The sequence below is a fragment of the Erigeron canadensis genome, chromosome 4 (assembly GCF_010389155.1).
Source record: "Erigeron canadensis isolate Cc75 chromosome 4, C_canadensis_v1, whole genome shotgun sequence".
Lineage (NCBI taxonomy): Eukaryota > Viridiplantae > Streptophyta > Magnoliopsida > Asterales > Asteraceae > Erigeron > Erigeron canadensis.
This window is the reverse complement of record NC_057764.1, coordinates 26187571-26294262: the sequence shown is the minus strand read 5'-3', so window position 1 is coordinate 26294262 and position 106692 is coordinate 26187571. Positions and strand designations below refer to the sequence as shown.

The following is a 106692-nucleotide window of genomic DNA, read 5'->3' as shown; positions in this document are numbered from 1 at the left end:
TGTGTAAATTCCGAACATGGTCAAATATGTGCCACATGCATGTGTGCATGTGCCACATAATTGACAAAAATCCGAAATAGCTAAATATGTGCCACATGCAGTAATGCATGTGCCACAGTTTTTGTGTAAAGTCTCAACAGAGTCAAACATGCGCCACATACATGTATGCATGTGCCACATATTTGCCCAAAAATCTGAAAAAGCCAAATATGTGCCACATGCATTTCCTGCGTGCCACATATTTGCTAATTATGGATATTTTGTGTTCTAAATCCATCTTATAAACCATTCTTGGGGTGGTGGCATAGTGTAGGATATAATGTGACGATAAGATGTTGATGTAATAGGTTTGTGATTGTTGTGCTCCCCGCTCACCCGCTTAAGCTCATTCTAACAACTTCTAAAGCTAAGGTGAGTTCGTAGCCCCTTTTTTCTATATGACTTTGGGGTGGAAAGTGTACAACGTGTTTACTCATTTTGTTGATCGTTATGTGTTCGTTTAATTGTGAATCAAGGTTGCATGAATGATTGGCTATTTTATCAAGGTTATGTGTTTGTTTGTTTTGTGAATCGAGGTTGTATGAATGTTTAGCTAGTTATCAAGGTTATGTGTTTGTTTGCTTTGTGAATCAAGGTCGTATGATTGTTTGGCTAGTTTATCAAGGTTAGGTACTCGTTTGGATTGTGAATAAAGGTTGTGTGATTGTATATGTTCGTATCAAGGTTATGAGGTTCATTAAATGATCCAATCAAGGTTTCAAGGCTTGGTGATCGTTTAACGATCCCAATTATGAGATCATTTAATGACCCAATCAAGGTTTCAAGGTGTGTGATCGTTTATCGATCCAAATCAAGGTTTCAAGGTTTTATGATCATTTAATGATCTAATTTTGTTCGTATCAAGGTTAAACGGTTGTTATCCTGACACTTGGCTCTTATAGTCAAAACCTACGAACTCACCAACTTTATGTTGACGCATTTTAGTACACTTTTCAGGTAATCAAGTGAATCAAAGACGTGATGGATGATTGCATTGCATGTGATAGGATTGAGCTTGGACTTTTATGGATCCGTGATTCATTGCACCCATTCATGGGTTATGCCTAGGATCGTTAGCCATCATTGAACTATCTTTTGTAAACTATTGATGGTGTTGTGCTCCTCGTGCATTATTTGATCCGAAACTTGTAATCGTATTTGAATTATGTATGGATTGCTCTAATCCTTGAATGCATTTAGTCGTCTCTACTTAATTTTCATGTCGTGCTGAGCTTTTCTATTAATGCCCCATGTTTCCGCCTAGTTGGGGTGTTACAGTAGATGTGCTAAGTAATAAATGTTTCAAGAACAAGAAGTTTGACCCCTTCGAATTTTGCATTTTTTTCCTTAAATTTATTTGGATTTTGTGCCTGAAGAGCGTATTTAACTAAACAAATAGCATTACCTCGATAAGACATTCTCAGGGTCAGGGGTTTTCTCGCTGGGTGAGCGCATCCTATTCTAAAGTCCTTTCCTAAACCACTCGGAGGACTCTTTTGACCAAACAAAACCAAAAATATACATAAAAGACATTTTTTTTTTGAATTCTAATCAAAAACTGATTATAAATTATGTTGCCTTTAAAAAATAGTTATAAATTATGTTTTATTATTCCTTATACTATTATAATTTTTAACCTTATTTATGTTTGTTTTAAATATACTTTTTTACTTTTGACTTATTATATAACTTAAAGTTACTAAACCACTGGGTAATAGCCCAGTGGCTACCAGTCACCATTTTTTAAGAAAGGTTATGAGTTCGAGTCTTGTCAAAAACAAACTTGAGATAATCAGGGGATTAGTGGGTAACAAATGGTACACGGGATCAAAGGGTTCCCATCAAATATTTTTTTTTTTAACTTAAAATTACTATTTGGTTAAAAGGTTTTCATGTTAATAGTTGTTTCTAAAGAGATCATATATAGATGTAACAAGGTTAAAACATAGTTAAATTTTAAACCTGAGTTCGATTCACAGTTTGGGATTTTTTAAGTGTTTTCAAAATGATTTTTAATGTAAATGGGCTTGGTTGGTGACTCCTGTATATTATATATTTTAATTTTATTTTATTTTTAAATTTGAATCTGAAACTTAAAACTTTAATTATTATGTATAACAATTTTTGTAATATTACTACTTAGAGGTTTTTTTTTCTCATTCATATTTTCATGTTTTTTTCTTATAATGATCTTAGCTAATCTTTTACATTATGTTTATCTTTTTATTTAAATTCAAATTCCAAACAAGTTTAATTATTATACTCACTAGCATGGTACCCGGCTACCCACGCATTGCAGCGGATACCATTGACTGAAAGTTTGATATCGTGATTATCGAAATCAATATAAGTGGTCAATATAAAATAAATTTGATTGGAATATAAAATTAAGATTTTTAGATTAGTATTAAAATTATGAACAATTAAATTGGTTCTTAAAAAACAACTTATGATACTCCTGGCAAAATTTGTAATTCCGGTGTTGAAAGTAGTTGTGGTGGTGGCTGGATGTTTAGAGAGCTCGTGTGTGTGTGTGAGAGTGAGTGTTAGAAAGAGAGGGTGGGGCGTAAGAGAGAATGGTTTAAACATGTTGGTCAAGGAAAGATATTTCTGTATTTTCACATCTTTTTTTTTCAACATGGGCCTATGATCATTATAAGGGAGTAAGATAAATTTAATATTTTATCACTGTTTGAGCTTTTTTTTTCTTCATACTCATGATTTTAGCTACCTTTACATTTTATTGGGTTTTTGATTCGTACAATCCGTTGCACTTATAATACATAATAATTTATTAATTTATTCGTATATTAATTTATAAAAGTCTTTTAAGAGATTTATCTAAATAATAAAACATTTGATATTTGTAATCCCCGGTCAATTGTGTAGTTTTTACAATTATTAGTATATTAATTTGTAAATTTTTTTGAATAAGAAAACAGTTAATGGTATAATACTAACTATTATTATAATATTCTAAATCAATCAAATACAGTATAAATATAAATAGTTAAATAAAAAATAAATAAGATTCTTTAAATCATGTGAACACTTTTTTCACTTTTGTTGAGGAAAAAGTATTATGTAAAAATTTATCAATTTAGACCTTTTTTCCCCTTTGTTTGTTTCTAGTAACACTAACCTTGGCCAACACGTTTTGGCCATCAAAGTTGTACTAATTCACTGACTTATTGACCATACCCCAAGAGGACACTCAAATTTACGCTCATCCTGACAAAATCTTATTCTGTTTGTTTTTATATTCAAAATCTGCATAAAAATCCTTAAATTCTTTTTATTTCCCTGCAAAACACACATACACATATTCATATACCTATACATATATATACACCTTACATATATATCGCGATATATTTTCGCTCTCAATTCTTCTCGAATTCGATCTCTATTATATAACCCAACATTGAATTCGTTTTATTTTGTTAATCTTTTTTCACACATTCGATTCTTTTAATTAGGGCTTCTTATAATCAAATATTTAATAAATTTGATTAAAGTTTTGATTTTTCGTAATTAATTTTGGATTCTGGATTCTGGGTATTTGTCGGAATGCCGAATAGATGGTGAAAACGGAAATGCGTAATGTAAAACGCTGCAAATTGCGAGAATTCGATATGGGTTTATCGAAAAAAATCGGTAATTTCAACAGTTTAGTTGAATATGATAATGCTGTTAATTCATGGTGTAATGGGGTTCCTTTTACCGATAATTTGAAGCCGAATTCGGGTTCTGTTAAGTTACTTAAGTCTTCTCGTGGTCGAATTTCGGTATGCCCTTCTCGACTTAATGATTCGTATATTAGTTTATTGAAAAAAGATAATGTGGATGATATAGAGACTAGTCTTATAAAGAAACGTAAAAGCCCGTTTCATGATCACGAATTCGTATCGAAAAAACAGGTTTTGGAAGTGGATATGGGTTTTGTAGATATCCCGATTTCGGGTAGGAATGATGTGAGAATTGTGAAGAATGTAAAAATAAATGGGAATGAAGAATTTGTGGCAGGGGATGTAGTTTGGGCAAAATGTTCGAATAGGTTTCCTGCTTGGCCAGCAGTCGTGATTGATGCGAAACGAGAAGCTCCGTTTTCTGTACAGAAAGCTTATGTTCCTAATACTGTTTGTGTTATGTTTTATGGCTATTCGAAACGAGGGACTCGGGTAAATTGTTTTAAAGTTTCTGTTTTTTTTTTTATGTTGTTGTACGAGTATATAACTTGTGTTTTGTGTTTTGAGGTTTTAGTTTTGGTTTTTAATGATGTTCAGGATTATGCATGGGTCAAGGGTGGAATGATTTTTCCTTTTTTGGAGTGTATAGATAGGTATGTTTCTATACATTTTGTACTTCAAATTTTTTAACAATTTTATTTCCCTGATATTAAGACATAGAATTAAATCGAATGTAATGACGTTGAGCCCAAATTTGTAGTTAAAAGAAGAAAAAATAAGTGGAAGTTAAAAATGCGGAGAGAGAAAAAATTTATAAGCTATGTTTCAAATATTGAATGGATTGACATACTTTAAGGCACATGTTTAGATATATGTATCATTAGTTAAGTTTTAATGTTGACTAGAAGTTTTATTTTATTTTTATAAATATATATATAGATTTCAGGGACAGACTCAATTATATGGCTGCAAGCCAAATGATCTTCGAGCAGCAATTGAAGAGGCATACACGATAGAGATTGCTAAGTTGAGTTCTGGCTATAATGACATACAAGAAGAATCTTCTACTGAATTCGGTCTGGTTGAGGTCCAAGTAGAACTTGCTACAGATCATCATTACGACTATTTTCAGCGTGAGAAGGTAAGTTTTGTAATTTTTAGACTTATTAATACGTCGAGTCATAGATGTATGAAGAATGAATTGAATTTGATGCTTTTGTTTTGTTGTCATTGTTTGTTTATAGATATGCTGTGATGGTTGTAATCTTTGGGTACTTTCAGAAGACAATGAAATTTTGGGGGAGCTCGTCATGGTATATCTTATTTTTTACTTAAATTTTTATTGATAGACAATCTTAACTTACACAACCATGTTGATTTTAGGATTCGGAAACCAATGAATATTACTGCTCAGAGTGCAGAAGGCAATATTCATATGAACAAATAAGTGTAGATGAATGGCAACCAGAGCTTAGGTATCCAAATTATTGAACAATCGCCTTTTTTTATTTCTTTTTTCCAGTTTGGTTTTATAGCTGATGGTTTAATATATATTTCAGCCCATCTACACAGAGCAATGACCAGAGTACATTACCGGACAAAATAAGTGTCATCTGCACAGGCGTGGAAGGAGTTTATTATCCAAAAGTTCATCTGTATGATCACCGTTTTCGTTTTTGGTTCATTTCTTCTGATTACAGAAATACAGTATGATATATAGTATCAATCATATTTAATCATATCGTTATTATTTTCTATCAGAGTTGAGTGTAAATGTGGTTCGTGTGGGACATGGACCCCCTCTGAATGGGAACGCCATACGGGTTCAAGGGCAAAAAAGTGGAAATCGAGCATTAAAGTCAAGGAATCGATGATACCACTCGGGAAAATGGTCTGTACCACCTACAATTCGTGTTTTATTATGATAAGCATATATACTTATTTCATGTTCTCATTCATCCTCTTTTTAATGTTGCAGCTTGCAGATAATAATGTTGACTATGTTAAGGCTACGTTGACTCAGCTAGATGAGAAACAGTTGTTTTCATTTCTTCATGGTAATCATATTCTTTATGCTCATCTTTCTGGATCCTGATTGTTTTATTGTTCTTTACACTCGACCAATGCTTCTTTGGAGGAGTAAAGTCATGTTTCGTAAAACTGTTTACTTTTCCATAAACACAGCAAAATATGAACCTGTTTATGCAAAGTGGACAACCGAACGATGTGCCATCTGTAGATGGGATGAAGATTATGATATCAACAAAATCATTATCTGCAACAGGTCTTCCTATTATATTCAAACTTAGGTTTCCATATGACCATACATATGTAAATTACATTTTCCAAGTAGAATAATTGTTTCTTTGGTCATATCAGGTGTCAAATAGCAGTACATCAGGAATGCTACGGAGTCAGAGATATCCATGATTTTACATCTTGGGTTTGTAGGGCATGTGAAACACCTGAGGTCGAAAGACAGTGCTGTCTTTGTCCCGTTAGAGGCATGCCATTAACTAGTTATTCATCCACATACAGTTTTAGAATTATTGTAAATATTTATTTTTCTCCAATGGTTCTACAGGAGGTGCATTGAAGCCAACTGATATCAACAATTTGTGGATACATGTCATCTGTGCATGGTTCCGACCCGAGGTTGCTTTCCCAAGTGATGAGAAGATGGAGCCTGCAATTGGAATTCTAAGGATTCCACCCGATTCGTTTGTGAAGGTAGAATCATTATCATTACAAATGTATGCATCGTGGATTCACGAGTGGCTTGACTTGATGTCATAATTTAATTCGTCTTTTTTTATGGTTAAATTGTAGGAATGTGTAATATGCAAGCAAGTTCATGGTTCTTGCATACAGTGTTGCAAGTGTGCCACACATTTCCATGCAATGTGTGCTTCCCGAGCCGGGTACTCTGTTGAGGTAATTTTCTTATTTCATTGCTTTAATACTTATGGACATGGGCTTTAGTGTGTGTCTGCATGTGGTTTTTTCTTGGTACAAGATACAGTCGGTGATACTAATACAATTTTTTCAGCTGCATTCGTCTCAGAAGGGTGGGAAATACAACACCAAATGGATGGCATACTGTTCTTTTCACAGGTAACTCTTCAATTTTATGATTTATTGTGAGGATGATTTAGAGTAGCTTACAGCGCTCCATTACGTCAAATGTTTGTCTTGATAATGATGCAGGACCCCAGTAGATAACGGTATAGTCATCAGGACCTCTTCAGAGGTGTTTTGTGCAAGCAGATTGCTCGATAGGCAGAATCAGAAACAGAGTTTTAGGGGTTCAAGACTCCATCGGTGTAAAACTATGGAACTTTCTGATTCATCGACATTAGAGAATGATGAGTTTGAGCCTCTATCTTCTGCCAGGTGTCGCGTTTATAGAATATCAACTACCAAGGTACACCTCTGCTCCAATAATATCTCAAATTAGCGGCAACTAATAGGCATTTGCTTTCTCGTATACTAACCTTTTTTATTCTTTCTTCAGAATGATGTAAAGGAGGCTTTGTTCCACCGGTTAATGGGCCCAATCCGGCATCCAGTAAATGCTATAGATTGCTTATCCTCTCACAGAGTAATGTGGTTACTTCACACATCATGTTTTTTTTAAGGCGTATTATTTATTGTCTTAATGTCGTCTATATATGCAGGGAGTTCAAGACCTGAATAATTGTGCTACATTCAAGGAACGGCTTGTCAGTTTACAGGTATGCCTCGTCTCCCCTTGGTTAATTATGTTGGCTTATGTCATTCTTATTTTCCATGTTTCTAAGTTCAGAGGATGGAAAAGCATCGTGTCTGTTTTGGTAAATCTGCAATACACGGATGGGGTCTCTTTGCACGCCGCAATATACAAGAAGGAGATATGGTATATCTTTTTATCCATAACTCCTGAGATCCATTTTGCTTCAATTTTGTCAAATCTTTACCATTTTTCTTGGTGGGATGCACATGCAGGTTCTTGAATATCGTGGTGAGCAGGTGAGGGGTAGTGTTGCAGATTTGAGGGAGGTTCAATATAGGTCTCAAGGGAAAGATTGCTATGTGAGTTATTAGCTCTACCCTATCTTAATGACTAGTGCACATTTTCAGTCATTGATTATAATTTAAGTAAATTTGTCTTGCAGCTCTTTAAGATCAGTGAGGATATTGTAATTGATGCCACAAATAAGGGTAATATGGCACGATTAATTAATCATTCGGTAAGGCTTTCTGTTTTCTGTGATATCAATTTCATTTGATCCATGAAACAAAGTTATATTTAAAAGAAAACATATATGAAAACTAAAAGGTTTAATGTGTTGCCACTTTTCGTGCAGTGTATGCCTAATTGCTATGCTAGGATTTTGAGTATGGGTGAAGACGTGAGTCGGATAGTCCTTATAGCTAAAACCAACGTTGCTGCTGGTGGTGAATTGACGTATGGCTTTCACATACTTAAACTTGAAATCTCTAATCCCCATTTGATTATTTCTGCTTAAATAAGTTATATCATTTCCAAAATCCCCAAAAGCATTATAGTTTGAGCAAATTTATTATAATCCAACATATTATGTTTGCAGAATGTCTGTTGTATCTTAATTTTGGAAAATTATGTGACAGGTATGATTATAAATTCGATCAAGACGCAGTGGATGAAGTTAAAATCCCATGTTTATGTAAAACACCCAATTGTCGAGTTTTCCTATGAATAAGTACATAACTGAAGAGCATACAACATCCTGGCAAAGGCAACATAAAGAATGAATACTCAAACACACAGGAATATCTTCTTTTTTCTTATAGCATGTAAAGCTTTAGTCTTTGTTCTATCTTTTCATTTCTTTTCTTCCTGGAAAATGAATTGCCGGCATCCATTTTTTGTGCAGAAAAGATTTTCATTCATTGTCATATATTTTAGGCTCCTTTAGCAATTGAGGTATGATAAAAAAAAAAAAAAAATTTAGGTTGCTTCCAGTTTTCCAGATTATTTTCTTGAGTTCATGGGAAGATTGCAAAATCATTTTTTGACATAGTTTTTAAATAAGTTTGTTAGTAATACATATATAGTTTTTTTTTTAGGTTATTGATAATATTGTATCTATTCATCTACAAGCATTCTTATTTTAATTATTGAACTTAATTTTAAATTGTTTCACTCTTTTTTTTTTAATCGTAATATAAAACTTTTTTTTATTGTAGTTTAAATCATCACTGATGGATCATAAATTCATAATGTATATCAGTAGTTTGACTTTTGTAAAAGTCAACTATCGCTTTTACCATCTAATTCTTATTCATTACATGAGATTTATGTAAATGCTTATGCTAAGTTATTAACCACGTCTTAATCTTCGACCTTATATATCTTGCATCATAAGTTGACCTTTCTAAACACAAACAATAACAAATTGTATTTCTCAACTTTTTTGCATTCTTTTAAACAGAATGATTGCTTGGAATTTTGTGATTCTAATATTGTATAACTTGCAATTGAGACAACTTTTTTTTTTCTTTCCATTTTTTAGGATCTATACATTGTGAAGATCTTTTTTATATATTTATCTATTATAATTATAACTAGAATAATACCCGTGCGTAGCTCGAGTTATACTTGATTATCAAATGCTTTTTCATTTGAGCAATCCTAGACATACAAACTATGACTAAGGTGAATAATAGTCATTAAAAGTGTGTAATTTTTACTTAATAAAAAAAAAACTATATTAACTTAATCCATACTGACAGTATTTATGCATTCAGTCACTTTATAATTCAACCACTTAATGACTAAATAGTCAAACATGCCCCAAATCTTAATCAAGTTACGCGTATCAATCACCCATCACTACTACAAAGACCTTAATTTGTCCCAGTTAAAAAGTGGAACGGAACCGGTTTCAAGGTTGTGTCCATGCGAGGGAGTCCTATTTGAGTTATTATAGAACTCACTTTATTAACAGTGTCCTTTTGAACAACCACCGGCTCCTTTCAAACATAATAGAGCCCACATTTTTCCTTGGCGTCAAATTTGTAATGGAATCCGCCTCTTCTAATACAATCCGCTTTTCTTCGAATAGAGTCCGCCATCCGTACTTTTATCACAATCAGTTTCTTTTTTATACTCATATATATCATCAACAACAACAATAATAATAATGCTCTGACTTTGTACTACCAAATCAATGAAAAAAAATCTGTGTCGCAAACTTAATTATTCAACTTTATTCATGCATATACTTCCAAATCAACATGATGAAATCTATAAATCATTTAGATAAATCATTCATCCAATTCCCATAAACATAAAATATTATTTGAAGCAAAGAAAAATAAACTTCCTTTTGGCAAGCTAACTACGATATAGAGCTGATGAAAAACTCATTGCTTGTCCTACTTGATGAAGTTGCACTACAATAATGTACTAATAGTATATAATAAAACACTTTGACCATTAAGTGATTACGGCAAACAAATTATTATTCACTTGTAAAAATGAATTGTAACGTACGCCTAATAGACAAATACAAACATCGTACGCCTAACAGACAAATACAAACATCTTATACCCAAAAATAAAACTAAAATAAAAACCTTAAACCCAACAAAAAGACAAAAATTTATATCTTTTTCTTCCTCAAACCCATATACATTTATACACACGGTCTTTATGTAGACACACACATATGTATATCAACACACAAAGTATACATATGTATTACATGTAAATTGAAGTGCCAATTAAAGAAAAAAAAAAGAAAAAAACATTAAAGTAAATCGAAGTGCCGCATATACAGTACACACAATATACATATATAAATGTTAAATAGGTGTTATTTATTGCTTTCAAATTCAAATAGTAATATTCGCTAGGTGGGGAGCAATTCAACAGACGGAGTGGCTCGACATGTGTCTGGACCGTGTAGGAGGCGGTGGTGTAGGCATGTAGCTGCTAAAGTTGTTCCACAACCGGATAGAAATTAACAACATATATATTTTTTTTTCTCTTTTTTGCGTCATGATTCTCTAAAAGTGAAAGAAAACCAAACCTTCAAAGTAATTTGTTCTTACTCATATATACCACAAAAATCTCAATGCTTAAAAATCTTATCAATACTAATCTTTCAGGTAGCGAACCTCTTGTTGTTCCGGGATTTCCAAAGACACCAACACGTTATAAACACGACCACTTGTAACGCCAAACCAGTTTTCTTTCCAAGTGTGAAATGTGTGCAATTGAAATAAAAATCAAATACAAAAAAAAATAAGGAAAATTGGTGGGGTCATGCACCACATACTAACGTTGACTCAAATTACCATGGAAATCTTACAAGAAGTCATGAACAAAATAGATGATTCACGCTCACTTCTTCCTTTTCGCATAATCCGCACCAATAAAGATTTAAACACACAATTTCGTTGCTTCAAAGCCAATAGAGTCGGGTGTGTTAGTATACTTCATTTGAAACATTAATACATAAGGAATTATAAAAATTCATTTAAAAACTAATACATCAATAAATGAATATTCACATCTCTATAAACGTTTTCAATCCATTTTTAACCAAATATATATTCCAGTAGCATCCAAATTTCTCAACCTACACACATACTCAGACACACACACACACACTTCGCTCGCCAATAGATACTCATGAAAGACGAAATTTATAAAATATACATTGCCGGGTTTTCATGTCGACACCACATATTTAAACCCATATCACTACTGGTTTTTCATAAATAAAATTTGATAAACTATCATGAATTGTGGTGAATTTTGAATGACCACTCAAACATCTTATTTAGTTGTTGGTATTCATGTGTTTATATAGTGAATGTTTATGGAAAAAAAAAATGGAAAGAAATTTAGTATATGAAATTCAAAAGTCCTAAATAATCGATTAGTTTGTTTGCAGGATATGAAACTTGTGTTGTTGAAGTAAATTAAATTGTGTTATTTTACATTAAATGAGCACATGTTTTATATATTAATAACAAAATGTTCATATAAAAAGGATGGTTTTTATGTTAGTTCAAACTTATTAATGTGTGTAGCAATTAAAAAAGTAAATTATACAAACTAAAAGATAAGCATTTGGATATGACGACATGTTTTAGATGGTAACTAACTTTCCACCTAAAAAGGAAGGGTTTATGTGGCTGAGATTAATTGATTTGTGAATTGGATGGTCCATATTAATTTTAAAGCCCACTAATCGGTTTCAATAATTATATACTAGCCTTGTACCCGCGCGATTTAGCGGGAAATAGGAAAAAAACGCTGATTAAGTAGTTGTACCGTGTTATTACATGAATGTATGATTTAACTCAAGTGTTTCTTACCACTGTTATTATTTTAGAGTGAACGTTTTTTATGTTGATTGATTATTAAATTCGGTAACGCATGTGTGTTTTTTTGGTATATTATGTGAACAACTTAAGGGAAGGGACACGCGTAAGGTTTTTGTAAGGGTATTTTTGGAATTCCAGGAACTTAGTGTTTTATGATAATATAGATTAAAAGGGTAAATTGGAGATTTTAAAGGTAGAGTGTTAAATTTTAGGGAGGGTAGTTTGTTTATATAGATAGTATAGATAATTCTCTTTTCCAAACAAGATCACGTACGTTAACAATATCCAATTTTTTTTGGAACAAAGACTGACAAGTAGTTAACTAGAATAACAGAATCCTACTTTTTTGGAAATAATAACATTTTTATATTGAAGTATCCTTAAAATTAAAGAAGTGTTTACTAGGACAACTTACATGTATGTGTGGTCATATGGATGCCTTCACAGTTCTGTTTTGTTTCTTCTTGATTCCTTTTATTTCTTCAGCATCATCATCATCATCATCAAAACATTGTCAACCATCTTCTTGTGGTATCAACCTTGTTCAATATCCATTCAGGCTAATCGGGCTACAACCCGAATCATGTGGTTCACCGGGCTTCGATCTACACTGCGTAAACGACACCACATTGCTTATCCACATTCCAAATTCCAACAAGTTTGTAGTCCAAAACATTGATTACCACTCTCAAACCATACAAATCTACGACCCTTTAAATTGCCTTCCTGCGCGTTTCTTAACTTTTAACTTCTCCAACTCACCTTTCTCCATTTCTAACGCGAGAAACTACACTCTTTTTAGTTGCCCGAATCATGAAGTTGGGAGTTTATACAGTTTCTCCAAAATTGATTGCCTTAGTAATTCTTCTTTTATTACTTTAGCTACCACTTCTTCAAGTGTTGTAGTGAAATCTATTACCCGTAATCATACATCTTGTTCGATCTTTGGGTTCGTACAGATGCCAGAGGAAGTGGCAGAGAGACGATTTGAGTTCTGTTTGAACCCACTACATTGTGGACGTAATGGTAGTTTGTCATGGTATCTAAATGAAGACCCAAATTGCAAAAAAGATAGCTTTCATGATCAAAAGTGTCTCAATGATATTCAAAAAGGTTCGTTGTTAATCATCATCTCTAATTAAGATTCATGTACTATATCTTAATATCTATGTATTATCTATATATATATGTATAATTACTTAAATATATTATTAGTTCACGGTAAATTAATGAAATTTATATGATGATTTAGGATGGTTTCAACCGCGTTTACCCGTCTTCCTAGGTTTGTTGGCCATGATGATTATTGTGATTATTAAGATTCTTTTTCGAGATGGGTGTTTACGTTGTCCTAATAAGAAGGTTTGCTCTTGATCAAGCAATGTTATTCGCAAGGCAACTTCGATCAATGCTCATTTGGTTTTAATGCAACTTTGCAAGTGTTTCATAGCTTAGCTTGTGTTGCTTATTTTACTTCAATCAATAAGGATTGTATCTATTGTTGATCGTACCATAGTTTAACAAACACTTTTTGCAATATTTGGTGTAATGGACAAGTTTCATATATATCTCACATGAGAAAAGAATCTGTGTTTGTATGTAACTTTTTTTTAACTACTATTGTAGAATGAAACTTTGTTTTGGTTCATTGTATGTAAGTTTGTCTCAAAACTGAATGAATTGTGTAAAAAATCGGGCAGATACTAACGTGGCACCATCAAACATCTGATACGTGGCCCAATGAGAGACCACCACATTCAGCATTTAAAAGAGTATTTACACGATTCGTTCAGTTTAGCAGGTTACTTACATACAATGAACCAAACCAAAATTTCTTTCCTACAATAGTAGCTGAAGACAAGTTACATACACACAGATTCTTTCCTTATCTCACATTGTAGAAAGACCCAAATGACGAAGGGTAAGTGTTTAATGATAATGAAAATGGTGTTAATATATATAGGGTTGTCAATGGGTTTGGGTTCGGGTTGGCAGGTTCGGGTTGACGGGTTGAAAAACTCCGACCCTAACCCAACCCACTAAAAGTTTCAGGTCAGAAATTTCAACCCTGACCCACAACCCGCCAACCCATGACCCAATCCATGTGACCCGAGAAGCAAATATATATATAAATATAAGATGAAATAAATCAACCAATATAAAGCTTTATCATTGATGGTGTAACCCGGAAACGAAGGGTACAAAAAAGAAAGAAATACGAGGGTATTGTTAATACTTGGCACAAAGTTAACAAACTTACCGCCTCATCCTACATCACTTATCATCTCACAGAATTTTGAATCCTCCTTTTATTTCATATTTGAAGTTACTTTAGGTTAGAAATATAAAAAATGAGAATAGGACGTATGAATTAGTGTAATGTGTAGTATGAACTATTATATATAATTCAATTATTTTAAAGATATTGGGTTGGCGGGTCGACCTGACAACCCAACAACCCAACCCGGACCCAACCCAGTAAAAAATCAAGTTGGTGGGTTGGCGGGTTGATGGGTCAAAAATACTCAACCCTAACCTGATTTTTTTCGGGTTGGGTTTTGGGTTGGGTCGAAATTGACAGCCCTAAATATATACTCACTATCATGGTCTTGCAGTCCAAAGACTTCTTTTCATGATTCTGGTACTTCATAGACTAGTAATCTTGACAATGAGAGATATCTCAATCTTATATACTATAAGACAGTTGAACTAATGACTTATTAACCAATCAAATCGATCAATTTCATCAAATTGACTTTCGCTTATGTCATCATTTAAATTAACTATAACTTAAAAATACTTATAATCATTATCCAAATATATTATTATATTAGTATTTATATTAATTTGTAGAAAAACTCTCATTAATTTAATTTTTCTTTTTGTTTTTTATCAATATTTTACACTTGTTAACCATGTATATATAATTTATATTTATTTTTAGCCATCAACTTGAAAAAAAATTTTATTTATAGTTGACCTAAATGACATATTAACCAATCAACTCACTCAATTTCATCAAATTGACTTTCGCTTATGTCATTATTTACATTAACTATAAATTAAAAATAATAATAATCATTATTCAAATATATTATTATATTAGTAGTTATATTAATTTGTAGAAAATTCTCATTAATTTACATTTTTTTATTTTCCATCAATAATTAAACTTTTTTAACCCTGAATATTTAATGTATATTTATTTTTAGCCATCGACTTGAAAGAATTTTTTAAATTGACAATCATTTAATTAATTAAAATTATTTCAACATATAAAATATTGTCTACTAAAAATTATATCAAAACCTAATGACTTATTAACCAAATCAATATTAACTCCATTCAAGATCCATTCTATCTCTCAATAAAAAAGGTACAAAATTTTCTCTTTTTTTTATATACTAGATTTGCGTATTAATGTTTAAAGTTACAATTATCACTCAAATCAAGAGTCTTAATTGTTATCTAATTATCATAGGACGAGTGATTGAAAATAAACTATTCGTGTTATGGGTCCGTATTATGATCAAAGACATATACTTGAATATCAAGTGCAGGATCACAAATATGTTTATATTTTAACTCTGAATAATTTTTCATAACAATATCACATTATGAGTACAATTGGATTCAAAAATTTTTATAATAGAGAAATTATTGTAGTATGTGCCTTGTGGAATGACCACGACAAACAATTACATCAATATGTCTTAGCTAATAATGACAGCGACGCGCGAACCTGTGATTATTGTATTATAACTTGCAAACTATAACATTTGGAACTGTATATATTTAAAATTATAACCTTTTATAACTTAAATGTATGAAGATCTAATGTCCAGTGTTTGACACGGGTCTAAAATCTAGTAAATGCCCTAAAATTGACTTATCGTCCGCTTATTATTGTCCTTATGACGGGCGAACACTATTAGGGTTGACTCTCGTTATAAGATAAATTATAATTATAGGGATAATATTATAGGGTAAAGGAGTGAAAATTGTATTTTTCTTTTTTTGTTTGCATGTTTTTGATTGGGTTAAATAGGGTTCTAGGCTAGTAATGAGTTTAGTATGTATTTGGATGCTATAAAGCTCTAAAGCATAAGTTATTGGTGAGTCACGGGTAAAGAATTTTCAGACAGATGAGGACAAAGAATTTTGTGGATAAAAACTACAAACATAAGCACTCGAAGCAGATTATAATTACCATCGTTTATGTAACTTGATGGGAATTATGGAGATTTCCAAATGATGCCATTTTTAATCCTTCTAAGAAACGGGATAAGGTACTTGCTGATTTGATCAATTATCAATTTTTCTTATTTGTGGTTTTCTAATAGATGCAAGAATCAAAGGCTTTATTGGGAGGAATGGTTAGAAAATCATCTCTTATTTATAAATAAGACGTGTTGGGGTGAACTTTATGAACAATTCTCTTAAATGGATAGGATCTAGATTGTGTAACATTTACTTTTATTTCTAGATTTGTAACTTTATACTTTGGTTTCTAGCATCTTGCTAGGGCCTACTTTTATTATATAATATATTCTGCCGTTAAAAAAAAAAAAAAAAAAAAACCTAGAAAGTACGGAGTACCCCGTGTGCAATATGGATGATCCAATTCACTCTTGAGAATATGGATGAAGATTCTCAAAATGTATTAAAACCAAATGAAACTGAAAATTTTAGAAGGCATCTGCCCATGTATCATTACAAAGTGGTATTAGTATCACAAAACTTAATTAATTTATCATAATTGTGTATAAACTGTTTATATAATGTGTTACAATATTTGTATTGTATGGTAAATTAATCTACATATATTACCTCCCTTACCAAAAAGATTAGAAAACTTTGTATTTGAATTGTGTAATTAGTAACATATGGTTTCAAAAAGGTTAATATATGCCGTTGTAAAAAAAAAAAAAGGTTAATATATAGGTGTTAAATCTAACTAGTAACTAGTTAACTTCAAATAAGAAAGGTATGGGTTGTAAATGACTTCTATATTCTACACATTTCTTCTACAAAATTTCCATTCTCTAATTGTTCTAGAAAGCACAAACTTCATGAAAAGAAACAGGATCACGTACGTTAACAATATCCCTTTTATTTTGGAACAAAGACTGACAAAGTGACAAGTTGTTAATCAGTTGAACAGAATCCTACTTTTTTTTCGGAATTATTATCTTTTAAACAAGTTTTTACTAGGAGAACACACATAAACATATATATGGATGCTTTGAAAATTCTGTATTGTTTCTTCTTGATTCCTTTTCTTTCTTCAGCAGCATCATCATCGAAACATTGTCAACCATCTTATTGTGGTGTCAACCTTGTTCAATATCCATTCAGGCTAATCGGGCTACAACCCGAATCATGTGGTTCACCGGGCTTCAATCTACAATGCGTAAACCAAACCACATTGCTTATCCACCTTCCAAAATCCAACAATTTTGTAGTACAAAACATCAACTATCACTCTCAAACCATACAAATCTACGACCCTTTAAATTGCCTTCCCGCGCGTTTCTTAACTTTCAACCTCTCCAATTCACCTTTCTCGTTTTCTAACGCACAAAACTACACTCTTTTAAGTTGCCCGAATCATGAAGTTGGGAGTTTGTATGGTTTTACCAACATTTATTGCCTTAGTAATTCTTCTTATACTACTTTAGCTACCACTTCTTCAAGTGCTGTCGTAAAATCTATCACCCGTAATTATACATCTTGTTCGATCTTTGGGTTCATACAAATGCCAGAGGAAGTGGCAGAGAGACGATATAGCGACTTGTGTGTGAAGCCACCATATTGTGAAATTCCTGGTAGTTTGGATTGGTATCAATATGAAGACCCAAATTGCAAAGAAGATAGCTCTCATGATCAAAAGTGTGTCAATGATATTACAAAAGGTTCGTGGTTAATCATCATCCCTAATTAAGATTCATGTACTGTATATGTATAATTACTAAAAAAAATTTTTTTTTTTTTTTTTGAACAATCATACTAAAATATTATTATGATGATTTAGGATGGTTTGTCCCGCATTTGCTCCTCTACCTAGGTATGTTGGCCCTGGTGATTATTCTGATACTTTTGCGACGTTGTCGTAACAAGGTTTGCTCTTGATCAAGCAAAGGCAACTTCAATGCTCATTTGGTTTCAATGCAGATTAATCTGCAGATGTTTCATAATTATATAGCTTTTGTTGCTTATTTTACTTCAATCAATAATAAATTAAGCTTGTATATATCTCTTGGTGATCATGCCATATGTTAACAAAAAATTATGAATATTTGGTGTTATATACAAGTTTCATATCACTAATTAACTTGATTGGATTCCATAGTGGCATCTGGCCGTAATTCTCTAGTTAAAAGGTTTTGTTGTACATATAAATTGATTGAATTAAGATATTTTTCTTAGTTTTTTCGGTACAAATCCAACACCACCTTAATCGGTCAAAGGAACACTTAATAATTAAAGCATAGCAACTAATGTCCCTTATGACTTATTTGTTCATATTCAGTTATTCATAAAAATAATGATCAGTATCATATTTAATTTAACATTTTGAATTTATGAACTTGACACATACGGTATATGTACTGATGACAATAGTTTGTTTTTTTTTTTTTTTTTTGTGATTGACTTTAATGCATTATTAATAACTAACAAGTGGTAGTAACTTGCATACAACAACAATCATGTCTTATACAACTGATAGATTATATCTTTTTGACTTTGAGTTAATATTGTTTAAATGATTCCCATTTACCAACCAAATGTTCTTTCTTCTTTTTCATTACAAACTCTAGTAGCTAGTATCAATCTCTACAATAACTATTCTAATTATATATTAAGAAGCCAGCATCCACATATGGAAGCATACACAATTCTCTTTTATGTCCTCTTTATAATTCCACTTCTTTCTTCAGCAGCATCAAATGATTGCACAACTTCCTACTGCAATAATCGAAGCTTCATCGGTGTCCGATTTCCTTTCAGAATAATCAACCAACAACAAGAAAACTGCGGTTTTCCGGGGTTCAACCTACGTTGTGTTTTTTCAAACATGCTACTAATCCATCTCCCAAACTCTGGTGACTTTGCAGTTCGGAGTATAGACTATCTTAATCAAGCCATACGAATTTACGACCCCTTTAATTGCCTTCCGGCTAGGCTATCTTCCACATTTGACCTCTCTGATTCACCTTTCTCAACTTCTTACTTTCAAAACTATACTCTTTTGAGTTGTCCAACTAGTGCTCCTTTGTTTGGTTTTAAACCTATTGATTGCCTTAGCAATTCATCTTTTTCGGTTCTAGCTACTACCTCTGAGGGTGTAGTGGCATCATTGACTAGAATACAAACAGGTTGCCTAGTATCCAGGACTATAATGATGCCAATGGCCAATCAAACCATTCAAGATGCGTCTACATCGCAGCTAGACCACGATATAACTCTAACATGGGATGCACCGAATTGTGAGAGTTGTGAATCATTTGGTCTTTCGTGTGGTTACGCAGATAGTAGCTCGCAGAAGACAACCTGTTTCTCCAATATAGGTGGTTATCTGTCCTAATATAAATGTCATAGTTTGACGTTTTGAGGTTTTTTTTTTTTCGACTAGGATCCTAAATAATTTTATTTGTGTTATATGTTACTTGATGAAAATTATATCAATGAAAATAATTTTAAAAATTATATCAATGAAAATAATTTTAAAAATCAATCCATTCGTATGTTTTAAAACACAACTAAAAATATTTGAAGTCAAAGTTAAAAATGAAAAACTCGACAAGTCAAACTAGAACATTTAAAGTGAAACATATTACTAAAAATAGCAATACCAATTCTTCGTTATATATATGCAATCTAAAAATACTAATTCTTCGTTATATATATATATATATATGTAGCTTCTCCGAAAGTTTCCAGTGTATTCAGGATCATAGCATTTGCCATGGCAATACCAGCAATTGCAGCATCCCTAATGATTGCATGTTTCATGTGTACAAAAGATAGGCATCATGAAATCATGAGAAGCCGGAGAACAACCAACACCAGTATAACCCCAGTAGACGCCGTTCCAAGACCAAACAGCATTATTAACGGTCTTGACCAAACGACCATCGAGTCCTACACGAAGGTTGTTCTAGGGGAAAGCAAGCGTCTCCCGGGACATGATGATGCATCATGTCCAATTTGCTTATCGGAGTACCATGTCAAGGAGACAGTGAGGTGCATACCCGAGTGTCTACATTGCTTCCATGCCGAATGTATCGATGAGTGGCTGAAAATGAATGGGACATGTCCGATTTGTAGGAATTCACCTTCTCCTAGCTAATCATGTTGAATCTTACCATATGGTTAATTAGTTGTTGTATTATTGCTTAATTTTTTCAATTAATTACTTGATGTACGTAAATATATCATATATACTTTTCGTTGTCATTTATATATAAAGATCATATACATTTTCTCATTGAAATAAAATAAGTATTAGCGTAAAACATATAAATCAATCTTTATCTCTTAACTTGAAATCATTTTATCTTAGTAAATCATTATATATATATATATATGTGTGTATGTTTTATAAATCTTCATACAACATTTTTATTTATTTGTTTTACTTTATCAGTTTTATATCATATGTAATTTTGTATTGTGTTTCAACGGGAGTAAAGAGCCCAATAACATAGACTATATTGCTGAATAAAAATTTAAGACTATATTGTGACATGTGGAAAATCAGTGGGTGAGATTAGGAAAGAGAATTAGTGGATTACATGTGTTAACAAGTGGATATATTAAGAGGATTTATCATTTTCCATAAAAATTACGAGCAGCATTTTGGTTGTCTCATACGTACAAGGCAAGAACTAGTGGTTGACTGATGCAATGTCAAACTGAGAGGGTAGGTAAACATAGTGATCAACTACGTATGTAGGGGTTTGATTAAATCAAAAGTCAGCTAGCTTTAATTTCTTTTATTAAATTTCAGGCAGAATACATATACGAATTCTAAAGCTGACTAGCTTAATTAGAACGAAGTAAAATAATGCTAAAAACCAGTGTCTTCAAATCAGGCCATAGTACGTCGAAACTGGTTTAATTAGGCGGTTTGGTTTCATCAATTATAAGATCAGTTTTGCTAGTGATAACTCTAATAAAAAAAAAATGAGTATTTTATTGTTAGGAAATTTAAGGGTCGTCGTTATTTTGAACTTGAAGTTTAGTTTGTAAATCGAATGAAGTTAAATTAACAGTTTAAAACACTATGTGGTAACGGCCCACATTTAGATTGAGCTGCTTACATTGCATTGGGCTGGACTAGAAATATTGATTTGGGCTGGAATTCCATTTTACTTGCTTTAACAGTATTATTTTCTAAGAATTACTTAATTTTCGAATACAACAATTAATTTAATACGTAGTATAACAAATTAACCAGTATGAAACGATATTTGTCAATTTTCTATCTAATATCATTAAACATCGGCGGTATAGCTTTCCCGTAATCCTTTTTGATGTATTTGAGGCAAGACACCTACATTGCATCCTGCAATATAATGATCATGAAAGATTAAAAATTAAGAGTGATAAAATAGAAGAAGAAAATAATTAACAACATTGCCAAGTAATTAATGAAAGGGGAAAAAGAAAATACTTTGCAGTCGAAGTTCTTATCAATGAGAGGGTATTTCAAATCGACCTCACATTGCACAATAAGAAGTTGTAAGAGGTGTGGATCATAATCGGGTATTGATGTCCAAAGTTCCTGTATACACTTGCAAAGTCCCACACGATCGTCTTTAGTTTTCCCCATCGTTTTCAACTTCCCTATGCCCGTACAACATTGTTTTGATGCCTTTCCAGTTGAAAAGAAAGGATAACACGGTTCTAACGAGTCACGAACTGCTGGAATACATGATTGTTGTGCCATCACTATCAAATATTTCCATGACCCTAGTAGTAGAATGTATATAGCAACAATTGATCGTATGCGATTATTGCAATCCATTATTAATTGTTGAATTTGGCAAATTTTGTACATAATGTTGTCTAGTCTAGATATATATTGGAGTTATTATAACTTTGTCAACCGATGTTGTCATGCACTTGGTGTGTTTTCATAACAATTTCGACAAGATGTCGTATAAATCATTTGAACCCATCGTAAGTGTTTTGCCGTATATAATTACCAAATACTCTTGTTATACGCATGCGTTACACGAATTATATTTTGTAAAATAACTAAATGCAATATTTAAGTTTGCCACTAGAAAATAATTTTTGCGAATATTTAGATACGAAATGAATGTAAGGATCAATAATGTACTTATTTCATTTTGGGTTTGCTAGATAATAATAGCTCTATTTAAGTTGCGTAACATATTTGTACATTATAGTAAATTTTTAAAGATGAATTTTTGATATGAGAAATACAACTTTTCATGCATATTAACATATTAACTATGGGTAGTTTTTTAATTAATTTCACAATAGTTCCATAATTTGCATATAGACATGCGGGTGAAAATACATACTTAAGCATCCAAATATCATTGTTAATTTTCTCAAAGTTTTCCTTTTTAGAAAATGAAAAACAAACCGTAACGGTATCACTACGATAATCTAAGCCCAACAGCAGGGATTGAAGCCCACTAGTTTTGTTTATTCCGGGCCCCTAAGCATAATCCAAATAACTAGTCCCTTATAAATTTATCAGCTATTCAGCTTGGAGCCTTGGACTTTAGCATAACTAAACCCACATAACCAATAGCAGTTTGGCCCAATTGACTTCTGTTTTTATCTTTTACGTGCTAGATAAGTAGTTACAAAGTTTGGCCCAATGGTATTACCAATATCTATGGTATTGTTCTACATCAAATAAGTGAAAAGTATATATAAGGTATACCAAAGTAGTTATTTTTCAGCATGTGATCTTAAGTCTTAACTAATGAATTCGGTTAAGTTTGTTTAGACTTACATTTGCATGAAAGTGAGACAAAAATAAGAACATACCAAATGCATGATACGGCTTTCGTCACATTTTAAATTGTACGTACAATTAAATTGGCTACATATATATACCATCATATATGATACTTTTCTATTGATCATATATATCAGAATACAAATGTGAGACAAATCAAACTTGTAACGATCGACTTCTTCACCATTAAATTAAGAATGGATCGTATTCGCATAATGTGGGCAATCACAATTATTGGTGCAATATTGATCTCGTCGAAGCTGATGGTTGTCTTTGCCGTCCCATCATGTTCAATGGTTGCTCCGATGTTGCCTTCATGCTTAGGCTTCATAGAAGGTCTAGAGCCATCGGGCATGTGTTGTTCGACAGTCAAGTACCTCAAAGACTTGGGCAAAACCAAAAATGATCGTGTAGCTATTTGCGAATGCTTGAAACAAGCCACAAGAATGATTAGTTATGATCCAAAACGAATCCCTCTTTTATCCAAGAAATGTGGTGTTCACTCAAAACTACCTCCGGTTGATAAGGATTACGATTGCTCAAGGTAATGCAATGTTTAATTAATTTGTTGATTACAATATTATAGATGCAAAATGAAAATCCATTATCCACGGAAGTAAAAATCCAAAGTTAGACAAAATTTAAAGATCTATAAGAAAAAATTAAAAATCAATGAATTTTTTTTAACAAACAGTACATGAGGTCATTGATTTTTATTTTTATGTTACATAGTAAACGTTACATGGTTTATTAAAAGTGTTGGTTACACATTAGAAGGTGAAACACTGATGAGTTTTTTTCTTTTTCTTTTTTTTTTTTTCATTTGAAAGTTAATAGGTTTGTGTGTATCTGTACACTAATGATGTTTTATTTTCAGGGTGAGATAGGAATGGAGGGTGGATTTGATGGATATCATGCACCAATGATGTGCTTATATATGTAATTATGTAATAAGGCTGTCTTTCAATAATCGTATGTGCATATTATATTACTAGCACGTTACCGGCGCAATGCGGCGGTAATCGTTGTGACGACGACGTGGTGGTGGGGCGATTGTTAGTGGCGAAGACGGTGTCGAGTGTTGTAAGTTATTGATGTAAATATAATTGATATAAAAGGTTAATGGAGATATTTTGAAAGATATATAATTTATTGTATAATTTAATTATTAATGTAAGTGGTTAGTGTTGATAAAAACATTTTAAGAGGTATTATGTGTAAATATTGCACAAATTTCAACATTTCCATAAATAAAGAGCTATTTTTTTATAATATAATATAAATATATACTAATAATAGTGAACAGAGTGAATAGTAACCTCCTACATGTCGGTTTACTATTTGTATGTATCGCATACGGTACCATTACTCAGATATGATTTTGTCATATTATATCCTGTTCGGGTTTGTTGCTATGGGTTATTTTTTGGTTTCTTTCATTCCATATTTTTTTACTTTTAGACTTCCTACTATTATATTGAAAAATTTTCCACATATTTTTCATTTTATGTTTTCTAACTAATGTATTGAAATTTTTATTTCACTTTATTATGGCCACTTCCGTATCACTATTTGAATTTTTCCACATCAAATCCTGCTTGAGTTTTTAACTAATATATTGAAACATTTTATTCAACTTTTTATCCGTATCATTATTTGGATTTTATCATATCGCATTCCTATCTCTTTCGGGTCATTTCTTAGTTTTTTGCAAAAACAATTTCTCTACGTTTTCCAACTAATATATTTAAAACTTTAATTTATTTTTTTTCCCATTTTTTACTTTTTGTTTATTGTATATATTTTATATATGTATTTGATAATGCTAAAATTTTAAAGGCGGTATTGTTTTTAAAGTAAATATCTATTTCACATGTCAAATTATTAATTAAAAGGTTTCAATGCAAATATAATAAATAAACACAACCATTTTAACACGACTACTAAGGTTCACGTTGGAGTGAACAGTAACAGCCTACATGGCGGTTTACTATTTTTCCGTATCGCACACGATACCATTACTCATATTTTGTCATATTACATCATGTTCGGGTTTTCTGCTACAGGTTATTTCTTGGTTTTTCTATATTTTTACTTTAAGTATTTCAGTAAATTTAAAAGGATTTTGACCTTTGAGTTAAAATTAAGGGTTAAAATTTAAAAATGATTATTCAATAATTAAAATTTATTTAACTTTATTCCTCTAAGTTATTAATAATTGTAAGTTATTAATAATTCTAAGTTATTAATAATTCGAAGTCTTCACCCAACAAAAATTGCAAAAACAACCAAATTACGTGGGCCATTCATTCATTTGTTACACGGCATGTCATTTTGGTTTCTTTAGACCATCATTAACTATGTACTCGTACTATTTTTACTTAAATTTTTTTTTTTTTTACGTCTGTAACCACTCAGTCCATTCATGTTTTGTTTTTATATCCATAACTTTTTACATTCAAATCTAGTACCTTACTAAACTCACCAAAAGATTACAATATACTCAATAAAAAAAATTGAACTTAAAAAGTTTAAAAAGAAAAGAAAAGACCCACCAACTTCATGTTTTCCTTTCCATTTTACTTACTTTAGTATTTCTTCAAGCTCCTTTCTCCCATAGACGAGGGTTTAATCTTTATCAAATGTAAGTTCACTCTCTATTAACTTTTTGGTGGTGTAAGAAAATCTGTTTGTTTTTCGTTTTTTGGGTAGCCAGCTCGATTTGAAATATCCGACTTAAATAACCGATTACTAATGTAGGGTATGTTTGGCACAAAAGTTTCGAGTTGGGACTGCAATTAGGGGATTGGAGCTAGAGCTTAGAAATTGGGGCATGAGGTTAGAGGCTGGGGTTTCTATTTCAACCATTCTTATATAAATCTTTATTTTAAAGACCTTTACGAGCTTTTAGAAGTTTTTTGAAAATTATAATTTCAAATGAATATCCAAACAAGGTTTAAAGCTAAGAAGCCCTGCTCTTTGTATGGTAAAAAAAATGCATTGGGTATGACAAAAAGAACAAAACAAAACTCCAATAACTATATTAAAAAGGGGCCCAAAACTATTTAAAAATCGACAATGTCACATTTTTGTTTATAAATTATTAATATTAGTACTCATGTAAAAGTAAATTTAAAAAATGTACTCACAAATAAAAGGAAAAAAATTGAATACAGTGTTGTTTTTTTTTTCAAGTAAAAGAAAGTTCATTTCAAAGCTTTGCCAATGAAAATAACAAATTGCAATCCTACAAGTTATCCTAACTAGTCATGTTTAGTCATAATATGGTAATCTTAACCTTTAAATTAAATAAAAATCAAGGGCCAACTTGATTTTCATACAAACATCAAGATTTTTTTTTAACTTTGACTCAAGTTGAGAATCCCCTCCCATTTTTGTTTCATTCATAGCACATTCCGAAAGTCAAATGTGAACACTGTAGAAAATGTTTGGAGCAGTACGTTCATCACGAGAGCTTCACAGGAAGCTTCCTTCTTATTAATTTAGTTATTCGGCATTTTACTGGTTTTAGACGACTTAGTTCATGTTTGGTCGTCTTTTTTAATTTGATTTCCATTTGCCGTCTATATATAATATATGTGTGTGTGTTTATATAATTGTAAATGTTTTTTGTTTGTCCGTTGAGTCAAAATTTCAGGAAAAATTGACCCAAGAAGTAATGGACGTGTGACTTCTTTGTAGTTTATGGATTTTTATCTGATCAGGTAATCTTATTTATAAGCCCATGTTAATATGTTATACTTATCGGTTATATTATTATATACTCGTATTATATGTCATTTATGATTTATGTAGCAATGAATGGTAAATGTAATCAGATTTAGTTAGTACAAAAGTTAGAATTGTATGCAAACACAGCTGCTATTGAATTTTTCAAATTTTGTACTTGTGGGGTATTTTTCACTGGATTCCGGAAGTTGCAAAAGGAAGGATTTCCGGAAAAAGTCACATAAACCTTTATTCGCCAAAGTATCATAACCGGTACAAAATTTGAAAGTTCCATGTCCGAAAGAATATAAATCCGTCCCCTCATCTTTTTTAGGATTTTTAGGATCAATGGCAATATTTTGATGACCCATATCATTTAAAAAATATAGAAAAAAATATAATGGTTTTACTAGAAATGATAAACAAATTAAAGAAAAAGGCTTAACGCGAAGAGGATGGGTATCTTATTGCCGATTACTCCAATTACTCCCTGCCTTGGCCGCTTTGACCCCCGAGTACTCCCCGAATAGGCCTGACCACTCTCAACTCCCTAGTCAACCGACGTGGGAGCGTTTAGTGACTTCTGCAACCTTGATTTTAGACATCAATAAAGTTGGTACCTTTTATCGTTGCTTAGGTAAAAGAAAGTAGATTACCAGGTTTCTATTAAATCGAAGAAATTGGTATGAAGAAGTAATTTTTGAGGTTTCACTTGAGATAAATTGTAGTAATAAAGTTCAAGATAAGAAATCCCGTAAAGTTAGCATGATTTAATTCTCTTACTAGCATACTCTGCTTCTCTTTCAGTGTTTCAACTTTCAAATATGACAAGTAGAACTACCCTTTTGGATGGAATTAATCTCATTTTGACCTTCAAGAATGTTACCTGATAACCAAAACCTGATAAAAATCCGGGTTACAGGTTTGGTCACTTGGTCTGTTCAGGTTTGGCAATGTGGCCTGAATAATGTCTTAAATAGCTAGGCTAGTGGGCTGTTCAGGATAGGTTATGGCTGCTCAATTGAGCCTATATACTAAACAGAAGTTAGAAGCAGGCCCAATTCATGAAACTGTGCTGTGGTCTTATTTGAAAGCAAAAAAGAAACAGAAACATTGGTGCATTATGTAAGGAAACTAGATTATAAACACATGTGTTAGAATAATTTGTGTTAGTTCTAGGCGTAACCGCGTTGTATTTTCAAACTTCACATTAGCTTTTATAGATGATGGATTCTTGAACACCAGGTTGCAATTTTTTGAATTTATGCTTATAATAAGGAGATTGTATATAGTTTATAATCTTGTGAGGAAATTTTGAAGATTAAGCTCATTTTAGGTAAGCTCGTTAGCATAAACCCAAGATTTCTCTTAAAGATTAAATCTGGTAACTTCGAGAGATAAACATATCCAACTAGTAGTGACAAACAAAATTACATTAGTGAGCCCTGCAACAGAAATCTATATCATTGTATGTCGCCTGGTGTATCTGATGGATATCATAGTCTCACACATAATAATGTTAATGGTAGCAGAAATATACTTCTCAAGTTACTATAAGAGTGGATCGAATTCCTTTCACTATTCTAATATGTTGCTTCCGTTTTCTTTTCCTTAAAGTGTATATTATTCTAACTTCATTGTGGTTCCTACATCTCGTAAAGTTGATTCAGTATTCGGAGACTTATCTGCAGTAGTTAAAGAGGACACGAGAAATAAGTTTACACTTTACAGGCTCAAGTATTGTTATTGACGATCGAGAGGAGAGTTTTGGTAACCTTTCAATGAAGTTTTTTGATCCAGATAGTGAATTTATTCTGCATTGGAACAAAACATTTTTATTATGCTCTGTTTTTGCACTATCCTTGGATCCTTTGTTTTTCTATATACCTGTAATTGATGGTACCCAAAAGTGCCTAGATGTAGACCGTAGATTGGAGATCACTGTGTGTGTCCTTCGTTCATTCGCAGACATATTATATGTTATTCATATCATTATCCAGTTCAGAACTGCGCATGTTCCTCGTTATAATCATTTACTTGGAAAAAGAGAATTTATAGATGAACCTTATTATGTGGCAAGACGTTACCTAACATCTTACTTCATCATTGATGTTTTAGCAGCTCTTCCCCTTCCACAGGTATTTCTATTCACTATTCTTATATGACCCTGTATTATGTAAATTATGTTAGCTTATGATGCATGTGGTAAGATCAAACTCACTTAGTTTCTGAAATAAATCTCTGAACATGCCCATCTAGTCAGATCATATCTATTAATGTATAACGTCTTTGTAATTTTTTTGCAGTTTGCAGTTTTGGTAATCATCCCAAACTTACATGGGCCAGCCTCGTTACTGACAAAAAAACTTTTAAAGTTCATTATCTTGTCTCAAAACATCCCTCGAGTTGCTCGGACCGCCTTGTTCTATCATAAGGTAACCAAAGTTACTGGTTTCCTGACCGAAAAAGCATGGGCTGGAGCTGGTTTTAACTTTTTTCTCTATGTGCTAGCTAGCCATGTAAGTATTAGTTCATGTATATTCTCTTAAATACTTTAGATATAGATAGTCCAGAAAATGTATCTTGGGAATGTATTTTACGTTTATCCATGAAAAATGATGAGAAGTTTTTGTGTTGTTAAAGTAACACAGATTTTTATAAGCAGGTAGTTGGAGCCCTCTGGTACTTGTTTGCAATAGAAAGCGAACTTAGATGCTGGAATATCGCATGTCAAAGTCATAACTGTCACACCAAGTATTTATTTTGTGAGGAAGGCCGTGTGGGAGATTATGGATTCCTGAACACTTCTTGCCCTCTTCTCGAACGAAATGAAATTAAAGATTCAACAAAGTTTGATTTTGGGATATACCTTGATGCTCTTCAAACTCGAGTGTTAGAAACCAGGGACTTCCGCCAAAAAGTTTTGTATTGTTCTTGGTGGGGTTTGCAGAGTCTAAGGTTAGCAATCAGTTAATATCCTACTCTATTGTTTACTTACAGTCCTACTCAGACTTCGATGGTTCAAAATCTTCTTAAAGCGACATTTAAATGTGAGACATTGATTCATAATATATTTAAAAAATTGCAATTAAATTTAATGTTATGAACTTTTTGGTTCAATGGATGCTATATTAAAGCTGAAGAATCTTCTCTTGTGATCCAGTTCTGTTGGTCAAGGCCTAAAAGCAAGCACTTTCTATGGGGAGATTCTATTTGCCGACTTTATTGCGATTATTGGGCTGGTTCTATTTGCTTTGCTTATAGGCAACATGCAGGTTTGCATACTTCTCTAATTTGGTCTTGTTCACGATTTAATATATCTTTGTTTATACTAGCACGTTACCCGCGCAATGCGGCGGTGATCGTGGCGGCGACGATGTGGTGGCAGGTGCGACGGTTGGTGACAGATGAGGCGTCGATTGGTGTAGATTATTGATATAAAGGGTTAATGGAGATATTTTAAAAAATAAAGGATTGATAGTGTAACGTAATCATTAATGTTAAGGGGTAAATATCTGAGTGCTAAGTGAAAATATTATATATTTTAAGGGTAGTAGATTAAAATATTACATAGAAGGGCATTTTAGACATTGGGGGTATTTTCTTTAATAAGTAGCATAGAAGTATAGATATCTAGGCATTCTATTTTATGTTCATGTGTACTGTTGACTGTTGTGACTTGATCTTAGAATGTTATGAATCCCGCTCATCGCATCATCTTTTCTTTCAACAGCAAACTCACAAGTCACACCTTACACTCCTGTCTCAATTGGGACTTGAACCCACAACCACTTGGTTGACGGGGAACCTTATATACACCTCGGATACTCCTGGGACAACAAACGCCTGTTCGTCACATTTTCATATCACTTGTCAATACATAGATGAAGTTGAACTATAGTCTATCAGTGAAATACAGTTCCTACTTTATTGGATTCATTGGCTAATCTTTCAGTTCAAATTCTACAGAGATATTTGCAGTCTTTCTCAAACTTGACTCTTAGAGTGGAGGAGATGAAAGAAAAAAGGCAAGAAGCCGAGGAGCTCATGTCACATTTTTCCCTCTCTGAGGAGTTAAGGCAGCGAGTTAGGAGACACAAGCAATACAAATGGAAAATCACTAGGGGAGTTGAGTTAGAGTCCTTTGTCAGAGACCTTCCTCGGGACTTGAGGAGGGATATAAAACGTCATCTGTGCTTATTATCACTAAGAAGAGTAAGTCATACATCGTATTTGTGTCATATATTTGAATAATATCTGATGTAGATGAAAAGATAAGAACTGCCCTTATAACTGCAGGTACCGCTGTTTAACCATATGGATGAACATTTATTGGATGCTATGTGTGAGCGTTTAAATCCAGTTCATTACACAGAGCATAGCTACTTAGCCAGAGAGGGTGATCCGGTGCCTGAAATGCTCTTCATCACTCGTGGTGAGGTAGTAAGTATAACAACTGATGGTGGAAGAATGGGCTTTTTCAACTCTATTAACCTCAAAGCCGGTGACTTTTGTGGGGAGGAGCTTCTCACATGGGCATTAGATCCTACAACTAAGCGAATTCCTTTCTCTACTAGAACTGTGAAAACAATTACAAAAGTTGAAGCTTTTGCTCTCGTGGCTGATGATCTCATGTTTGTGGCATCCCAATTTAGACGTCTTCATAGCAGGATTATCCAGCATACTTTTAGGTAATCAGATAGTTGACTGATTAAGGATCGCTATATGATTACGCTGGGACTGTCTTTTGCTATTTCACTCTCTTTGTAATCAAAACTAATATCAACCAAATCATGAGACAGATTTGAAAGAAAACTCAAAAATAGCTTGGATTTGTATTTATTTTCAGGTTCTACTCACAGCAGTGGAGGACATGGGCAGCTTGCTACATACAGGCTGCTTGGCGTGGACACTGTAAAAGAAAGCTGACTATGATGTTGGAGGCACGAGAATGTAGACTGCAGGATGCCTTGGCCAGCAGCAAAGAGACTTCCACCCTCAGCGTCGGTGCCTCCATCTATGTGTCAAGATTTTCCTCCAATGCATTACGTATCTTAAGACGGAATCATATGTCAACACCTAAGTTGGAGTTGCTTCTTCCGAAGCCAGCTTAGCCTGATTTTGATTACGATGCGACAATTGTTACAGTTAGGTAAAGTCATACATTCTTGTAGCTTTTTCCTTAAAAGTATATTATGTAACCTGATAGGAGCACCAAAATCTAAAATGTATCCAACTCGTTACATTTCTATGTTATGTGTTACCAACTTTTAATAGTAAATCCGGACAATTTGGATGGATATTGGTAAACTTATTCCATTTTTGGTGAGTCACCGAGCATGAGCTTCATGCGATGTGTGCTCTGACTACCATGACGGTATATGGGACCCACCTACTTACTGTTTTTCTACATTATTAATTGAAGAAAATCATTTTTAAAACATTTAAATTCTTTATTGATTTGTGATTTGAAGATTACTGATCAAATTCTGATTATGATGTTTGATTTATTTATAGGACAAATATGTAAGAAGCTGGTAGGTTCAAGCGTCAAAATTTGAAGAGTATCAGCTTGGAAGTCCCTTGGTAGAAGATGCTAGTATTAAATTAGGAGGGGCAAATGTGTAGATATGCCTTACATATATAAAGAATACATAGATTACCATTTACCACATACTCTTGCTCCTTTGATTTATCACTTTCCACATACTCTAATCTAAAGTTATTTTATTATAGTGAAGGTTAACCCAGTTTAATATGGTTTTAATACTTAAAAAGTGAAGGGTGTGGTTGATACTATGTCAAATTTTGGCATGGTGCTAGCCAATAACATGACAGTTCCTTCTTAGTATGTTGAAATGGTTTGGATTCATGCATAATATGTCATATGTGTAGAACAACACAACAATACAACAATAACAATACTCAATCCATATATAAACGGATATGGGGCCATTTTGCAATATGTATATGTACATGTATGTAAAATGTGTGCATATCTATCTTCCCAAAATGTGTGTTTTAAAAAAAAACTCATAGTACGCTTGTAAATTTTTGTAACATAACAGCTCAACACCAAGAGTCAAACAATGAGTCTTCCTTATAATACAAAAAAAATAATGGGAGACTAAATAAAATTAAAAAAAAAAAAAACATAGTGAATGAATGAATGAATTGTGATCGGGCATAACCATAACCATAACCATAACCTTCAAGTTACATCTTTGGTAAGTGAAAACAAAAAAAAACAAAAAAACAAAAAAAAAACAAATAACAAAATAGAAATAGACTTACATTTTTATCTATTTTTGTTCGTGAACAACGTCGAAGACTCGAAGATATCAAATTGACCCTTAAATATGTTTAAGAAAGTCCTTGTTGGTTTATTTAGCAGCAGTGGACGAATCGAGACAAGAAAAATACTGTTAGGAATCTGCTTATCTACTTGTTTTTCAACCTCAGAATACAGGTTCTGCTTATCTACTTGTCTTTCAACCTCAAAGATCCAGAGTATATTTCTATTCAATAATTAAGTAAATAACTATGAAGAACAACGTAATCCTTTAACTTTGTTTAAGGTCCCTTTTTTTGAGAAAGGATAATAGGAACGAAAAACAAAAAAAAAAGTTCCCTAGAAAAAGGGAAAAAAGAGAAAGAATATTTCAGCTATGAGAGTCGGGTTCAGATTAGAATTAAATTAATATGAATTTTTATTTCTATGTATTAAATTTCTATGAGTCTTCCATTAGTAAGGAAAACACCTTTCTTAGTTATTAGTAAGGTTGTAGACTTCTTGTAGTTCTTTTCCCTCTGTGATTATTATTTATAAGGTTATTTGGGACCCTTCCAAGGAAATCCCCATTCCCATCCAACCTAATGAAACTTTTTTGTAATATTAGAGGGATGGGGTTTATCTCGCTTTCGGTATAATGAGTCCCCAGTGGGAGCCCGCACGACGGGTTATTAGCTCAGTAGTAGAGCGCGCCCTTAATAATAGCGTCGTTGTGGGGGTTCGAGCCCCGTCAGTTCCAACGGATCCACATCAACTCGCCTCTCCATTTTCTGTGAAAGAGGGGACAGAGAGCATCATTCAAGATAATTACGTATTTACAAAATATTGTCTCAATTCATCCTATTTCATTAGATTCAGGATGTGATATGATTCTGAAGGATGAACCGGATATGGATAGTTCCAACAAGATTTTATTTTTGAACAAAAACCCATTTTTTAAACTTTTTGTACGTCATATGCCTACCTTTTTCGAAACATTTTCGATCGTTTTGGTAGACGGAGACAGGATTTTTAGAGCCGATGTTCCTTTTCGAATGACAAAATCCAAGTATAGTGTCGAACAAGTAAGTATGACTCTTTTTGAGTTATACATTTCTACGTTGGTGATTTCCAACATTGTGATAAAGTTTTTTTTTTTTTATAAAATACCACTAGGGTCCTTTTGGTCAAAGAACAAAAATAGGTCCAAGATACACATACCTTAAACCCCTTTCTGCAGAGCAGCACAGAGCAGGGGCCTAAACCCTAAAATCTCCGCCGCTACAACAAACTTTCCGGCAGGATTACTGACTACTATAAAGTTATATATATATATATAGATATAACATAGAGCATGCCCTTTAAATTCTTTTCAATATTACCACACCTTAGATCCCTCAAGTCATCATCTTTCATGAAGCCCAATTCCTCAAGAAGAAACAATGAGGTTTTCACTCGTTTGTTTCCTCATAAATTAAAGTATCAAACTTTTAAAAAACCAACAAATGGGCTTTCTAATTTGATGATGACGTCATTGGCCCAATCATTTTCAACAAGAAGTGGAGGTGGTGGTGGGTCAAAGAGTTTGATTGAAGATGAAGCTGAACTAAGTGATTGGGTTAGTGAGTTGAAATCTGATAGTTTTAAGAAATCAAGATTGTATAGTGATAGTGATGATAATGGTGGTTATGGTGAAAATGATAGAAATAGGAACAAAGGGTATGATGGGAAAAGGAAAAGAGAGAGTGAATTTGATGGTGGTAGAGGAAACCGAGGCTCGGTTAGTCTTCGTGGTGAGGATTCGAGAAGTTTTAGAGGAAGGAATGGAGATATGGGTGTAAGGGGTGGTAGAGGGGGGAGAGGAGGGAGATTTGGAGGTGAATTCGAGAGACGGGGAGACGGGTTTGATAGAGATAGGAGTAAGGGAAATGCAGGTAGTTCTTTTGATGGCGGGTTTGTGTCGAAAAGGAGAGATGATGGTGGACGAGGGGGGCGTGGAAGAGGTGGTAGGAATATGGGTAGAGGGAGTTTGATGGTGTCAGATGAAAGTGAGAGTGAGGAAGAAGATGAGGGACAAAGGAATGTGGTGAGTAAGTTTCGTGAATTGATTAGTGAAGACGACCATGATGATGATGTGAGTGATGAGAATGATGATGTTGTTGATGATGGGATGTTAAAGAAACCGGCAGTAGTGAGTCCACGTAGAGTTTCGCCTGATGGAAGTGAATCATATTTAAGTGAAACAAGGTACATTACTTGTTGTTTTGGTATGATTTAGAAATTATTTGGGATTAACTAATGCTCGTGTTAAATATTTATTATATGTTGTACTCGTTTATACAATATGGAACTGCATATTTGTTCATATCAACTATCAAGAACCTACTAGATATTATATGTTTTGTTCTATTTGGAACTACCATAGATTTAGGTTAGACCAAAGTTAGTGTTTTTTTAAGTAAATGCAGCTGACTTTGGTGTAGGTTTGATCAATGTGCGGTTTCCCCACTCTCTTTAAAAGCAATCAAAGATGCTGGCTACGATAAGATGACAGTTGTGCAGGAAGCAACGCTTCCTGTCATTCTCAAAGGTTTTTAAGCATTTTTGGTCATATATGTGGATGAATTTGCTTTGCAAGTTTTGTTGTATGCTGATTCCTATTCTATCATTTCCAACTTATCAGGGAAGGACGTGCTGGCTAAGGCTAGAACTGGGACTGGAAAGACTGTTGCATTTCTGGTTAGACACTGTCATTTAACATTCGACATATCTTTGTTTTAGAAAAGAATAATTAGTCAAGTTTTCTAAACTCTATATAATTTCAGCTTCCATCGATCGAAGCTGTTGTGAAATCACCAGCAGTTGGACGGGATCAAAAGCGCCCCCCAATCCTGGTTCTTGTTGTATGCCCTACTAGAGAGCTTGCAAGTCAAGCTGCCATGGAGGCTAACAAGTTGATAAAATATCATCCTTCTGTGGGTGTCCAAGTCGTCATTGGTGGCACCCGGCTTGGTTTAGAACAAAAACGTATGCAAGCAAGCCCTTGCCAGGTCAGCTATTCCTCTGGAAATGCATAGTGTAAAATCATAGTTTATATGAATAATAACAACCGTTCAATAAACACTCTATATATCACAAATAAGCAGCAAAGGACTAAAATATTTCACTTGTAAACTCTAAGATTCTAGTAGCCACACCGGGACGGCTCAAAGATCATATTGAGAATACTGCTGGATTTGCCACTAGGCTAATGGGCGTTAAGGTTTTGGTTCTTGATGAAGCCGATCACTTATTGGACATGGGATTTCGCAAAGACATTGAGAAGATAGTAGCAGCTGTCCCAAAACAGAGGCAAACACTTTTATTTTCAGCCACGGTCTCACCTGAGGTGTCTTTCTTACTCTAATGTGGTGATCTCATTAGGTTGTTTTGTATCATATCGCTTGCAAACTGCAGACTTGTTAAAAAGTATTTTCTGGTGTGAAGGTTCGTCAAATTTGCCACATTGCTCTAAAAAGGGATCATGAATATATCAACACCGTTCAGGAAGGTAGTGAAGAGACGCATGCACAGGTATACTATATATGTAGATGTTTTTATAAATGTATGTTATGAATATCATAATGTGTTGTTGCTTCCAACATTTAATCCCTTGCTTTGTTTCACCAGGTTCAACAAACGCATCTGGTTGCTCCGCTGGACAAGCAATTCTCACTAGTGTATGCTCTCCTGAAAGATCATATTGCAGATGATCCTGACTATAAGGTCTGAATTAGTGAATTGTTGAGCTTGTAAAATCATGATGGTGATTGCTTGTTTTTGTATTGAACAAGACCATCTATATGGTGTATATTTGCAGGTTCTTGTGTTTTGTACGACTGCTATGGTCACAAAACTCGTTGCTGACTTACTTGGTGAGCTCAAGTTGAATGTCCGAGAAATCCATTCCAGGAAGCCACAGAGTTATAGGACTCGGGTTTCTGATGAGTTCCGGAAGTCAAAGGGTCTTATTCTGGTAACTTCTGATGTCTCTGCACGTGGAGTTGACTATCCGGATGTGACACTCGTTATTCAGGTATCATGTTCTCAAGTTTTGACCAGCATTTAAAGTTTATCTTGACTCAAAACACTTTTTAAAATGCTACCCAACCCGTTTGATAATGCAGATTGGGGTTCCAGCGGATAAAGCTCAGTACATTCATCGGCTTGGAAGAACTGGACGTAAAGGTAAGGAGGGGCAAGGGATATTGTTGCTGGCACCATGGGAAGAATTTTTCTTGTCTACCATTAAAGATTTACCCATTTCAAAAGCCGAGCCACCTTTGGTAGATCCTGACACGAAGAAAAAGGTTGACTTTTTTTTCCCAAGTTTTTCTTGACTTTGACTACTAAAAATCGAATGTTAACTCTAGTGTTCTCAACTTACAAACGTACAGGTGGAGAAGGCATTGTCTAATGTGGATATGAAAAACAAAGAATCTGCATACCAGGCATGGCTTGGGTATTACAACTCAAACAAGAAAATCGGCAGCGACAAATACCGCCTTGTGGAGCTTGCAAATGAGTTCAGCCGAAGCATGGGGCTTGACAATCCACCTGCAATTCCCAAACTTGTTCTTGGGAAAATGGGGCTCAAGAATGTGCCGGGTTTGCGTTCTAAATGAAACTCAAGAATGAGTTTTGAGCAGATCTTGCGAAATTTTGGTTACTGGCATAAGCTTCTTATAAACTTAAACTATTAGTGCAAAAAGTTGCAATTTCATTGTAACTAACTATAGTATTTTTCTGAGTAAATGAAATATTGTTTACGCTAGTCACAGTCACACACGGGTCTTTTTTTTTTTTTTTTTGTCTTCTTCACAGCAAATATTACATTACAATTATGATATACCCCAAGTAATTCTAAACTACCCAATTGCCAAAGAGTGAACCTTGGTTTTTTACACCAAGAGGCAAAGCCTCTACCACCCCCACTAAAGTGGTGGTGGCCACAGGGACTTCTTCACATGTCAGATTTTTGTTATGACCAGTCGGGGTGAGCTTGGGTCGGTTTTGAGTTTTGACCTAAAACCGAAACTTCCGGTTTTTGAAAAACAAAAACCATTGGATTCGGTTTGATTTGTCGGTTTTTGGTTCGATTTGGGTCAATTTTTGGTTTGTTTTCGGTTTTTTTTTTTTTTAGAATAGTATTTATATCTTTTTGTGGTATACGATTAAATGTTAGATTATCTATCATGAGTATGGAATCTAAGTCAAGATTCATGAATTGTTGAACTTCAGTAACTTAACCAATTATGGCAAATCAATTCTTCTATATGATATATTTCTAACTTTTCTTATGTTGATCAAATAAGAATATAAAGTTTAATTTGAGTATCTAATAGTGCTTGGCATCCTTAATCCTTATACATGCTAATGTTCAAATAATCATTTTGTTTCTTTCTGATGGCAGATCAATTCTTTGATATGACATATGTTTTTTTGCTTGCCATCTTACAGTGAAAAGTTATACAAAATACGAGATTTAGATATTATATAAATATAAACTAAAATATTTATGGTTTTTGGTCCGGTTTTGTCGGTCGGTTTTAGTTAAATTGCCGTACCGATCCGTTCTGTTTTTGGAAAACTAAAACCAAACCAATCGGTTTGATTCGGTTTTTAGTTTTTTCGGTTTTCAGTTTTCCGGTTCAGTTTTTGCTCATCCCTAATTGACAAGTTATGATGAAAATATTGGTCCGTATTAAAACATTATGATGAAAATATTGGTCCGTACAAATTTGTCAATTATAGTTTAAGTAATGTTTTTCTATTGATATTGATCAAGGTATGCATTTCTTCATCAGGATGAAGATGGTTCTAGTGTGTTGGTTAGCTTTAGATTACTTGGCAACAATTTCCTCCCTGAAAAGCTTTGTGGGATCTATTTCCCCATTATAAATGCTTTGTGAGATTACTATGAAAGACTTCTAATAAAACATGACAAATCGTGTCTTAACAGGTTCGATGCACATAAAATTTTCAGCTTTCAAACATAAAAACGATTAATTTTAATTTGATGATTTAAACGTGACAGTTATTCGTTTTATGTATCAAAAATGTTAAATGATGAACTTTAAAATATTAATAAATATTATTTTTAAAAATAAAAAAGTTGCATAGTACATTTATTACTTAACAGTTATTATAACAAGTACCCATTTGTTTTACTGGTAACTTGGTAAGACTTTTGGTCAAAGGTCACAAATACAAATCTTTCCCGTTATTTGATTTACTGGTAACGTGGTTGCGTGTAAACTGTCGAAGATGATGTTCTACATCAACAGCTGCCTTTAAAGGATGGCGGTACCATGAGGTGTCTAAGAGAGTGAGGCCAGTATTGACTCAAGTCACTTAACTTGTTTACATTTTAGTTTCCAATTAATGAAAATTTGTAACCGTTATACCCATAATAAAATATAAAAATTAACATATTTTTTTTTCAAAATGTGAAATTAGTGATTTAATACTATTACATGAACATAAATTTATACATTCTTTAATCATTTGGTCAAACTTTTTGTATATACAGGGTCGGATTTGAGGGTGTTCAACATGTTCAAACGAACAGAGCCTAGTTTTGTTAAAGGGCCCAAAAGTTCAATTATCTTTTGTTAGTATTAAATATTCATATCATAATACCCAACGATTACAATGTGATATTGTGTTTCTGTTTGGAATTGCTAATTATTGCTAATTTAAAAGGTAATTTTTTTATTTTATAAAATGAGAGAATACGTAAATGATATGGTTAAAGGTCTCTATAAATAATGCAGCGCAGAGCCTCTAAAATCTATGGGACGGCACTATGTATATACAAGGGGGATGAGAATATAAGGCTGGTATGTATCTAAGCTTAGGTGTGGAACACTCACATATTGTTTTTTTAAATCATAAAATTCATGGGGCCCAAACATTTATTCATTAATAAAAAAATATTAAAAATTTTGTATGTGAGGGGTTTCACAACTAATCTTAGATGCCGGATAGTCTTATATTCACTTTTCTCTATATATAATTAGTTTTTCTAATTTACTTAATTTATTACGAGTACAACATATATTTTATAAGTTATAATTGAACATTGGTAAAAAAAAAAAAAAGGTTTGCTAAATACAGCCCTTAGGGCTGTGTTTAAGGTGCATAAATTATTTGTACATTTACCATGAAAATCAAGGGGTGGACTTTTAATATGAAAGATACAAGTTGTTTTATGCATGTTAAATACAACCCTTAAGGCTGTATTTAACATTTCCCAAAAAAAAAAAAACTTTTTTAACGAACAGAAATTAAAAAGCTATTGTTCGTATTTGTTATACCACACCACTTGACAGTTGTTATATCTCATCCAAGACATCTGGACTTCCCTTAACCATCTTAATCAGAATCTAGTAATTATAGTAATAGGTGAAATGGCGAATAACTTATTTGGTATGTATAGTATTGGTATTATATAATGGGTCGTCATTGGTTTATATGTTCACTGTTCAAGTTGTAATAAATAATAGAAGAAAATAGAAAAACTGTATCCGGCCGGTAATATTGACCTTTAAAAGAGATTAACATTTACTCAAAATCCGACCTAAAAAGCCCAAAGCTTTAATAGTTTAAAAAAGCTCGGGTCAAGCTAAGCCTGTATCAATACTATCCATGTCTATACTATATGGTCTATATGTAACCAATGCTTTAAAAACATATATTTTTTTTTTTTTTGAATCGGAAAACTTTTCAGAAACACTCAGAACAGTTAAATCAGCCAGTTATAATAATTACTCATATAATGTTTATCCCTGTAATATTGAGGCAAATTTGGCATGTCAAATTGTCCTTTGAAGTGAAAGTAGTGTTTATGGTGATAGAAAATCCTTTTTGTTGGCCAAGCTCTTGATCACTCTACACATTTCAAAAGTGTTATCTTTTGTGTTGTAATTTAGTCAAATTTTAGCTTAGTAGGTTTTTAGTCAAATGCTAATTAAAGTCATGGTTGCAATATATCTTGGTTGTGATCTTTTGAATAGCTTGTATGGTCTACTAGTCAAATGATATTTTGGTATCAACTTTTAAATCGTTAATTATGTTTGGAAGTTGAAGGTAGATATTAGTTTGAAAAGGTTTGAGTTAACTTTTGCAAGTTTTGGTAAAATTTATCATCGGTTTGGTTAATGAACTTACGATAAGATTATGCCGATTTTTGTTCAAATAATGGTAATGCTTGTCGTTTGTGTTTGGGTCGTTTCAAGTTTGATTTCGGATAATGACAAATTAGCCATGATTGGAGGTTGACATCTTTCGGTTGTGCGTAGTTATTTAATAACGAGAATTGATATTTATGTCGTTACTTTTTGTTAATTTATCTCAATATACAAATAATATTACTCATATAAAGTTACAAAATAGTTAATACATAAATATGATAGGTTTATTAAGCATGTGATATTAATATCCGCTCTCATTGGTTATATATGATTGAGGTTTAAGGTCGTGATTGATTGAAGTTTTAAAACATGTTATTTTATATATTAGATATGTTACAGTTAAAAATTTTGACTTCAAATGATCTGTGATTCTGTAAATATATATATATATATATATATTTAAATATTTTTTAAAAAAATCAGATTGACACATTGACTTGGTGGCCCATAAACTCTACATAAACGATAAACCCATGGGGCCTTAGGCATATATAAGACGAAATGGACGACCGGCCGAGGTCCGATTTTTTAAGGGGCCCGTCTTTTTAATTTTTTATGTGTATATATATATATAATATATGCTTTTAACCAAGACCGTTACAAATTTTAACAATTATTCAAAAGTTAAACAATAGTACTTAACAAAAAAATGCTCAAGTAACAATTTGATATAACATATATCATCGTTTTAATATCTTAGTTTATATAATTATAATTGTTGCATCTATTCTCCGGGCCTTTTTTTTTCCGGCCGAGGTTTATAAATCCTCAGAGACGGCACTGGATAAACATAAACCCAACCCGAATTCTTGTATTTGCATATCTTGAAACCTTGGGTACGTTTTTTAGTACTTTGTTGGTGATCTTTTATTATAATGTATTGCCGTTTTAATAAAGAACACATGAATTCAACTCGGAAAAAACGTAGGTTGGCGCATCATGAAGATATTAAATTTCAAATAGACAACCTTAATTAACTCGAATTTTATCAAATCGAGATTTGGTATGTGGCAAGTTAATTTTGCCAGCTCTACCCGAGCGCTTAGTTATGTTAGTAGATATATGTAGCTTTCAAATCGGAAACCTTATCGTACATTGGTTTCGACTTGCTATTTTCATCGTACATATATCAACCGGAAGATTCAATGTTTTCAAATGCACAATGTTCATTAATTAATTGAGGACAAGTCGGTTTCATACATAAATGGTTTCGTATACACTATATACACATATGTACATATATATATGCATGTAATGTGTATATATATATATATATATATATAGTTGAAAAAATGTACGATCACTCGATAAGAAAAGATTGAAAAAAGATAATATCGATATATGTAGGGACGTGACTCCATGGAGGAGAATCATCCCTCGACGTGTAGTCACGTGGGTGACACTGTATAGTCACGTGGATGATATAGACAACTCTATTACAAACTACACCGGCCACGAAAACTACACATGCATCTTAATTGGTCCATCAACATGAATTGGTAATTTATGGTGTTGTCATGGAATGTACAATTCTTTCAAACAAAAATGAATGTGTGACATGCATGATTGATGTAACATTTGAGATTATCCTAAACTTGATCTATGACTTTGCCTTTGGAATCATACAAATAAATTTTCTGTTATATTTCTCATGGGAAGTGATATTCATACCACGTGTTGTGATAAATTTATAATACATGTGTTTTATTAACTTGTATAGTGTGTTCAGAATATTGTACTGATAAATTTATTAAAGTCTGTGGTACGAATATCAATACCCATTTTCCATACCTATAATATATGTATACAATACGAGTACAATATATAACCATAAGACTGAAACTTAAATTTTTTGACATGAAAATGATTAACAATTTTGATTTTACAAGTTACATATTACATTTATCAATTAATAAACACACACACAAAAAAAAAAGTAAATGCTCGATAATCATTTAGTCCGTGAAAGAAATTTTTCCATGAAATAAACTGAAGGGGCCAATAATTGTAGAGTTCGGCTTGGGAATAAAAATAAGTTAGGAAAATGACTACATGAGAGCATTAGCTAGATATTCTCGTGAATCACTTGTGAATGAAATAAAATTAATCTATGTGTGAATACATACAAATATAAGTTATATATTAATAGTAATAAGATGTATGAATTGATTATATATGTATACATATATATGGATGGGTTATTTTGAGTACTAAGGGAAAAAAATACAAAACATATATGTGTAAGTTAACTACTTCCTTCTTCTTCCTTCTTTTCCAACGAGACTGTCGCCGTCAATCACCACCATGATCATTTTTGACCACCACCATGATCCTCCGGTGACGGTGACCATGTTTGGTGAGACTTACACGTATGTAAGTTATATACAGATGTGTAAGTCTCGTCGGAGATGGTCGCAGTCGCCGGAGGATCATGGTAGTGGTCGGAAATGGAGGGAAGAAAGAAGAAAGAAGTAAGTTAACTTACACATGTACTTTTCGTACTTTTTTTAATGCATGTACTAAAATTAACTTTCTTATATATATACGAGAGTAAGTACCCGCGCGTTGCGGCGGTGAGATGGTGGGGGTGATAGCTAGGTCAGAGAGTGTGATAGTCAAATGCCTACGGCCTCCGCCCTCCGCCCTCGGATTTAAAAATTCGTCGAAAGTATATTGAATGACATCTCTAATGAAAGAGCATGAAATTTTAAGAACACCCATACAATTTTTATAATTTATCGACGTATGATTTTTGAAATAAAAGATTTTGAATGAATTGGGGGAATAAATGATTTATGGAGGAGAGAGAAAAAAGATGATTGGTTGAGATTTGAGGAGAGAGAAAGAGTATTATGGTTATTTTAGATAAATATAGAATAGATGAGAGGGGTATTTTGGGGATGTACTTAAAATCAATATTGAAAATTTCAATTTAATGTTGAAAATCTGGAAGGAATCTGCTTTATAATATAGTATAGATATATATCGGTAAATTATAAAGATTAATTATAAATAGTATAAAGAAAAGAAAGTTTCAACACGCTTCGATTCATTATATGCATTTCGTCTCCCATGTAACCAATAGTTAGAAACATAAACGTATTAACCAAAACAAGATCTAATATTACTGTTGATACCGATAATAATATCACCTACTCTAAAGTCATTGTGTTAAAACATGATTTGTATCGGTAGGATTCATGAACCTAGGTCGGACAAAAAAAATAAGTGCTCCTTAGCTAAGCCCAATATATTACTCCCTTCATATCATTTTACAGTTTTAACTACGTTTAGTTATATATATTACTCTCTCTATTCCATATTAAGTGTCCTATTTTGACATTTGGAGTCTTTTTCTTTCAACTTTAATCGTAAATATTTTTGTTTGTGTTATATAACACTTGATAAAAAGTTATATATATTGATTGATTTTTAAATATATATATATTTTTTATGTAACTTTTATCAACTAATATATAACACAAACAAAGATATTTATGATCAAAGTCAGAAAAAAAAATACCTGACCAGTCAAAATAAGACAATTAAATTGGGACGAATGAATTAGTAGATTAATCATGGATATTTAATAAGTTAAAAACATAGGTATATATTTTAACATTTTTTTTATTGATTAGAATAACTAAATTTAATTATTATATATTATAAATGACAATATGTTAGAAATTATACATCACCGTAAATGGTGTAAAAATCTATATTTATGATAACGACGAATATAATCATGTTTCTTTTTCATGACTTTAGATTATGTGATGTCATTACCAATATCAAAAGCAATATTTATCTTGACCAATATTTGTACTTTGTGAATTTTCATGCATCAGTTTTATTATGATTTAATAATAAAGATCTTATCCTATTTATTGCAATTTAAAATATCTGTTTTATAATAACCAAACTATATACAAAGATATATAAGGGTTGATTATTATGAAAGAAGTATTAAAGTAAAATAAATAGGATAAGATATATTGACCGTTAAATTATGATAAAATTGATGCATAGAGATTCATATATTATACAAACGAGATATGTCACCCGGGCATTGCCCCGTGAGACATTACATTTGTTAACGGTTTAATAAAAATTATTTATTCAAGAGATAAGGTGTCATAAACTTTTTGAAGAAAACATGTATTATTCAAATTATTAAAAACTGACATTTGTCAGTTAAAAAATGAACTGTAAAAGTTTTGTGTGAAAATCGTTCGCATAAAAGTTTAGTGCTAAAAGTGTAAGAGACTTAAATATTGTGGTGAAAATAAAAGAAAATCAAAAAGTATAAAAATTTAGTGCTAAAAGTATAAGGGGTTAAAATGTTGTGGTAAAAATAAAATGAATAGAAAGTTTATTATTCTTTATAAGTTTTCCCGTACATTTCTTTTTAATTTATGTGTTATGAAGTTTGTTGCTAAAGTATAAGAGGTTAAAATGTTGTAGTTAAAATAAAAGATTATCAAAAAGTAGAAAAATTTAGTGTTAAAAGGGTAAGTAGTTAAGATATTGTGGTGAAAATAAAAAGATTAAAAACTTACTAAGAATTATAAAAGTTTTGTTCTAAAAGTGTAAAGAGTAAAACTATTGTGGTGAAAATAATAATAAAAAAAGTATATTATTCTATACACGTTTTCTCGTACCTTAAAATAAAAGAAAATTAAAAACTATGAAAGTTTAGTGCTAAAAGTGTAAAGAGTTAAATTATTGTGGTAAAAATAAAAAGAATACAAAGTTTACTAAAAAATATTGTAGTTTAGTGTTAAAAGTGTAAAGATTGAAAGTTTTGTGTTGAAAATAAAAAGAATTAAAAGTTTACTAAAAAGTATTATAGTTTAGTGTTAAAAGTGTAAATATTGAAACTTCTGTGGTGAAAGTAAAAAGAATAAAAAGTATACTATTACTAAAAAATATTATAATTTAGTGCTAAAAGAGTAAAGATTGAAAGTTTTGTGGTGAAAATAAATAGAACAAAAAGTTTACTAAAAAGTATTATAGTTTAGTGCTAAAAATATAAACATTGAAACTTATGTGGTGAAAATAAAAAAAATATATATATACTATTATTTACGCGTTAAAAAGTTTATTAAAAAGTATTATAGTTTAGTGCTAAAAGTGTAAGGATTGAAACTTCTGTGGTGAAAGTAAAAATAATAAAAAGTATATTATTAGTTAAAAATATTATAGTTTAGTGCTAAAAGTGTAAAGATTGAAACTTCTGTTGTGAAAATAAATAGAACAAAAGGTTTACTAAAAAGTATTATAATTTAGTACTAAAAATTTAAATATTGAAACTTATATGGTGAAAATAAAAAAAATAAAATAAAAATAATATTCTTTAACACGTTTTTTAATACTTTGTTTTTAATATATATATTATAATATATACATTGATTCACGAAGAATTTTATGATCCACAATGATTTTTTTATTCCCATTTAAGAGAAAAAACATTATTTCGTTTGTTTTACTTTTAATATTTTGTTTTATCCAAATCAGAATCTAAAAATATATTTAATTTGGTGGTAAATTTGATACACTAGAATTTTGCAAGGACACGTCCTAAAAGACAACCATGCATGATATAGACACACAAAAACCATCTCATAGACCAATAAATTCAAACCCTTCTCTTCCTTTACTTCTGTTCATGGATAAACATTGGAGAAGGAAGAGCCATGAGCAACAATCATGAGTTTGAAGGTATGTAATCTAAATATATTTACTAATTTTTATTTTCAAATTCCATGTTCAAACTTTAGTTAAAGTTAATAACTGACATTAGAAATTAATATCTCACATGAAATAAAATAAAATCATTTTACTAAACTACTATTATCACGGGTGTGATCTGTAAATTTCAACTTCGAAATATAATACAATTACCTCTTAATTACTATTCTTCCTCATTTTTTTTTCTTTTTTTTAATGATCAATTATCACATACATCTACTGATCTACGTATATATATTAAGTTAGGTCATCTCATCGTAACAGATTTGGACGACACAAATTGTACCGTTGTCAAAATGAGTATTTGATATTTATTTACATGTCACTTTATCCATAAAGCAACCGTTTTAGGCTCAATATTCTTTAGGCCCCTAGTTATGTACAAGTAAGCATATGTATCCAATTTATTTTTATGTTTTTTAACAGCAAAAAATTGGAGCTGAAGTTTGAAATCTAAAATACAAAGTATCAGACTTTAAAAGTGTGAACTAATCGATTCTTAAACGGTGAAACATCTCACCATTTTTTTAAGAACGGTAAAAACTCTTAAATTTCATATTGGATCACATGTTTTTTTTTGTTCATTCACATGTGAAACGTCACAAAAACATATGTTGTAGAAGAATTTTTTTTTCAAAACCTTATATATATAGCCGTTTATCACATGTGAATAATAAACGTGAACAAATTCATTCACAAGTTCACAAAAGGCTATTTGAAAGATTTTTTAAAAATGTTTCTTTCTACAACATATGTTTTTATATTATTTCACATGTAAATGAACAAAAAAAACATGTGAACAAATACATATTTTAAGAGTTCTCATGGTTCTTAAAAAAAATGGTCTTCAAAATAAAGAAACTCTTATATTATATATATATATATATTTATATATATGGGAAAAATGAGTATGAGACTGTTATGCACCCAACTTGGGTGAAAAACCCCTCACATACTAATATTTTAAATAAATACATGGCCCCCCATGATTTTTACCTTTTAAAAAAAAGTATGTGAGGGTTTTTTATCCAACTTGGGTGCCTAACAGCCTCATATTCCCTTCCCCTATATATATATATATATATATATTACTATATAAGTGGATCAAAAATGCATAATGTATAACTCTTCATTCGAAAAAATGATTTGATTTTATAAAAATGATTATTTGAGTTTTATGAAGGTCGATCTATAATTAACTAGAAAATAGATACAATTTGTCTAAGTAAAAAGAAATGAAACGAGAGTAGAGGAAAGAGGGGAATCCTAAATTAAGCTTTCTGACTCACTAGTTTGTAAAGTACTATATATGGATCATGATGTTTTCTTTAGAGTCTCAATCTTAGAACTGGATTTGAGTCATACGACTTCTTGAGACGATCGACCTTGTTTACTGCTTAAACCATTGTGATTGTAGAAACCTCGATAAGTAAGGTTGAACATCTTTTGGTCCTCTTTTAATATCACATTAATTTGTAATTTATGCAATACTAGTTTTTTCTATGTTAAGTCAAACTTGAAAATTACTATTACATATTTAGGAAATTTTATTATCATGCATAATTGATCGTTGTTGATGATGATTTACCTTTTTAATTACCACATTTTTAGGCTTAATGAATATAATTTTTTTATTATTATTTTTTTTACAACAGCAGATAATGAATATAATTAACTAATCGATTCGGCAGAAGTGAGCAGTAAAAAATGGGAGTTTATCAACTTGAGCGATCAAGAAGAAGATTTGGTATACCGAATGCACAAACTCGTCGGTAACAGGTCACAATTCTTTTTCTATAGTAGATAGACATAGACATGGGTTATTTTAAACAAGTTATAAGTTTGGTGACCCATTAATAACGTTTTTGGGATGATCTATCTGAGTAAGTCTCACTTTCAATATTTATGAGGTAAAAAAACAGTGAAATATATTTGCATCTCATTATGAATATTGGCTAGTTTAAAACATGAATGATTTAAATTATCTCAACTTTGCAATAGGTTAAATTTACAACTACAACAACAATAATATAAAATCTCATGGAAGGTAAAATATGAGTGAGGTGAGTTATAAATTATTTTAGATATCTTTAATCAAGTTTTTTAAAAAAAAAAAAAAACTTTATTGAATAGTTTGACAAGTTTGGTAAGTAAATTTGTCTAGTTTTGCAAAATAAAACTTCATAACAAAAGAAAGAAAAATATTTAACGAGATATGACATATTTCAGGTGGGATTTGATTGCTGGCAGAATTCCAGGTCGAAAACCTGAAGAAATTGAAAGATTTTGGTTGATGAGACATAATGAAGTTTTTAGAAACCTACGAACACAAACCAATAACAAGTATGTTGATTTATACAAATTCAACAATTTTTTTTTTTCTAAAAATCAATATGTTTTGTATGTTATCTAACTTAAATTGTTTAAATGTAGGTTTAAAGTTAAAGTGGTTCAAAGAAATTTGAGGAACTAAAGCCGGTCAAATGAGAAGTTTCTATGAAGTTGGAGCATAAAGTGTAAACATTGTAGATATATCGTGTTATTGTTCTTGATAGATTGAATATGGGTTCTGTACTTGTGTTTAATCATCTCACAAAGTAATTAAAAGTAAACCTTAGTTAAACATTTTATCAGATATATTTAAATAATATTATCGTCATATAATTATTTCTTAATACTTTATTTGTTCCTATTTAAATGTCTAAATTTGAATTTATGAGTCTTTTAATTCAATATTAACCATACATATTTTTGTTTTTCTTTATATAATATTTTAATTTTAATGAAAATTATATCATTAAATATACATATAAGTCTCAATGCATTTAAATATTTTTTATATCAAGTTTTATATAATACATATAAAATTATTTATGGTCGGTATTAAAAATAAAACACCCATAAAGTCAAACTAAAACATATAAATTAAGACGAGTAGATCGAGTACTATTTATATATAAACCGTGTAAATAGGCCATTGAGTTACCTGTTCACATTTTACTTTTCTTCCTTTTTAAAACATCTAGTTTAAGACCCGTTTTTTTTTTAATTATTAATTGCTGAATATATTAAGTAGCTAAATGTATAAGTAATGTCTGTATATATTAATCAAAAGATTTGCAATTGACGGTTATTTTTGTTTATTAAATCAAAAAATAAACTTAAAATTTGACTTAGTTATTAAGTTCTTAACGGTTAAGTTGTACTATATTATTTCAATTTTAAAACATAGAAAATTCAAAATACAACCTCTAGGTAAAATATAAGTAAAAAATTACAGTACTTTTTTTAAATGACCATTTTTCTAACATGTTATGTTTCTTTCAAGTTCAATTATAGAGATGGGAAGGCCGGTTTTACTATAAACATTACAAATGTACTTTTAAAATAATATTTAACATAATAATAGCTTGTGACAATTTAGTGTAGGAAGAATTATCTCGATCAAAACATCATTTGTATAACATTATTTGATAGTTTAGACCATTAATCTGGCTAGGAAATAGTTATGGCTGGATGTCAACGTATCAATAACAACCCAATAACATCAAACTAAAAAACAGTTTTAAACGTGATAGGTATACCAAAGTAAGTTTATTAGGAGCTCACTGCTAGTGACACATCGTCTTTGTAAGCTAGCAAATAACGTACCAATACTGATTTCTACGGAAAGTTGGATTGCAAATTCTACCAGGTAACTGGGTTGCTATGTAAGAAATTACTGTTAATGATTTGTCTGTTTTAGAAAAGAATGTGAAGTTTGGATTCAAGAATTCTATTGGGAAAACTCAATAAAAGGATGACATATATCCTGACATCTTCGATAATCGATCATTAGGTTGGAATAAGAAATTGGGCTTGATAAAAAAAAAAAAATTCAATGTCAATTGTAATTTGAATTCAGATTTGATTAAAGGGGAAACCCTAATACTTTTAATCAATATATAGTGAAACCTCTATAAATTAATAGTGTTGGGACTGAGATCTTTTATTAATTTAGCGAGTTATTAATTTATCAAGTGTTGATTTCCACTAATCTCTTAAGTTGGGTCTGGATAAATTATTAATTTTATCGAGGTTTTAATTTATAGAGTATTAATTCATAGAGGTTTGACTGTAACTTAACAAAAGTTACATGAAGACTAGTCATGATGAAAGAGAACAAAAAAGTACATATAATAATATGATCATGTAAATCTTGTTGTAAGGCGGGTCCTTATAGGACGTCCTTCCCGCGTCCGCCACGCGTTACGGTGTCGCCGCTATAAGCACGGCCGCGTCTTGTGTATTTCTTCTAGATCTAGACGTGCGGCATTGGTAGGTGTGGGTCCCGATTGTGGCTATCCGTTGCATAAATTAAAAAAAAAACATTTTTTGTTTAAAAATTTGAATCCAATGGCTAGTTGGTTCAAATTTGTTTTTTTTTTATTTTCTTACTCCTATTTAAACCTCATTTACATTACCATTTCAAGACACAACAATCTAAACATATCCATTCTTATAACTTTAAAGCATTTCCATCACACTCTACTACCAAAAATGTCTAGTTCATCATCATCAGCCTTTAGTGACGATTACGAATCAAACGATTACGAAGTACTCAATAATGTTGTTACGCAAATGAATGTTGTTTTCAATCCCCAAGCCATAGGTGCGTGTCTTAACGTTATCTTTGAAGAAGAAGAAAACCAACACCAAGAAGCGTCAAGTTCTTCAACACCCAAGTTTACTAGAAGGGTGATCTCGCGAGATCACGTGGGTGCCGCAAAGCTTTTATACGATCATTACTTTGCGCCTAACTGCACTTACCCACCTGATATGTTTCGTAGAAGGTTCCGAATGCGAAAGGAAATGTTTCTGCGCATAGTGCGAGACATAAACTCCTTTGAAAGCAGCGAACCGCTACCGAAACACTTTCAGTTCTTCCACAAAGGCGCGACAGATGCTAGCGATCGTCCCGGTTTTAACATTTTCCAAAAATGTACTTCTGCTATACGCCAGTTAGCGTATAGCTATAAGGCTGGTGTTTTAGATGAGTACTTGCAGATGGCTCAAGATACGGGCTACTAGTGTTTAGACGCTTTCTGCAAATGTGTGATACACCTGTATCAACAAAAGTACTTGAGAAGGCCAACAGAAGCAAATATCGAGCGGTTAACTGCCAAACATGAGCAGGTTCATGGTTTTCCGGGAATGCTTGGTAGCATAGATTGCATGCATTGGGGTTGGAGGAACTGTCCAGTGGCATGGCAAGGGCAGTACACCCGAGGCGACAAGGGACATCCAACAATCATGCTTGAAGCGGTTGCTTCATATGATTTGTGGAACTGGCATGCCTACTTTGGTCCTGCTGGTTCGAACAACGACATCAACGTCCTCAACGAGTTAGATTTGTTCGACGATTTGCTACAAGACAGGGCTCCTAAAGTAGAGTTTTCAGTTAATGGGGAGCAGTTTACAAAGGGATATTACCTAGCAGATGGTATTTATCCAGAATGGGCTACTCTTGTTAAGTCATTCAAGTGCCCGATGGAGCCAAAAACCACCAAGTTCAAAAGATACCAAGAAGCTGCAAGAAAGGATGTCGAGCGTGCATTTGGGGTTCTTCAAGGTCGTTGGGAGATTATTGCACGTCCTGCGCGGCCATACAGTACCAACAAAATTAAACGGATCATGTTATGTTGTGTGATTCTGCACAATATGATCGTTGAAGATAACGGGCGTGCAATTACAGAGTTTGAAGAAGAGTTGATAGCTAATATTACACTCCCAACCCGTACGTGGACTGAAAGGTGTTCAACGCAGCTTCGTATGTACGGGGAGCTGCGCGATAGAATGACTCACCATCAACTCCGCAAAGCTCTAATCGAACATGTTTGGAACCTCCCGGAACACGGCCGTCAACGTTGATGTCTACTTTATAATTTCCTAATAATGTTGTTCTTCAAAATTTATTTTACTTTATGTTTTTTAGTGTAATAGTTAATTTTATAATAAATGTAATGTGTTTGTTTTAATAATAAAATGTGTTTTTATTTATTTTTTGTAAAAGAAAATGAAATAATAAAATAATAAAATGAATAGTGGAATAAGTGAGTATTATAAGGAGGGGAGTGTTCTGGGGGTGTTTTTGGAGAGAGAAAGCTGATGAATAATGGAAGAAGTGGGGAAGAAGTTGGGAAGAAGCAACCCTTAGGCCTCTCCTTATAGGAGGCGCTTCTTCCCCACTTCTTCCACTATTCATCAGGTTTCTCTCTCCAAGAACACCCCAAGAACACCTCCTTCCTTATAATACCCATTTCTTTCCCACTTCTTCACTATTCATTCACTATTTTATTATTTCATTTTTTTTACACAAAATTAAAAACAAAACACATTTTATTAATACTTAAACACACATTACATTACTTAAAATTAAAGACAATACAATTCAAAAAAATACATAATGATACGATTACTCTTCATTTTTGATTGACATTTTTCCTATTCCACGGTGAGCCGTTTCATTTGCCCACCACAGGTCGTGTTCTGGGCATTTCACTTTCCACGTTGATTAGCCTTCTCCGCAGTTGTCGTGGTACGATTCTACCCAAGTGCATTGGTCGGTCAATGTGTGACCGACCTTAAAAACATGATCGATCGCCCTCTTCACCCTTTTGCTCTCATCCTGCATAAAATAAAAATATGTCTCTTCGTATTTCGAGACCCTGCGACCTGGTGCTTCAATTTCCTGAACGTGTTGGTTGCATTGGTGTCTTTTCTTCCGTAGGTAAAGCAGTTCCCCAGAGAGTTCATTTTGAAGGAGGGTGTCGTCTTTGACATCTTCCATGATTTGTGCTTTCATCTCATCTTCGGTGATACGAGGTCGTTGAATGATCTTATTTGATGATGATGATGATGATGATGATGATGATGAAGCCATTTGGAATGCTAAGTGAGTTAGCAGATGAAACAAGTTTGGAGATTGATAATGTAGATAGCAGTGATAATGTGATGAAACTGGTTAAATACTATGGGTTGGTATTTATACATGAAACAAGTAGGTAGCCGTTAAGGGACTCTAAATGTAAATTTTTTGAATTTTTGAGGGACTTCAATTGTAAAAGTTTTGAACTGAACGATGGAGGGACTGTAAATGTAAATTTTTTGAATTTTGAAGGTTGGAGGAACGTCTTTGACTTCAGCTATAAATAATGACTCCTTACCAGATATTTAATTTAAAAACTCAACCTTTTACATATCTGCAATGGCTTCTTCATCAAATGCCCCTTACCAAAAACGTCCAATGACTGTCGATCAAGTGAATGACAGTATCATGGCTGATATCCTCGACCACGAAATGTGCAAAGACAAGCTTGTTGAAATTGGTCTAAAACTTCAAGCGGAAAAGAAATGGTGTCAAGAGCAAATCAAGTATATACAAATGGGGCATTGCACTGAGCTTGAGTGTCAATACTTTACTTATTTGCAGGGGAAGTTTGACAAGATTAAAGCAGTTGTGGAAGAAATTGTGTGTGCGGTCATCACCTTGAATGAGTTCATCAACACTGCCAGAGCAGTTTATGCCCAAAAGAAATAAGTAGCCTCTTTTAATATTATGTTGCATGTTTTTCTTTATTAAGTTTGTAATGTTATCAAAATTATGAATAAACTTATTTTTATTAAAGTAGACTTATTTTATTAAAATACTTAAGAACATTATAATAGTAAAAGACAACACACAATTCAAACTGCTAAAACACACTTAAAAACAAGTAAAAAGTCTACTTCAGAATCCAGAACAACTAAAAAGGAACAAAGATAAGCTGTCTGAAGCAGTGCTCGTATTTGAATCCCCTCTCATGCCTCTCCCGTTTATAGAATGGTTTGAGAAAGATAAAATGGTTTGGAAGTGATAGAAATAGATGGTTGTTTTTTGAAATGGTAGTGTGAAAGTGGTATTAATAGAAAAAGGAAAAAAAAAAATTCAAACAAAAATAGCCGTTGTATTTGAAAAAAAAAATTCAATTTTTTTTTATTGGATCAAATGTGCAAGTCGGGCCCCACAACCACTCAAGCCGCGTGTCTGGAAATAGAAGAAACGAACGAGACGCAGCAAATGACGCGGTCGTGCTATTAAAGTCCTCCGGGTGCCGCGCAGCGGACGCCGGAGGAAGTCTCTATAAGGACCGGCCTCATAAGGAGAGGCCTAAGAAACCAAGTACTTGAGTTTAAATTCTTTTTTTTTTAATGGAAAAATAAATAAATAATGCACGTCAAAGGAAAACTAAGGAAAGAAATCTTATTAAAAAAGCAAAATTTTGAAAGCTTTAACCCTGACTTCAAAAACTTATTTACAATCTTAATCAATTGTGGAATTGTGAAAAAAGTGACGTCTTACTAAAAGCTTCACATACAACCTTTGCAAAATATTTCATTTCAATAAATATAACTAAAACTTGACTTAAGACGTTTTAAAACAACATACTCGTATGACATAATGTTTAAGTGATACCTAAAACCAAAATTTTATATAACATATATAGTTTTCTTAATTTTAACTTTCTATGTGATTGTCATTATCACTTTAATAATTCCCATTTACAATCAAATAATCAAACTAATAAAGTTAATAAATAAGGGTGTTGTGTTGTGTTATTATGTGTATAAATTAATTTTATTTTTATTATAAAATTGATAAATGAACTTTTTTTAACATATAAAAAGTACAATATTTTTATATACACTAACGTGTTGTCGTGTTATAAAACTTTTTTTTAACCATAAGATAGAGATATTTTAAAACTTTTAACTTCATATTGAATAATAAAACCTATTAAAAGGGTAATCAATATATTAGAGTAGTATTTTACTAGATAATTGTGTCTACTGATTATTAATTAATCTTTATCGTTAGACGTAAAGTCAACTATTATTACGAGCGATGTATTAGTCACGCGCCCCGCCCGTGACTCTTACATTTCATTTCACCATCTTCCTAATTCCAAATTAGGGTTTTTTTTTCAAAACTTCCAAATCCAAACAAAATTCAAATACAAAATTCACAAAATCAAATGAAAAACTTAGATCTATTTGATCCACAAACGGCGGTCATGGAATCCGATCTCTCACCGGAAAACACCCACGGTCACGGCGACTTCGGTTTCGCATTCAACGACAGCAATTTCTCCGATCGTGTTCTTCGTATAGAGATAGTTTCCGAACCTGATATTTCTAATACTGATTGTTGTACTAGCTTAGCTGATTGGGCCCGCAACCGTAAACGCCGCCGTGAAGATTTCAAAAAAGAAACGGGTTTGTTTTTTCCTTCCTTTTTTTTAAAAGTTTTTTTTATGAGTGATATTTGTATATGTTGTATATATATATATATATATATATAGATATGATAGCTCATTTGTATGTTGAAAGCCTGGTGTGTGTGTGTATATATACATATATATAAAATGAAGCCTAACAAAAATAAGCCAAATGCAAATAAGCTAAGCCAAACACTCCTATAGTAGGGTTGACATTTTTGCTAGGATAATAAGAATCGGTTTTTGGTTTTTGATAAAAACAAAAATATATTACGAAAACGCTATTCGTATCCATGACAAAACCTACTGGATAACACCTTAGGGAAGCATTATTGCTGTATATGGGGGTATGGTTAGGTGTATGGAGAGAAGTGCATTGCTGGTTGGGAACCGAGTATAGGAATTCATGTTGGGGGAATAGTGATGGATGTTTAAACGGATAGTGTAGTTGGTTTTCGACATGGGGGCGTTTGGAAGTATTGCAGGTTTAATCAAGATGTAGTCAAGGAGGACTTGGTTTTTATGAAAAATCTGTTGGTGAAGCTGGATTAGTTGCCTGGGCCATAATCAGAGCAAGTCTAACATGATGGGACTGCGGCGGGTTGAAGTGGGTTGATTAGGGTTTTTAGGAAATCAGTTTTTGATATGATTGGAAGGATTGGATTGAGTTTCATAAAGAAGGTAATTGATGCGGATTACATGAATAGGGTAGACGTAGAATTGTATTTTACATTGTGATGCGGGTGTTATGATTGACTTGTTAGACATAGATGAGTTATATGTGTTGCATGATAGTTGGGATTCAAAGAAATTAGGAAGGTGTTTCAACTTTCTGTTGGTTTTTTGTACAAATGGTTTATAATGTTTAGCTCCGCTTAGTATTGCATTGGTTCTAAGACCTTTAGCTTTTTGTGCTCAAGTGATTTCATATAATTACAGATCAACTGCGATGTGTTTAAGTGCGCATAGTAGTGCTCAATCGATGTAAACGTGCTTTGGATTAACATGATTAGTGATCTTTTCGACTGATGCGTGTTGTTTGTTTGGAACTGAATATGGGTATTTCAAATAATGATTGATGTGTTGGATTATCTTCACTGGTTACGCTGCTGGGGTAGATCACACAATTAGAGTATGGATATCGCGTTACTATGCAGGTGAATTCCGCAACTGGTTAGAAATACATGACTTGTAACTTTTGGCTAGTAATTGGGATTCAAGGAAAGATAATTTATTTGAGTAGCTAGGAAGCTTGTTACTGATATGTATAAGTTACTTTGTTTGGATACGTAATCTCCTAGCCGCCCTGGTGGTGCATATTGACTTTTTGCTGGGTTGTGGTTGTGAGTAATAGACTACGAATTTTTAAATGTCAACATGTTTTAAATGTGCTATGTCAGCTGGAAGGTTGTGTCATTTGTTTTATTGTTCTAGCCTCATGCGACTACGTGTAATTGTTGTGTTTGTGGATATATATTAACTTTTGAGGAACTTTGTTAAAGCTTTATCTTATGTTACCGTCCTTTTTTATCGATAGAATCTTTGTTTTTATCTTCCCAGTTATTAGACTTCAGCTTCGCCAATTCATTCCAGCATTCAGATTTGAGATTGTACTCGTCATGGACTCATGGCTGTAGCCAACTGCCCTAAGATAATCTCGTTCATACTGTGCTAGTTACGTATACATTGGATAATTTCTTAAATAGAATAAAGAAGGCAAGAGGCATTCTAAATTAATAACTTTTGAATGAAAACAGTCAAAACACAAACAACTAAATAATCTGTCGGACCAGTAACTATGACATGAAACTCGTGAATTAAAGGTGTATATTGCCTTGATTCTAACAGGGTCATATTAAAAAAGGAAAAAGGTAATACAAAATGATAAGTTTTCTTATAGTTTTCTTTTATCGGTCAAGACAGTTGAACACTTCACTGATTAGCAACTGCCGGGACACTGAGTTGCCACAAGATCGCAGCAAGCTCCAGCATCAATGCATCATAGTTCTTTTCCTTTGATGTGGATTCTTATGTATACCTTGGGTATTTTAATGATAATTTACTTCTTGCATACAACGTGATCTCATCTCGTCTAGTTCTTGCATAGTTGCATACAGAGTGATCTCATCTTAAATATTGCATTTTGTCCCTATCTTTTATTGGTTCTACAATAATGTAATTATAGCAACTCTATGCTTGCGTTGATATTAACAATGCACATTTACCATTCACAGCTGTATATGTTGGTGATGGGTATCCAGAGGAACAAGTTATTGATCAGACTGATCATCTTCCTGATAATGGTGTGAACACTGAAAATCACGATGAAGAACCGGCAGCAATGATTGAAGAGTCACCATTAGGTATTAATCACCAGCTTTTTGTCTATTGATCCTCTAGTCCAACATGTATCTGCTTGTTGTCATTCATATGATATTCTTAGTTCCGACTTCTAGTCTTCTGACTCTTTAAAAGCTAGCCTCCTGACTTTATGAATTTGAGATTTTACATTTTTTGGCGTTTGTGCTTGTCCATCAGATGAAGGTGCAAATGACACTGATGTAAAGTGGAACATGGAGTGTTCAACAGTTGTAAGAGTGAAAACAATACATATTAGCTCTCCAATATTAGCCGCAAGAAGTCCATTTTTCTACAAGGTGATGTCTCAATTAGTGGATGCATATTTTTCTGCTTACAGAATTCGTTATCAATTATATTAAATTTCTCGGTATATCTTCATGTAGCTTTTTTCAAACGGAATGAAAGAATCGGAACAACGCCATGTAAACTTGCGAATCAATGCTTCAGGTTTGCTGATTACTTTAAGCTTCATTTACCTTGTGATTTCAAGTAGAGTCTATTATGGTTTATTTTACTCCTCACTTTGATTTTGTAACAGAGGAAGCTGCCCTGATGGAACTCTTAAACTTCATATACAGCAATAAGTTGACAGTGACCACTGCTCCCGCCCTGCTTGATGTGCTGATGGCTGCTGACAAATATGAGGTTGCTTCATGCATGAGATATTGCAGTCGTTTGCTGAGAAATTTGCCTATGACGCCCGAATCTGCACTACTTTATCTGGATCTTCCTTCCGGCGTTCTAATGGCTGAAGCAGTCCAGCCATTGACTGATGCTGCAAAGCAGTTCTTGGTTGTGCGCTACAAAGACATTAACAAGTAAGCTTTGTGTTTGGTAATTGCAAATGTGTGATAACTATTGGAAAGTCCTAGAAACTCTTAATATTATCAGCACAGAGGAACTCTGCCATGAAAATTTTTTCTTTCAAATGTTTGTAATGATTGGCAGGTTTCCAGATGAGGTTCTTAACTTGCCTCTTGCTGGTGTGGAAGCAATTTTGGCTAGTGATGATCTTCAGGTGGCATCTGAAGATGCAGTTTATGACTTTGTTCTCAAATGGGCACGCATACAGTACCCTAAAGTAGAGGATCGCCGTGAAATTCTGGTGACCCGCCTTGCACAATTTATCCGCTTCCCTTACATGACATGCAGAAAGCTCAGGAAGGTTATGACATGCAACGATTTTGATCCTGAATATGCCCAAAGAGCCGTGGTTGAGGCACTATTTTTCAAAGCTGAGGTCCCTCACAAGCAACGGACATATATCAACGATGGGAACTCTGATGTTAATCATCGGTTTTTGGAAAGGGCTTACAAGTATCGGCCTGTTAAGGTGGTTGAATTTGAACACCCACGTCCACAATGTGTGGTGTACTTGGATCTAAAACGTGATGAGTGTGCAAGTTTGTTTCCAACTGGACGTGTTTATTCTCAAGCATTCCATTTGGGTGGACAAGGGTTTTTCTTGTCAGCCCATTGTAACATGGACCAACAAAACAATTTTCATTGCTTTGGGCTTTTCTTGGGTATGCAGGAAAAGGGTTTGGTTTCTTTTGCGGTTGATTACGAATTTGCAGCAAGGTCAAAGCCCAATGAAGAGTATGTTAGCAAGTATAAAGGGAATTATACTTTTACAGGCGGAAAGGCTGTTGGTTACCGCAACTTGTTTGCAATTCCTTGGACATCATTTATAGGGGAGGACAGTGTTTACTTCATTGATGGCATTTTGCATCTTAGGGCCGAGCTTACAATCAAGCACTGAAACTAACAACCAACAAGATTATGCTGCTAGAAGGTACAAATGTTTTTAACTGAAATGCTGATTTGAAAACTGAATTGAGGATTCAACTTTCCATTATGAGAGTTGGGAAACACTGTTCCCAATAACTCCCCCCCCCCCAAAAAAAAAAAAAAAAAAAAAAGCCGGAACGAGGAAAATGTAAATCGGAAATGTGGAATTAGAAGACATGTTGTTGCTTATCTGGTAATGTCAGTTAGAGGTTATGATGTATGAAACTGTGACTTGTTGGATGCCCTTTTTTGGTGTAAATGAAATTGAGCTGGCTATATTTCCAGATTTAAATGTGATGACAACCTGTCTATATTCAATGGGCCTATAGTTGGTTCTTTTATCAACTACTATGTATTTGTTATGTTACTTGCTTTTTAGATATTTAAAGTGTACCGTGTGTATGCCGTATATCATCAGCATAATGCTTTGGCTGTACATGATGAAACCAGAATGTACCAGACGCAAGAAAATAAAACAAATTTATTAACCAGTTTAGAGGTGATTTGGTCCTATATATTCAGAGATACCAGACATTGAAATGCATTGCAGATTTCTTGAATGTATTTTTAAAAGAATGGTCAGGTTTAACTCATATGCTAGATCACGATTCGGTCTTTGAAAGTATCTTGAATTGAAAGATTCTATTTCAAAAGTTCAAGAAGCAAACCGAATATAGTTTTGCACAAGCTCAGGTTACTTGCACACAAGTATAATACAAGTATGTAAGATTCATTTTTAGAAGATCGAACAGATATAGGGTTATTGAGCTTGTAGAAATTAATTTACAATTTTGTATTATCCGGTAAATGATTCTAGATAATGCAGTATGGGGAATGATATTTAGCCATCTACCACCATACTTGCATTATACAGTTATACACTGTATAATAAAACTTGTACATTTGTTGTAGATGGTTAATTTATGTTGTAGCAATAGACATTATTATGTGTTAGAGATGCAGACATATTTCTTAGAAGACCTCTCTATACATGTCTCTTATATCTTTACAGAAATATAAAGCTAAATAGTAATTTTGTTCGGAGCTACCCTGTCTATTATGCCTCTGTGATCTTCTTCTTGATCGAGTCTATATTTGTATTCAACTCTTTCCTGCTTGACTGAAAATCCCAAATATGTGAAGTTACTTATAAGTTCCATCTTAAACTCACATTACTATAAAAACTGTAAATGTAAGCAGAATAGAATTAAAAAAAAAAAATTAACATGAAAGATTATATTTGAGACGAGACAAGAAAAAAAGTACAGCTTTAGCTAAGAAATTGCTAGCAAAGGCCGATCGATGAACTACCATAAGTACCATTGAAGTAAACATCTAGTGAGTTGGTATAGAATCTGAATCTTATGGAGATATATTAGACTGTAAACTAAGTTAGAACGATCAGAAAGACAGAAACAAACGCTATAGCATATAGGAGAAGACTAGTTCTTTTATGAGAAGAATAATACCTCGAAGAGAAGATATCTGTATACAAACCATCCAGAATATCCAACTCCTACCAACTCCATGATATTTGGAAGCTGAAACATTATCATCACAAACATCAAATTTAAACAAACTCAAAAACTACATTACTCATGCCAAAATTGTTTTAAAGAAGTATCCTTCTTGAGAAGAAAATTTACCAAAGGGACTTTGTTGATGGCACCAATAATGACGGAAGATAGCCAAATCGCAGTAGCTCCTCCTACTCCATATATTATAACTATTGGCTTGTTCTCAACTGCATCCCACTGTTAATAGAAGATAACGAAGGAGAAGAAACAGTTCATAATTAACCTCATAAGGAAAGTTACAACAGAATTCAAAACGGCAGAACGATAACCCCTTTGAAGATTTCCAGGATCCCAAACCCAAAAATGCCATTAAAGGGCAAATCAGAAATGGTTGATACGTATAAAGTTTACCTTTTCCTTTACATTGGTGAACAACTCGTCTGTATCAATGGAGGATGATGCATCTTCAGAAGCCTTGACCTGAAAGAGAGATGATCTTCTTGACCCTGTCATGCGATCACAAAGCAGGATTGAGATAAAATACTTAGCATCAACCGAAGACATACGAATCTCATGGTCTCTACCACAAGTATAGCCTATTCAAACCAATGTATTTGCTTCTTTTTTTTTTGTAAAGAATTAGAATTTGTGAATAGATTGTAAACAATGCACATGCAACAAGACCAACCTACTTGGACACCGGCCTATTTGCCAGAATATGAAAATATGTGTCATTTTTTTTTATAGCTAAATGGTTCATTTCTATAAAAGGGAAGGGCCTGACCTGAAGCTAGCTTGATGGATGTCGGAGAATGACGAGGCGGGAGACTAGGTAAGGCGGTACACCGGACAGTAGCGGTGGCAGTAGGTAATATTACTGCAGTAGACACCATTGAAATGGTGGTTACTGGAGTTGTCATTTACTTGATGGCTGCAAAAGAAACAAAACAAAAGGATGCTGAATGATAATGATTCTAGCAAATTATACTCCCATTAACACTTGGCCTTTATTTATTTGAAAAAAGGGGGAAAAATGAGAATGAATTTTTAAGAATTGTCCTTGTGACACGTCACATAATTATGTAAACTAAATTCATGAATTGCATGTTTCATATTCCCTATCTTCATTCTTTACAATCTGTGGTCTTATTTTATGCTCGAATTAAATGATACATAGAACTTTTTTAAGGTTTTCATTACAAAATTGGTATAAAAATTTATATTAATATGCTGAATTTACTAAAGTAAATTCATCACATATCAAGATACTTTACATCACAAGTAGGGTGATCAAAATACGGGCCAACCCGTGAAACCTGTTTAACCGGCCCGAAAAAAACTGAGTCCAACCCAACCCGTTAAGTACATGGTCCGGTCCACGGGCCTATATTTATGAAATCTCGGGTTGTGGGCCGGGCCGGGCTAACCCAGGGAAAAACCCGAGAACCTGCCAACCCGGCCAACATTGACACATTGTAATATGACCCATGCAGACTCACGTAAATATATACTATAATAATATTTTTACTAGTATTTTATATATTTATATATGTATTTCAGTATTTGATTTGGTTTTCAATTCCATCCAACAAACTTTTTTTTTTTTTATGTAAAATCATGTCAATAATGTAATTAGGAATTCTCACATAATTTCTTAATGTTGTTATTGATAGTTAAAGCACAACGAAAATGAGAACCATAATAAGATATTGTATTGTAGTTAAATCATTATTATGAAACCATAAGAACACTTAAAAAACCGCCAAAAACCCGAGCCCGTATGCTAACCCGGACCGGACCGACCCAATGAAACATCAACCGGTCCTCAGTCCACATATTTTGTATTTTTCGGGTTACGGGCCGGGCCGGGTTGAGGCTGGGTCGGGCAGGGTTGAGCCCATGATCACCCCTAATCACAGGGGTTTTGTTTATGACATGGGTATCATTAACATGCATAAATTAGTTGATTGTTATCATAAAATTTAAGACGTGAGCTTTTGATATTAAAAATAATTTTTTATGGAGATTATTGAAGTCATTGTCATTATTAAAGTTGACTACAAAGAACATCTTTCTAAAACTTAAAGCCTATTCATGACAAATATGAAATGAGAAATGATACTTACATAACTCTATATACAACACTATATGTATTATGCAGTTGTAAAATATAAATTTAATAATACATATATTAATTATTATGTAGGGATCACCTCGCATATGAAATATGTAACTATAAAAAGAATGAAAGTCCTCATAAACTGTAAACATTTTTTAATCTTTCCATAACAGATGCTTTTCAAAGTTCAACTCTAATTAATATACATAAAAACTATTATATTGCATATATTATTATTATACATATAGGTAAATCTTAACAGCAATAAACAAGTGTCAACTACTCTTTTTCTATATAAAAAAGCAATAATAATAAAAAAAAATTACAGTGCTAACTAAATGATTAATAATTTAAACTTTATAAAGAGGTTATTGTATACAAACTTATTCTATAAATTGAAGATGACATATGTTTTATATCTGATTTTAAGGAGACTGATTGGACCAATTGATCGAGCTCAAATCTCATTATCTCAATATTCATCCTCTAAATGGGCTGAAATAGAAATGGGTCATAACTGTTGCATATAATGGGCCCAATTCCTTGGTCCCAAAATTTATAAATCTATTTTAGACACCCACTCTGGTCCCAAATTTGATGATTGATTAAACGAAGAAGAAAAATGGAACGAAATGTTGATGAAAGTTGTAATGTGGAATACGACCTTGATCCACAAGTAATAAACTGTTTCATAGGGAGATCTTTAATTTGTACATATATGTTCAAAATTCTAACAATTGTACATACACTATATATCAATTTTACGCTAATGTAATATAAGTATGTCGATAAACCTATCACCAGAAGTAGGCTGCTGTTTTTCTGAAGCATTTTATGTGACGACTAATGAATGGAAGGTGAAGTTTGGACATCTCATACCAATCGCATTTAACAGTAACGTGTTCTTTGTGTTTTTCGTTTTTTAATTTAATTGCACCTATAAATATAAATATATAATCACTAGTGAAATACACACCTTCATGTAGAATGTGTTCATATTGATAATATCGTTAAGAAAAACGATAATTGCGGTTAATTTGGTTCAACAAATATGCCCAAAAATCTAGTACCGGTACATAAGGATGAGAAAAAAACCGTTGACCCGCGTCCGACCCGCCCGAAGCCCAAACAGGCTGGGTCACGGGTCACGCATTTGTGGTTTTCGCGGGTCACGGATCACGCGGGTCGGGTAAAGGCAAAAACCGAAAAAAATAAAGGAAACCCGTAACCCGCCCGCGACCCGTCCGTACCCGACTCGACCCGAACCGGCGCGGACCTTCACGGGCCGGGTCACGGTTTCAATTTTCATGCATTCGCGGGTCGGGCCGGGTTTTCACGGGTCAGGCCATTTGTACATCCCTATCGGTACATGACAATATGACATGATCAATGGTTAAGGTTTTTTTTTTTTTTGAACAATAAAATCAAAATATTATTGATATGAAAATCTAGCAAGTTGCTAGAGAATACATATTAGGGTTCAGAAGGTTACAAAAGATCAATGGTTAAGTTTAAAATTATTTAAAATAAAAAAAACAATAGTTTTGTGCTTCTTTTCTTTTAATCTTTGAACCGTAATCACTAATCGTTTCAGCATCCGACTTTGATGCTTTCAATAATCGGCAACTTATACTAGATGAGATAAGTATAATTACCTAATTTAACTAACACATAAATGAATTTTCTAAAGTTAGGAGTACGTACTTTAAATAAATCAGTATCTAATTATCTATCCCATGCCCATGACGTAAAATAAGCTGACAAAATATTTGTTGGATAATACAAGTTATGGGATCCCAAACAAGATAATATAATTAAGGATTAGATCATCCGAAATGCTTAATTAGAGTCTACGTCATTTGGACCAACATTAGCTTCCAAAACACCTCACTTCTTCCAATAATGTCTTCTGCTGTACTTTTTTTTGGAAAATATTAATCATAACCTTAATAGTTTCGGTTAACATGCATTAAAAATTTGTATCTTAAAAGACATTATCCAATAAATTTTACAGTAAAGTTATAACTACTTTATGCACGTTAATGACGGTTCATAGAACTTTTATTAACAAGACCTTTTTTCTAACGTAGTAATAATACCCTAGATAATATTCTCCACCTTTATGATAGCGTTAATATCCTAGATAAAATTTTTAACTTAATAGTACTTAGGAAAACCTTTTTTCATTCCTAGCTTTTCAAATACACAAACATGGTAACATGCTGTAGTGATTAGCGTAGCCACTTAGGAAGTAGAAAGGGCCAAGGCCCCCAACCTAATAGTACTAAGATTTATATGTAAATAAAACTTTGGTTTATATGTAACAATTTGTAGTTTTATTACTTGTTTAGTTTTGGTCTATCCAAGACATAATTTTTGGGTTCGTTATTGGCTGTAGCGATAATACCTCCTTTTCTTTCCCGCCTATGCCCAAATAATTGTGAATTTCTAGCACGAAGATATTAGCTTAACAACTTTTGAAGATGATAAAAGATTGAGAACATGTTTGATATCTTTGAGTTTGGGCCGGGTAACACGTTGATATGAAAGTTAAAAGAAGAAAAATGTGTCAAGAAAATGATTTGAAAAAAAAGAAAGGGTAAAGATTTCCTCAAGTTGATTTCTTAACTTGAGTCAAGTTGAAAAAATCTTTAACTCTTGCATGAAAATCAAGTTCTTTAAATCTTAGTCCTTGATTTTAATTGAAGAGTCAAGATTGTCTTAACATGACTAGTCATGACATAACTCAAGCGAATCCCTTCTCAAAAAGAAAACGAAAAGAGAAAGAAAAATAAAAAGTGAATGCTGACTAAACAGAGTGGTAGACGGCTATGATTTGTTTAAAGTGATGGTGGCTTTTTCAAACAAATACCATGCGTCGGACACAATATGCTTTCCGCGTAGGACGGATATAAAATGCTACAAAGTCAAATTCTACTTATGATCTCTTACCTTAATAATTAATGATTTTTTATTGATCTTTATATCGGTTATCATTAACGCGTACTAGCATGATACCCATGCAATAACATTATGATAGTATGATGGCAAAAACGACAATCAGGTGACGACAGTGACGGATGATAATGATTGATGAAAGTGTCGAGTGGCATAGATCGATTTGTAACCAATATAAATGTTTTAGTTGAAATAATTTAAAAGATAAGAAATTTTCAGGAATTATAAAATGCACCTTTTAAAAATAGATAATGTTAGTATTTCAATTTCTCATAAACCCATAATTAAATAAAGTAATAAATGTCTCATGAAATATAAAATGGAGTAACTTATGTGGATGGTATATGTGTTTGGTGTTTCATTCAAATGACACGTTTAATATTTAACTCTTAAAAATTACGTGGGTATAACCAAAGTTTATAATTTTATATCACTTGGAATCAGTGACGGATCCAGGAATTTAAATAAGTGTAGGCCTAATTTTTTTTACTAAGGCTAAAAGTTTTCAACTCTATTTTTTCGTCCATTTTTTTAAGCTTTTGTTAAAATACTCGGGCGACCGGGCCTAAAATTTACCAATCGTCACAAATGCTTTTAAGTCAAGACATGTGTTGTGCATGTAAGTGGTTTATGGTCATTTTAGACACTTTTTCTCTAATTTTGAATATATAAATAAAACTTCTAAGAGTGGACGGAATATGCCGGTTACCAAACTGGCACCGGTCAGTCACTGGGCGTAACACCATTCCGCCCCGCCCTAATAGACATTAAAATATTACATGCGAAAAATTCACTATATGAGTATTTGTTCAAAACATCAAAATATCATAGATGAATCCTTCGGTACATATTTGGACATGCATATTTACTTTTGATACATGAGTTATAAAGATGAAGTAATTATATTAATTTTCTTATGTTTAGAGTTATCGTAATAATGTTAAATCACATTAATTTAGTTGAAGCAATGTGGTGTTTTACTTACTTTAATAATAAAAGTTTGATTATTTGGTTATGTAAATTACTTTAAAGTTCTTACTAACATAGAAGACAGTTAAAAGGAAAAATTATGTCATTTTTAAAAGCGAATAAGAAGTGAAAAAGGTAAAATTTTACATTCTATATCCATACAAAATACGATATGATTTGTTAGAATTGGGTATGATATATAACTCGTCAATCCGTTAAATCAAACTTTGAACTTGAACCCCAACTCATTTATACCCTTAGGTTTTTTATGATATATAAGTTTTTTTAAAAATTTTTATTATACAAAAAAATTAATGTGTTATATAATTATGCTATATAACTATATAATAATATATATTTTTTTAAATAAATAAAAATCAATTAAGTGACATGATTTTCAGTCTGGAGTCTTTGAATAGTTTTTATGATATTGACAAACTTAAAATTTAAACTACCACATGAAACTGCAATAATTTAGGATTGCCAATTACCTTTAAATTACATATATAAAAATAATACTAAAAATATAGGGTTTTATACATATTGTGTAGTTATAATGCTTATCTTTGATCACCACAGTCCTGCTAGTGACAAAAAAATATTTCTTTAGGAGGGTGATAATCGCCACGACATAGCTAGGCAAGCGGCAACACTGCCGTCAAGGGCTAGGCATTGTGGGTATAGGCAAAAATTATTGGAGAGGCATGAAGGAGAGAGTGTGTTGAGAGGAGAATAGGATAAAGAGTGTGCATGATTGAAAGTAGTGAGAGATTGTGAGATATATAAAAGAGACATAATTGTCATGAATTAAGCATAACTAGATATAAATTGAAATAGACATAAAACAATATGACATGATTTTGGTGAATAATTGGACATGAATTAGACATCCATGAGACCATACTCTCACCATCCTTAGAGGGTTGGCAACCCATGTTTTGTAATTTTTTTCATCACTCACTTCTAACCAATCACAGCATGCCACCTCAACTCCACCACTCACTCACCACTCATCCAAATTTCATTGGCATCCGACCACTCACTTCACCACTCACTCCATTTTCTAATTTTATTTAAAACATAAATCAAATATAAAACATTTAAAACAATCAAATAAAACACAAATAACAATGACATAAACATAAAACATACGATGTTCGGTTCGGTTACAAATTAAAACATAAAACGTATGACTTACAAATAGAAACCTACAAAGTACACGGCCACCCGTGTTTCGCGCATAACTCGCGTTTGCGATTGATGATGAACTCTCTGAACGTCGGGTCGTTGATATGCTCGTGAGGATCCATAACGAACTTCATGTCACGGTTGTACTCTTCCCCTTGCAGAAACTTGAAATACTCGTCGTCCTTCTTCTTTTGAACCTCAGCCCGCTCCTTCAGTATACTTGCCTTCTCGGTCGTATAGGTCGATAAGGTATCACGAACCGAACAATGGCTTGATTCTTCATTTGTAGCCTTTTTTTCCCCCATGATTGGCGGGATGGAGCAGGATCTTCATTGAGACACGACAAAGGAACGTTGAATTCCATTTCTTCGCCCATAAATGGCGGTGTTGGAGTAGCGTTTGATCCAGATGGTGGTGTTGGAGTAGCGTTTGAACCAGATGGTGGAGTTGGAGTATGGTTTGATTCGACAGACTTTCTCTTCAAATTCGAGCTCGACGACTCGTTTACTCCACCAATATATGGTTGTTCTTTCCACTTCGGATTATCTTTCACAATGTCCCAAGCCAACATGTGCGTAAACGTCTTCTTGTGTTGTCTCTCAAAATCATCATTTGCTTTAGTTCGGATATTAATCTCATTACATCCACTTTGCTTCATACGTGTCTGCAAAATTGTAAAATGGTAACCATAGATTCGACAGAAACAACAACCATATATATATGTATACATATACATTCGACAGAAAGCAAGAACACTAGATATAACCTATTCAAACATGTTCGACAGAAACAACAAAGCAAATGATATATACATATATGTCCTCGACTAAAACCATACATACATATATATATGTGACAGAAACAACAAGCATAGATATATACATATATCTGCTCAACTTCAACCATAGATATATAAAAAATAATTAATTTCGGTCAAATATGACCTAATTAGCTGTTCCACTACCTCGAATACACAAACAAACCGAGTGGTCACACCACGCAACTTGACACCACGACGCGTGGTGGACTGTTGGCGGTGGTGTTGAGTGGTGGTGCCGCATCCACCACGCACCCAACTTCCAACCGTTGCCATTTGACTACTTTCTTTTTAAGTTACTAGAGTATTTGATTGGAATATAATATTGTGGGTTCCATGCCACATAAGGCACATGACGATGGCCTAATTGGCCAGATTTTGATGATGTCTCGTTGATCGATTCCTAAACGTACACGTGTATTAAACAGATATAACATTTTAATTCAGTCCACCTATCCCTATTTATTCCAGTCACTCTACTTCATAATCTTTATAATTTTGCTTTAATTTTAGTTGTCCTTCGCAAAAATATTTTCTTTGTGCGGTTTTCTTTTTTCACATTATCATGTATATGTAAATCATCCAAAAACGAGCTTCCTTATAAATTAGAGAAAATAATGTTAAACTTATAAAGAAAATAATGTTAAATTTATTTATTTGTTTAGACAACAAGTTTATTTATTTTTGTATTACTTTAATACTCTAATAAATATCAAATAGTACTTATGGATTGATCCCTTGTTTCGTTTCAAGAAACGAAAACTTTATCAAATACACTATGACCTTTGCTTATAAAGACTTATCCGGAGAGTTCTTTGAGCCTTAGATATTGGACGTTATTGTTAGCAAACTTCCTCTGCCGTGCTTCCTAAACAAACTTCTTCAGGAAGAAGAGTGGGACCGGGAGTGGGGTAATGAGAGAGACAAGATATAGAAATGAGACCGGAAAAAATATCAAGAAGCTTTTCGATCTTATAGGGAGTGAGAGTCTTGAAAGAAGTCTTAAATGATGTGGTGATAAATTGATAGGTAAAAAACTCCCAAAATTGTGTGCTATAAAGCACAAGCCTAATTTTACATTAGCTTGATTATTATATATGGATGAAATTGATGTCAAACAAGTTTTATCTTCTCAAGCTTATATTATTGGTTACAGTTTGATACCATGCAAATTATGAAATATGTAAGTCAAAATTTTCATTAATGGTAATTTATCTTGTTTCCACTCATAAATTACATATTATTTATAATGTAATTTAGGACATAAAAAAACACCTAATAATCAATTCTTACAAATATGAAAAGTAAGATTTGAATTCGGATAGATCTTCTATAGCTAAAAAAAAAACTTTACCAAATATATAAGTCAAGATAATTGGTAGTTTTAATATGTACCATATAAATCATGAAATATATAAGTTAAAAAAACTTAATTGACAAGATACGTAGTTACATATGTTTCATTAAACAAAGTGCATGTATATCCTCAAATTTTTTTATAAGTTTTTATTAGTATAGTATCATACTTTTAACTTGCAATTTGATACCTTAGTATCGTACTGTTGTTATGAATTTGTTCGGCTTTTGATAATGTTTTGAACGAAAATGATACATGGTTTCGAGTATCATCAAACCAAACAAGACCAATATTTTTAAAAGATCAAACCAGTTAAACTATATAAATTAGTTTATCACACATAGAGTACAACCAGTCTAATAGATTTAAACAAAACTAATGACATGATGATCTATTCGAATGATTAATGTACTCTAAAGTTTTTAGAAAGATAAAAACTTCCACACTAGACTTACAGTTTTTAGAAAGATAAATGTACTCTAAAGTTTACTATCTTTTTGTTTAAAGTAATATTTAACAACGTAATATCTTTTGTTGGTGAGCTAATCATTATGTTTGAGATAAAAGGTAGAATAACTATAAAATGAAAGCCACAAAGACAACCATGATCAAATTCGTGGAAAAATGGATAAAAGCTCAAATTTAGTGAGGACCAGGTAAGCAAAATGATAAAAAGGACCAAAATGTAAAATTGTCCACTAATAAAATAAGTTATTAAAAGTGATATACCACGGCCAGCACGATTGTGAATGGCCAGCTCAATCAGCACCTTGTACACGCCACTTCCACGTGTTATTCAATATCAAGTATTTTGACTTTTGTATTTAATTTGGTTTTTAAAAAATTAATTATTGAATAATGCAGTTTTAATAAATTTTAATATTGGCAAGGGCCAGACCGCCACATGACAGTTTTTCTTTAATACTGTACTATAATAATATAAGAGATTTGTTAACTAGTGCACTAAGAAACACTTAATGAAGTATTTATTAAGTCTAATTTTTTTAAAATATAAAGATATGTATCAATTATTCATTTAAAAATAGAAACTGTTAGGTTAAACTAATACATATTAAACATAATTTTTGATTAAAAAAGAAATAACGAGTTCATTAAATGTGTTTCTTAACTAGTGCACTAAAGGAACTAATTAGCAAATCCCTAATAATTATGGGTATCAAGATAGGAGATTAATTTATAGTATATCTTTTAATCGAACATTTAGTCGGGATATGACATTAGAAAAATCTTATCGTATAATGGTGAAACATGAACGAGATGTTGAACACGTATTGTTACAAGTATTTTGAAGAAAAAAACTCTAAAACTTATCATCTTTAAAGATCGAAATCAAAACTTTACATAAAATCGAAAATGTCTCTAACAAGCTGGACTGACGATTAAACAACTTAAATCATTAAAGCATTTGTTACTCTTTGATTTTTTATTTACTAGCAAAAGAATTTTTATGACTCATATATGTTTGTTAAATTATCAAGTTTTTTTTTGTTTTGAACGGAAAAAAAAAATATATTATAGTAAATTAAAATCAAGTATGTTAAATTATCAAGTAAGTTAAACTAAATTAAATCTAATTAAAGTAAATTAAAATCACTATCAATGAATGTAGGATATGTAATTAGATAAAAATTATAGTGGAATAATTTAATTATTGAATAGCCAAAAAACACGTGTATGGTGACGTGGAATAATGCATTGTCATTTGTCCCCCTCTTTCTCTCTCCATTCTGCAGAAAAAATAAAAAAGAAAAAAAGCCCCCCAAATTTCTTCATCCTTTCTTCCTTCCTTCCCTCCATTGTTTATTTAGTTTTTTTCATTAAGAAATATAAATGCAGCTGCACACAGAATTTCTCCTCTAATTCTTTCTCAGGTATATATATATATATATATAAGTCTTTTAATACTTTCTCAGGTATATATATATGTAAGGTTTATTTTATATTGTTTTTAATAGATGCTACAATTTATAATTGCAGAAAATCGTTAAACTGCATAATTGCAGTACTAGTATAGATTTTTATGTTTTTTTTTTATTTTGTATATATATATATATTTTTTTCTGTATAGGTTTTTTAATGTTTTTTTGTTTATATATATACATGTTATATGTATGTGTATATATTCTGAAATGCCAGGTTGGTGATTATTTGGGCAAGTTGTTTTAGTTTACTTAATTTTGGTTAAGATGTGAATCAGGAATTATTTTACTTGAAGAAAAAAAGTATTAATAAGTTTTTAGTTTAGATCAGGATTTGTAAATTTCGTAAGAAATACGAGTAAGTTGATTGGATTTCGATATATGGAACCGTTGGTATTTGTGTGTGGGTTGTGTTAAGCTCATTTATAGTTCTAGGACGAGTGATACTAAATGGAGGAGGTTTTCCGTATTCGGGTCGCCCTGGGATGGCGAGCCGTTTTTGACTTAGATGTATCGGCCTAACCGTTTTTTTTTTTTGGTTGCCCGTGGCTGGTTTCAACTATTTCCCTGGCTTCCCTAAGTTATTTGCCCAAGGCAGGATTTGAAATTGAGACCTCTTGTGAAGTAACAAGACTCCTAGCCACTAGACCAATTGGTGATGGTTTCTAGGAGAGTGATACTCATGGTAAGATTTCAAATGTGAGACCTTATGATGATGAAGGATAGGTTACGGATGCAAAAACAACAGGACGGAAAGACAAAAATATAGATATGTGATTGTGCTGTTCTAAATCAATTGTCTGTAGGCAGAATGTCAATTTTTATGTTCTTTATGTTTCCATTTTGTGCCGTAGTTACTTTAAATGTAGATGGATATCATGTTTTATCATGTACCAACAATACATTTTCTGTTGCTACATGTGACCATAAAAGTTATCTCGTGGGATTTCATTTATAGTGACTCAAATGTTTTCCAAATAAATGATATTTGGTGGTTTTTGATGTATAGAGATAGTTTTTGTTCAATATATCTAGAAACTTGTTATTCATTTTCTTTAACTTTGAAAGTCTTTTCCGTATCATCTTGATACCTATCCCTTTGCAGCTGAGCAAGTTTTTAGCAAGACAAGTTACATAGCTGAGCCTGAAAGGACCACAAGATATTTAGAATAGTGTAAGGTGTTTTTTGCAATGGTTAGCTCTGAAGAAGTAAAGGATTCCAAGTCTGAAGACACGTCTTCGCCTCCTCAGGTAAGATGGAAAGCATGTCTTCATATTTGGAAATACATTTAGATCTTCTGGATTGAGTAAAGAAAGAGCGGGTTGGGCTGATTGTGCAATGAGTCAAAAAGTTCAGGTCAATTGGTTATTTATTTTATCATACGGCAAAAAATTTCACGGGTCAAATGAGTTGACGTGGTTCAGTTGCTTGGTGAATCCAGACACTTTTCTTCTTTTTTATTGTCAGTGTGAATACACGTAGAGAAAAACTGCGTAGTATAAAGAAAATATACTTATTTATCCGAAACTGAGTGAGAACATCAAATTCTTTATAAATATATTCATAAGTATGGTACATAAATATTACATAATGATGGTTCTGTTACTTTGTCAACTTGCCATCTTAACAAAGTAACAAACACACTGAGATCTTACATCTATAAAATTTTATTTATGACGCATCATTTTATATTGCGTTATATCATTCCGTATCATTTCATACAGATATTTTCCATTTCAGTATGTCATTCAACTTTTGTGCCATTAGTTCAATCTAGAACCAGTCTGTGCTGTGTTGCACCATTTGGGTGATATTATCATAAGATGTTGTACTATATCTTATGTCTCATGGAATGTTTGTTTCTTCCCTTACGGTGTTCTATTATGTTTACCTTGTCAGGAGCAGCAGCAGACCACTCATGCATATTCTGATTGGGCAGCCATGCAGGTTAAATTAGTCTCAACTGTCATTTATGCTACCTAAAATGGTGTTCTTGAACCAAAAGAACTCAATTAAGCCACTAACATTTTTGCAGGCTTATTATGGCCCCAGAATGGTTATGCCACCATACTTCAATCCGGCTATTGCGTCTGGTCATCCTCATCCGCCTTATATGTGGGGTCCAATGCAGGTATTGTACCATACTACTTCTGTAGTTGTATAAATATTTTGACACTTACGTCATGACCATCACCTGTTGACCTTTGTTCTATACTTGTGGTTCAGCATATGATGCCACCTTATGGTGCAATGTATCCACATGGAGGTGTTTACACACATCCAGGAGTCACCATTGTAAGTCTTCAATACATTCTTGTCTGATTGTAATTCAGTGGAATAAATGAACTCATGTTTGCACGATGCAGTCAGCTAAGTCAACAGGGAATTCAGATCAAGGCTTAATTAAGAAGTTGAAAGAAGTTGATGGGTTGGCAATGTCAATAGGGAACATTAATGGAGGCAGTGCTGAAAATGGAAACTCTAATAGGTAGGTTAAATTGTGTTGCAGTGACAAATATATTGTTGGTAAAATTTATAGCCCTTTAATGTTTAAACAGTGGGGAGACAGGAGGTTCTAGTGAAGGAAGTGAAAGGAATATTACAGAGGTAAGAACTGAACCTTTTCATTGCTGTAAACGGCATGCAAATGATGTTAAAGCCTTCAATGTTACATTCAGGGAGCTAAAAATGGCCGGAAAAAGAGACGTGGGGGATCATCTACGAGTTGTAAGTTACAAATATAACATGACTTTATAAAAAATACGGGTTACGAGTATCTACACTAACCCTTTGTACCATCAGCTGAAGTTGGCAAAACTGAGCACCATGATGCAACTGGAGGCTCCAAGAAAGTGATAGGTGTCACAGTTACTCCCGGGAAGATGGCCATTTCTACTGACTCAGGAAGCGAGTTTGAAGTTAAGATGTCTCCTGCAACTCCTAACATGACCATGGTGCCCAGCACTGGCATACTTCAGGTCCATGGGGTAGTTTTTTTTATTACTCTTATATCCTTGCAAATATTAATAATAGACCATGAAACAAGACATATTCGTAATAGTTTCGTAACAATTGCTATCAAACTTCATCTGTGAATTTTAGTTTGAGTTCTGAGTTTAGATAACATGATTTATCTCCAGAATGAGCGAGAACTGAAAAGGGAGAAAAGAAAGCAGTCAAACCGAGAATCTGCCAGGAGGTCAAGATTAAGGAAACAGGTAAAGGGAACTTTTCTAATTTTATGATCTTAATCATACATGGATAATTTAGAAATCCCATATTAGGGTTCATGGTTTCCCAATAACCAAAATAGGGGCATGGCTTATAAGGTTTGTTTTCTTACTATTTCCGACGTTTGCAGCGCACTTTAACCCACTGGCATTCTTGACTAATATTATTTTTAACTTTCGGTTTGAACAATGTTCCAATATCCAGGCTGAAGCTGAAGAACTTGGTGCTAAAGTAGAATCCCTCACTGGCGAAAACTTGAAACTCAAGTCTGAGATTAACCGGTTAACTGTTAATTCAGATCATCTGAAGCTTCAAAATGCTAAACTACTGGTACTGGTTCAAATTTTATACTTTTTCCGTATTATATAAACTTCCATCTTGTGTAAATTGCAAATTATTTGTAGCACGTTGCGAATAAAAGGTAAGGGCTTTTATTTTGAGTAACACACTTTGTTTATAGCGGTTCTATGTGCCAAATCATGTCATTGTAAAAAAGTCAACATGGTCAAAGAGTCTAATGCTTCATCGTTTTGACCCTTCAGAATATCATAAGTCAGAACTTTCTATTTGGTCACTTTTAATCAAGTTTTTTTGGAAGTAGGTTACCTTTGGTTGAAAAGAAAGTTTGTTACTCAAAATGGAAATCCGCCTATATTGCGTAATTGTTCTATGCAGTTGCTCTTTCTTATATCAAGTTTCAAGTCAATATTATCGACTTATTTTGTTGTAATGGAGGGCATTTTAAACAATTTGGTGCAGAATCAGACATTGCAATGATGATTTTATTGTGCTTCTTTGGTTACAGGAAAAACTTAAGAAAACACGACTTGAAGAAGCCACAGAAGATCCAAGGCCCGAAAAAAGTTTGTCTTTGAGCACTGCTAACCTTCTCGCTAGAGTTGACAACGGTTCAGGTTCTGTTGTTGGAGAGGCCACCAGCTCTGGTTCTGGTGCACCCCTGCATCAACTTATGGATGCTAGCCCCAGAGCTGATGCTGTTGCTGCAAGCTAACCATCAAGTGCCCTTGCTTATACACCTTCATTTCTAAAGTCAATTGTGCAAGCCAATTTATGCAATCAAAATTACTTCTAACATTAATTAGATAATATAAATCTATCCAAAATAGGTACCTTAAAGCTTAGATAATGGTCTAGATGAAGTCCCCAATTTCCGCAGCAAAACTGAAATGTGTTTTTAGTTTCAGAGTCTGCTTGGTCAACTAATATAGTGTGCTGTAATCACCTGGTCGCATAGAATATAGAACATATATACATGGTTTCCATAAAATATAAGATGTGTTGGTTGGATTATATGACACGTGTTTTGTGTGTTTCTTTCCATCAAGATTGTGTTTGATTATAGATCCTGCAAAATTTGGGTGCGGTCAGATGTCTTGACCCCGAATCACAGATGAGAATGTACAACAATTTTCATGTCATGTTAATGAAGGGTTATATTCATAAGTTTCAAAGCTAGTCAAGTGTCATGGATAAAGATCAGACAGAACATGTAAATTATGTTATTGGTCATATTTTAATGAAAAAGTGTTAGTAATTTAGTTGATATTAAGTTAGTCATTTAAGTGAAATTTATAAGGATTTGCTAAGAAGAGGTTAGAGATCTCTATCATAGTATCATTCATGAAAACCCCAAATAACAAATTGGTATCTTATTAAAAGCCCAAATCTGAATTTAACGACAAAAATATTTAAGTATGTATGCACGTTAAAAACAACGCATGATAGTCATTCGCAAAACCATATTTATATTTACTATTTAGGTGTATTGTTTGTATCTTAGATTAAATTTGTGTTAGTCTTTTTTTGTTTAAATATGAATTCTCTTGAAACTTCGTGTCGTGATTTGACAACGGGGTCTAACATACGTTGTGTTAAACAAATTCGTCTTTAGAGAATTCTCAAAGTAAATATATCTATTTTAAATACCCAATAGGTGGAAAAGTTCTAGTAATCCGCCCGAAAGCACAGCGTAAACTTTGTCCTTCATGCTTGAATCTAATTATGCCCGAACAAAGTCTACATACAGGGATTTTTTATGTCTGCTAATTGTTATTTAAAATAAAAATGATTTTAATGCTGTAAAGCATTTTAGTCTGACTATGATGAGCAAAATCCATCTGAAATAACAGAATAAAAACACATAAAAAGTCAGTTATTCAACAGTCAACAGTAAATAATACTGTAAGCTTTGGTTGAAGAAAACGAAACACAGAGAGGGCAGATATCACGACAGCTGATCTGACGTATGACGTGACGGCACTTTGAGGTGTGACACCTAGTTCTCACAATACGAGCCGCCGCCATATTCTACGCGCCGTCTTCACCACAACCGGCACCACCAAGTAAGGTCCCTTTTTTCTCCCTAGCTTTCACTCCCCTCAATGTCATTATTCTTGTGTGTTTGTGTTTTTGTGATTTAGTGAGCAAATTACTTTTATAGAATTGTTGATATGGATATAAATATATAATCATTGAATTTAAAGGGATTCATACTTCAAACTGGAAACAACTTTACAGGAATTGTCATAGTGTATCGAATGTTAATCCCGTGCATTGTATGTATTCGACCAATCAAAAACTTACAGCTTATGTAATTGCCACATAAGCTGTAAGTTTTTGATTGGTAAAGTAAAAAACTTACATTGTGTTATGTAATTGCCACATAACACCTCCTCTTTTTTCTTTTTCTTCTTTTTTTTTTCTTCTGCTGTTGCCACTGCGATTAATCAAATCCAAGCTCCCAACAACTGCCCCTAAGTAATCGAATTTGATTATTATTCTTATAGTTTTACCCTTTACATTTACTATAATCTTCTATATAATAATAATAATATTGTGAATTAAGAGATCTAAATTAATTGTTATATTTCCAGTTATATAGTATATATATATATATATTTCTATCTATCTATATACATACACGTTTTTGATATCTCTGGGTTTTCAAGATTTTCATTGCTATAGGCTCTCGACCAGCTCATTCATTCATTCTATCTCTCGCAGATCTGTATTTGTTTTCGTGTGAGGTTATATTCGTTCATTCTAATTCTAATATTCGATATTTTGTGTGTTGGTTATATTCGATTATTCTTGTGTCTTTATATTTCTCTAGCTTTCTCTCAGATCTTTATATTCGATATTTTTATTTTTTTATTTATTTTTTTTAAGTTACAGCCATATTGCAGTCACTTATTTTAATTTCGATTATTATCCATTTTAATATTAATAACCATCTTGTTTTAATATTAGCTATATACAAGTGATATATAAATTTTGTTTTTAATTTGGAGTCATACTACCCATATCTCCTTTGAGTTATCATATATTGTTGCTCCTATTACTATTGTTTGCTGTTCTAATTTATTTGCAATATATTACTGATTTATTACTATTATTATTATTATTATTATTATTATTATTATTATTATTATTATTATTATTATTATTATTATTTTGTTTGTTTGTTACATTTATTTGTTGAGTTTTAGTTTAAGCTGTCTCTATCAAATAATTATGTGAGGTCATGTCCTTCTGATTTAGGGGCGGGCAGGGATAGGGGGGTTAATGCTAGAGTAAAGAGAACCTTTAGGCTTAGATTCGGGAGTTGGAATGTAGGCACCCTTAAGGGAAAGTTTTTAGAGCTAGGAGATGCCCTGTCTAGATGTAATGTAGACATTGCATGCTTTCAAGAAACTAGGTAGACGGGGAAAAGTACTAGAGAGGAGAACGGATACAAGCTATGGTACTCTGGAGCGCCTAAGTCGATTAACGGAGTAGGGATCATCATGACCGAACGACTTAAAGATTTCGTTGTGCAAGTGGAAAGACACGGGGATAGGTTGATGTTGGTGAGATTGGTGATACAAGAGGAGACAATAAACGTGATCAGCGCGTATGCTCCCCAGTCGGGCCAGAGAGCGGGAGAGAAGAAGAGTTTTTGGGACTCTCTGGATGAACTTGTAAGGAGTTGCCCTGTTGACCAACGACTAGTGTTAGGAGGAGACTTAAACGGGCATATAGGAGTAGAGTCAGACGGCTACGCGGGTGTACACGGGGGATTAGGCTTTGGAGTGAGGAACGATGAGGGTCGCACGATATTGGAGTTTGCTACTGCACACGATCTGGTTATTGCAAACTCGTTTTTCCGAAAGAGGGATTCTCAGCTGATTACCTTTCAAAGTGGCCTAAATAAGACTCAAATCGACTACTTCTTGGTGCGTAAAGGCGACTTTAGGGCTTGCAAAGATTGCAAGGTACTTCCGAGAGAGGCGGGCTACTCCCAACATAGACTGTTGGTAATAGATTTGTTCCTGAGTAGAAGAGAAATGAAGACAGGGAAGGCTGTAAAGCCAAGAATCCTCTGGAAAAACCTAATGGGTGAAGCAGCAGAGACGTTTAGGTCGACGATTAGCTTGAGGTTCACAAGGGAGATAAAGGACGGTTCGCATATGGGAGCTGACGAGTTATGGACACTCTTGGCAGAGGGTATGAAGGAGACGACAAAGGAGGTTCTAGGGGTAACTAGAGGAACTGGACGACAATGGAGAATGGGTAGGGAATCTTGGTGGATTAGTGAAGAGGTCCAGTCCAAGGTCGCGGCAAAACTTAGTTGCTTTAAGGATCTTGTCTAAAGCCGCCAGAACGGGACAAATGAAGACTGGTCTTTGGCTAGGCAGAGGTACTACGAAGCCAAGAAAGAAGCAAAGAGGACTGTTGCTATAGCAAAAGAAAGAGCGTACGAAGAATTGTACAAGAAACTAGATTCCAAAGAAGGCGAAAACGAAATCTTCAGAATCGCTAAAGCAAGGGAGAAAAGACGTAGGGATTTAGGAGATGTCATTTATATCAAAGACGAAAGTGGACGGAGCATTGTGAAGGAAGGAGACATTAGGAAAAGATGGGAAGAGTACTTCGCCAACCTGTTTAATGGGAGAAGGTTGGGGAGAGTTCAAGGAGGAGAAGACCTCACCGCACACTCAAACACACGCTACGACGACGATGATGCTACGAGGATCAGCCAAGAAGAAGTAAGGGTCGCCCTAAAGAAGATGGGGAGAAACAAAGCAGTAGGTCCAGACCGAATTCCGGTTGAGGCATGGAGATGCCTGGGGGACGTGGGGATAAGCTTGCTGACAAGCCTCTTCAACAAGATTTGGACGAGTGCAAAAATGCCAGAAGAATGGAGACTTAGTGAGGTTATACCTATCTATAAGAACAAGGGGGACGTGCAGAGTTGTAGCAACTATAGGGGCATTAAACTCCTAAGTCATACCATGAAGCTCTGGGAGAGAGTGATCGAGACGAGGCTGAGAAGAGTTACGAAGAAGAGTTACGAAGGTGGCAGAGAACCAATTTGGGTTTATGCCAGGGAGGTCGTCGATGGAGGCTATCCATATCACCAGAAGCCTTATGGAAAAGTATAGGGAAAGACAAAAAGCGTTACATTGTGCCTTCCTAGATTTGGATAAGGCGTACGATAGTGTACCACGAGAGCTGATCTGGAGGACGCTCCAAGCGAAAGGAGTTACTGGGAGATACATTAGTGTTATCAGGGATATGTACGATAGGGCGAGGGATATGTACGATAGGGCGAGGACCGGTGTCCGAACACCGGTGGGGAGCACAGAGCTTTTCTCGGTAGAATTGGGCCTTCACCAGGGCTCAGCGCTTAGTCTTTACCTTTTTACCTTGATCTTAGACGAGTTGTCTAATGGCCTACAGGAGAAACTACCGTGGTGCATGATTTTTGCAGATGACATTGCACTAATTGCAAGATCGACGAAGGAGTTAAACCGTAGGCTCGAGAAATGGAGAGAAGCCCTTGAAGACAATGGTTTGTGTGTGAGCCGAGAGAAGACTGAATACCTACGATGTGACTTCGATAAACAGGAAATAAGACAAAATGGGGATGAGGATATTCGCATCGGGGAGCGGATATTGGGTTCGAAGGTGTCTTTTAGATACCTCGGATCGGTGATACACAAATCGGGGGGGGATAGACGAAGACGTGACACATCGAATCCAAGCTGGATGGATGAGGTGGAGATCAGCTTCTGGAGTCATGTGCGACAAGCGGATCCCGCTAAAACTGAAAGGCAAGTTTTACAGAGTGGCTATTAGACCGGCTATGTTATACGGGTCGGAATGTTGGCCGATGACGAAAGCCCAAGCGTCTCGAGTAGAGGTGGCAGAGATGAGGATGCTAAGGTGGTCTTGCGGGAAGACCCTATCAGACAGGATCCCCACGGGAGTTTTTAGAGCCGAACTTGAAGTAGGGACCATCATTAACAAGCTAAGAGAAGGGCGCTTGAGATGGTTTGGCCATGTTAGGAGAAGGGATCGAACAGCACCACTAAGGAGAGCGGAGTCTATTCACGTTGAAGGCATACGAAGAAGGGGAAAGCCGAAGATGAGGTGGGAGGACCGATTAGCGAAGGACCTAATAGAGCTTGGTTTGTCGGAGGACATGACATCGGATAGGACGGCCTGGAGAACTAGGATTAGAGTAGAGGATTAGGTTAGGGTATGATTTTTGTGGGACTGCGATTGACATCTTTTTCCCATAGTGCCTTGCCTAAGGTGGTTTGTGTTTGTTTGGCCGGGAGAAGTAGGCCCAATATAAGTGACTCTAGACAACAGAAGGCTTTGGCCTGACAGGAAAAGAGGTAGGTCGACGGAGGTGGAAGGTCAGAATACCGAAGGATATGAAGGAGTTTTCTGGTGGAGGAGGTGGACAGTGAGTGTAAGGCATATGGGAATAGGTTTTTGTAAATTTTTTTTACCTTAGACTTTGGTTCTCAGTAACCTCCGTAGTGGTTTTGACCTGAGTAGAAGGAGGCCAAAATCGAGGGGGGAGGTTACTCTTGGCTGCCCCTAAATGCTTTGCCCGTTGGAGGACATGACCGATGAGAGTTTATTAGAGGACTAGGACTAGTTTAGGGGTTTGGGAGGTTGGGAGAAGGCTAGGTTTAGTCTAAGTTAATGTCTAGCTAGGCGGCTTAGTTAGTGTGTTTCATAGGTTGCGCACCACCCGTTATTTTCCTTGGACTTATCGGGCACTAGGTTTTCTTAGTTCATTCCCTATATGTAGGTAGGTTTGGGATTTATGCTGAAACACTTCTAAATTTGTCTACGTTATACATGGTTGTTATTATATGTGTTTTGATGAGTGCTTTTAGTTATTTCTGAGTTCATTCCCTATATGTAGGTAGGTTTGGGATTTATGCTGAAACACTTTTAAATTTGTCTACGTTATACATGGTGGTTATTATATGTGTTTTGATGAGTGCTTTTAGTTACACTTTTAGGGCGTTTGACGCTACTTTTCTTTTTTGTTCTCGGGTGTTCTCAGTAGACGGTGTCTAGAGGACTAGGTGTATAGGTTACTTGTGTCGTTTTGGAGCGTTTTAGCGAGTAGACTAGGATTAGTTTGGCTTTGCGGCCCTTAGTGTTTAGTCATTTCTTACATATAGGTATGGTTGTCCTGGTGGTTTGTACCTCTTGTTTGAGATCCTTGCTGAAGACTTTGTGTATTATGTTCCTTCATTTTATGTTGTTTTTTGCGTATTATGGTTCCTAGATCTTACGTACTGTGCTTAGGTACTTTTAGGTCGTACGTTTGCTACTATTCCCTACTCTTAATGTAGCCATACCCAGCGGACATGTATATCGTCTTGGCATTTTCTCGGCAGACAGGTATAAACACTTTACTCTTTTTACGGTTTTTACATATGCTTGGCCGGAGGTCCTTATGGAAGCAGTCTCTCTACCTTTGGGTAGAGGTATGACTGTCTACAGCTCACCTCCCCCATACCCCGCACAGGGATTGGGTACAGTTGTTGTTGTTGTTTATGTAATTGCCACATATACTCGGACAATGCACAAGATTTGAAAGTTTGTTACATATAATGCACAAGATTGAAGTTCCATATATACCATGACAATTTATGTAATGTTGTTTATGTTTTGAAGTCCTAATCCCTAATTTAAAATCCTCCAAATTTAACTGCAATTCATCATTTAAATCGGTTTTCGTGTTCAATGTTTTTATCTCTTCAGAATGGTGCTTGCAACTACTCAAGTTTGTTTCTTTATGCTTTTCTTGATCATATCACTACAACTCATATTCGGGTAATTCAAGTTGTTGATTTTTTTTTTTTCTAAACTCGACCGTACTTTTTTTATCGATGTATATACCGTTGACGATGTTTTATGATGTTTCGGGTTACAGGACAGACACAAATGTTTTGAATGTAGGCAAAGAATTACAAAAGGAAACTATTCCGTTACAAAATGGTTCGCGTTTTTACAAACTCCAAGGACTTAAACCAAGTACATGGTATGAAGTCAAGATATCGTATCCTGCTTCTGTACGTGCTACATTGCGTCATCGTTGTCATAATCTTGTTGTTTGCTTATGTTTTTGAGTTAAATGGATTTCATTGTATTTGATATCAGATACCTGCTAGTTTTTATTTACAACTGAAGAAAGAAGATGATTTAAACGTAGTGATGAATCACCGGAGGAAATTACTGAATACTGAAAAGTTGATTTTCAAGAACGATGATGCAGACTTGTCTAATGAACTAAAGGTTTGAGGTTTGCTCATTGTTCGCCTTTTTTCACTGGAGAACTTCTTTAGGTGGCTATTTTAACACTTTTATAATGAATCGGCTTTGTAGATTATATTTCTAATGGGTCAGTTTTATAAACCTACTTTAGAATGAACATGTGCTATTCGAACTTCTTTTAATCTCTTAAATTGAACTTATCAAACAAATCAGATAGATTTGAATAGATTTCAATTGTATATGATTTTAAAAATGGTAATGGAATGTTGGGTTAAGATAATCTGGAATGTTTTTACTTACACTAAAGAGTACCTGTTTTGCACCATTATCCAACCCGTCCAGTTTGCCACCTCTTGATTGTTTTGTCAAGCTAGTAATCGAAAATCTTTTGGTTTCAGAATGGAACATATGTCTTGTTGACGGTGGAGCCAGAAGGAGTGGTGGCGATACCTAATGGAAAGGAAAGGGAAATGGTCATTTATAACATAGGTAAATTTCATCTAATATCCTGAAAAATTTGATAATCTTGCAACTTTTCTTTCTCCTTGTATGATGTTTACTACTATCAATTAGAATATCTGACATACACATAATTAATTTGAATGCATATCGTATGTTGTTTTGTTGAAATGTTAATGTTGGATTAGGATAAGTTCAACTCTCGTTTATATTACTTCTTCCCCTTCCTTTTTGAAAGCAGCCATTTTTCATATTTTTGCCACTACACTAATATAAACGCATTTTTTCTGTAGTCCGTACACATTTAAAGAGCATATATGAATTGGTGTTTGAGAACCAGACAAGCTCTTACAAAATTACAATTTGTTTACGATAATTTTCTTGTTTATGCACTGGTTGATCCATTTTAATGCGTTTGGGATTTCAATACACTAAAGTACTGCACTTATTGTTTGATTATCACACATGTAAACAAATGACTGAAGACATAAATGTTACAAAATGAAGCCTTGATTACTTCTCGATTTGAATTTTTTGTTCTGTTCTTCTAGCTGTATAATTTGAATATATGCACAAATAAACAGAACCACACTTTATGAAATTCATGATTCATCACTGTCCTTTGAATTCCATATATGATGTTGCAGCTTATAGAATACCCTCCTTGTAAATTGATTATTTTCTTAAAAAATCTCCATGTTATGTTATATTGGTTTTCCTCTCCTTTTCATTGGTGATGCTTTTTTATACTTAATTGTGGAGTGGTAGTTTTGACCAATGTTCTTTTAAATTCGGGCTATGTCTTGCCTATCTAGACATGTTGTCCAACCGGCCCGTCCCTTCCATTTTGCCACAAAGTTAATGTTCTTTTTTTTTCTTGATTGCAGTTTGTGATGAACTGGTACTAGGTATCCCGCACAAAGCCTGGTGGGTTGTGATTCTGGCAGTTCTTTGCTTAGTTCTGGCATTTGTGATCCCTTCTTTTCTACCATCCTTTCTTATGAGTACTGATCAAACACGAGGATCAACTTCCAAGAATTCTTGACTTGAGATCCTGTTTGGTGTAGAGACGTTTTCTGATCAAAGTTTTAAGATTACTTGATATAGTTGGTTAGGAAGCAAATCATTAGGTCTTGTAATGTCATTTCTTTAGGCGATGCTGATGTGTCCAAGTGTTTGTTTTCATACAACCAACGAAATTTCAGTTTGTATCTAAATTTGGTATTTATGTAACGCTTCATGCCGGCTCTGTAGGAGCCAAGTCAGTGAAAGTACTTCGAGATCGAAGTAACTTCTAGCAATGTGTCTCTGTGACATGTGTGGGTGTGTGGGTGTATATAAGGATTATCGTAAACAGAATGACATGAAAACATCTTTCTTTTCAAATTGTATTATGAACTATCAGATGCGACCACAGATATTGATGATGATCATGTTTCATTTTCTATAGTGATTTTCTAAAAAACTAATAAAGAGCGATTCAAAAACTTGTATATTTGGGTTCTATCTTCCATTTGGATCTGGATAGTATATCAAGCCTAATTTGGATGGGTATATAAAACATGTACATAATGCCTAATGAGTTGTCTGCAGATGTACTCTCGTTTTTTACCCAAAATTTTGAGTTTGAGCCTTAAGGATAGCAAGTCCATGTCAACATCTCGTGAAAGAATTTACCATTATGCGAGGAAGTTTTCTCAATGTCGTATCCTGACTGAATGTTAAAAAAAAAATCAATGGATAAGGTTCACTTCTATATATATATATATATATATATATATAATTCCGAGATTAGATTAATCAATTCAAACAAATTTTATTTCAAATTAGAGACCAGTAAAACCTATTTTGAGCATTGAGTTTTCTATTCTCAGTTTTTTGTTTTTTTAAAAGTTTTGTTTGTCAACTATGCAAAGAGTTATTATAAAAATATAGGTTTAAAATATATTGTTTCATGAATATGAAATGTTCCATATTATTAGGATTTAGGATCAACTGATCCACATTACTTTGGGATCGTATTAGATAGCAAGCTATGACTCACTATATGTAACAGTCGTTTTATCTTCATAAAATTTATTCTACGTTACGAAAAAACATTTAGGGGTTTTGTTGGGTAAGTATGGAAAATGAGACAGGTGCGGTGATAAAAATAAATATGAATAAATCTTGATCACAATAGGAATGTATTGGAGATTGACAAGAATTAGATGGGATATGGTAGTTATCCTTATGCAAACTCTCCTACATATACAACGACAGGCTTCATTCACAATTACAAAAATGAATTACATTAAGATTATCACTATGGAGTGATAAGATTATATGGTTGACATAGATCATTTCCAAAGTCGCGAAATTCAGAATTCAGCTTTCGGATTCATTACAAGGTATTTTTCAGTTTTTAAAATCTTTATAGAGCTTCGGTTGAAATGTTTTATATATAGAGAGGATCTGAGCAAGTGTAATACAGACCGGACTAGGCAAAGTTACCATCTCTTATGTTTGGGTAATAATTACACATTTTTGAGATATAAATGCTTTTTTACTTTTTTTTAATGGTATTTTAACACACATTTGTGTTCAAGGATATCTATATATATATACGAGCATAATACCCGCGCATTGCGGCGGAATTTTGTTTTAAGAATGAGATAGATTCGGGGGTAGTTTAGTCCAATTGTAGAGGTAGGTATAGAAAAATGTATTAAGGTAAGGGACATTTTAGACTTATCAGGTTCTTAATGACTTAAAGCTAGTTTGCTTTATAAGGGAGTATAGATATGATTGTGTGTTTAAACAACGTGCAACAACATCAAAAATTCTTTTGGTCGCATTATATAGATCATATTAGCATGTTTTAGATCAGTTTTGAGATGAACAATGACTCAAAAGTTGTTTTGGATCAACCAACATAATCAGTTTGAAACACATAATTAAATGGTGTAAAACAAACAGAAAATTAGTCAAATGTTGATTTACTCGTATTATTTAGGGCCCCAAAATTTTTATTAAAATCTTGAGTTTCCATTCATGGGCGGCATGGGCCTATTTGTTAATTTAATGAAATTGGGCTTTGTAGATAGAAAAATGTTTCATGAGACTCTTGATGACTAAATTGATGATTTGAGTGACAACCGAGTAAACCGTAACTTTTAACAATAAATTGCTCCATTTAAACTGAGATAACCATAAATGTAAATGTTTTATAAGAGTTATAATTCGAGACTTGTTAACGTTGTTGAATACACACAAAAAAAAAAAGGGAAGTGAGGACTATGTCTATTCGGCTGGAATCTTTGTATTATTTCATAGGATTCTCTTGGCAATCCAAGATTCTTTGTTTTATTCAAGCAGGATCATTTTTTTTTCATTATTTCCATCAATTAACCAAACAATATTATGTAAGTGAAGTCTTCTTATAGAAGGTTCATGAAAAGGTTTAAAAATTGTTTTAAAAAAATAAGGGGTTTGCTAAATACAGCCCTTAGGGCTGTGTTTAAGGTGCATAAATTGTTTGTACATTTACCATGAAAATCAGGAGGCGGACTTTTAATATGGAATGTACAAGTTTTTTTATGCACGTTAAATACATGTAGCTTAGTTGAACTTGCGAAGACCAACATATACATGTCAGAATTGGGAATTAATCATGTGGTACGTAGAGCAGAAAAAGATCGCAGAGTCTGATCAGCATACGTTCTCATCCTATTGCCATGATGGAAAAATGTTATTGCCACTGTTACCTGAAGCTCCTGAACCACTAAGGTCATTTTTGGATTGACATAACTCGGCCACAGTAAAATTCGAGGAATAGATTAGGACATATAATAGCATGTTTGCTTCACATCGTTAGGGGGGAAGATTAACCATGCTTTAAATAGTAGAAGAAGTTTATACACATTTAGAATAAGCGGGCAAAACTATCATCGAATAGGTTCCATGCTTCCCACTGAAGGAGATCAACCCAGATATGCTCGACTGTACTTTTAAGATGCCCTAATGAGATGAGAAACTGGAAAACAACGATAGCCATAATGTCAACCAGGCTCCTTAAGAAAAGGGTACACTTATTCATGACGGAAGAGCTGTGCACTTTATTATGAAAACACTATGGTTCTACTAAATTTGGCATGTTGGAATTTTATTTTCAATTGTTATATCTAAGTACTTTTTTCTTGCTTTCCATACGTTTGTGCTATAAACATATTGATGACACATAATAGCTGCTATGTTTTGCTATTGCAATGGTCACAACTTTTAAAGGAAACAAACTATTTGTACCAACCTTGCTACGACATGAAAGTAAACGAATATACTATTATCCATGTCGTGCATTGCACGGGCTTCCCCCCCCCCCCCCCCCTCTCTCTCTCTCTATATATATATGTATATTAAAGTTGAATGAAAGATGATTTTTAGCACTTAATCTATAAGGATAAGGACTAATGTATAGAGGACTAATCTTTAGCCAAGATGTCAAACAAATCGACATATCTGGCCGTGCATCGCACGAGCCTTCGTTCTAGTACATAATGAAATACTAATGAATATAGGTTTATAAAATGGATGGATTCATTAATTGTGACATGCCAAGATAATAGAATTATATAAAACGTTTAAAATTGAAGATGCTCTTTATATCTAATTCTATATCATATCGTTCATTCATTATAAAAATCAAAACTTTAATGTTTATAATTAGATGCTAATTGTTTCCTCAAATGGGTGTTGTTTGGATTTCAATATTTCATAATTTAGTATCACCTTTACTATTTTTTTTCTTAAAATGTAAAGATTCTATCTTGATATACTATTTTCAATATGGAAAAAGAAAATTGAGTGAAATTTTTGGCTCAAACTTTTAAGATGTTTTTGTTCTTGATTTGGTAATGTGGGATTCATGTAATTCATCTGTTTTTTTTTTCTTTTTGTTTTTTGAACGGCGTAATTCATCTGTGTCTACAATTGACACATAGTTTAAGAAGAATGTGACTCACATATGTCACATTTACTATTTAGAAATATTCGATAGGTTAAAATTTGGAAATGGTCACATATTTTGGAACAAACATGCCTCACATTTTAACTCAACAAACTTGTTTTTGTTTTTCATCGAGCCAATAAGCTTTTTTGTTTTTTTTTTTGTTTAGTACATTATGCATTTATGCTTCTAATGAAATTTGTTTGGAAAAATAATATATATTTTTGAAATTTAGGTGAGGAGATCACAAGCTTCATGCCATTTGGGACAACTTTCCAATTATAGAAAGTAAGTTGCTTTTTTAAGATAAGTTGTGGATTAATGGGAAAGAATTGAATTTTAGTAGTTGGGATTGATCACAAGATTTGAAAAGGGTGTCTTTTTTTTTTCTTTACTTTTGTTGTTGTTTCACAAGAAAGATGATACAAAATGGTTGTGCAACGTTAGTGACACATGTCACCACCTCTGGACAGATATCCACATTTATCACAGGCAAAACGTTTGATTCAGGGTTTATAAATAGGCATTATATGGGGAAGGGTTTAAGTGATTTGTGCATTTTCAGATAAAAATGAAACATCCGGCAGCCGTCTGGGATCCCAGGATTGCCACTGCAAAGGTTAAGGATTCCAATGGAGTTGATCAGATCGTGCTTCGGAATCCACAAGGTGCCTCGGCTAAGGTTTCATCCTGTCTATAAACCTTTATAGGGTTAATATTTATTAGTTGAAGATTTTTCATTTATTTAGTTTCATTTATTGATAGAAAGTCTTAATTTGATGGAATAATTCTTTTTTTTCTTACTTTAGAATTGTTTAGTTGATAAAACATTTGGTTTTCCAGGTTAGCTTGCAAGGGGGGCATGTTATTTCGTGGAGGAATAACCGAGGTGAAGAACTCTTGTTTACTAGTAGTAAGGTGGTGTTCTTCTCCTTGAATTGTATTAATATTGAAAAAGAGATTGTAATTTGGATGTTGAAATCGTAAATGGGACAAAAATTTTGATACACATACGATTTTCAGGCAAATGTTAAGTCTCCTAGAGCAATCCGAGGAGGGATCTGTATCTTTTTTCCTCAGGTATATTGACAAATCTTGTGTTAATTTGTGTGCTTTATGCTAAATGTATTCAGCAGACTTCATTTTGGTTCAAGTGTAACTTGATGTGCAGTTTGGCAATTGTGGTCCACTTGAGCAGCATGGATTTGCTAGAAACAAACTCTGGACTGTTGATGAAGATCCTCCGTCACTTCCTGCCAAGGATTCAAACGGGAAATTGTTTGTTGATCTGCTACTGCGACCATCTGAGGAAGACCTCAAGTTCTGGCCTCATAGGTTCTACTTCAGCTTCGATTTTATTTAAATTTTAATAAATCAAACTCCTCACATAAGGCTGATAGAGATCCTATGTTTTCAGCTTTGAACTGCGCCTTAGAGTTTGCCTTGGAACGGATGGAAATCTGACCTTAATATCTCGTGTCAGGAATATGAATGGGAAGCCTTTTAGTTTCTCATTTGCTTATCACTCGTATTTATCTGTTTCCGACATCAGGTATCATGCACAAAGCTGTTAGCTTTTTTACTCACGGTTTTTTTTTTTTTCTTTGACATTGACTATAAGTTAATCTTGATTGATAGCGAAGTGAGGGTTGAAGGGCTCGAAACAATGGACTATTTGGACAACCTTTGTCAAAGAGAACGTTTTACTGAACAAGGAGATGCCATCACCTTTGAATCTGAGGTAAATTTAGAGGTGGCAATTTAAAGCCATGCTGTTTTGTAGGTAAACCAGTCACTTGAGTTTTATGCTTATATAAGGTATAATGGGTGAAGTTCTAGAAATTTTGGTTACAACGGAAATAGATTGAACAGGTCAAGAAAGTCAAACGGGTCGACAGTCGCCAACTTATATTCATGATGTATGAAAAAAAGAACAAAGAACTGTTTGCAGGACAGCCAATCCAGCCCGACTCATTTTAACCCATTCACTCACCCACCGGCCCTCCCCGTCTTGCAGTTATAAAACTCAACTGTTAATGCTTAAAAAATGAGTTAGGACTTTTCCCCATTAAACTAAGTATCTTATCAGCAGTATGGAATTTGGATATCCCTGGTTGATCATGCTTATAAATTATAATTATGTTATAAGGTTCATTTACATTCGTTGTGTTTTTTTTTTTCCTTCTTTCAGTTTGATCGTGTGTATCTTAGTTCTCCAAACTGTGTTGCTGTACTTGATCATCAAAGAAAGCGGACATTTGTGATAAGAAAGGATGGACTACCTGATGTCGGTATGATTACTTATAACTTTTCTTTACTCCCAAAGTTGGCTGTATATTAGTTGTTGACTTTTTAGTCTATTTTGTGTACAGTGGTGTGGAATCCTTGGGAGAAAAAGTCAAAAGCAATGGCGGATATGGGAGATGAAGAATACAAACAGATGGTTTGTGTTGATGGGGCAGTGATCGAGAGACCGGTTACTTTGAAGCCAGGAGAAGAATGGACGGGTCGCTTGGAGATTCTTTTGGTGCCTTCCAGTTTTTGCAGTGGGGGTCTCTGTTTTTAAGTTGAGACACCTTTTGAAGTTGCAATATTTTTTCTTTAGAAGTTAGTTGTGTTAGAATCTTGAGGCTTTTAGTTTTAAGTTTTATATAAAGCTAAATGATCAACTTTTTATGGAGTGTCAAATTGGATCTTTCATGCAACCCTTTAATTTATGGATCAGTTCCTTCATTGGTACTTCCTGGATAGTAGTATATTATATGTGCATCAAGACAGAGTTGTAAGGATGAACCACCACGTCACTTGTCTCATTCTGGTTTAGAAAAACACTATATGTTTGAATAATTTTTTTGTTACAGTGATCGTTCAAAGTCTCAAGAAGATACGAACCCAAGCCTGCATAAATATTATTAACTGTTACATTAAGCAAATGCAAATGAATAAAATCAAGAAAATTATGTCAATTAGTGACCAAAATTTTGAGTACCGCCAAAAGAAACTTCCTTCCGCGCATGGGGGAAAGGACTCTTTGCATGAGTAGGTTGTTTTCAAGAACAGGTTTTACATGAATCTCTAGAAGGGCTTTCTCTATCTCCTTAGGGTGTAGAACTCATCTCGGGCTACTAAAGAATGGGAAGAAGGTAGCTAGCAGCTTCCATAGCTGTCTTGGGATAGGCCACAAGGTGAAGCAGAAGGAATTCATGGACAAATGTGGTCACTTTACGTCACTAAAGGTCCATCACTAATTTTATTTAGAGACAAAAGATGTCATTTTTTGCCACTAATTTTGTTTAGTGACAACTTTTTCTTAATGGTAACTAAATAAGCTTATTAGTGACCAAATTTTAGTTGTCACTAAACAAAGTCGTCACTAATCATCATTTTTCTTGTAGTGATTTCACAATAAAATCCGTAAAACAGATTTTAGTCATCCAGATATGAAAGATCATGTCTGGATGGTGGAGTGACTAAGAACCCAACCCATTAAATTTGACCCATTTCTTGTTTATCTAGTGTTCATTTAATCCCCTCATTTAAACCATTATTATAGAAAAACACATAATGTTCAATTTTCAATTATTGATTTTACAAAACCGAATATACTTAAAAGGATTTGCACGAAACGCTATTTCATACACATACTGCGATTTCAAAGAGCCAAAGCCAAAATTCAATTGCCGTAGTTAAAGAGTGCAGAAAGAGAGTGGTATTAAGACAGAAAGCAAGTTTCATTTAGGTTTGATCAAAACAGATACACTGGTTTTCAAAACATGAAAGCTTCAGATTTACCATAAAAACATGCTACATATTTCCAAGGTATTAGCTGTAGTTCAAAACCAAAATACCAAATACCCCACCAGTTCACTTGTTTCTTTTTTACAAATTCCTTGCAGCATTGCACCGAAATTCTGAAGCAGTATGTTGATAAAGATGTTCCCACTGGTGCGCTTTTTCTGAGCTTCTAAGCATATCCAGGAAGAGAAAAGGGCATTAAATAACTCGATCAGCTGACAAAAAGCATTTGGAATTTAACCCAAGTTGAAGGTTATACACCACGGCGATTTTCTAGTTGATTTGTGTTTTCTAGTAACACCTGTAAATCATTATTAAACATCATAAATCACATAATAATGAAAGCAGGATGAGATAGCATGGAATGATACAGTACAGAATATATGTAATATACGTTTATAAGTACAAGAATCACGGTTCTTACTTCTCGGATGTAACTTGCCACTGCTTTGCAGCCTTCAGTTGCTAGTTGCATTACATTTTCGAATATATCCATAGGTAGCTTGGCATCCATCTGCCAAAAACGAACAAAATGAGCCAGGTTTGACAAAGAATCTCAAACATTGTTGACTTCTCAAATATATTAGTAATAAGTATTGAACTATCAACTCAAAAGATGCATAACCTGAAGAAGAGTCACTTTGTCTAACTTAGGTAGAATCCCGACAGTAACATCGGGCCCACCAGCACTATCTTCCACATAATTGAGATCTGTTTATTTAACAGCTATTAACAGATGTCATGGCAAGAAAGGTAAAAGGTACGCATGAAGTTAATGGACGGATCTGTCCTTACCAAGCAGAGGAGTGCTATTCAAATATCCAGCACTACATGAAGTAACAAGATCCTGCATTGGAATTCCGGCATCTGCTAGGGCTAATGTTGCAGCATTAATGCATGCAGACCTTGTTCCTGAAAAGAGTACACAAACCAGTTAAGCCGTGTAACAGATCAGCTGCTTGTTAAATGTAATAAGCAGTTTGAATGTCCTTTTACCTCCGTCTGCTTGAAGAACTTGGACAAAAATGTCAATCTGGGAACGGGGCATTAAATGTGTCAGTATGCATGCTTCCATTGTCTGGCGAATAACCAAAGAAATCTCGGTGGATCTCCTGCATATTATGAGATTGAATAGCCATACATAATATAACATACCCGTGAAGAAAAAAAAACATATGCGCTTATTCGTAGTCAACAAACCATCAAGTTTGATAAGCAAGATCCAAACCTGTCACCCTTTGGTTTTCTCATGCGATCACCTGTACTAAAATTAGCCATCGTATACTCGCACCTTATCTGCCAAAAGTTTTTGAACATTTAATAATGATGATATGGGCTTCAAATGTTGTAAGAAAGTATAAATAAAAGTTGGGACAACAAGTGATGGTAGCTCTTTACCAATGCCTTATCATTAATTTGTTGGCTCCTATTTTGGACCTGGATTAAGAAAAGATTTTGAGACTAAATACGATTTGTGTCCACATTATTGATATGCCAATAAAAATAATCAGGTAAACACACATAATGCAAAGCTATCTTGACAAGTGCAATGTAAAATAAAAGTGAACCTTAATGTGTGTGTATATTAAAGGATGCTTATTCTCTGATTCAAAGTTTCATTACTTAATGTTGAACGAATTATGGTGCCCTATAAGTGCACATGCTATTGTTTCAATTTGTAAATGCATATAATATTATGAACAGTTTCCCTTCCGATTGAACGTAGTTATTTGATATCAATAAAGTCGTATCAAGTACTGCAGCTGTTAAAAGAAACAAAAACAGAAAAGGGGGCAAGAAGAAGTGATTTAGCTGGAATGGCATTTCCTTCTACTTTTTGTTTATCTAAGCACATAAATGAAGAGATTGTGGCAGTTCATGGTCACCAAGGAGTGACCCGAATTTGGATCTTAGCTTTTAAGACTGTTCCTTCTAATCACATCCAAAGATAAAAAATTATTAGCAGATCATCCTTCATCAACACATTCTCCCTTCAACTTCAGGCAAGTTTTTTCTTTTTTTCTTAGAATCAGTTTCCTATTTTTCTTTAACTCAGATTTTTTAACTGAAATTTTATTCATTATCATTTGTAGTCAATGAATCAAGGTGGTAATGTTTCTCAACATCCTAAATCCATAAGACTCTGGGTGGAAGTACAACAAGTGGGCATATGCTAATGACAAGAATGCCGTCCGTTGCAATTTTTTGTGGGTTTGTCAGCAAAGCGGGAATTTGTAGGGCTAAACAATATCACATAGGAGGTAACAGAAATGTTCAAAAGTGTGAAAAGGTTCCAGATGATGTGAAGGCTGAACTAATTGAATATGTTGAAAGACAAAAGGCAAAGAAGAAATGAAGAATAACGATGGCTTACAAGATTTGACCATGGATTTTGAAGATGGTGGATTTGGTGATGATGAACCTGATGAGGACGAGGCTGTTGAGAACGAGAATACTCAAAACAAGAGAGCCCGGGTGGAGAAACCAACCACTACCAGGTCTAATGTGAAAGGACCGCTAGATTTTTGGTTCTTTTATTTGCTTATTTTAGAGTATAACTGATATATACTTTTATATGTTTCTTAATTCATGTTACTTTATATGCTTATTGTATATGGCAATAATAGGACATCATATGCTTCTTTGATGGATAAATATATGCACCAGATTATAAACTTTTTATATTATTTCAGAAAAAGCTAAAGGAAAAAATATTCAAAGTTTCAAACAAGCATATATGATGCATGTGAGAAAAAGTCGCGACCCAGAACTAATCAGAAGATTGCTGCCTGTTTCTACCAAGCTGGGATTGCATAGCCAAAATGGATTACTTCAAAGAAATGATACATGCTATAGGACAAATGTTGTCCAACTAATAACCGACAATAGAAGTAACTTCAATAAAGCTGGTTAGTTGTTTTTTATTAAGTTTTCTGGTTTTAATTTCATTAACTTACTGATTTACTTATATGCGTTTTAACTTGCACCTGATTGAAAATTATTGTAGGCCAAATGCTCATGGAAAAGAGGCCACACATATATTGGACACCTTGTGTTGCTCACTGTTTAGATATTATGCTTGAAGACATCAGTAAGATCAAAAAAGTGAAAGTAACAGCAGAGAAAGCTATTTATTTTGTGAGTTTTATTTATAACCATACTAGTGTTCTAAACATAATGAGGGAGTTTACAGAGAACAACGAGTTAACTAGATGTGAAGTAACTAGATTTGCAACAACTTATCCAACCTTTAAAAGTTAGCATACACATAAAAATGCTTTGAGATTGATGTATGGTGGTGAAAAATAGACCACAAGTAAATGGTCTAAAGAAACATAGGGGAAACGTGCTAATGACATTGTTTTCGCACCTAGTTTCTGGAACAATTTCATTTTTACTATAAAAGCGATGAGCCCTATTGTGAGAGTGCTTCGCCTAGTTGATAATGAGAAGAAACCTGCAATGGGTTATATATATGAAGCCATGGAAAGGGCTAAGCTTGCAATTAAAGCTGCTTTAAGCAAACAACAAGACGAGTACAAGATTATCTCAGACATAGTAGACAAACGGTGGAACTCTCAATTTCACCATCCATTACATGCAGTGGGTTATTACTTAAACCCGCATTTCTATAGTTACAACAAGGAAACTGAGAGTGACCAAGAAGTGTCAACCGGTTTACACGAATGCATCAAACGGCTGGTCCCGGATAAAGACACACAAGATTTGGTAAACCAAGAAGGTTTCTTTCGATTAGATGTTGCAAATAGGCAACACATGAAAGTACCTCCTGGTAAGGCTACTTATTTGTATTAAATACTAGATTACTAGTCTATCTTATGATTTGTACAGCTAGATTACTAGATTACTTATTTGGGAAAGGTACACCAAATCTACAAGAATTTGCGATTAAAGTGTTGAGCTTAACATGCAGTGCATCAGGATGTGAAAGGAACTGGAGCACATTTAAGCACGCAATTTTCTGTTGAGTTTAATATGAACAGCTTTACATTTTAGACTCTGTAAGATGTAACTATCAGTTGTTAGTGAATACTTTATAACTCTTGAACAGATCCATTCAAAAGAAAGAAACAGACTTGAACACCATAAGTTGCACGATTTGGTGAATGTCAAGTACAACACCATGCTTGAGAATCGTCGTGACAACCCTGATGACTTTGATCCAATATCACTAGATGATATTGATGATAGCAAGGAGTGGCTAACAGGAATAATGGAGGAGGATCGTGTTCACGGTGATGAGGATTTAACTTGGACCATGGTTGGAGAGGTGAGTGGGGCAGGAGAGCCCTCTAGAGTAACAAGGTCTTCTCATGTATCATCATCAAGACCTGCATCTTATGTAAGCTTAATTGATGACGATTCTGAGGAAGAAGAGGTTGACACATTTGATGATGATGGCATAGTTCATGGTTCTAATTAAGTTTTTTCAATGGTTTCAAACTTTCTGGTTTTAACAATTTGTTTTGAATTTTTTGGTTGAATGCATTATGCGTTATTTAGATGGAACATAGTAAGCTTAATAGTGCCAATTGCCAAACTACCGAGTTTCATACATAAGTTGTACAAGATCCAAGACGAGGAACATCTCCATCAGATGAATATTCAAAACTGCCACCGACTAACAATGAGGGCGAGGCTTCAATTGCAGGTAAAAATATTGTTTCATTAAGGGGTCCCTCTATACCTAGTGTTGGGCTGTTATGGGCAAGAATACTCACCTAATACTATCTTAGTTTGGGAATGTATTGTATATTTTATTTATAAAGTATTTATTCGCTTTACGAAAATATCCTTGGCCTACCCGAAATAACTATCAATAAATAGGTTGTTAATTATGGTCTTATGTTAGAATATAAGCAAGTATCAAACTGGCCACTGCTTATTTTAAAATGATTATTCCGTATTTAGTAAGCACTTTTGCAAAAGAGTGTTTGCTATTACTTATCGGCCGTAAGAAAAGTACGCAAGTAAACAAATAAAAACATGTTCTAACATCGCCAAACATCCGAACAGTGCAAAAATAGTCGAATTAACAGATAATGTTTAAGGGGGTGTACCTCTCTAGGACCATAAACAGCAGCAATGACTTTAGTATTACCCATTTCAAAAACTGCTGACCTATTTTACAACATCACTTTATTATTATTATTATTATTATTGGTACTAACAATATATATATATATACACAATAAACTTAGGTTTTTTAAATGCTAAATTGTTGTAATTAAATACAAAGAAAGGAAAAAGAAGACATACCCATCAGCTCTAGAAACAGTGCCAATTTCTGCTCTCAGTTGTCTCATCTAATCATGTATATATATATATATATCAAAATCAAGTCGATATATTTTGATAAAAATATAATAAAATTTGTTATAAAAAAAAATAACCTCCATGGGACGACGTCCATCTAAGCGAAGACCTTCAGGGCTCACAAACTCCATATCTTTTTCCTTTTTTTTTTATGAATTTATTTTGTGCAGAGGCCAGATAAACACAGCAAAGGTAGGTGTGTAAGAGAAGGGAAGAAAGGAGGGAGGGAAAACAGTTGGGTATTCTGTCATAATTTATATGGAGCCCTAAACAATATGACACTAAGCCCACTTTGGGCCATTTTAAGAGTATTATTTTGGCCCATTTGAATTATAGTAAATAAATGGTTTATTGTTTGTTTTTTTTTTTTTACCAGACAAAAAACCGTGAATCTATATTACTGTATAAAAATAAAAATTATAGTTCTATGTTAAATGTGAGAAAAGTGAGACATATGAATTGACCAAACTACTCTTAATGAACTAAATCACTACCAACTCTTAATATTAAATTACACCACCATCAGTCTCTTAGACTATATAATATCTCTACTACATATTTAATCAAACATCTTACATCAATTACTTACACAATTTGACGTTGCCACTACCATTACACGCCGCATTGCGCGGGTATTATGTTATTAATGATAAAGCACTTCATAGATGGTGCGAGTTGGATTTGTATCTATGAGTTTCATATTTCATGAAGGAAAAAAAAAATTGTGGCCTTGCAAAAAAACACATACAAGACTTGCTAATGATTTATTGTTTATTATTTTACAATGACTTGATTTATTGGGCCAAAGGTAGCCCATCGTCTAGACTACTCGTTGGGTTGAAGATTTGTTATGTAGCCTAGGCCCTAGAGAAGGTAGATGCATTGTTAGACCATATGTCCATATGAGATATCAACACATAATCAATTAAATTTTTTCTCCGCTCATAATCAGATCTTTTATTATATACTAAAACACAGTTGCTCTAATAACTTATCGATCAATCACAGTTCTCGATTTCTTAATGTTGACTTTTGTTTTCAATTTTGACTTTAATTTACACTTTTTAGTTTTTCATCACAAATTTATACTTTTTACCCAATATATTAATATAATAAATAAATAATAATAGCTAATATATATCCGATAGAATAATAGCTAATATTTATCCAATTAAATAAAAACTAATATATATCCAATAATATGTTCTATCATATATATATATACTAGATTTTAGACCCGTGTCCAACACTGGACACGAGACTTACAACATTATTAATATTAGATAGTAATACATGTAACTCATAAAAGCTTATAAAGTGAAAGTTAAAGATATAAGTAAATACTGAGTGTTTAATTCAAATGCCAAGAATGTTAAGCTAATAGAAAGAAAACTAATGTAATAAAAGAATATTGGAAGTATATACACTCTTTCATCATTTAAAAGACTTCTTTATAGACGAAATTTGTTGTAGTGTATTTTGTCTTCTTATCTTTGTCACATATTAACACCTGAAAGCCCCTTCTTGACTTAATTCGAGATACTGCAATGTACAATTGTTCACGTGTGAAAACTGAACTTTGTAGATAGAAACCAGTTTTAATAACATTGTAAAAATAATTATTTTAGTTATTTGTTTTTTATTAAATAAATAAAATTATGTAAAAAACTATATGATGACATCAGCGAGAGTCAATTTGATGAAATCGAGCGATATGATTGGTTAATAAGTCATTAGTTCAATTGTCTTTTAATATATATTAAAATAGTACGATTACTACTAAAATCTTAACATATTTACATTAAATTTAATTTATTTTATATAATTATATATATATATATATATGTGATAGAACATATTATTGGATATATATTAGTTATTATTTATTGGATAAATATTAGGCATTATTCTATTGGATATATATAAGCTATTACGATTTATTTATTCTATTAAAATTATTGGGTAAAAAGTGTAAATTTGTGATGGAAAACAAAAAAGTGTAAATTAAAGTCAAAGTTGAAAACAAAAGTTAACATTAAGATTTTGTAATTTTATATATATGATAGAACATATTATTGGATATATATTAGTTATTATGTTATTGGATATATATTAGCTATTATTCTATTGGATATATATAAGCTATTATTTATTTATTTATTATATTTAAACTATTGGGTAAAAAGTGTAATTTGTGTTGGAAAACAAAAAAGTGTAAATTAAAGTCAAAATTGAAAACAAAAGTCAACATTAAGAAATCAAGAGCTATGATTGGTCGATAATTTATTAGAGCAACTGTGCTTTAGTATAATAAAAGATATATAAATATAATTAAAAATAAATTAAATTTAATGTAAATATATTAAGATCTTAATAATAACTATTAATCAATCATATCATTCAATTACATCAAATTGCCTCTCGCTAATGTTATCATTTGAGTTTTTACATAATTTTATTTAATTAATAAAAAACAAATAACTAAAACAATTATTTTTAATATGTTAATAAAATTGGGTTTTATCTACAAAATCCAGTTTTCACACACGAACAAACAATTGTACATTGCAGTATCTTGAGTAAGCCGAGAAGGGCTTTAAGGTGTTAATATGTACAAAGATGAGAAGATAAAAAACAATAAAACAAATTTCATCTATAAAGAAGTCTTTTAAATGATGAAGGAGGGCATATGTTTCCAATGTAGTTTTATTACATTAGTTTTCTTTATATTAGCTTAACATTCTTAACATTTGAATTAAACACTTAGTATCTACTTATATCTTCAACATTGAACTTATAAGCTTTTATGAGTCACATGTATTCATATCTAATATTAATAATGTCCTAAGTCTCGTGTCCAGTTTTGAACACGGGTATAAAATCTAGTTTTAACTATATCATAAAAAGTTTGTATTACTATTACAATAAATTACTTGTATATCAATGGAACAATAGGTTTTATATATTATAGCATACTTTGAGTAAATTTCGGCTAATTTGACCTATTCTCAAAATATTATAGTAATGCTGTAGTTGTTCAACCCATTCTAAATAAGACATAATGCAGATTATTGTTGCAATCAAGGATTTTATTTTCCCTTTCATTATATATTCAAGTTATTAAATTTTACATAATATTAAATACTTATAAAAGTGGACTGTTACAGATACACATATACCTGACATATTATTTGAAATTTTCCAACCTACAATATAATTTTTACTTTTTAGAAAACGTAGTTAAGTGATTTTCAACTAAGATTAGGTGTACTTCTAAACATGTAGCCATATATTTATAGTTAAAAGGTCGAAAATTTAATCTCTCTGATGTTTATAAATTAATATTTGCAAGGATGTCCATTTCCGTAAAGTATAATAGAGTTAAAGAAGGACTATGCATTGGGAACATACGTAAGCATACTAATTATCAGAGGTATATAAGCATCATAAACTATTAAATATATATATATAGTCCGAAAATACAAACGAGTGTAAAGTCAACACTCAACATATCTACTTATAATAACTTAACATAAGATATTTTCTTAATAATAAATATAGGTAACAAAAGATCAACAAAGATAATTATAGAAAAATTAAAATGTCAAACGCATATGAAGTCATTAGATATCATATCAATGTATCAATACACAATGACTCATACAGACATGAGGCATTGAGGCATATAGGTGACTTGCTCATAGTTATATACATGGAGTGTTATATTTTTATTAAGATAGATTTTTCAATTATAGTGCCTGGGCCGGTTGGGCCAATTCATTAAACTTTTCTATTCATACATTTAGACTTTATGCAGCTGCATCAATTCTTACCCCAACTTAACCCTTCATTCCGATCAACCCAACTTAACCCTTCATTCCGATCAACCTTGACATTTCCAATCACATATCCGCCGCCAAATCCATCATCACTCGTCAGCTTTAATCACCACCGTCGCAATCCCCATCCAATCAACCCTGCCATCACCTTGTGTTCCAATCAGCCTTTCCATCAGCTTCCGCTACAATGCACATGTATTATGCTAATTATAGTTAGCCTACACTTCATTAATTAACTTTTGAAGAGAAGAAAAAAAAATATATATCTAATGTAACCAGTCATCATTGCATGATACAATGATGATAATCTATGTATATAAGAATATGATCGATCTCCTAAATATTAGCCTAAAAATAATCTTTAAAGTTATATGAATGTGATAAATGGATTTTATTAAATCTTTATCTAATCTCACTACTTGATTTTTTAAATCAAAAAGATTTTTAAGCTTATAAATTAAAATGATTAATCATTACTCTTAATAATAATAATAATAATGAACCAATAGAATAATGACAAAGTTCTACTTAGTCAGGCTTGGATGCTTTTGATTAAGCTGATTATTATTATTATTATTATATATTAAAAGTTAAAACCCATCATTTTCATTTTATATTAACCACAACACGTTATATAATCAATAACAATGAATTTATGTTAAAAATATTAATGTTTTTTAGCCAACTGGATAAAAATAATGGCTTGCCCATTGAGCAATTAAAGGCTATTTTTTATTTTATGTTATTATTTTATTTTATCATGATAAATAAATACATATAAATGAAAATTATAAACTTTCATGTGAATTATAAGCTTTAAGATATTAAAACTTACAAATATTCTTTTCTAAATAAAAATTTATAATTACTTTACTTATAAATAATATTATATACGGAGTAAAAAATTTGAATTTGTATTTATGAATGTATGCCTTTCCTAAAGAATACACTAATGTCTAAATTAAATTTACTTAGCTTTATTTCAATATATGACATAAGTAAGACTATATTAGTCCTTTAAAACTTAGAAATTCTAAGATATTGAGTTAGTACATGTTAATAAATTCTAAGACATATTCTACGATATAAATATGTCTCATTTTTCGATCCTATATCTAGTTTTTCCTGAGATAGGTCTCAAATTTGATTTGTAGACGTCGATTCCTCAGGTATTTCGCATGTTCGTTAATACTTTTAGCTTTTTCAAAAATGCTATTGGAAATGATATGTTTTACTCAATTGTGGTTTCCTATTCACCATCTATTCACTGATTATACAAGGTTTATAATACCATTCTAACTATAACAATGTTAGATATACAAATAATATACATACAAATGTTTGTGTATATATTTTTAACCAATCATTGATAGTTAGCTGGCATCTTAAGTCGATGCACAAAGAACTAATTCTTTTGATCACCTTTATTGTTTGGTGGACTCTTTGGAGGTTTTGTAACAATTGCATCTTCGAGCCTACAAAGACTAGAGATGGCGAGATTTTTGATTGTATTGTCTACTATTCCTTCCATTGGTTCGTTAGTAGGAATCGTAAGATAAACATTAGATGGGAAGAGTGACTTTTAAATCTTTTTCTTGTGATATTTTTTTTAGGCTAGCTCATCTTGAATTTTGTCCTTTAATATATATATATATATATATATATATATATATATACACGTATATATTAATATTTATGTTGTTAAAAAATATATAAATTAAATTTTATTTTCTCTTTTCTTCTTTGTTGATTTGTCCACATTACATGTTACATGTATGTGTAACCATTTGTTTGTGTATTTGTTTCTAATTAAATCTAGCATCTATCAGGAACTTGAGAAAATCATAAGTCTATATCTAATTTTTTTCAAGAAATAAATATTATGATAAAAAGTATAAATAAATTAGTAAATCAGAAAAAAGGGTAAATGGGTTGGAACCATCCGTTCCCATGTACCGAATAGGTACCCTGAGTCACTACCACATAAACTACAGCCCGATGACTCTCCAGAGAACTAGGTGGAAGGGAATCTGCTTAGGAAGGATTTTAAGTCGTCTTTTATTTGTCTAAAACTCTTTGTTAGGGACGGTACCACTGAGGTTTCACCCATTGGTTAAATTCGAATTAATTTATTTATTTTTTAACAGCAATATAAATTCGAATTTATTGTTAGACATAGAACATAATTATCGATTTGATTATTACAAACTGAATCAGATTAGTTCATTATCACAACTTTCTATTTTCTATAATGTACCGAGTTGATTTTTGAGTGATACAGACTTTATCAAAAAAGAACCATCACAACGTTTGTTTTTTTCATACTATATCACATCGAACATGTGATTTTGCGGTCCAAGAATTGATGTCTGCGCCTCTGTTTCATTTCTTCGATCGTATTTTAGAGCATTTCAAATTTTCAATCGTACTCGTGGTATCTAGATACGGTTTGGGGTATACCATTAGATAAAACATCAATCATCTCACTTTTTCTCATATTATAGGTTTGATATACTTAAAACATCCATCACTATTCAATACACTTACCATCTAACTTACTTGATATCCCAAAAATACTCTTAATCATAATAATATACGATAAGAATAACGTTCGATCATAGATCGAACATATAACGGCAATCTTTATATGAGTAGCTTTTATATATGAAAAAATTACACAAAGTAAATGGGTAAATGGATGGCTCTGTCCAAATCAATCGGGGTACGAAAGCCTTCAATTTAGATATATGCGATTTTTTGGGGTATTTTGGGCAACCTTTTCCATGATTACTCTTAAATTGTTTACAGCGGCTTGAAACAATGGCCTCGTATAAAGTCATCAAGGTGCCTAACCACAGAACCATGAAAGTTTTGGTTTAAGAACCCGTGATTTATTAAGGATGACTAACACGGTACTCGCGTAATACGACGGCGATGGCCTCTGGTGATGACGGAGACTATTGGTGGTGGTGGTGGTAGCGGTGTCGAGTGGTGTAGGTTGATGTAAATGTACGTAATTGACGTTAAGGTGTTAGTGGAGATATTTTAGAAGACAACGG

At 33.1% G+C, this 106692-nt stretch overlaps 12 protein-coding genes and 1 pseudogene across 14 annotated transcripts; 11 read left to right on the top strand and 2 right to left on the bottom strand.

Moving 5' to 3' along the window:
* The first annotated feature begins 3510 nt into the window (after nucleotides 1–3510).
* On the top strand, nucleotides 3511–8611 carry LOC122596109 (histone-lysine N-methyltransferase ATX3-like). Its single transcript, XM_043768631.1, has 21 exons — nucleotides 3511–4220; nucleotides 4326–4381; nucleotides 4668–4869; nucleotides 4973–5041; nucleotides 5112–5203; nucleotides 5288–5383; nucleotides 5490–5619; nucleotides 5707–5785; nucleotides 5913–6012; nucleotides 6108–6232; nucleotides 6313–6458; nucleotides 6558–6662; nucleotides 6778–6842; nucleotides 6936–7152; nucleotides 7243–7329; nucleotides 7406–7462; nucleotides 7534–7623; nucleotides 7713–7799; nucleotides 7883–7957; nucleotides 8075–8175; nucleotides 8358–8611. The coding sequence occupies exons 1-21, from the start codon at nucleotides 3621–3623 to the stop codon at nucleotides 8443–8445; spliced, it is 2667 nt and encodes an 888-aa protein (XP_043624566.1). The 5' UTR covers nucleotides 3511–3620; the 3' UTR covers nucleotides 8446–8611.
* An 8714-nt stretch (nucleotides 8612–17325) lies between these two features.
* LOC122597251 (putative RING-H2 finger protein ATL21A) lies at nucleotides 17326–20442 on the top strand. Its single transcript, XM_043769866.1, has 4 exons — nucleotides 17326–18004; nucleotides 18124–18209; nucleotides 18964–19660; nucleotides 20015–20442. The coding sequence occupies exons 1-4, from the start codon at nucleotides 17326–17328 to the stop codon at nucleotides 20440–20442; spliced, it is 1890 nt and encodes a 629-aa protein (XP_043625801.1).
* A 2852-nt stretch (nucleotides 20443–23294) lies between these two features.
* On the top strand, nucleotides 23295–23984 carry LOC122597250 (non-specific lipid-transfer protein-like). The gene is made up of 2 exons (XM_043769865.1): nucleotides 23295–23641; nucleotides 23975–23984. Exons 1-2 carry the CDS (start codon nucleotides 23295–23297, stop codon nucleotides 23982–23984), a joined length of 357 nt encoding a protein of 118 aa, XP_043625800.1.
* Nucleotides 23985–28185: 4201 nt separating this feature from the next.
* Nucleotides 28186–32503, top strand: LOC122596322 (cyclic nucleotide-gated ion channel 1-like). Its single transcript, XM_043768874.1, has 8 exons — nucleotides 28186–28964; nucleotides 29133–29345; nucleotides 29492–29784; nucleotides 29990–30101; nucleotides 30796–31041; nucleotides 31126–31517; nucleotides 31676–31978; nucleotides 32344–32503. The coding sequence occupies exons 1-7, from the start codon at nucleotides 28608–28610 to the stop codon at nucleotides 31938–31940; spliced, it is 1878 nt and encodes a 625-aa protein (XP_043624809.1). The 5' UTR covers nucleotides 28186–28607; the 3' UTR covers nucleotides 31941–31978; nucleotides 32344–32503.
* Nucleotides 32504–34294: 1791 nt separating this feature from the next.
* LOC122595602 (DEAD-box ATP-dependent RNA helicase 31-like) lies at nucleotides 34295–37910 on the top strand. Its single transcript, XM_043767998.1, has 10 exons — nucleotides 34295–35344; nucleotides 35581–35687; nucleotides 35781–35836; nucleotides 35923–36147; nucleotides 36279–36485; nucleotides 36584–36670; nucleotides 36767–36862; nucleotides 36957–37172; nucleotides 37264–37446; nucleotides 37534–37910. Exons 1-10 carry the CDS (start codon nucleotides 34452–34454, stop codon nucleotides 37759–37761), a joined length of 2298 nt encoding a protein of 765 aa, XP_043623933.1. The 5' UTR covers nucleotides 34295–34451; the 3' UTR covers nucleotides 37762–37910.
* A 9027-nt stretch (nucleotides 37911–46937) lies between these two features.
* On the top strand, nucleotides 46938–49757 carry LOC122596329 (transcription factor TRY-like). 2 transcript variants are annotated; one of them, XM_043768883.1, is made up of 4 exons: nucleotides 46938–47052; nucleotides 48777–48861; nucleotides 49312–49425; nucleotides 49516–49757. In XM_043768883.1, exons 1-4 carry the CDS (start codon nucleotides 47028–47030, stop codon nucleotides 49553–49555), a joined length of 264 nt encoding a protein of 87 aa, XP_043624818.1. In that variant the 5' UTR covers nucleotides 46938–47027; the 3' UTR covers nucleotides 49556–49757. The 2 variants fall into 2 exon arrangements, with proteins under 2 accessions (XP_043624818.1, XP_043624817.1); XM_043768882.1 differs by having other exon boundaries at nucleotides 46943–47052; nucleotides 48774–48861.
* Nucleotides 49758–51621: 1864 nt separating this feature from the next.
* On the top strand, nucleotides 51622–52992 carry LOC122597249 (annotated as a pseudogene).
* Nucleotides 52993–56054: 3062 nt separating this feature from the next.
* LOC122595955 (BTB/POZ domain-containing protein POB1-like) lies at nucleotides 56055–60822 on the top strand. Its single transcript, XM_043768443.1, has 6 exons — nucleotides 56055–56376; nucleotides 58613–58741; nucleotides 58917–59035; nucleotides 59123–59186; nucleotides 59278–59557; nucleotides 59688–60822. Exons 1-6 carry the CDS (start codon nucleotides 56136–56138, stop codon nucleotides 60499–60501), a joined length of 1647 nt encoding a protein of 548 aa, XP_043624378.1. The 5' UTR covers nucleotides 56055–56135; the 3' UTR covers nucleotides 60502–60822.
* Nucleotides 60823–61416: 594 nt separating this feature from the next.
* On the bottom strand, nucleotides 61417–63042 carry LOC122596797 (protein CURVATURE THYLAKOID 1A, chloroplastic-like). The gene is made up of 5 exons (XM_043769441.1): nucleotides 62832–63042; nucleotides 62459–62553; nucleotides 62177–62284; nucleotides 62000–62071; nucleotides 61417–61650 (listed from the first exon to the last, which is right to left on the bottom strand). The coding sequence occupies exons 1-5, from the start codon at nucleotides 62965–62967 to the stop codon at nucleotides 61588–61590; spliced, it is 474 nt and encodes a 157-aa protein (XP_043625376.1). The 5' UTR covers nucleotides 62968–63042; the 3' UTR covers nucleotides 61417–61587.
* A 10225-nt stretch (nucleotides 63043–73267) lies between these two features.
* LOC122596212 (common plant regulatory factor 1-like) lies at nucleotides 73268–77938 on the top strand. Of its 2 annotated transcripts, none has more exons than XM_043768752.1 (12): nucleotides 73268–73347; nucleotides 74501–74646; nucleotides 75296–75343; nucleotides 75432–75527; nucleotides 75623–75691; nucleotides 75763–75884; nucleotides 75955–76003; nucleotides 76075–76123; nucleotides 76199–76374; nucleotides 76537–76614; nucleotides 76832–76957; nucleotides 77433–77938. In XM_043768752.1, exons 2-12 carry the CDS (start codon nucleotides 74587–74589, stop codon nucleotides 77637–77639), a joined length of 1080 nt encoding a protein of 359 aa, XP_043624687.1. In that variant the 5' UTR covers nucleotides 73268–73347; nucleotides 74501–74586; the 3' UTR covers nucleotides 77640–77938. The 2 variants fall into 2 exon arrangements, with proteins under 2 accessions (XP_043624687.1, XP_043624686.1); XM_043768751.1 differs by having other exon boundaries at nucleotides 76199–76383.
* A 1643-nt stretch (nucleotides 77939–79581) lies between these two features.
* LOC122594816 lies at nucleotides 79582–86979 on the top strand. Its single transcript, XM_043767126.1, has 7 exons — nucleotides 79582–79674; nucleotides 84258–84343; nucleotides 84707–84778; nucleotides 84879–85017; nucleotides 85106–85240; nucleotides 85618–85708; nucleotides 86566–86979. The coding sequence occupies exons 3-7, from the start codon at nucleotides 84708–84710 to the stop codon at nucleotides 86721–86723; spliced, it is 594 nt and encodes a 197-aa protein (XP_043623061.1). The 5' UTR covers nucleotides 79582–79674; nucleotides 84258–84343; nucleotide 84707; the 3' UTR covers nucleotides 86724–86979.
* A 4229-nt stretch (nucleotides 86980–91208) lies between these two features.
* LOC122594815 (putative glucose-6-phosphate 1-epimerase) lies at nucleotides 91209–93350 on the top strand. Its single transcript, XM_043767125.1, has 8 exons — nucleotides 91209–91344; nucleotides 91506–91580; nucleotides 91686–91742; nucleotides 91834–91997; nucleotides 92080–92214; nucleotides 92301–92403; nucleotides 92854–92953; nucleotides 93035–93350. Exons 1-8 carry the CDS (start codon nucleotides 91234–91236, stop codon nucleotides 93226–93228), a joined length of 939 nt encoding a protein of 312 aa, XP_043623060.1. The 5' UTR covers nucleotides 91209–91233; the 3' UTR covers nucleotides 93229–93350.
* Nucleotides 93351–94374: 1024 nt separating this feature from the next.
* LOC122596688 (exosome complex component RRP41 homolog) lies at nucleotides 94375–100002 on the bottom strand. The gene is made up of 10 exons (XM_043769307.1): nucleotides 99872–100002; nucleotides 99738–99784; nucleotides 99539–99599; nucleotides 95856–95894; nucleotides 95686–95753; nucleotides 95454–95569; nucleotides 95253–95369; nucleotides 95083–95168; nucleotides 94882–94971; nucleotides 94375–94758 (listed from the first exon to the last, which is right to left on the bottom strand). Exons 1-10 carry the CDS (start codon nucleotides 99923–99925, stop codon nucleotides 94711–94713), a joined length of 726 nt encoding a protein of 241 aa, XP_043625242.1. The 5' UTR covers nucleotides 99926–100002; the 3' UTR covers nucleotides 94375–94710.
* Between the last annotated feature and the right edge of the window lie 6690 nt (nucleotides 100003–106692).

What these genes read in the sequence shown, in the direction of transcription:
- LOC122596322 (XM_043768874.1), top strand. Translation starts at nt 28,608, where the DNA reads ATGAAGTTTTTTGATCCAGATAGTGAATTTATTCTGCATTGGAACAAA. An exon ending in CAGCTCTTCCCCTTCCACAG is followed by an intron (nt 28,965 to 29,132) that starts GTATTTCTATTC and finishes ATTTTTTTGCAG; the next exon opens with TTTGCAGTTTTGGTAATCAT. An exon ending in TCTATGTGCTAGCTAGCCAT is followed by an intron (nt 29,346 to 29,491) that starts GTAAGTATTAGT and finishes TTTTATAAGCAG; the next exon opens with GTAGTTGGAGCCCTCTGGTA.
- LOC122594816 (XM_043767126.1), top strand. Translation starts at nt 84,708, where the DNA reads ATGGTGCTTGCAACTACTCAAGTTTGTTTCTTTATGCTTTTCTTGATC. An exon ending in AGATATCGTATCCTGCTTCT is followed by an intron (nt 85,018 to 85,105) that starts GTACGTGCTACA and finishes ATTTGATATCAG; the next exon opens with ATACCTGCTAGTTTTTATTT. An exon ending in ACTTGTCTAATGAACTAAAG is followed by an intron (nt 85,241 to 85,617) that starts GTTTGAGGTTTG and finishes TTTTGGTTTCAG; the next exon opens with AATGGAACATATGTCTTGTT.
- LOC122595602 (XM_043767998.1), top strand. Translation starts at nt 34,452, where the DNA reads ATGCCCTTTAAATTCTTTTCAATATTACCACACCTTAGATCCCTCAAG. An exon ending in GCTTCCTGTCATTCTCAAAG is followed by an intron (nt 35,688 to 35,780) that starts GTTTTTAAGCAT and finishes CCAACTTATCAG; the next exon opens with GGAAGGACGTGCTGGCTAAG. An exon ending in CAGCCACGGTCTCACCTGAG is followed by an intron (nt 36,486 to 36,583) that starts GTGTCTTTCTTA and finishes TCTGGTGTGAAG; the next exon opens with GTTCGTCAAATTTGCCACAT.
- LOC122596797 (XM_043769441.1), bottom strand. Translation starts at nt 62,967, where the DNA reads ATGACAACTCCAGTAACCACCATTTCAATGGTGTCTACTGCAGTAATA. An exon ending in TCACCAATGTAAAGGAAAAG is followed by an intron (nt 62,285 to 62,458) that starts GTAAACTTTATA and finishes TTCTATTAACAG; the next exon opens with TGGGATGCAGTTGAGAACAA. An exon ending in ACAGATATCTTCTCTTCGAG is followed by an intron (nt 61,651 to 61,999) that starts GTATTATTCTTC and finishes TGGGATTTTCAG; the next exon opens with TCAAGCAGGAAAGAGTTGAA.
- LOC122596688 (XM_043769307.1), bottom strand. Translation starts at nt 99,925, where the DNA reads ATGGAGTTTGTGAGCCCTGAAGGTCTTCGCTTAGATGGACGTCGTCCC. An exon ending in ATGGACGTCGTCCCATGGAG is followed by an intron (nt 99,785 to 99,871) that starts GTTATTTTTTTT and finishes ATACATGATTAG; the next exon opens with ATGAGACAACTGAGAGCAGA. An exon ending in AGAAAACCAAAGGGTGACAG is followed by an intron (nt 95,570 to 95,685) that starts GTTTGGATCTTG and finishes CATAATATGCAG; the next exon opens with GAGATCCACCGAGATTTCTT.
- LOC122596329 (XM_043768882.1), top strand. Translation starts at nt 47,028, where the DNA reads ATGAGCAACAATCATGAGTTTGAAG. An exon ending in CAACAATCATGAGTTTGAAG is followed by an intron (nt 47,053 to 48,773) that starts GTATGTAATCTA and finishes TCGATTCGGCAG; the next exon opens with AAGTGAGCAGTAAAAAATGG. An exon ending in CGAACACAAACCAATAACAA is followed by an intron (nt 49,426 to 49,515) that starts GTATGTTGATTT and finishes GTTTAAATGTAG; the next exon opens with GTTTAAAGTTAAAGTGGTTC.
- LOC122596109 (XM_043768631.1), top strand. Translation starts at nt 3,621, where the DNA reads ATGGTGAAAACGGAAATGCGTAATGTAAAACGCTGCAAATTGCGAGAA. An exon ending in GAATGGCAACCAGAGCTTAG is followed by an intron (nt 5,204 to 5,287) that starts GTATCCAAATTA and finishes TATATATTTCAG; the next exon opens with CCCATCTACACAGAGCAATG. An exon ending in GCATACTGTTCTTTTCACAG is followed by an intron (nt 6,843 to 6,935) that starts GTAACTCTTCAA and finishes ATAATGATGCAG; the next exon opens with GACCCCAGTAGATAACGGTA.
- LOC122595955 (XM_043768443.1), top strand. Translation starts at nt 56,136, where the DNA reads ATGAAAAACTTAGATCTATTTGATCCACAAACGGCGGTCATGGAATCC. An exon ending in GATTGAAGAGTCACCATTAG is followed by an intron (nt 58,742 to 58,916) that starts GTATTAATCACC and finishes CTTGTCCATCAG; the next exon opens with ATGAAGGTGCAAATGACACT. An exon ending in CTTGCGAATCAATGCTTCAG is followed by an intron (nt 59,187 to 59,277) that starts GTTTGCTGATTA and finishes ATTTTGTAACAG; the next exon opens with AGGAAGCTGCCCTGATGGAA.
- LOC122597251 (XM_043769866.1), top strand. Translation starts at nt 17,326, where the DNA reads ATGGATGCTTTGAAAATTCTGTATTGTTTCTTCTTGATTCCTTTTCTT. An exon ending in TGCGACGTTGTCGTAACAAG is followed by an intron (nt 18,210 to 18,963) that starts GTTTGCTCTTGA and finishes TTAAGAAGCCAG; the next exon opens with CATCCACATATGGAAGCATA. An exon ending in AACCTGTTTCTCCAATATAG is followed by an intron (nt 19,661 to 20,014) that starts GTGGTTATCTGT and finishes ATATATATGTAG; the next exon opens with CTTCTCCGAAAGTTTCCAGT.
- LOC122594815 (XM_043767125.1), top strand. Translation starts at nt 91,234, where the DNA reads ATGAAACATCCGGCAGCCGTCTGGGATCCCAGGATTGCCACTGCAAAG. An exon ending in TCTTGTTTACTAGTAGTAAG is followed by an intron (nt 91,581 to 91,685) that starts GTGGTGTTCTTC and finishes TACGATTTTCAG; the next exon opens with GCAAATGTTAAGTCTCCTAG. An exon ending in GGATGGACTACCTGATGTCG is followed by an intron (nt 92,954 to 93,034) that starts GTATGATTACTT and finishes TTTTGTGTACAG; the next exon opens with TGGTGTGGAATCCTTGGGAG.
- LOC122597250 (XM_043769865.1), top strand. Translation starts at nt 23,295, where the DNA reads ATGGATCGTATTCGCATAATGTGGGCAATCACAATTATTGGTGCAATA.
- LOC122596212 (XM_043768751.1), top strand. Translation starts at nt 74,587, where the DNA reads ATGGTTAGCTCTGAAGAAGTAAAGGATTCCAAGTCTGAAGACACGTCT. An exon ending in ATATGTGGGGTCCAATGCAG is followed by an intron (nt 75,528 to 75,622) that starts GTATTGTACCAT and finishes CTTGTGGTTCAG; the next exon opens with CATATGATGCCACCTTATGG. An exon ending in TTCAAAATGCTAAACTACTG is followed by an intron (nt 76,958 to 77,432) that starts GTACTGGTTCAA and finishes CTTTGGTTACAG; the next exon opens with GAAAAACTTAAGAAAACACG.